At 53.4% G+C, this 144179-nt stretch overlaps 1 protein-coding gene across 2 annotated transcripts; it reads right to left on the bottom strand.

The window, feature by feature from the left end:
- Positions 1–26040: 26040 nt before the first annotated feature.
- Positions 26041–131797, bottom strand: LOC140385970 (uncharacterized). 2 transcript variants are annotated; one of them, XM_072468621.1, is made up of 11 exons: positions 131602–131797; positions 112718–112808; positions 104903–105009; positions 104406–104531; positions 101648–101754; positions 75741–75884; positions 58262–58322; positions 52365–53999; positions 49403–49509; positions 47340–47486; positions 26041–26369 (listed from the first exon to the last, which is right to left on the bottom strand). In XM_072468621.1, exons 2-11 carry the CDS (start codon positions 112767–112769, stop codon positions 26264–26266), a joined length of 2592 nt encoding a protein of 863 aa, XP_072324722.1. In that variant the 5' UTR covers positions 112770–112808; positions 131602–131797; the 3' UTR covers positions 26041–26263. The 2 variants fall into 2 exon arrangements, with proteins under 2 accessions (XP_072324722.1, XP_072324717.1); XM_072468616.1 differs by having other exon boundaries at positions 112718–112803.
- Between the last annotated feature and the right edge of the window lie 12382 nt (positions 131798–144179).

Genomic DNA, 144179 nt, shown 5'->3' with positions numbered 1-144179 from the left:
GGGGGAGTTTGTAAATACCTATGCCCCTACTCAGCTCAGCGGACCAAGCCTGCTGGGAAATCTGGTTATGTTCTCTTGGCTGAAAAGTCAGTTTACAGTCTCTGGGTTTTATTCTTGGGCAGTCCAAAAAGGGCCGAATTGCCCGAAAACCTTACATGTCCCCTCCTTGCTCGTCTTAGCTCTCTCTTTAGATCCTTCCTCGCTACCTTGTAACTATCCATCGCCCCAACCGAAACTTCACACTTCATCTTCACAAAGGCCTTCTTCTTCCTCTTAACAAGAGATTCCACTTCCCTGGTAAACCACGGTTCCCTCGCTCGACGCCTTCCTCCCTGTCTGACCGGTACATACTTATCAAGAACACGCAGTAGCTGATCCTTGAACAAGCCCCACTTATCCAGTGTGCCCAACACTTGCAGCCTACTTCTCCACCTAATCCCCCCCAAGTCACGTCTAATGGCATCATAATTGCCCTTCCCCCAGCTATAACTCTTGCCCTGCGGTGTATACTTATCCCTTTCCATCATTAACGTAAACGTCACCGAATTGTGGTCACTGTCCCCAAAGTGCTCTCCTACCTCCAAATCCAACACCTGGCCTGGTTCATTACCCAAAACCAAATCCAACGTGGCCTCGCCTCTTGTTGGCCTGTCAACATATTGTTTCAGGAAACCCTCCTGCACACACTGTACAAAAAACGACCCATCTATTGTACTCGAACTATATATTTTCCAGTCAATATTTGGAAAGTTAAAGTCTCCCATAATAACTACCCTGTTACTTTCGCTCATATCCAGAATCACCTTAAACCTATACCCCCTAGTAATTGACCCCTCTACCCTGGGGAAAAGCCTCTGACTATCCACTCTGTCTATGCCCCTCATAATTTTGTAGACCTCTATCAGGTCTCCCCTCAACCTCCTTCGTTCCACTGAGAACAAACCGAGTTTATTCAACCGCTCCTCATAGCTAATGCCCTCCATACCAGGCAACATTCTGGTAAAACTCTTCTGCACCCTCTCGAAAGCCTCCACATCCTTCTGGTAGTGTGGCGACCAGAATTGAACACTATACTCCAAGTGTGGCCTAACTAAGGTTCTGTACAGCTGCAACATGACTTGCCAATTCTTATACTCAATGCCCTGGCCAATGAAGGCAAGCATGCCGTATGCTTTCTTGACTACCTTCTCCACCTGTGTTGCTCCTTTCAATGACCTGTGTACCTGTACTCCTAGATCTCTTTGACTTTCAATACTCTTGAGTGTTCTACCATTCACTGTATATTCCCTACCTGCATTAGACCTTCCAAAATGCATTACCTCACATTTGTCCGGATTAAACTCCATCTGCCATCTCTCTGCCCAAGTCTCCAAGCAATCTAAATCCTGCTGTATCCTCCGACAGTCCTCATCGCTATCCGCAATTCCACCAACCTTTGTGTCGTCTGCAAACTTACTAATCAGACCAGTTACATTTTCCTCCAAATCATTTATATATACTACAAAGAGCAAAGGTCCCAGCACTGATCCCTGTGGAACACCACTGGTCACAGCCCTCCAATGAGAAAAGCATCCTTCCATTGCTGCTCTCTGCCTTCTATGGCCTAGCCAGTTTTGTATCCACCTTGCCAGCTCACCCCTGATCCCGTGTGACTTCACCTTTTGTACTAGTCTACCATGAGGGATCTTGTCAAAGGCCTTACTGAAGTCCATATAGACAACATCCACTGCCCCACCTGCATCAATCATCTTAGTGACCTCCTCGAAAAACTCTATCAAGTTAGTGAGACACGACCTCCCCTTCACAAAACCGTGCTGCCTCTCACTAATACGTCCATTTGCTTCCAAATGGGAGTAGATCCTGTCTCGAAGAATTCTCTCCAGTAATTTCCCTACCACTGAAGTAAGGCTCACCGGCCTGTAGTTCCCGGGATTATCCTTGCTACCCTTCTTAAACAGAGGAACAACATTGGCTATTCTCCAGTCCTCCGGGACATCCCCTGAAGACAGCGAGGATCCAAAGATTTCTGTCAAGGCCTCAGCAATTTCCTCTCCAGCCTCCTTCAGTATTCTGGGGTAGATTCCATCAGGCCCTGGGGACTTATCTACCTTAATATTTTTTAAGACACCCAACACCTCGTCTTTTTGGATCTCAATGTGACCCAGGCTATCTACCCACCCTTCTCCAGACTCAACATCTACCAATTCCTTCTCTTTGGTGAAAGTGCAGCTATTGACTCCTCCCTCAGTTGCAATCACTGACACCTCCACACCTTCAGTAACGGACTCCTCCCACAAGAGCAGTCATTGACTCCTCCACAAGTGCAATCGTTGACTCCTCCCATCAATGCAGTCACTGACTCCTCCCACCAGTTCAGTCACTGACTCCTCCCACCAGTGCAGACACTGACTCCTCCCACCAGTGCAGTCACTGACTCCTCCCACCACTGCAGTCACTGACTCCTCCCATCAGTGCAGTCACTGACTCCTCCCAGCAGTGCAAACACTGACTCCTCCCACCAGTGCAGTCACTGACTCCTCCCACCAGTGCAGACGCTGACTCCTCCCACCAGTGCAGTTACTGACTCCTCCTACCAGTGCAGTCACTGACTCCTCCCACCAGTGCAGTCACTGACTTCTCCCACCAGTGCAGACACTGACTCCTCCCACCAGTGCAGTCACTGACTCCTCCCACCAGTGTAGACACTGATTCCTCCCACCAGTGCAGGTACTGACTCCTCCCACCAGTGCAGACACTGACTCCTCCCACCAGTGCAGTCACTGACTCCTCCCACCAGTGCAGACACTGACTCCTCCCACCAGTGCAGACACTGACTCCTCCCACCAGTGCAGTCACTGACTCCTCCCGCCAGTGCAGTCACTGACTCCTCCCACCAGTGCAGTCACTGACACCTCCCACCAGTGCAGTCTCTGACTCCTCCCACCAGTGCAGGTACTGACCCCTCCCACCAGTGCAGGTACTGACTCCTCCCACCAGTGCAGACACTGACTCCTCCCACCAGTGCAGTCACTGACACCACCCACAAGAAGACGGAGCCCTCCCCGGTGAGGTATTAGGAGCTTGTTTTTTTGTACTGCATCATTGGATTTGCTTGAAAAATGGTGTTTGTGGTTTTACACCCAGACCACGCAGGCACGGGGAGAAGGTGCAGACTCCGCACAGACAGTGACCCAAGCTGGGAATCGAACCTGGGACCCTGGCGCTGTGAAGCAACAGTGCTAACCACTGTGCTACTGTGCTTCCTGGCCCCGACAGAGGAGCCCCCATCACCCCCAAATCATATTGTCCGTGTGCCCTATACTCCAGTCAGCCCCCCAGTCGTGTGTTTGCGTGCTCTCGGCCCCAGTCATTTCCGCCTCAGTCGCGCCTTTGCCCTCCGGCCCCTTCCCCGAGCCCCCACCTTCGCGACGGCCTCGCGGGGTAAGCTTTCGAGCTGATTCCCCTTGAGTTCCCATTGGGTTTTTCATCACAGCCATGGCTTGGGGATGGAGCAGCTGGGAGTGCAGTGTAGTGCGAGGGAGGTCCGGTTGTGAATAATACCAGTCGTGTTCGCCATTGGTGCGGCCATTTGACCTGGAGATGTGATCCCGCCTTCTGAACGACTGTTCACGATATGCAAATCAATGCAAAGACGATTCCTGGCATTTCTCTGCGGCTCCCCCACCCATCGCGAAAGTCCGGATTATCGTCCATTTTCCATGTCAGGGAAACTGACCATTGGCCATTTCCCCACCCTGCCCACCATGATGCCCACTGCCCACACCCTGCCCACCATGATGCCCACCGCCCACACCCTGCCCACCATGATGCCCACCACCCACACCCTGCCCACCATGATGCCCACCGCCCACACCCTGCCCACCATGATGCCCACTGCCCACACCCTGCCCACCATGATGCCCACCACCCACACCCTGCCCACCATGATGCCCACCGCCCACACCCTGCCCACCATGATGCCCACTGCCCACACCCTGCCCACCATGATGCCCACCGCCCACACCCTGCCCACCATGATGCCCACACCCTGCCCACCATGATGCCCACCGCCCACACCCTGCCCACCATGATGCCCACTGCCCACACCCTGCCCACCATGATGCCCACCGCCCACACCCTGCCCACCATGATGCCCGCCGCCCACACCCTGCCCACCATGATGCCCACTGCCCACACCCTGCCCACCATGATGCCCACTGCCCACACCCTGCCCACCATGATGCCCACCGCCCACACCCTGCCCACCATGATGCCCACCGCCCACACCCTGCCCACCATGATGCCCACCGCCCACACCCTGCCCACCATGATGCCCACCGCCCACACCCTGCCCACGATGATGCCCACCGCCCACACCCTGCCCACCATGATGCCCACTGCCCACACCCTGCCCACCATGATGCCCACCGCCCACACCCTGCCCACCATGATGCCCACCGCCCACACCCTGCCCACCATGATGCCCACCGCCCACACCCTGCCCACCATGATGCCCACCGCCCACACCCTGCCCACCATGATGCCCACCGCCCACACCCTGCCCACGATGATGCCCACCGCCCACACCCTGCCCACCATGATGCCCACCTCCCACACCCTGCCCACCATGATGCCCACCGCCCACACCCTGCCCACGATGATGCCCACCGCCCACACCCTGCCCACCATGATGCCCACTGCCCACACCCTGCCCACCATGATGCCCACCGCCCACACCCTGCCCACCATGATGCCCACCGCCCACACCCTGCCCACTATGATGCCCACCGCCCACACCCTGCCCACCATGATGCCCACCGCCCACACCCTGCCCACCATGATGCCCACCGCCCACACCCTGCCCACGATGATGCCCACCGCCCACACCCTGCCCACCATGATGCCCACCACCCACACCCTGCCCACCATGATGCCCACCGCCCACACCCTGCCCACCATGATGCCCACCGCCCACACCCTGCCCACCATGATGCCCACACCCTGCCCACCATGATGCCCACACCCTGCCCACCGTGATGCCCATGATGCCCACACCCTGCCCACCCTGGTGCCCACCGCTGATGGCAGTGGACAATCCGGTCCTTTAAAATGGTTCCTAACTCAGGCCACAGTTAATTATCCTGGGTTAATTTTTTAAGAAACATGTTTAACGGGCAGCCCATGTGCACAATGGTTGCAGATATTTTCAGAAGTTAAACGAAGGTCAGTTTGTTTCGCGACCAGATCGGCGTTGCAGGAAGTGCCAGTCTTCAGATTATGTCAGATACAGAAATGAGGGGATGAGTTAGACAAGATTTGCACTTCCTGCAAACACATAGAGGGTATCTACGGCCGTGATCTGTATTGCAACCCATCGTCCCTCTCTAACAGCACTGGGGGTGTGCCTATACCACAGGGGTTGCTGCAGTTCAAGGGTCCGCCGAATTTAAGGGTCAGGCTCTGGAGGTTGCACTGGAAGTCCAGGCCGAGGGTAAGTGCAGCGCAGAGGTTAGGGAGGACGTAGAGGCGAAAGCCGTGGAACTCTACGCCTTGGACTGTGAGCATGACCGTGCAGTACCCCCGGATCGCTACGCGATGGGATCCAGAGGCCAGAGAGATACTTTGATTGGTAGGGTGTACCTTAAGGGAGCAGCGCCTTACCGTATTTGGATGTACAAAGCTCTCGGTGCTCCCGGAGTCCAGTAGGCAGGAGGTCAATGGCCGTTGACTTTCACGCTGGTGGATGCGTTGGTCAGAATGTGTGGTCTGGACTGGTCGATTACCATGGATGCGAGTCGTGGGTGGTCATCGGGTAGTGAGGCGGCCGCTGCGTCAGGGTCCTGAAACGCCGTTGGTCTCCGTGTGCCGCGGGGTGGACAAGGTGGCGCCGCCCGGAGGTCCTGGGGGTCACAAGATGGCGGCTCCCATGAAAAGCACGTGTTGTGCGGGGGAGAAGATGGGGGCGCCCGTTGCTCGCACATGCCTGGGGAGGAGGGGAGGATAGTGGCGCGCATTGTCCGTGACCGGGGTGGGGAGGGGGGGCGACCGCTGCCGCTGAGCGGGCCTGGCACACCGCTGCATAGTGGCCCTTCTTCCCGCAGGTCTTACAAAGGGCAGCGCGGGCCGGGCAGCGTTGGCGGGGGTGTCTTTGTTGGCCGCAAAAATAGCATCGGGGCCCCCCGGAGATCACTGGCTGGCGCGTAGCGCAGGCGTACTGTGTGGGTAGCGCCCCCGCTGGGGCAGCTGCCTGTGGGGCCCATGAAGCGTAGGAGGAGTGGGCAGCGCGGTTGGGGGAGTAGGACTGGACATTGCGCAGGGCGACCGTCATGGAGAGCGTAGTGTTTTAGTCTCTGCGAGGTCGCGCGTGGCCCCTTCTAGGAGCCGCTGCCTGATAACATCGGACCCAAACCCAGTTACAAAAGCGTCCCGCATAAGGAGATCTGAGTGCTCCTTAGCTGTAACGACCTGGCAGTCACAGTCCCGAACTAGTGGGATCAGGGCCCTGCAGAAGTCCTCGATTGACTCACCAGGTAGTTGAGTACGCGTTGCGAGCGCGTGTCTGGCGAAGAGCGTGTTCGTCTTCTGCTCATAATTCTCTTTGAGTCGAGTCATAGCCTCAGCGTAATTGGGCACATCCTGGATCAGCGGGAAGACTTTAGAGCTGAGTCTGGAGTACAAGATTTGAATCTTCTGTGCCTCTGGAACAGGGGTCGGCGCCGCGTTGATACACGCTTCAAAACAAGCTCGCCAGCGCTGGAACTCCTTTCTGGCGTCGCTTGTGTGTGGATCCAGCTGCAGTCGATCTGGTTTAATCCGGAGGTCCCTGTTCTGAATCTGATACTAATAAGTTGAGGGAGGATCAATTTGGCTGGAGACGAAGTTGAATCCAAACTGAGGCTTTATTACTATCTGAAGTGTGGCCTCCCACAGCAGCTGCCGAAATGGCTGCGAGCTGAAGGCCACGCATATTTATAACCCGGCTCCTGGGCGGACCCAGCATGCAGGGGCCCAGGTGAACCTATAGTGCAGGTTCTACCGTACAACCCTTAATATAGGAACACAGTGGTTTACCACACCAGTCCTGGGAGTGTTTGATGGGGACAGTGTAGAGGGAGCTTTACTCTGTATCTAACCCCGTGCTGTACCTGTCCTGGGAGTGTTTGATGGGGACAGTGTAGAGGGAGCTTTACTCTGTATCTAACCCCGTGCTGTACCTGTCCTGGGGGTGTTTGATGGGGACAGTGTAGAGGGAGCTTTACTCTGTATCTAACCCCGTGCTGTACCTGTCCTGGGAGTGTTGGATGGGGACAGTGTAGAGGGAGCTTTACTCTGTATCTAACCCCGTGCTGTACCTGTCCTGGGAGTGTTGGATGGGGACAGTGTAGAGGGAGCTTTACTCTGTATCTAACCCCGTGCTGTACCTGTCCTGGGGGTGTTTGATGGGGACAGTGTAGAGGGAGCTGTACTCTGTATCTAACCCCGTGCCGTACCTGTCCTGGGAGTGTTGGATGGGGACAGTGTAGAGGGAGCTTTACTCTGTATCTAACCCCGTGCTGTACCTGTCCTGGGAGTGTTGGATGGGGACAGTGTAGAGGGAGCTTTACTCTGTATCTAACCCCGTGCTGTACCTGTCCTGGGAGTGTTGGATGGGGACAGAGTAGAGGGAGCTTTACTCTGTATCTAACCCCGTGCTGTACCTGTCCTGGGGGTGTTTGATGGGGACAGTGTAGAGGGAGCTTTACTCTGTATCTAACCCCGTGCTGTACCTGTCCTGGGAGTGTTGGATGGGGACAGTGTAGAGGGAGCTTTACTCTGTATCTAACCCCGTGCTGTACCTGTCCTGGGGGTGTTTGATGGGGACAGTGTAGAGGGAGCTGTACTCTGTATCTAACCCCGTGCCGTACCTGTCCTGGGAGTGTTGGATGGGGACAGTGTAGAGGGAGCTTTACTCTGTATCTAACCCCGTGCTGTACCTGTCCTGGGAGTGTTTGATGGGGACAGTGTAGAGGGAGCTTTACTCTGTATCTAACCCCGTGCTGTACCTGTCCTGGGAGTGTTTGATGGTGACAGTGTAGAGGGAGCTTTACTCTGTATCTAACCACATGCTGTACCTGTCCTGGTAGTGTTTGATGGGGACAGTGCAGAGGGAGATTTACTCTGTATCTAACCCCGTGCTCTACCTGTCCTGGGAGTGTTTGATGGGGACTGTGTAGAGGGAGCTTTACTCTGTATCTAACACTGTGCTGTACCTGTCCTGGGAGTGTTTGATGGGGACTGTGTAGAGGGAGCTTTACTCTGTATCTAACCCCGTGCCGTACCTGTCCTGGGAGTGTTTGATGCGGACAGTGTAGTGGGAGCATTACTCTGTATTAAACCCCGTGCTGTACCTGTCCTGCGAGTGTTTGATGGGGACAGTGTAGAGTGAGCTTTACTCTGTATCTAACCCCTTGCTGTACCTGTCCTGGGAGTGTTTGATGGGGACTGTGTACAGGGAGCTTTACTCTGTATCTAACCCCGTGCTGTACCTGTCCTGGGAGTGTTTGATGGGGACAGTGTAGAGGGAGCTTTACTCTGTATCTAACCCCGGGCTATACCTGTCCTGGGAGTGTTTGATGGGGACAGTGTAGAGGGAGCTTTACTCTGTATCTAACCCCGTGCTGTACCTGTCCTGGTAGTGTTTGATGGGGACAGTGTAGAGGGAGCTTTACTCTGTATCTAACCACATGCTGTACCTGTCCTGGAAGTGTTTGATAGGGACAGTGCAGAGGGAGATTTACTCTGTAACTAACCCCGTGCTCTACCTGTCCTGGGAGTGTTTGATGGGGACAGTGTAGAGGGAGCTTTATTCTGTATCTAACCCCGTGCTGCACCTGTCCTGGGAGTGTTTGATGGGGACAGTCTGGAGAGAGCTTTACTCTGTATCTAACCCCGTGCTCTACCTGTCCTGGGAGTGTTTGATGGGGACAGTGTAGAGGGAGCTTTACTCTGTATCTAACCCCATGCTGTACCTGTCCTGGGAGTGTTTGATGGGACAGTGTAGAGGGAGCTTTACTCTGTGTCTAACCCCGTGCTGTACCTGTCCTGGGAGTGTTTGATGGGGACAGTGTAGAGGGAGCTTTACTCTGTATCTAACCCCGTGCTGTACATGTCCTGGGAGTGTTTGATGGGGACAGTGTAGAGGGAGCTTTACTCTGTATCTAAACCCGTGCTGTACCTGTCCTGGGAGTGTTTGATGGGGACTGTGTAGAGGGAGCTTTACTCTGTATCTAACACTGTGCTGTACCTGTCCTGGGAGTGTTTGATGGGGACTGTGTAGAGGGAGCTTTACTCTGTGTCTAACCCCGTGCCGTACCTGTCCTGGGAGTGTTTGATGCGGACAGTGTAGTGGGAGCTTTACTCTGTATTAAACCCTGTGCTGTACCTGTCCTGGGAGTGTTTGATGGGGACAGTGTAGAGTGAGCTTTACTCTGTATCTAACCCCATGCTGTACCTGTCCTGGGAGTGTTTGATGGGGACAGTGTACAGGGAGCTTTACTCTGTATCTAACCCCGTGCTGTACCTGTCCTGGGAGTGTTTGATGGGGACAGTGTAGAGGGAGCTTTACTCTGTATCTAACCCCGGGCTGTACCTGTCCTGGGAGTGTTTGATGGGGACAGTGTAGAGGGAGCTTTACTCTGTATCTAACCCCGTGCTGTACCTGTCCTGGGAGTGTTTGATGGGGACAGTGTGGAGGGAGCTTTCCTCTGAATCTAACCACATGCTGTACCTGTCCTGGTAGTGTTTGATGGGGACAGTGCAGAGGGAGCTTTACTCTGTATCTAACCCCGTGCTGTACCTGTCCTGGGAGTGTTTGATGGGGACAGTGTAGAGGGAGGTTACTCTGTATCTAACCACATGCTGTACCTGTCCTGGTAGTGTTTGATGGGGACAGTGCAGAGGGAGATTTACTCTGTATCTAACCACGTGCTCTACCTGTCCTGGGAGTGTTTGATGGGGACAGTGTAGAGGGAGCTTTACTCTGTATCTAACCCCGTGCTGCACCTGTCCTGGGAGTGTTTGATGGGGACAGTGTGGAAAGAGCTTTACTCTGTATCTAACCCCATGCTGTACCTGTCCTGGGAGTGTTTGATGGGAACAATGTAGAGGGAGCTTTACTCTGTATCTAACCCCGTGCTGCACTTGTCCTGGGAGTGTTTGATGGGGACAGTGTGGAGAGAGCTTTACTCTGTATCTAACCCCATGCTGTACCTGTCCTGGGAGTGTTTGATGGGGACAGTGTAGAGGGAGCTTTACTCTGTATCTAACCCCGTGCTGTACCTGTCCTGGGAGTGTTTAATGGGGACAGTGTAGAGGGAGCTTTACTCTGTATCTAACCCCGTGCTGTACCTGTCCTGGGAGTGTTTGATGGGGACAGTGCAGAGGGAGCTTTACTCTGTATCTAACCCCGTGCTGTACCTGTCCTGGGAGTGTTTGATGGGGACAGTGTAGAGGGAGGTTACTCTGTATCTAACCACATGCTGTACCTGTCCTGGTAGTGTTTGATGGGGACAGTGCAGAGGGAGATTTACTCTGTATCTAACCACGTGCTCTACCTGTCCTGGGAGTGTTTGATTGGGACAGTGTAGAGGGAGCTTTACTCTGTATCTAACCCCATGCTGTACCTGTCCTGGGAGTGTTTGATGGGAACAATGTAGAGGGAGCTTTACTCTGTATCTAACCCCGTGCTGCACTTGTCCTGGGAGTGTTTGATGGGGACAGTGTGGAGAGAGCTTTACTCTGTATCTAACCCCATGCTGTACCTGTCCTGGGAGTGTTTGATGGGGACAGTGTAGAGGGAGCTTTACTCTGTATCTAACCCCGTGCTGTACCTGTCCTGGGAGTGTTTAATGGGGACAGTGTAGAGGGAGCTTTACTCTGTATCTAACCCCGTGCTGTACCTGTCCTGGGAGTGTTTGATGGGACAGTGTAGAGGGAGCTTTACTCTGTGTCTAACCCCGTGCTGTACCTGTCCTGGGAGTGTTTGATGGGGAGAGTGTAGAGGGTGCTTTACTCTGTATCTAACCTTGTGCTGTACCTGTCCTGGGAGTGTTTGATGGGGACAGTGTAGAGGGAGCTTTACTCTGTATCTAACCCCGTGCTGTACCTGTCCTGGGAGTGTTTGATGGGGAAAGTGTAGAGGGAGCTTTACTCTGTATCTAACCCCATGCTGTACCTGTCCTGGGAGTGTTTGATGGGGACAGTGTAGAGGGAGCTTTACTCTGTATCTAACCCAGTGCTGTACCTGTTCTGGGAGTGTTTGATGGGGACAGTGTAGAGGGAGCTTTACTCTGTATCTAACCCCGTGCTGTACCTGTCCTGGGAGTGTTTGATGGGAACAGTGTAGAGGGAGCTTTACTCTGTATCTAACCCCGTGCTGTACCTGTCCTGGGAGTGTTTGATGGGGACAGTGTAGAGGGAGCTTTACTCTGTATCTAGCCACATGCTGTACCTGTCCTGGTAGTGTTTGATGGGGACAGTGCAGAGGGAGATTTACTCTGTATCTAACCCCGTGCTTTACCTGTCCAGGGAGTGTTTGATGGGGACAGTGTAGAGGGAGCTTTACTCTGTATCTAACCCCGTGCTGCACCTGTCCTGGGAGTGTTTGATGGGGACAGTGTGGAGAGAGCTTTACTCTGTATCTAACCCCATGCTGTACCTGTCCTGGGAGTGTTTGATGGGAACAGTGTAGAGGGAGCTTTACTCTGTATCTAACCCCGTGCTGTAACTGTCCTAGGAGTGTTTGATGGGGACAGTGTGGAGAGAGCTTTACTCTGTATCTAATCCCGTGCTGTACATGTCCTGGGAGTGTTTGATGGGGACAGTGCAGAGGGAAATTTACTCTGTATCTAACCCCGTGCTGTACCTGTCCTGGGAGTGTTTGATGGGGACAGTGTAGAGGGAGATTTACTCTGGATCTAACCCCGTGCTGCACCTGTCCTGGGAGTGTTTGATGGGAACAGTGTGGAGAGAGCTTTACTCTGTATCTAACCCCATGCTGTACCTGTCCTGGGAGTGTTTGAGTGGGACAGTGCAGAGGGAGATTTACTCTGTATCTAACCCTGTGCTTTACCTGTCCTGGGAGTGTTTGATGGGGAGAGTGTAGAGGGAGCTTTACTCTGTATCTAACCTTGTGCTGTACCTGTCCTGGGAGTGTTTGATGGGGACAGTGTAAAGGGAGCTTTACTCTGTATCTAACCCCGTGCTGTACCTGTCCTGGGAGTGTTTGATGGCGACAGTGTAGAGGGAGCTTCACTCTGTATCTAACCCTGTGCTGTACCTGTCCTTGGAGTGTTTGATGGGGACAGTGTAGAGGGATCTTTACTCTGTATCTAACCCTGTGCTGTACCTGTCCTGGGTGTGTTTGATGGGGACAGTGTGGAAGGAGCTTTACTCTGTATCTAACCCTGTGCTGTACCTGTCCTGGGAGTGTTTGATGGGGACAGTGTAGAGGGAGGTTTACTCTGTATCTAACCCCGTGCTGTACCTGTCCTGGGAGTGTTTGATGGGGACAGTGTAGAGGGAGCTTTACTCTGTATCTAACCCCGTGCTGGCCCTGTCGTGGGGACAATGTGGAGGGAACTTCACACAGGAAGTCCCTCAGAACATCAGATGTTTGTGTAATCGTGTGGTTTACCGGGGTCTTGTGGAACAGAGCAGTGATGATACAATAACTTGTGCAAGGCTTCCCAATTCTGACATTGATTTTCTGGGCTGTGGTGAGTTATTTGGCGTGTGATGTGAGCGACTTCCTGTGTGAAACTTCCTCCACAGTCCTGTCAACAGTCCCAAGACAGGTACAGCACAGTGCGCCTGAGAACCTCATTTTAATATATTAGCTTGTCATTAATGAGCACTCACTTCGGACCCTCCCCCTCACTGAATATTCAGCATGTATGTCATCACGACGGCTCCATTTACAACAGCTTTACATAAATGGGAAGCTCCGAGTGGGATATTGGTGGTGGGTGCACAGGCAGCCATCAGTCTGCATGGTATTCAATGCTCAGGTACAGAGAGAGGACGTGGGGGACACAGATAGGTTCAGATCAGGACTGGGGGTGGGGTTCCGTCGCTCAGTATGGGGAGAGGGGTGTCTAGCAGGCCTTACCTGCCCCTCACTTTGGGGCGGCCCTTCTCTAAGGGGGTCTGGATGCTGGCCTGCAGACGTCGCCCCCCCCCCCCCCCTTGTCCTCCTCGCTCAGCTTGTTCTGAAATCACCACTGAAGATGTGAGCCCATTCTTATTGGCAACTGGGACGAGGGGTGGGTGGAGGTGAATAGAGAGGGGGTGACTGTGAGTTTCCAGGATGGGGTACCATGAGAGGCCAGTCTGCAAGGGTATTGTGGGGGACTCAGGAATTGGGGTGCATCCCCCCCTCGTGAGGAATGAAGACCCTCTGACTTGGGGAAGCATAACTGGAGTGTGGGGACGAAAGGGTTAAACCCTACGGCATTTCAATTCCACTTCCCAGGAAAGTTTGACTGTCAGGAATTAAAGTGTTGGACTGTGAGCCGGGAGAATGAGGGTATCCTCTAGGTCTGTGCTTGTCATACTAATACTTTTCACTGTACCTCGGTACACGTGACAATACGTCTAAATCCAAATCTGAATCTAATTGCAGCCTTGACTCTAATCGGCTGTGCTTTACTTTGTTCCTTGTTCTTGTCTGCCACAAGAGGCAGTCATTTTCCTGATATAAAACATTGAGTACAGGCGTTCGGAAGTCAGGGCCGGGATTCTAACCTACCCGGCGGGGCTGGGGGTCCCGGCGGGATGGAGTGTCGGGAACCACTCCGGCGTCGGGCCGCCCCAAAGGTGCGCATTTCTCCGCACCTTTAGGGGCCAAGCCCTCAGTGTGAGGGGCTAGGCTCGCGCCGGAGTGGTTGGCATGCCAGCTGGTGGGAAAGGCCTTTGGCGCCAAGCCAGCCGGGGCCGAAGTGACTCCACCGTTCGGCGGAGGTCCGCGCATACGCGGGAGCGTCAGCGGCTGCTGTACGTCATCCCAGCGCATGCGCAGGGGGGGGGGTCACTTCTGCATCGGCCATCGCGTAGGCTATGGCCGAGGCGGAAGGAAAAGAGTGCCCCCACGGCACAGGCCCGCCAGCGGATCGGTGGGCCCCGATCGCGGGCCAGGCCACCGTGGGGGCAACCCCCGGGGCCAGATCGCCCCGCGCACCCCCCAGGACCCCAGAGCCCGCCCGCGCCGCCAGTCCCACCGGTAAGGTAGGTGGTTTGATTCACGCCGGCGGGACTGGCATGACAGCAGCGGGACTTCGGCCCATCGCGGGCCGGAGAATCGCCGGGGGGGGGGCCCGACGACCGGCACGGAGCGATTCCCGCCCCCGCCGAATTTTCAGAGCCGGCGAATTCGGCGGCCGGCAGGGGCGGGATTCACGCCCCCCCCCCCCGGCGATTCTCCAACCCAGCGGGGGGTCGGAGAATCCCGCCCCATGTTGCGGCTATTTAAAACCTTGGTTAGGCCGCATTTGGAGTGTTGCTTGCGGTACTGGTCACCACATTGTCAGAAGGACATGGAAGCTTTGGAGAGAGCGCAAAGAAGGTTCACCAGGATGTTGCCTGGTCTCGAGGGTGTTGGCTATGAGGAGAGGTTGAATATACTGGGATTGTTTTCACTGGAAAGACGGAGGCTGAGGGGAGACCTGATAGACGTCTACAAAATTATGGGAGGCATAGACAGGGTGGATAGTCAGAGGCTTTTTCCAAGGATGGAAGTGTCAATTACACAGGGCACAGGTTCAAAGTGAGAGGGGGAAAGTTTAAGGGAGGTGTGTGGGGTACGTTTTTCACACAGAGAGTGGTGCCTGGAACACGCTGTCAGAGGATGTGGTGGAAGCAGCACATTAGCAACATTTAAGAGGCATCTGGATGGGGACATGAATAGGGAGGAAATAGAGGGATACGGACCGAGTGAGGGCAGAAGGGTTTTTCTTAGTTCGGGCATCATGATCGACACGGGCTTGGAGGGCCGAAGGGGCTTTTCCCTGCTGTGCTTTTCTTTGTCCTTTGTCCTCGCCTGCCACAAGAGGCAGTCATTTTCCTCAAACGCCACCTCACCCTTCATTGACTGGTCAAATCTGCCCATTAAATCTGACGAGGTAAAGGTCGCTGCCATTGATTAGGGTGGGCAGCAAGGTGAGGAGGGGGTGAGGGTAGGGAGGAGGGTTGCACAGCAGGTGGGCACCCCTTGAGGTGGCTGGGCATGAGAGCATCTTGGAGGTGGGAGGGTTCAGAGGGTGTAGTGAGAGACTGGAGGTGGCAGGCTGATGCGACCATCAATTCACACGAGACGGAGAGTTGAAGTGAACAGTGGTTTTAATCAGCTAGAACTGTGCCTGCCTGCGACTGCTCTGCACTGAGTGCCGCCTACAGGCTGCAGCTCTATATACCTCCCCGAGGGGGCGGAGCCATAGGCGGAGCCCACAAGGGCATCAACATAATGCAATGTAATGTATGTAATACAATGGTGAATGGTCGCAGTAATACATTCACCACATTCACTCCCTGTTAAGTGGGGGTGAAGTGGGCTCACAGGTTGAGTCTGTCCAGCGCCTTGATTGTTCGCTGCGATCGTCTGAGCTCTGGCATTGCTGTGGGCACGGGTGTTGAACTCGTCGCTGAGGGCACGGGTGTTGAACTCGTCGCTGTGGGCACGGGTGTTGAACTTGTTGCTGCGGGCACGGGTGTTGACTCCAGGAACGTGTCTTCTGGAGCTTCATCCCTGTAGGTCGGCGATGGGGGGGGGGGGGTGTAGGCCATGTAGGGGCGGGGGCGGTGTTTGGTGTAGGGTGGGGGGGTAGGTGATGGTTGCAGGGGAACCGGTGGGTGCCAGGTGCCGGAGGGAGACTGTGTCTTGTCGGCCATCGTGGTGCGCCACGTAGGCATACTGGGGGTTGGTGTGAAGGAGCTGAACCCTCTCGAACAGGGGGGCAGACTTATGGCTCCTGACGTGTTTGCGGAACAGGACGGGCCCCGGTGTCTTCAGCCAGGACGGGGGCGAGACCCCAGAGGTGGATTTCCTGGGGAAAACTAATAGGCGGTCATGAGGGGTCTCGTTTTTGGCCGTGCAAAGGCGTGACCTAATGGAGTGGAGCGCGTCGGGGAGGACCTCCTGCCAGCGGGAAACTGGAAGACTCCTAGACCGTAGGGCCAGGAGGACAGCCTTCCATACCGTCGCATTCTCCCTCTCCACCTGTCTGTTTCCCTGCGGATGTAACTGGTAGTCCTGCTCGAGGCGATGCCCTTATTGAGCAGGTACTGACGTAGTTCGTCGCTCATGAACGATGAGCCCCGGTCACTGTGGACGTAAGTGGGGAAACCAAACAGGGTGAAGACACTATGTAGGGTTTAAATGACGGTGGCCGTGGTCATGTCGGGGCACGGGACTGCAAAGGGGAAGCGGGAGAACTCGTCAATGATGTTGAGGAAATATACATTGCGGTCAGTGGAGGGGAGGGGCCCTTTGAAGTTGATACTGAGGCGCTCAAAGGGCCGGGATGCCTTCACCAGGTGGGCCTTATCCGGTCGATAGAAGTGCGGTTTACATTCCGCACAGATTGGGCAGTCCCTGGTCATGGCTCTGACCTCCTCGGTGGAGTGGGGCAGGCTGCGGGCCTTGATGAAGTGAAGAAGCCGGGTGACCCCTGGGTGACAGAGGTCATCGCGGATGGCCCGGAGTCGGTCATCTTGCGTGCTGGCGCATGTGCCGCGGGACAGGGCATCTGGGGGCTCGTTGAGCTTCCCCGGATGATATACAGGAGGGGGCGCATGCAGTCGGGGTCAGGCCTCAGGACTCCGTTTTCCATGAGATAGCTGATGATGGCCAGTCGGGTTGTGCAGAAAACGCGTTTCTCCTTGTTGTAGGCGAGATTGAGGGCTTGGGCGGTTTGGAGAAACTTCTGAAGGTTGGCGTCGTGGTCCTGCTGGTCGTGGCCGCAGATGGTGACGTTGTCCAAGTACGGAAATGTGGCCCGCTGCCCGTACTGGTCCACCATTCGGTTCATCGTTCTTTGGAAGACCGAGACCACATTGGTGACGCCAAAGGGGACCCGGAGGAAGTGGAAAAGGCGGCCGTCTGCCTCAAAGGCCGTGTAGTGGCGGTCCTCCGGGCGGATTGGGAGCTGGTGGTACACAGATTTCAGATCTACCGTGGAGAACACCCGGTATGTGCGATCTGATTGACCATGTCCGCTATCTGGGGAAGGGGGTACGCATCGAGGTGCGTGTACCGGTTTATGGTTTGGCTGTAGTTTACAACCATCCGGTTCTTTTCCCCGGTCCGGACGACCACCGCCTGGGCTCTCCAGGGGCTATTACTGGCCTCGATGACCCCCTCCCTCAGGAGCCGCTGGACCTCGGACTTGATAAAAGTCCTGTCCTGGGCACTGTACCGCCTGCTCCTGGTGGCGACGGGTTTACAGTCGGCGGTGAGGTTCGCGAAGAGCGGGGGAGGGGTGACCTTAAGAGTGGCAAGGCTACATACGGTGAGGGGGGTAGGGGCCCGCCGCACTTCAGGAAGTCCAGTCCCAACAGGAGAGGAGCGCAGAGGTCAGGGAGGACATATAGTTTGAAATTGGCGTACTCGGCTCCCTGTATCGCGAGGTTCGTGACACAGTACCCCCGGATCTGCACCGAATGTGATCCGGAAGCGAGAGAGATTGTTTGGGATGCGGGGGAAATCTGGAGGGAACAGCACCTTACCGTGTCTGGGTGTACGAAGCTCTCCGTGCTCCCGGAGTCAAACAGACAGGGCGTTTCGTGCCCATTGACCCGGACGGTCATCATCGAGTTCCTGAGGTGCTTGGGCCGTGACTGGTCGAGTTGCGGGTAGCCGGCGTGGTCGGAGGTGGTCCCAAGGTGGCTGCCCCCGTCGGTCGCACGTGTCGGGCAGCGTGGGAGATGGCGGCCAAGATGGCGGCCCCCATGAGTCGCACGTGGTGGGTCAGGTCAAAGATGGCTGCCCCCACGGCTAGCACGAGGCTGATGGCGCGTCCGCAGGGGGCCGTACCGGCCGGCATGTCCTGCCGGGGTACCTGGCCGTGCACTCAGAGCCTGCGCAGACCACCTGGCGGATGTGTTCACGGATATCTTCAACCTCGCCCCAGTCCGTTCCGAGTTTCCCACATGCTTTCGGGACGTGCGGGAGGAAACCGGAGCACCCGGAGGAAACCCACGCACACACGGGGAGAACGTGCAGACTCCGCACAGACAGTAACCCAAGCCGGGAATCGAACCCGGGACCCTGGAGCTGTGAAGCCACTGTGCTAACCACTGTGCTACCGTGCCGCCCACACACATTACACTCTCCACACACACACTCATCCCAGCCGACAAGGTGACACTGGCTGTGCTGGAGCGCTCCCCTACAGCCGATGTGTCACCTGGGGCAAGCGGGCACCCAGGAGTGTGCCCTGGGGGGGACAGCTATGTGACCCGTGGGCCTAAGTGAGCTGTCAGCGGTATGCGCAGCTGCGTGGCTGCCTTTCAGGCTGTGGCGATGGTGTTCCATGCCCATCCACCCGGACCCCACAGCCCACCTCCTGGCCGCCCCCCGCTACTCCCCCCGGGACCTGGGCAGACGCCCCCCCCCGGCCAGCGGCACGACAGCCAGCAAACTAGGACGATGTTGGACACTTTCCGAACCCCCTCTCCCTCCCTCAGCAGCCACGGCGATGGTTACACGATGTTTAAAAGCACAAGTGAACCGCGGGGTCGGGGACTAGGCCCATCGGAGGCGGAGACTGGGTGACCGACAACAGCAGATTGGCCTGTGAACAAGATGGACAGTTTCATGTCTCCACGTCCTCCCCGTGTCTCCGTGTGTTTCCTCCGGGTGCTCCGGTTTCCTCCCACAGTCCAGAGGTCTGCAGGTCAGGTGGATTGGCCGTGATAAATTGCCCTTTAGGGTTAAAACGTGTGCAGGTTAGGTGAGGTTATGGGGATAGAGAGGGGGAGTCCAGGAAGGGTGCTTTTATGGAGGGCTGTTTCAGAATCCACGGGCTGAATTGCCTCTTCCTGCACTGTAGGTAATCTATGTTCCAACAGTGCGTCGAGACCGATAGGAGTTTGCAGTTTCTGAAGACGTCAGCTGGAGATCCTGCATGGTTCTGACAGGGTTCAGGCCCATCTCTGATAACAGCCTCAAAGAACGTCTCTAGCAGGCATTCCTGAGCCTGCTAACTGTATTTGAAAGTGGATTGAGATCCGAGATGGTTTTGTTGTTTGAGGGGGAATAAAGATAGCAGTTAAGGGTTATTGTGTCACTGCATTAATTAGCATCGGTTAAGGGGTAATTGTAAACTAGTTTCTGGTGTGATGTTAAAGATATTTTAATCCTGTGTTAGTAATAAAGTTTGTTTTAATATACTATATCCCAATTTTGTGGGAACTCACTCCTGGAGCGAAGTATCCTTTGCTCACAAAATTAAAATAAAATATTGGGGTTTCTGTCCAGTATCCTAGCAACTATCGGGGTCTGGTCTGGGATCGTAATGCACACCTCAACTGATTCTGCTCAAATTGCACCAGTATTGTTAATTTTTATGTCAAATACGGAAAACAAAACAATAGCTTGAAAAAGTTTATTTTTCTTTTTGAAAAACACACCAAAATAGCAGAATAATGAAGGTATAAACTCTGTGAGTGGAAAGTCCAAGAAATAATACATATCTTTTACAAATGCGTGTGTGCGATCTCAATCAATTAGAATTGAAGAGCAGCAGATACCCGGGAACCCCACCGCCTGGAGGTTCCCCTCCAAGTCACTCACCACCCTGACTTGGAAATATATCGCCGTTCCTTCACTGTCGCTGGGGCAACATCCTGGAACTCCCTCCCTAACAGCACAGTGGGTGTACCTACACCACAGGGACTGCAGCGGTTCAAGAAGGCAGCTCACCCCCACCTTCTCAAAGGTATTTAGGGATGGGTAATAAATGAAATGAAATGAATGAAAATCGCTTAGTGTCACAAGTAGGCTTCAAATGAAGTTACTGTGAAAAGCCCCTAGTTGCCACATTCCGGCGCCTGTTCGGGGAGGCTGCTACGGGAATTGAACCGTGCTGCTGGCCTGCCTTGGTCTGCTTCAAAAGCCAGCAATTTAGCCCAGTGTGCTAAACCAGCCCCTGCTGGTCTAACCAGCGACACCCACAATCCACGAATGAAAGAAAAGATCCCAACAGGGAAAGACATTAATTTCACATCTGTGGTTTCAAGTGAAGCACGGGCTGAAACCGAGAGAACAGGGAGTAAAATGTTCTCTGTTGATTACTCCTAACCCTGTGTAAAAGCACTCAGATGCTGGGAGGCACCGGACGGCCACTTAACCTGCTTGGTACCTGAAGAATTTCTAGTCGACAATACACCCGGATTTTCCAGGATTCTCCAGGGATTCATCTCCCGGACAAAGAACAAAGAAAAGTACAGCACAGGAACAGGCCCTTCGGCCCTCCAAGCCCGTGCCGACCATGCTGCCCGACTAAACTACAATCTTCTACACTTCCTGGGTCCGTATCCCTCTATTCCCATCTTATTCATGTATTTGTCAAGATGCCCCTTAAACGTCACTATCGTCCCTGCTTCCACCACCTCCTCCGGTAGCGAGTTCAGGCACCCACTACCCTCTGCGTAAAAAACTTGCCTCGTACATCTGCTCTAAACCTTGCCCCTCGCACCTTAAACCTATGCCCCCTAGTAATTGACCCCTCTACCCCGGGGAAAAGCCTCTGACTATCCACTCTGTCTATGCCCCTCATAATTTTGTATACCTCTATCAAGTCGCCCCTCAACCTCCGTCGTTCCAGTGAGAACAAACCGAGTTTATTCAACCGCTCCTCATAGCTAATGCCCTCCATACCAGGCAACATTCTGGTAAATCTCTTCTGCACCCTCTCTAAAGCCTCCACATCCTTCTGGTAGTGTGGCGACCAGAATTGAACACTGTGCTCCAAGTGTACATTGCTTCAAAAGGCCCAGGAGAAAAATCAGAGGAGCAGCAACTACATTGTGTATATTTTTTTCATTTTTCCTCTTTATTAATTACAGAGAATATTGGAGATACTGAAAAGGCTGCTTGATTGGCAACCACAAATCCTCTGATTGGATGAAAGATCCCAAGGCATTTTCAAAGTCCTGCATCAGCATTTACCCTTAAACTTGCAATCCGGGGTGGCATGGTGGTGCAGTGGTTAGCACTGCTGCCTCACGGCGCCGAGGACCCGGGTTCGATCCCGGCCCCGGGTCACTGTCCGTGTGGAGTTTGCACATTCTCCCCTTGTCTGCGTGGGTCTCACCCCCACAACCCAAAGATAACAATAATAATCACTTATTGTCACAAGTAGACTTCAATTAAGTTCCTGTGAAAAGCCCCTAGTCGCCACATTCCGGCGCCTGTTCGGGGAGGCCGGTACGGGAATTGAACCCGCGCTGCTGGCCTTGTTCTGCATTACAAGCCAGCTGTGTAGCCCACTGATACACAATCAATACGCTTGAGACCACGAGGAGTCATATCGATCTAGCTTTAATCAGATAGAACTGTACCCAGCAGTGATGTTACAGAAGTGAAGACTGCTGGGACGGCATCGGTTCTTATACTCCGCCTCGCAGGGCGGAGCTATATACATTACCCAATGGTAGACCCCGCGGTCTAGCCAATGATCATCCACCTCTCAGGTACTGCAATACCTGGTATTACCACACCCACTGTGCTAAGTGCAGGGTAGGTTAATTGGCCATGCTAAATTGCCCTTTAATTGTAAAGAAAAAGAATTGGGTACTCTAAATTTATTTTTTAAAAACAGCAATCCTTAAATTGGACAGCACGATAGCACAGTTGCTTCAGAGCTCCAGGGTCCCAGGTTCGATTCCCCGCTGGGTCACTGTCTGTGCGGAGTCTGCACATTCTCCCCGTGTCTGCGTGGGTTTCCTCCGGGTGCTCTGGTTTCCTCCCACAGATTGGCCATGATAAATTGCCCTTGGTGTCCAAAAAGATTAGGTGGGGTTACTGGGTAACGGGGATAGGGTGGAAGTGTGGGCTTAAGTGGGGTGCTCTTCCCAAGGGCCGGTGCAGACTCAATGGGCCGAATGGCCTCCTTCTCATTGTAAATTCTATGAAAATTCGGTGGAAAAAAACCCAGCTATCACTTTGTTATTTGTGGGATCTTGCTGTGCAAAAATCACCTGTTTCCCACATTCAAACAGTCCTCAGTAGCTTAGGTGGAATCACCTCGTGGTAATATTTAAACAGCAGTGACTCTGACATACCAAGTCAAAATTCATGTCAGTACCTTTTTTCCCCTGTTAATGTCGATATTTAGATGAGGTCTTGAAATGCCACAGCAGACAAGGCTACGGGCTGGAAATGGGATGAGGGTAGATAGGAGCTTGATGGCGACAATGGGCCGAATGCTGTAAAAACTTGATGGGCGCGATTTACTGGCCCTGCCCCGTTTGGACTTGAGGTTGTTTTCGTTGGAGAGAAGAAGGTTAAGAGGAGACTTAATAGAGGCATACAAAATGATCAGGGGGTTGGATAGGGTGGACAGTGAGAGCCTTCTCCCGCGGATGGAAATGGCTGGCACGAGGGGACATAACTTTAAACTGAGGGGTAATAGATATAGGACAGAGGTCAGAGGTAGGTTCTTTGCGCAAAGAGTAGTGAGGCCGTGGAATGCCCTACCTGCTACAGTAGTGAACTCGCCAACATTAAGGGCATTTAAAAGTTTATTGGATAACAAAGAACAAAGAACAAAGAAATGTACAGCACAGGAACAGGCCCTTCGGCCCTCCAAGCCCGTGCCGACCATACTGCCCGACTAAACTACAATCTTCTACACTTCCTGGGTCCGTATCCTTCTATTCCCATCCTATTCATATATTTGTCAAGATGCCCCTTAAATGTCCGTATCGTCCCTGCCTCCACTACCTCCTCCGGTAGTGAGTTCCAGGCACCCACTACCCTCTGCGTAAAAAACTTGCCTCGTACATCTACTCTAAACTTTGCCCCTCTCACCTTAAACCTATGCCCCCTAGTAATTGACCCCTCTACCCTGGGGAAAAGCCTCTGACTATCCACTCTGTCTATGCCCCTCATAATTTTGTATACCTCTATCAGGTCGCCCCTCAACCTCCTTCGTTCCAGTGAGAACAAACCGAGTTTATTCAATCGCTCCTCATAGCTTATGCCCTCCATACCAGGCAACATTCTGGTAAATCTCTTCTGCACCCTCTCTAAAGCCTCCACATCCTTCTGGTAGTGTGGCGACCAGAATTGAACACTATACTCCAAGTGTGGCCTAACTAAGGTTCTATACAGCTGCAACATGACTTGCCAATTCTTATACTCAATGCCCCGGCCAATGAAGGCAAGCATGCCGTATGCCTTCTTGACTACCTTCTCCACCTGTGTAGCCCCTTTCAGTGATCTGTGGACCTGTAAACATATGGATGATAATGGCATAGTGTAGGTTAGATGGCTTTTGTTTCGGTGCAACATCGTGGGCTGAAGGGCCTGTACTGCGCTGTATTGGTCTATGTTCTATGTTCTAGGTGGCTCAGAGCAGCCTCAGCAGGGCGTCCCTCACCCAGGCCCGAAAAAAATAACAGAGTCGCGTTCGATAACGGGGCCGCTCCCAGTGATCCCAGCATCGGGAATACCTCCACTAAACCCGGCTGCGGTGAATGGAACTACTGTTAATTCACCAGTGCACTGTGATATCATGTTACTGCTGTATCGTGTTACGTTATGTGCTTAACCCTGTGGGCTCCACCTATGGGCCATTATACGGCTTCACCCACAGGGGGATATGTCGGGACATGTACGGGCTCTGCCCATGGCTCCACCCCTTACAGGAAGTATAAAGGCAGCTGACCTGCGGGGCCGCATTCATTGTTGTACCGGTCACAGGCAGGCTCAGTTCTAAAGCTGATTAAAACCACCGTTTGATTCTCCACCTGCCTCTCAGTGAATTGATGGTCGCATCACCGGCCAAAATGGGAATGTTTTTTTCCCGTTAAATTGCTCCTGTTGCAGAGTTCGAGAGTGGCTCGTGTGAAGAAAGGCTCGCTGTAAATTTGGGATTTGTGCGCGATCATGTGCGCCCACTTTTCCGAAAGTTCCAACAATTTCACTGGGAAAATGATCGGAGTGACAGCTTGGGGGACAGGAGTACTGAACAGCTGACCCATTCTGGCAGAATAAAACAAAGTAAATCCACTTCAGACACCGTGCACTGAGTGCATTAAAACAGAATAAACGAAGAATTTGATAAGTGGAAAATAATGCAGAAAATGGTGGGAAACCTCAGCAAGTCTCACAGCATCTGTGGAGAGAGAGTGAATGCTACAATTGCAAATATTACTTCTGAAGATGGTGCCGGACTGAGGGAGTGTCGCACTGTCAGAGGGTCGGTACTGAGGGTGTGCTGCACTGTCAGAGGGTCAGTACTGAGGGAGTGCTGCACTGTCAGAGGGTCAGTACTGAGGGAGTGCTGCACTGTCTGAGGGTCAGTACTCAGGGAGTGCTGCACTGTCAGAGGGTCAGTACTGAGGGAGTGCTGCATTGTCAGAGGGTCAGTACTGAGGGAGCGCCGCACTGTCAGAGGGTCAGTACTGAGGGAGTGCTGCACTGTCAGAGGGTCAGTACTGAGGGAGTGCTGCACTGTCAGAGGGTCAGTACTGAGGGAGTGCTGCACTGTCAGAGGATCAGTACTGAGGGAGTGCTGCACTGTCAGAGGGTCAGTACTGAGGGAGTGCTGCACTGTCAGAGGGTCAGTACTGAGGGAGCACCGCACTGTCAGAGGATCAGTACTGAGGGAGTGCTGCACTGTCAGAGGGTCAGCACTGAGGGAGTGCTGCACTGTCAGAGGGTCGGTGCTGAGGGAGTGCTGCACTGTCAGAGTTTCAGTACTGAGGGAGTGCTGCACTGTCAGAGGGTCAGTACTGAGGGAGTGCTGCACTGTCAGAGGGTCGGTACTGAGGGAGTGTTGCACAGTCAGAGGGTCAGTACTGAGGGAGTGCTGCACTGTCAGAGGGTCAGTACTGAGGGAGTGCCGCACTGTCAGAGGGTCAGGACTGAGGGAGTGCCGCACTGTCAGAGGGTCAGTACTGAGGGAGTGCTGCACTGTCAGAGGGTCAGTACTGAGTGAGTGCTACACTGTCAGAGGGTCAGTACTGAGGAAGTGCCGCACTGTCAGAGGGTCAGTACTGAGGGAGTGCTGCACTGTCAGTGGGTCAGTACTGAGGGAGCGCTGCACTGTCAGAGGGTCAGGACTGAGGGAGTGCCGCACTGTCAGAGGGTCAGTACTGAGGGAGTGCTGCACTGTCAGAGGGTCGGTACTGAGGGAGTGCTGCACTGTCAGAGGGTCAGTACTGAGGGAGTGCTGCACTGTCAGAGGGTCAGTACTGAGGGAGTGCTGCACTGTCAGAGGGTCAGTACTGAGGGAGTGCTGCACTGTCAGAGGGTCAGTACTGAGGGAGTGCCGCACTGTCAGAGGGTCAGTACTGAGGGAGAGCTGCACTGTGAGAGGGTCAGTACTGAGGGAGTGCTGCACTGTCAGATGGTCAGTACTGAGGGAGTGCTGCACTGTCAGAGGGTCAGGACTGAGGGAGTGCCGCACTGTCAGAGGGTCAGTACTGAGGGAGCGCTGCACTGTCAGAGGGTCAGGACTGAGGGAGTGCCGCACTGTCAGAGGGTCAGTACTGAGGGAGTACCGCACTGTCAGAGGGTCAGTACTGAGGGAGTGCCGCACTGTCAGAGGGTCAGTACTGAGGGAGTGCCGCACTGTCAGAGGGTCAGTACTGAGGGAGTGCCGCACTGTCAGAGGGTCAGTACTGAGGGAGTGGTACACTTGACGATTCTGCTTTATGCTTTGCTTTAGAAATACGTCCATGTGGGGTAAAGTGTGTTTGGACCATCCTGAAGTCATTGATATAAAACATGACTGCGGGTTAATTTAGTCAGGTTTTGCATGAGTCCACTAGGGTCCGTTACAGATTTTGAAATTGCTTTAATATTTGAATGAGACCAGATTCCCTGGCAGTGCACCTGAGTGCTTTCCGGAAAACTGGGATTTTAGTATCCAAGATGGTAAGTGCTTCCCATGCCACCAACTTGCTACATATTGAAATGGATCAGGATTACACCCTGCCCAGACACTAAAAAAACACAAAACATTCGAACGTGTCCCGTCTGTCCGCCTGCTGATCACATTCACTTCTTGCTGCCAAGTCGGTCTTTTCTTGACAAACGTTTCACATCAGATTGCCGCTGATCGAATTCCAACTTATCCGATTTCTGCCAGAGCACATCCTTCTCCCTGTCAACACGGAATCCGGTCAGTCACACACAGCACCCCCACCCCCACCGGGACACACTGACCCCCACCCCCACCCCGACACACTGACCCCCACCCCCACCCCGACACACTGACCCCCACCCCCACCCCGACACACTGACCCCCACCCCGACACACTGACCCACACCCCCACCCCCACCCCGACACACTGACTCCCACCCCCACCCCGACACACTGACCCCCACCCCCACCCCGACACACTGACCCCCACCCCGACACACTGACCGCACCCCCACCGGGACACACTGACCCACACCCCCACCCCGACACACTGACCCACACCCCCACCCGGACACACTGACCCCCACCCCCACCCCGACACACTGACCCCCACCCCCACCCCGACACACTGACCCCCACCCCCACCCCGACACACTGACCCACACCCCCACCCGGACACACTGACCCCCACCCCCACCCCGACACACTGACCCCCACCCCCACCCCGACACACTGACCCCCACCCCCACCCCGACACACTGACCCCCACCCCCAACGGGACACACTGACCCCCACCCCGACACACTGACCCCCACCCCCACCCGGACACACTGACCCCCACCCCCACCGGGACACACTGAACCCCACCCCCACCCCGACACACTGACCCCCACCCCCAACGGGACACACTGACCCCCACCCCGACACACTGACCCCCACCCCCACCCGGACACACTGACCCCCACCCCCACCCCGACACACTGACCCCCACCCCGACACACTGACCCCCACCCCCACCCCGACACACTGACCCCCACCCCCACCCCGACACACTGACCCACACCCCCACCCGGACACACTGACTCCCACCCCCACCCCGACACACTGACCCACACCCCCACCCCGACACACTGACCCCCACCCCGACACACTGACCCACACCCCCACCCCGACACACTGACCCCCACCCCGACACACTGACCCACACCCCCACCCCCACCCCGACACACTGACTCCCACCCCCACCCCGACACAGTGACCCCCACCCCCACCCCGACACACTGACCCCCACCCCCACCCCAACACACTGACCCCCACCCCCACCCCGACACACTGACCCCCACCCCGACACACTGACCCACACCCCCACCCCCACCCCGACACACTGACTCCCACCCCCACCCCGACACAGTGACCCCCACCCCCACCCGGACACACTGACTCCCACCCCCACCCCGACACACTGACCCCCACCCCGACACACTGACCCACACCCCCACCCCGGCACACTGACCCCCACCCCCACCCGGACACACTGACTCCCACCCCCACCCCGACACACTGACCCCCACCCCGACACACTGACCCACACCCCCACCCCCACCCCGACACACTGACCCCCACACCCACCCCAACACACTGACCCACACCCACACCCCGACACACTGACCCCCACCCCCACCCGGACACACTGACTCCCACCCCCACCCCGACACACTGACCCCCACCCCCACACCGACACACTGACCCCCACCCCCACCCGGACACACTGACTCCCACCCCGACACACTGACTCCCACCCCGACACACTGACCCCCACCCCCACCCCCACCCCGACACACTGACCCCCACCCCCACCCCCACCCCGACACACTGACTCCCACCCCGACACACTGACCCACACCCCCACCCCCACCCCAACACACTGACCCACACCCCCACCCCGACACACTGACCCCCTCCACCACCCCGACACACTGACCCCCACCCCCACCCCGACACACTGACCCCCTCCCCACGCCGACACACTGACCCCCTCACGCCCACCCCAACACACTGACCCACACCCCCACCCCGACACACTGACCCCCACCCCCACCCCGACACACTGACCCCCTCCCCCACGCCGACACACTGACCCCCTCACGCCCACCCCAACACACTGACCCCCTCACCCCCACCCCAACACACTGACCCACACCCCCACCCCGACACACTGACCCCCACCCCCACCCCGACACACTGACCCCCTCCACAACCCCGAAACACTGACCCCCACCCCCACCCCGACACACTGACCCCCTCCCCCACGCCGACACACTGACCCCCTCACGCCCACCCCAACACACTGACCCCCTCACCCCCACCCCAACACACTGACCCACACCCCCACCCCGACACACTGACCCCCACCCCCACCCCGACACACTGACCCCCACCCCCACCCCGACACACTGACCCCCACCCCCACCCCGACACACTGACCCCCACCCCCACCCCGACACACTGACCCCCTCCCCCACGCCGACACACTGACCCCCTCACGCCCACCCCAACACACTGACCCCCTCACCCCCACCCCAACACACTGACCCACACCCCCACCCCGACACACTGACCCCCACCCCCACCCCGACACACTGACCCCCTCCACAACCCCGAAACACTGACCCCCACCCCCACCCCGACACACTGACCCCCTCCCCCACGCCGACACACTGACCCCCTCACCCCCACCCCGACACACTGACCCCCTCACCCCCACCCCGACACACTGACCCCCTCACCCCCACCCCCACACACTGACCCCCTCACCCCGACCACCACACACTGACCCCCTCACCCCCACCCCCACCCCGACACACTGACCCCCTCACCCCCACCCCGACACACTGACCCCCTCACCCCCACCCCCACACACTGACCCCCTCACCCCCACCCCGACACACTGACCCTCCCACGCCCACCCCGACACACTGACCCCTTCACCCCCACCCCCACCCCGACACACTGACCCCCACCCCCACCCTGACACACTGACCCCCTCCCCCACCCCGACACACTGACCCCCTCACCCCCACCACCACCACGATACACTGACCCCCTCACCCCCACCCCGACACACTGACCCCCTCACCCCCACCCCGACACACTGACCCCCCCACGCCCACCCCAACCCACTGATCACCTCACCCCCACCCCGACACACTGACGCCCTCACCCTCACCCCCACCCCCACCCCGACACGCTGACCCCCTCACCCCCACCCCCACACACTGACCCCCTCACCCCCAACCCCACACACTGACCCCCTCACCCCCACCCCCACACACTGACCCCCTCACCCCCACCCCGACACACGGACCCCCCCACGCCCACCCCAACACACTGATCACCTCACCCCCACCCCGACACACTGACCCTCTCCCCCACCCCGACACACTGACCCCCACCCCCACCCCGACAAACTGACCCCCTCACCCCCACCTCCACCCCGACACACTGACCCCCTCCCCCACCCCGACACACTGACCCACTCCCCCACCCCGACACACTGATCCCCTCACCCCCACCCCCACCCCGACACACTGACCCCCTCACCCCGACACAATGACCCCTCACCCCCACTCCCACACACTGACCCACACCCCCACCCCCACCCCGACACACTGACTCCCACCCCCACCCCGACACACTGACCCCCACCCCCACCCGGACACACTGACTCCCACCCCCACCCCGACACACTGACCCCCACCCCGACACACTGACCCACACCCCCACCCCCACCCCGACACACTGACCCCCACCCCCACCCCGGCACACTGACCCCCACCCCCACCCGGACACACTGACTCCCACCCCCACCCCGACACACTGACCCCCACCCCGACACACTGACCCACACCCCCACCCCCACCCCGACACACTGACCCCCACCCCCACCCCAACACACTGACCCACACCCACACCCCGACACACTGACCCCCACCCCCACCCCGACACACTGACCCCCTCACCCCCACCCCGACACACTGACCCCCACCCCGACACACTGACCCACACCCCCACCCCCACCCCAACACACTGACCCACACCCCCACCCCGACACACTGACCCCCTCCACCACCCCGACACACTGACCCCCACCCCCACCCCGACACACTGACCCCCTCCCCACGCCGACACACTGACCCCCTCACGCCCACCCCAACACACTGACCCACACCCCCACCCCGACACACTGACCCCCACCCCCACCCCGACACACTGACCCCCTCCCCCACGCCGACACACTGACCCCCTCACGCCCACCCCAACACACTGACCACCTCACCCCCACCCCAACACACTGACCCACACCCCCACCCCGACACACTGACCCCCACCCCCACCCCGACACACTGACCCCCTCCACAACCCCGAAACACTGACCCCCACCCCCACCCCGACACACTGACCCCCTCCCCCACGCCGACACACTGACCCCCTCACCCCCACCCCGACACACTGACCCCCTCACCCCCACCCCGACACACTGACCCCCTCACCCCCACCCCCACACACTGACCCCCTCACCCCGACCACCACACACTGACCCCCTCACCCCCACCCCCACCCCGACACACTGACCCCCTCACCCCCACCCCGACACACTGACCCCCTCACCCCCACCCCCACACACTGACCCCCTCACCCCCACCCCCACACACTGACCCTCCCACGCCCACGCCGACACACTGACCCCTTCACCCCCACCCCCACCCCGACACACTGACCCCCACCCCCACCCTGACACACTGACCCCCTCCCCCACCCCGACACACTGACCCCCTCACCCCCACCACCACCACGATACACTGACCCCCTCACCCCCACCCCGACACACTGACCCCCTCACCCCCACCCCGACACACTGACCCCCCCACGCCCACCCCAACCCACTGATCACCTCACCCCCACCCCGACACACTGACGCCCTCACCCTCACCCCCACCCCCACCCCGACACGCTGACCCCCTCACCCCCACCCCCACACACTGACCCCCTCACCCCCAACCCCACACACTGACCCCCTCACCCCCACCCCCACACACTGACCCCCTCACCCCCACCCCGACACACGGACCCCCCCACGCCCACCCCAACACACTGATCACCTCACCCCCACCCCGACACACTGACCCTCTCCCCCACCCCGACACACTGACCCCCACCCCCACCCCGACAAACTGACCCCCTCACCCCCACCCCCACCCCGACACACTGACCCCCTCCCCCACCCCGACACACTGACCCACTCCCCCACCCCGACACACTGATCCCCTCACCCCCACCCCCACCCCGACACACTGACCCCCTCACCCCGACACAATGACCCCTCACCCCCACTCCCACACACTGACACCCTCACCCCCACCCCGACACACAGCACCCCCACCCCCACCCCCACCCCGACACACTGACCCCACCCCCACATTCTGACCCCTCACCCCCACCCCGACACACTGACCCCCTCACCCCCACCCCGACACACAGCACCCCCACCCTGACACACAGACCACCACCCCCACCCCGACACACTGACCCCTCACCCCCACCCCCACACACTGACCCCTCACCCCCACCCCCACACACTGACCCCTCACCCCCACCACCACCCACTGACAACTCACCCCCACCCCGACACACTGACCCCTCAACGCCACCCCCACACACTGACCCCGCACCCACACCCCGACACACTGACCCCTCACCCCCACGCCGACACACTGACCCCCTCACCCCCACCCCGACACACTGACCCCCTCACCCCCACCCCGACACACTGAACCCCTCACCACCACCCCGACACACAGCAACCCCACCCCACCCCGACACACTGACCCCCCCCACCCCGACACACTGACCCCCTCACCCCCACCCCACATACTGACCACTCACCCCCACACCGACACACTGAACCCCTCACCCCCACCCCACATACTGACCCCTCACCCCCACACCGACACACTGACCCCCACCCCGACACACGGACCCCCTCACCCCCACCCCACATACTGACCCCTCACCCCCACACCGACACATTGATCCCCACCCCGACACACTGACCCCCACCCGACACACTGACCCCCTCACCCCAACCCCCACACACTGACCCCCTCACCCCCACCCCGACACACTGACCCCTCAACTCCACCCCGACACACTGACCCCCTCACCCCCACCCCGACACACTGGCCCCCTCACCCCCACCCCGACACACTGACCCCCTCACCCCCAGCCCGACTCACTGAAACCCTCACACCCACCCCGAAACACTGAACCCCTCACCCCACCCCGACACACAGACCCCTCACCCCCACCCCGACACAATGACCCCCTCACCGCCACCCCCACACACTGACCCCCTCACTCCCACCCCCACACACTGACCCCTCACCCCCACAATAACACACTGACCCATCACCCCCACCCCGACACACTGATCCCCTCACCCCCACCCCGACACACTGACCCTCTCACCCCCACAATAACACACTGAACCCTCACCCCCACCCCGACACACTGACCCCTCAGCCCCACGCCGACACACTGACCCCCTCACCCCCACCCCGACACACTGACCCCCTCACCCCCACCCTGACACACTGAACCCCTCACCCACACCCCGACACACAGCACCCCCACCCCACCCCGACACACTGACCCCCCCCACCCCCACCCCGACACACTGACCCCCTCACCTCCACCCCACATACTGACCCCTCACCCCCACACCGACACACTGACCCCCACCCCGACACACTGACCCCTCATCCCCACACCGACACACTGACCCCCTCACCCACACCCCACACACTGACCCCCTCACCCCCACCCCGACACACTGACCCCCTCACCCCCACCCCGACACACTGACCCCCTCACCCCCACCCCGACACACTGACCCCTCACCCCCACCCCGACACACTGACCCCTCATCCCCACCCCGACACACTGACCCCTCACCCCCACCCCGACACACTGACCACTCACCCCCACCCCGACACACTGACCCCTCACCCCCACCCCGACACACTGACCCCCTCACCCGCACTCCGACACACTGACCCCCTCACCCCCACCCCGACACACTGACCCCTCACCCCCACCCCGACACACTGACCCTCTCACCCCCACCCCGACACACTGACCCCTCACCCCCACGCCGACACACTGACTCCCACCCCCACCCCGACACACTGACCCCCACCCCCACCCGGACACACTGACTCCCACCCCCACCCCGACACACTGACCCCCACCCCGACACACTGACCCACACCCCCACCCCCACCCCGACACACTGACCCCCACCCCCACCCCGGCACACTGACCCCCACCCCCACCCGGACACACTGACTCCCACCCCCACCCCGACACACTGACCCCCACCCCGACACACTGACCCACACCCCCACCTCCACCCCGACACACTGACCCCCACCCCCACCCCAACACACTGACCCACACCCACACCCCGACACACTGACCCCCACCCCCACCCGGACACACTGACTCCCACCCCCACCCCGACACACTGACCCCCACCCCGACACACTGACCCACACCCCCACCCCCACCCCAACACACTGACCCACACCCCCACCCCGACACACTGACCCCCTCCACCACCCCGACACACTGACCCCCACCCCCACCCCGACACACTGACCCCCTCCCCACGCCGACACACTGACCCCCTCACGCCCACCCCAACACACTGACCCACACCCCCACCCCGACACACTGACCCCCACCCCCACCCCGACACACTGACCCCCTCCCCCACGCCGACACACTGACCCCCTCACGCCCACCCCAACACACTGACCCCCTCACCCCCACCCCAACACACTGACCCACACCCCCACCCCGACACACTGACCCCCACCCCCACCCCGACACACTGACCCCCTCCACAACCCCGAAACACTGACCCCCACCCCCACCCCGACACACTGACCCCCTCCCCCACGCCGACACACTGACCCCCTCACCTCCACCCCGACACACTGACCCCCTCACCCCCACCCCGACACACTGACCCCCTCACCCCCACCCCCACACACTGACCCCCTCACCCCGACCACCACACACTGACCCCCTCACCCCCACCCCCACCCCGACACACTGACCCCCTCACCCCCACCCCGACACACTGACCCCCTCACCCCCACCCCCACACACTGACCCCCTCACCCCCACCCCGACACACTGACCCTCCCACGCCCACCCCGACACACTGACCCCTTCACCCCCACCCCCACCCCGACACACTGACCCCCACCCCCACCCTGACACACTGACCCCCTCCCCCACCCCGACACACTGACCACCTCACCCCCACCACCACCACGATACACTGACCCCCTCACCCCCACCCCGACACACTGACCCCATCACCCCCACCCCGACACACTGACCCCCCCATGCCCACCCCAACCCACTGATCACCTCACCCCCACCCCGACACACTGACGCCCTCACCCTCACCCCCACCCCCACCCCGACACGCTGACCCCCTCACCCCCACCCCCACACACTGACCCCCTCACCCCCAACCCCACACACTGACCCCCTCACCCCCACCCCCACACACTGACCCCCTCACCCCCACCCCGACACACGGACCCCCCCACGCCCACCCCAACACACTGATCACCTCACCCCCACCCCGACACACTGACCCTCTCCCCCACCCCGACACACTGACCCCCACCCCCACCCCGACAAACTGACCCCCTCACCCCCACCCCCACCCCGACACACTGACCCCCTCCCCCACCCCGACACACTGACCCACTCCCCCACCCCGACACACTGATCCCCTCACCCCCACCCCCACCCCGACACACTGACCCCCTCACCCCGACACAATGACCCCTCACCCCCACTCCCACACACTGACACCCTCACCCCCACCCCGACACACAGCACCCCCACCCCCACCCCCACCCCGACACACTGACCCCACCCCCACATTCTGACCCCTCACCCCCACCCCGACACACTGACCCCCTCACCCCCACCCCGACACACAGCACCCCCACCCTGACACACAGACCACCACCCCCACCCCGACACACTGACCCCTCACCCCCACCCCCACACACTGACCCCTCACCCCCACCCCCACACACTGACCCCTCACCCCCACCACCACCCACTGACAACTCACCCCCACCCCGACACACTGACCCCTCAACGCCACCCCCACACACTGACCCCGCACCCACACCCCGACACACTGACCCCTCACCCCCACGCCGACACACTGACCCCCTCACCCCCACCCCGACACACTGACCCCCTCACCCCCACCCCGACACACTGAACCCCTCACCACCACCCCGACACACAGCAACCCCACCCCACCCCGACACACTGACCCCCCCCACCCCGACACACTGACCCCCTCACCCCCACCCCACATACTGACCACTCACCCCCACACCGACACACTGAACCCCTCACCCCCACCCCACATACTGACCCCTCACCCCCACACCGACACACTGACCCCCACCCCGACACACTGACCCCCTCACCCCCACCCCACATACTGACCCCTCACCCCCACACCGACACATTGACCCCCACCCCGACACACTGACCCCCACCCGACACACTGACCCCCTCACCCCAACCCCCACACACTGACCCCCTCACCCCCACCCCGACACACTGACCCCTCAACTCCACCCCGACACACTGACCCCCTCACCCCCACCCCGACACACTGGCCCCCTCACCCCCACCCCGACACACTGACCCCCTCACCCCCAGCCCGACTCACTGAAACCCTCACACCCACCCCGAAACACTGAACCCCTCACCCCACCCCGACACACAGACCCCTCACCCCCACCCCGACACAATGACCCCCTCACCGCCACCCCCACACACTGACCCCCTCACTCCCACCCCCACACACTGACCCCTCACCCCCACAATAACACACTGACCCATCACCCCCACCCCGACACACTGATCCCCTCACCCCCACCCCGACACACTGACCCTCTCACCCCCACAATAACACACTGAACCCTCACCCCCACCCCGACACACTGACCCCTCAGCCCCACGCCGACACACTGACCCCCTCACCCCCACCCCGACACACTGACCCCCTCACCCCCACCCTGACACACTGAACCCCTCACCCCCACCCCGACACACAGCACCCCCACCCCACCCCGACACACTGACCCCCCCCACCCCCACCCCGACACACTGACCCCCTCACCTCCACCCCACATACTGACCCCTCACCCCCACACCGACACACTGACCCCCACCCCGACACACTGACCCCTCATCCCCACACCGACACACTGACCCCCTCACCCACACCGCACACACTGACCCCCTCACCCCCACCCCGACACACTGACCCCCTCACCCCCACCCCGACACACTGACCCCCTCACCCCCACCCCGACACACTGACCCCTCACCCCCACCCCGACACACTGACCCCTCATCCCCACCCCGACACACTGACCCCTCACCCCCACCCCGACACACTGACCACTCACCCCCACCCCGACACACTGACCCCTCACCCCCACCCCGACACACTGACCCCCTCACCCGCACTCCGACACACTGACCCCCTCACCCCCACAATAACACACTGAACCCTCACCCCCACCCCGCAACACTGACCACTCACCCCCACCCCGACACACAGCACCCCCACCCCCACCCCGACACACAGCACCCCTCACCCCCACCCCGACACAGTGACCCCCTCACCCCCACCCACTGACCCCCTCACCCCCACCCCGACACACTGACCCCTCACCCCCACAATAACACACTGACCCATCACCCCCACCCCGACACACTGATCCCCTCACCCCCACCCCGACACACTGACCCTCTCACCCCCACAATAACACACTGAACCCTCACCCCCACCCCGACACACTGACCCCTCAGCCCCACGCCGACACACTGACCCCCTCACCCCCACCCCGACACACTGACCCCCTCACCCCCACCCTGACACACTGAACCCCTCACCCCCACCCCGACACACAGCACCCCCACCCCACCCCGACACACTGACCCCCCCCACCCCCACCCCGACACACTGACCCCCTCACCTCCACCCCACATACTGACCCCTCACCCCCACACCGACACACTGACCCCCACCCCGACACACTGACCCCTCATCCCCACACCGACACACTGACCCCCTCACCCACACCGCACACACTGACCCCCTCACCCCCACCCCGACACACTGACCCCCTCACCCCCACCCCGACACACTGACCCCCTCACCCCCACCCCGACACACTGACCCCTCACCCCCACCCCGACACACTGACCCCTCATCCCCACCCCGACACACTGACCCCTCACCCCCACCCCGACACACTGACCACTCACCCCCACCCCGACACACTGACCCCTCACCCCCACCCCGACACACTGACCCCCTCACCCGCACTCCGACACACTGACCCCCTCACCCCCACAATAACACACTGAACCCTCACCCCCACCCCGCAACACTGACCACTCACCCCCACCCCGACACACAGCACCCCCACCCCCACCCCGACACACAGCACCCCTCACCCCCACCCCGACACAGTGACCCCCTCACCCCCACCCACTGACCCCCTCACCCCCACCCCGACACACTGACCCCCTCACCCGCACCCCGACACACTGACCCCCTCACCCCCACCCGACACACTGACCCCCTCACCCCCATCCCGACACACTGACCCCTCACCCCCACCCCGACACACTGACCCCCTCAACCCCACCCCGACACACTGACCCCCTCACCCCCACCCCCACACACTGACCCATCACCCCCACCCCGACACACTGAACCCCTCACCCCCACCCCGACTCACTGAACCCCTCACCCCCACCCCGACACACTGAACCCCTCACCCCCACCCCGACACACTGACCCCTCACGTCCACCCCGACAAACTGACCCCCTCACCCCCACCCCGACACACTGACCCCCTCACCCCCACCCCGACACACTGACCCCTCACCTCCACCCCGACACACTGACCCCCTCACCCCCACCCCGACTCACTGAACCCCTCACCCCCACCCCGACACACTGAACCCCTCACCCCCACCCCGACACACAGACCCCTCACCCCCCCCGACACACTGACCCCCTCACCCCCACCCCGACACAATGACCCCCTCACCGCCACCCCCACACACTGACCCCCTCACTCCCACCCCCACACACTGACCCCCTCACCCCCACAATAACACACTGACCCATCACCCCCACCCCGACACACTGACCCCCTCACCCCCACCCCAACACACTGACCCCCTCACCCCCACAATAACACACTGAACCCCTCAACCCCACCCCGACACAGTGACCCCCTCACCCCCACCCCGACACACTGACCCCCTCACCCCCACCCGACACACTGACCCCTCACCCCCACCCCGACACACTGACCCCCTCACCCCCACCCCGACACACTGACCCCTCACCCCCACCCCGACACACTGACCCTCTCACCCCCACCCCGACACACTGACCCCTCACCCCCACGCCGACACACTGACCCCCTCACCCCCACCCCGACACACTGACCCCCTCACCCCCACCCCGACACACTGAACCCCTCACCCCCACCCCGACACACAGCACCCCCACCCCACCCCGACACACTGACCCCCCCCACCCCCACCCCGACACACTGACCCCCTCACCTCCACCCCACATACTGACCCCTCACCCCCACACCGACACACTGACCCCACCCCGACACACTGACCTCCACCCCGCACACTGACCCCCACCCCGACACACTGACCCCTCATCCCCACCCCGACACACTGACCCCCTCACCCCCACCCCGACACACTGACCCACTCACCCCCACCCCGACACACTGACCCCCTCACCCCCACCCCGACACACTGACCCCCTCACCCCCACCCCGACACACTGACCCCTCACCCCCACCCTGACACACTGACCCCCTCACCCCCACCCCGACACACTGACCCCTCACCCCCACCCCGACACACTGACCCCCTCACCGCCACCCCCACACACTGACCCCCTCACCCCCACCCCCACACACTGACCCCTCACCCCCACAGTAACACACTGACCCATCACCCCCACCCCGACACACTGACCCCCTCACCCCCACCCCGACACACTGACCCCCTCACCCCCACAATAACACACTGAACCCTCACCCCCACCCCGACACACTGACCCCCTCACCCCCACCCTGACACACTGACCCCCTCACCCCCACCCCCACACACTGACCCCTCACCCCCACCCCCACACACTGACCCATCACCCCCACCCCAACACACTGAACCCACACCCCCACCCCGACACACTGACCCCCTCACCCGCAACCCGACACACTGACCCCTCACCCCCACCCCGACACACTGACCCCCTCACCCCCACCCCGACACACCGAACCCCTAACCCCCACCCAGACACACAGACCCCTCACCCCCACCCCGACACACTGACCCCCTCACACCCACCCCGACACACTGACCCCCTCACCCCCACCCCCACACACTGAACCCCTCACCCTCACCCCCACACACAGACCCCTCACCCCCACCCCGACACACTGACCCCCTCACCCCCACACACTGACCCCTCACCCCCACCCCGACACACTGACTTCCTCACGCCCACCCCGACACACTGACCCCCTCACCCCCACAACGACACACAGAACCCTCACCCCCACCCCGACAAACTGACCCCTCACACCCACCCCAACACATTGACCACTCACCCCCACCCCGACACACTGACCCCTCACCCCCACCCCGACACACTGACCCCTCACCCCCACCCCGACACACTCAACCCTCACCCCCACCCTGGCACACACACCACAACACACACACCCCGACACACACACCCCGACACACACACCCTGACACACCCTCCCCGACACACACACCCTGACACACATACCCGACATACACATACCCGACACACACACCCCGACACACTCATCCTGACACACACGCCCTGACACAAACAACCTGACGCACACACCAGGTCACGCACACCCCGTCACACACACCATGACACACACACCCCGACACACACACCCCGACACACACACCCCGTCGCGCACACCCCGTCACACTCACCATGACACACACACACTGGCACACTCACCCCGACACACACACCCCGTCACACACACTCTGACAGACACACCCTGACACACACACCCTGACACACACCCTGACACACCCCCGACACACACACCCCGACACACACAGCCCCCGACACACACACCCTGATACTCCCACCCTGACACACACACCCTGACACACACACCCCGACACACACACCCCCCGACACACACACCCTGATACTCCCACCCTGACACACACACCCCGACACACACACTCTGATACTCCCACCCCGACACACACCCCCCCCAACACACACACCCTGATACTCCCACCCTGACACACACACCCTGACACACACACCCCGACACACACACCCTGACACACAAACCACGACACACAAACCCCGACACACACACCCGGTCACACAGAACACGTCACACACATTCTGACACATACCCCCTGGCACACACAACCCGACACACACCCCCCGACTCACACACACCCCGACACACCCACCCCGACCCACACACCCTGACACACACACCCTGTCACACACACCATGACTCACAGACCCTGACACACACACCCTGAGACACATACCCCGACACACCCACCCCGACACACTCACCCCGACACACTCACCCCGACACACTCACACGGTTACACCCCCCCCGACACACACACCACATCACACACACCCTGACACAGACACCCCGACAAAACACACTGACACACACACACGGTCACACACACTCTGACACATACACCCTGACACACACACCCCGACACACACACACCCGGTCACACACACTCTGACACAAACACCCCGACACACACACGCCGACACACACACCCTGACACACACCCTGACGCACACACCCCGATACACACACCCTGACACACACACCCCGACACACACACCCCGACACACACACACTGACACACACACCCCGATACACACACCCCGACACACACACCCTGACACACACCCTGACACACACACCCCGATACACACACCCTGACACACACACCCTGACACAGTCACCCCGACACACACACGGTCACACACACTCAGGCGCACACACCCTGTCACACAACTCGACACACACACCCTGACACACCCACCCCGACACACACACCCAGTCACACACACCCTGACACACACAACCCGACACACACACCCTGACCCAAACACCCCGACACACACACCCTGACACACTCACCATGACACACGTACCTCGACACACACCCCGACACACACACCCCGACACACACACCCTGACACACACAACCTGACACACACACCCCGACACACGCACCCTGGCACACTCACCATGACACAAACCCCGACACATGCACCCTGACACACACCCTGACACACACCCTGGCACACTCACCATGACACACGCACCTCGACACACACCCTGACACACACCCTGGCACACACACACCAACACACACACCCTGACACACACACCCTGACACACACACCCTGACACACACCCCGACACACACACCCCGACACACACCCCGACACACACACCCTGACACACACACCCTGACACACACCCCGACACACACACCCCGACACACACACCCTGACACACACACCCTGACACACACCCCGACACACACACCCTGACACACACACCCTGACACACACCCCGACACACACACCCCGGCACACACACCCCGACACACACACACTGACACACACACCCTGACACACACCCCGACACACACACCCCGACACACACACCCTGACACACACACCCTGACACACACACCCTGACACACACCCCGACACACACACCCTTGCACACACACCCCGACACACAAACCCCGACACACACACCCCGACACATACACCCGACACACACACCCCGACACACACACCCCGACACATACACCATGACACACACACCCCGACACACACATCCTGACACACACCCTGGCACAATCACATTGACACACACACCCTGGCACACACACCCTGTCACACACACCCTGACACACACACCCCGACACACACACCCCGACACAAACACCCTGACACACGCACCCCGACACACACACCTCGACACACACACCCTGACACACACACCATGACACACACACCCCGACACACACACCCTGACACACACCCTGGCGCACTCACCATGACACACGCACCTCGACACAGACCCTGACACACACCCTGGCACACACACCCCGACACACACACCCTGACACACACACCCTGACACACACCCCGACACACACACCCTGACACACGCACCCTGACGCACACCCCGACACACACACCCCGACACACACACCCTGTCACACACACCCTGGCACACACATCCCGCCACACACACCCTGACAAACACACCCTGACACACACACCCTGACACACACCCCGACACACACACCCCAACACACACCGACACACACACCCTGACACACACACACCCTGACACACACATCCTGACACACACACCCCGACGCATGCACCCTGACACACACCCTGACACACACCCTGGCACACTCACCATGACACACACACCGTGTCACACACACCCTGTCACACACACCCCGACACACACACTCTGACACACTCACTCCAACACACACACCCCGACACACACACCCCGACACACACACCCCGACACACATACCCTGACACACACACCTGACACACACACCCTGACACACACACCCTGACATACGCACCCTGACATACGCACCCTGACACACACACCCCGACACACACATCCTGACACACACACCCTGACACACACACCCTGTCACGCACACCCCGACACACACACTCTGACACACTCACTCCGACACACACACCCCGACACACACACCCTGACACACTCACCATGACACACACCCCGACACACACACCCTGACACACACACCCTGACACACAGACCCCGACACATGCACCCTGACACAGACCCTGGCACACTCACCATGACACACGCACCTCGACACACACACCCTGACACACACACCCTGTCACACACACCCCGACACACACACCCTGACACACACACCCCGACACATGCACCCTGACACATGCACCCTGACACACACCCTGGCACACACACCCCGACACACACACCCTGACACACACACCCTGACACACACCCCGACACACACACCCCGACACACACACCCTGACACACACACCCTGTCACACACACCCCGACACACACACTCTGACACACTCACTCCGACAAACACACCCCGACACACACACCCTGACACACACACCCCGACACACACACTCTGACACACTCACTCCGACAAACACACCCCGACACACACACTCTGACACACTCACTCCGACACACACACCCTGACACACACCCCGACACACACACCCTGACACACACCCCGACACACATCCCGGCACACACACCCCTACACACACACCCTGACACACACACCCTGACACACATCCTGACACACACATCCCGACACAGACACCCTGACACACACCGACACACATCCCGACACACACACCCTGACACACACCCTGACACACACCGACACACATCCCGACACACACACCCTGACACACACACCCTGACACACACCGACACACATCCCGACACACACACCCTGACACACACACCCTGACACACACAGCCCGTCACACACACCCTGACACACACACCCTGACACACACACACCCTGACACACACCCCGACACACACACCCCGACACACACACCCTGTCACACACACCCTGGCACAATACCCTGACAAACACACCCTGACACACCCTGACACACCCCGACACACACACCCCGACACACACACCCTGACACACACACACCCTGACACACACACCCCGACACATGCACCCTGACACACACCCTGACACACACCCTGGCACATTCACCATGACACACACACCGTGTCACACACACCCTGTCACACACACCCCGACACACACACTCTGACACACTCACTCCAACACACACACCCCGACACACACACCCCGACACACACACCCCGACACACGTACCCTGACACACACACCCTGACACACACACCCTGACATACGCACCCTGACACACACACCCCGACACACACACCCTGACACACACACCCTGTCACGCACACCCCGACACACACACTCTGACACACTCACTCCGACACACACACCCCGACACACACACCCTGACACACTCACCATGACACACACCCCGACACACACACCCTGACACACACACCCTGACACACACACCCCGACACATGCACCCTGACACAGACCCTGGCACACTCACCATGACACACGCACCTCGACACACACACCCTGACACACACACCCTGTCACACACACCCTGACACACACACCCTGACACACACCCCGACACACACACCCCGACACACACACCCCGACACACACACCCTGTCACACACATCCCGACACACACACCCCGACACACACACCCTGACACACACACCCCGACACACACACTCTGACACACTCACTCCGACAAACACACCCCGACACACACACTCTGACACACTCACTCCGACACACACACCCTGACACACACCCCGACACACACACCCTGACACACACACCCTGACACACATCCCGACACACACACCCCCGCACACACACCCTGACACACACACCCTGACACACACCCCGACACACATCCCGGCACACACACCCCGACACACACACCCTGACACACACACCCTGACACACACACCCTGTCACGCACACCCCGACACACACACTCTGACACACTCACTCCGACACACACACCCCGACACACACACCCTGACACACTCACCATGACACACACCCCGACACACACACCCTGACACACACACCCTGACACACAGACCCCGACACATGCACCCTGACACAGACCCTGGCACACTCACCATGACACACGCACCTCGACACACACACCCTGACACACACACCCTGTCACACACACCCCGACACACACACCCTGACACACACACCCCGACACATGCACCCTGACACATGCACCCTGACACACACCCTGGCACACACACCCCGACACACACACCCTGACACACACACCCTGACACACACCCCGACACACACACCCCGACACACTCACCCTGACACACACACCCTGTCACACACACCCCGACACACACACTCTGACACACTCACTCCGACAAACACACCCCGACACACACACCCTGACACACACACCCCGACACACACACTCTGACACACTCACTCCGACAAACACACCCCGACACACACACTCTGACACACTCACTCCGACACACACACCCTGACACACACCCCGACACACACACCCTGACACACACCCCGACACACATCCCGGCACACACACCCCTACACACACACCCTGACACACACACCCTGACACACATCCTGACACACACATCCCGACACAGACACCCTGACACACACCGACACACATCCCGACACACACACCCTGACACACACCCTGACACACACCGACACACATCCCGACACACACACCCTGACACACACACCCTGACACACACCGACACACATCCCGACACACACACCCTGACACACACACCCTGACACACACAGCCCGTCACACACACCCTGACACACACACCCTGACACACACACACCCTGACACACACCCCGACACACACACCCCGACACACACACCCTGTCACACACACCCTGGCACACACACCCCGACACACACACCCTGACAAACACACCCTGACACACCCTGACACACCCCGACACACACACCCCGACACACACACCCTGACACACACACACCCTGACACACACACCCTGACACACACACCCCGACACATGCACCCTGACACACACCCTGACACACACCCTGGCACATTCACCATGACACACACACCGTGTCACACACACCCTGTCACACACACCCCGACACACACACTCTGACACACTCACTCCAACACACACACCCCGACACACACACCCCGACACACACACCCCGACACACGTACCCTGACACACACACCCTGACACACACACCCTGACATACGCACCCTGACACACACACCCCGACACACACACCCTGACACACACACCCTGTCACGCACACCCCGACACACACACTCTGACACACTCACTCCGACACACACACCCCGACACACACACCCTGACACACTCACCATGACACACACCCCGACACACACACCCTGACACACACACCCTGACACACACACCCCGACACATGCACCCTGACACAGACCCTGGCACACTCACCATGACACACGCACCTCGACACACACACCCTGACACACACACCCTGTCACACACACCCTGACACACACACCCTGACACACACCCCGACACACACACCCCGACACACACACCCCGACACACACACCCTGTCACACACATCCCGACACACACACCCCGACACACACACCCTGACACACACACCCCGACACACACACTCTGACACACTCACTCCGACAAACACACCCCGACACACACACTCTGACACACTCACTCCGACACACACACCCTGACACACACCCCGACACACACACCCTGACACACACACCCTGACACACATCCCGACACACACACCCCCGCACACACACCCTGACACACACACCCTGACACACACCCCGACACACATCCCGGCACACACACCCCTACACACACACCCTGACACACATACCCTGACACACACCCCGACACACATCCCGACACACACACCCCGACACAGACACCCTGACACACACCGACACACAACCCGACACACCCACCCTGACACACACACCCTGACACACACCGACACACATCCCGACACACACACCCTGACACACACACCCTGACACACACAGCCCGTCACACACACTCTGACACACACACCCTGACACACACACACCCTGACACACACACACCCTGACACACACACCCCGTAAGATTCACGATAAATAATAAATCTCTCCTTTCTGACATTCACTCCACTTCCAGTTCAATGATCACTCTTTCTCCGCCCCTCACCTGATCAGTTCCACTGTCCTTTCCTTCAGCGATCTGATTGTCTCCTTGAGATCCCGGACTTCCTGCCGGGATTCGTCCTCTCTGCTTTTTGCATCTTTTTGTGCTTTTTCCAAAGTTTCCTTCAAATCCTCCTGAACTCTCCTGGCTCTGAGAATGGACACAGAAGAGGCAATGTCACTAATGCAGGAGGTGAGATAGAATTATACCCACTCCCTGTTAGAACTTCATCTTCGCATCCAACATTGTCACAGCACATTGCCAAACAGGCCAATCAGAATTAGCTCTAGCAATGCAACTATGTGATTGGCTCCTGCTCGATGAGTTCCAAAAGTTAAAGTTCTCACCCTTGGTTCCAGGCTCCTCCATGCCCCCCCCCCCCCCCCCCCCCAACCCCGGGCCTGATTCTAGTCTCCTCCAGTCCGACAACCTCCCAGGACTCTGAAATCATTACGCCATTGGTGGTCTCCTTCTCTGAGGAAGGATGTTCTTGCTCTCGAGGGAGAGCAGCGAAGGTTTACCAGACTGATTCCTGGGATGGCGGGACTGTCAGATGAGGAGAGATTGACCAGGTTGGGATTGTTCTCGCTGGAGTTCAGAAGAATGAGGGGGGATCTCATAGAGACTTATACAATTCTAACAGGACTAGACAGGGTAGATGCAGGGAAGATATTACCAATGTTGGGTGCGTCCAGAACCAGGGGTCACAATCTGAGGATTCAGGGTAAACCATTTCGGACAGAGATAAGGAGACATTTCATCACCCAGAGAGTGGAATTCATTACCACAGGAAGCAGTCGAGGCCAAAACGTTGTGGCGGAGTCCTCCCATTGTGGACACCCCCACGCCGCCGGGAAACCCACGGGCGTGAGTCCGCTGCCGGCGAAACGGAGGATCCCGTCGACGGGAAATTCCTCAGTGGAATTGTGAGGGGGTCGGGGGATGGAATCACTCGGAAGCCGTTTAGCGATTTCTTTTGCGGACAGTCGGGACCTGAGTCAGGAAGCACTTCACTCCTGCCTGGCTCTGTGCTGCCCCAGGGTTCCTCAGTGTCACCTCTCCCGTGTGTATCTTGTACCCTTGCTGTGCGCTAGCTGATATTGAACTGCAGGAGGCTGCATCAGAGAGATAACACTCACTGTTCGATCGACAGGTGGGGTAGAGCTCAATCCAGCATCAAATACTGACTCTAAATTTTGTTAGCTTTGTCTGAGGGAAAAGCCATCGCCCCATTTCGCCTTGAACCCCCCCCCCTCTGAAGCTTCCAGGGCAGCTTGGGGGTGACTGTCACCTGAGCTTTCCTGACATTCCCGGGGACTGACTGTTTAATCTTCAATCTCTTCCTGGGAAAAGGTTGAACACTTGCAGCTTCTGGCTGTAACTATCTTTCTCCCCGCTGATGGGATGGTGTGTGGTGAATGGATTATGCCAATAATCCACCATTGTATTTGTATCTGTGCTGTTGCCCTTGTGGGCTCCTCCTATGGGCCATTGTATGGCATTATCCATAAGGGAGCATGTTGGGACCTGTATGGGCTCCGCACATGGCTCCTCCCCTTGAAGGGAGGTATAAAGAGCAGTCGACCTGTAGGCGGTTCTCAGTATTGGGTCAGTCGCAGGCAGGCACTGGTCTAGTTGATTAAAGCCACAGTTTACTTCTACTCCCGTCTCGAGAGAATTGATGGCCACATCGTGGTGGAAAGGCTTTTTTGGGAGTATGAGGGGGGTGGGGTGGGGGGGGATGGGGGGTGGTGGGGGGATGGGGGGGGGATGGGGGGAGGGTGGTGGGGGGATTGGGGGGGGGATGGGGGGGGGGGTGACGACTCACTTGACACAAAGCCCCCTCCGGCTGCCAACCCGGAGTTCAGACAGACCCTGAGCTCGGGTCTCCGCTCACCCGGGCTGGCTGGAGTGGGATTTGAACCCTGCACCTGCTGACTCAGAATGCGGACACCACCCAGCGAACTGGCTCAGTGGAGAAATTGTAAAAATGGATGGTGGCAGCAGACAATTAGAAAGAGCAGCAGAGTGTGGCGCGTTGGGAGCGAGACCGAGCGCATCCTTACTGTGCGAGAGATTCAGCCAACGACACCAGCTCAGCATCCTTAGACTTTAGTTCCTCTGCTGCGTGTCGGATGCCCTTCTTCTCCATCAGCAATGCTTCATTTAGAACCTGGAGGTTGGGGGTGGGGGGGGGGGGGGGGGGGGAATAGATAAATTCATCCGGATTGAGAGCTCGAATCCTACTCGAAGCATAATTGGAGCCCTTCCCCTGAATGTGCTGACCCTCACTGGAGTATGTGCTCCAAGTACCAATTCCTCATAGGCGACCTCAAGCAGCAGGAATCACCCAGATACTCAACTGTAGGGGCATCGCCTGTTCTCACACACACCCTCACTTCACAGGGGATTGTCCCCATGGCTATTGAGGAACGGTTGAGGACTCTGGGTCTGTATTCGATGGAGTTTGGAAGGATGAGGGGGGATGTTATTGAAATTTACAGGATACTGCGAGGCCTGGATAGAGTGGACATGGAGAGGATGTTTCCACTTGTAGGAAAAACTAGAAGCAGAGGACACCATCTCAGACTAAAGGGACGATCCTTTAAAACAGAGATGAGGAGGAATTTCTTCAGCCAGAGGGTGGTGAATCTGTGGAACTCTTTGTCGCAGAAGGCTGTGGAGGCCAAATCACTGAGTGTCTTTAAGACAGAGATAGATAGGTTCTTGATTAATAAGGGGATCAGGGGTTATGGGGAGAAGGCAGGAGAATGGGGATGAGAAAATATCAGCCATGATTGAATGGCGGAGCAGACTCGATGGGCCGAGTGGCCTAATTCTGCTCCCATGTCTTATGGTCTTATTTACACATCGTAACCTGTCTACCATTCAGAAGGGAAAGGGCATAGAATATGTCATTTGAGAGTACCTTTAAGAAATGGGTGTTTAAGAAATGTACCTTTAAGAAATGGAGCTGCTCAAGTTACTGGAGTGATGTCAAAGTGTGGGTGGAGCTGAGCTCTACTTCTGCTTTTTAGTTTCAGTTTGAGAAAAAGCTTGGGTGTGTCTGTGTTTTTCAGTGAGCTGCATCTGAAGTTTAAACACACGGCTGTACGGTTGATCTCTGCCATCCAAAGACTATCTATGGATCATTTGGGGAACCCAGAATTGTAAAAGGTCTCAGTATTGAATGTAAACCTAATGTGCTCCTGTTTGAAGGTTTGTTAAGTCTTTTGGATGTTAAAAGGACAGCTTACAGGGTCACTTAGTGTTGTATTCTTTGGGGTTGTATTTAAATTACTGGTTGCTTAGATGTTCACTGTTTGTTTTAAAAAGGTTAACTTGAGTTCATAGAATAAACATTGTTTTGCTTTAAAAATTACTTTTCCATTTCTGCTGTAGCACACCTGTAGAGTGGGCCGTGTGCTCCCCATACCACAATCTATTATTAGTTGTGGGTCAGGTGAACTCTATGATACACTTTGGGATTCTCTAAACCCTGACCCATAACAAATAAGAGCTGCCAACAGGCAAAGAGATTGGCCCATAATTAACATCAGTTCCGAACACTCACATCCTCCCACACTTGGAGATTTTCAGGTCACTCTTCCATGTTGATTATTCACTTCCTCCTCACATACTCACTCCTGCCTCACACACACATTATCTTCACTATATTACGATTTTCCCACAGCCTCGCACACACTGGTTACCTTCAATCATTCCGCCTTTGCTCACTCTCCTCTCGCACATTCACTCACTCCACTCATCGGCCCTTCATGCTTGCTCCTCGCACCCCTCATACACTCGCCGCTTCCTCCCTCACTCGCCATCCTGCGGATGCCAGCCTGCGATTTGCCTCAACGATGCGTATCGGCCGTGGCTTGGCGGTGAGGTCACAGACAGGGACAAGGCTCCCTCACCCAAAGAGGGCGATTGGGGGGGGGAGACTTCACCTGGAACCACGGATAACCTCACAGGGGCCGGGGCGGGTAAATCAAGACCAAGGCCTCGGATCAGGCTGTGTCGTGGAGAGAGCCAGACGTTCGGATTCTAGTCCAGGGATTTGAGTCGATGATCTAGGCTGACGTGGCGCGGGCAGAGGCATCACCTTTAGGGTAAGGAATAAACCCGAGGGCCGCTCTGTCAGTCGCCCAGATATTTGTTAAATACTTTGAGGCGCTGTTTTAAATTTAAAACTAGAGCAGGAGGTTTCCTGATGCCTTGGACAACATTCCTCCCTCACCCAAGGATAGCTCTCCTCGGAGCAAGGGTTAAGAGGAGATTTAAGGGAGGTGTTCGAAATGACGAAGGGTTTGGATAGAGTAATTAAGGTGAAGCAGTTTCCAAAGGTCAATAACCGGAGACAAATTTAATGTGATTGTGCAGAGACCCAGAGGGAGGTTCAGGGGAAATGCTTTTCACTCAGTCAGTTGTGGCCCGCACACATTACCTGAAAGGGCGGCGAAAGCAAATTCAACAGAAACTTTCAAAAAGAATTGGATAAATGCTTTCGAGCGGAACATTTTGCAGAGCTGGGGGAGTGAGGTTAGTCAGGTAGCTCTGTCAAAGACCTGGAACAGGCCGGATGGGGTGAATGGCCCCCCTCTCGGCTGCGTCATGCTACAATTCAAACCAATCTGTCCACTTTCTACGGAACCTGGCTGTGCAAAGTGGCAGCTGTGTCCCGTGCCATGCCAGTCCCTGCTGTGCTGGGTCATTCACAGTGTCGGTAAAACACTAAGGGGTGCGAATGCAGGTTTGCATTTCCGTCGCTTACCACAACTGATTCATTACAGACAGAATAATGTAACTGTTTGGCACAGGGGCTGTTTAGCACAGGGCTAAATCGCTGGCTTTGAAAGCAGGCCAAGGCAGGCCAGCAGCACGGTTCAATTCCCGTAACAGCCTCCCCGAACAGGCGCCGGAATGTGGCGACTAGGGGCTTTTCACAGTAACTTCATTTGAAGCCTACTTGTGACAATAAGCCATTTTCATTTCACAGTCACTGTAAGAGTCAGCTTGTACCTGTGTTTGTCTGACACATTCAGCGGTTTTCTCGGCCACCCCCTGCTCAAAGTCGGCGTTGGCCTCTTCCATCGATCGCTGCAGCGAGCTCACTTGCTCCCGCATGGCCTGCAGATCAGCGTGAAGTTCGTGGTTCTCCTTCGCAAGTGATGACAGCTGCCCTTGTGCCTTCCCCTCCTGGGTATTCTCCAACTTGCAGGCTTCATCATCCTCTTGCAGCTGCCCCCTCCTCGCTGCTGCCCCCTCGGAGGGCAGCTTCACCAGCCGCGCCCGTAGCCGCTCCACCTCAGCCTGTGCCCTCTCCGTCTCACCTTGTGCCTTGGAGTCGCCCAGATCCGGTTTTCCAACGCTCTCCCTCAGTTCCAGAAGGTCCCCGTCAAGACGAGCAGCGGGAGACCCTGAGCACGCACTTGCCCCCTGCCTGCGTTCGTCCCTTTCCAGCTCTGGATTGACCAACTCAATCTGGCCTTCCCTCTGGATTTCTTCAACATTCCTGTCGTCCACCTCCAGCTTCAGTTCCGTTCCAGCTGGAGAGGGAAAGGCTGCCCCGCTCTGGTCCAGGCCGTGGAGTCTGTTGACCTCTGACTGAAGTGAGGTGACCGACATTTCCAAATCTTTGACCTTTTGTTGGCTCGCCTCGTACTTCTCTTCCAGTGAGTTGTTGAGAGACTCCACGTTGTGCTCCTTGGACCGTGGCTCATCCAACTCAGCCCATTTCTGGCCTGTCTCCAGCTCGGTCTTACTCTGAAATCCAGCCAAGATTGACTGTTCCTCTGATGCTATCTTGAGCCTTTCATCAGCATCCCATTTCGCTCCATTGTTTTCCTTTGGGTGTTCTCCAAGCCGGAGCTTCAGTTTCTTCAACTCTTCCTCGTGGAGTTGTTGAGCTGTTGCCATCGTCTCCACCTGCTCCTTTCTCAGTAACATGTTCTCGTGATCCTTTTGGGCCACTGTTTGCTGCAGTTGATCAAGAACCCCATCCATTTCCTCAACAGTTTCATTCAAGAACTTGTTACTGTCCTCCAGCTGCTCAAGCCTCGTTGATTGTTCCTCACTCTTCTTCTGCAGCCCCTGCATGTTTGAGATCTCTCGCCGGAGTTTGGAGGACTCCTCCCCATGAATCCTCTCTTTCTCTTTGAGCAGATGCTTCAGCTGCTCAATCATCTGCTCCTTCTCCATCAGATCCTCATTGAGTTTCTCGAATCGAGGTTCTGCCACAACGTTTAGTTCTGTCACTCCCCTTTCATCTGAGGTCAGGATGGTCACAAATTGCCGAGGCCTCTGGGCATCATCAGTTTGGCCTATTCCTCTGGGCAGCTCTGATCCATTCGGCGTTTGATCCAAGTTCCCCACCAGTCCTATGTTCTGTTCTTGTTGGTACGTTTGCACGACATGTTCGGATTGTCCCTGTTGACCCGAATCTGACCTGTCACCAGAGTCAGGAGACGTTTCCAGAATTTGTACTTGGCTTTCTTGTGGAACATCCAAACTGGGTGAGGCACCTTGGGGTGCTGATGTTCCTGACACAACTCCTTCTGCTTCAGTCCCCAGGCCTTCCTTCATTCTGCTGGTGACCACTGGCTTTTCATGTTCAGACTCCTTTGTAGGCCCAATACCTGCTTTCCTGTACACCACCTAAATGTCAAACAAATAGCACAAATATTAAGCACAAGATAGTTGATGAGATGCACACAACTCGGGAGTTGCTGAAAAAATGAGTAATTTTTGTGCTGTCGCTGTCCTGGAAGTGTTTGATGGGAACGGTGTAGAGGGATCTTTACTCAGTATCTAACCCCGTGCTGTCGCTGTCCTGGAAGTGTTTGATGGGGACAGTGTCGAGGGAGCTTTACTCTGTATCTAACCCTGTGCTGTACCTGTCCTGGGAGTGTTTGATGGGGACAGTGTAGAGGGAGCTTTACTCTGTATCTAACCCTGTGCTGTACCTGTCCTGGGAGTGTTTGATGGGGACAGTGTAGAGGGAGCTTTACTCTGTTCTGACCCCATGCTGTACCTGTCCTGGGAGTGTTTGACGGGGACAGTGTAGACGGACCTTTACTCTGTATCTAACCCCGTGCTGTACCTGTCCTGGGAGTGTTTGATGGGGACAGTGTAGAGGGAGCTTTACTCTGTATCTAACCCTGTGCTGTACCTGTCCTGGGAGTGTTTGATGGGGACAGTGTAGAGAAAGCTTTACCCTGTATCTAACCTTGTGCTGTACCTATCCTGGAAGTGTTTGGTGGGGACAGTGTAGAGGGAGCTTTACTCTGTATCTAACCCCATGCTGTACCTGTCCTGGGAGTGTTTGATGGGGACAGTGTAGAGGGATCTTTACTCTGTATCTAACCCCGTGCTGTACCTGTCCTGGGAGTGTTTGATGGGGACAGTGTAGAGAAAGCTTTACCCTGTATCTAACCTTGTGCTGTACCTGTCCTGGAAGTGTTTGGTGGGGACAGTGTAGAGGGAGCTTTACTCTGTATCTAACCCCGTGCTGTACCTGTCCTGGGAGTGTTTGATGGGGCAGTGCAGAGGGAGCTTTACTCTGTATCTAACCCCGTGCTGTCCCTGTCCTGGAAGTGTTTGGTGGGGACAGTGTAGAGGGAGCTTTATTCTGTAACTAACCCCGTGCTGTACCTGTCCTGGGAGTGTTTGATGGGGACTGCATAGAGGGAGCTTTACTCTGTATCTAACCCGTGCTGTGCCTGTCCTGGGAGTGTTTGATGGGGACAGTGTAGAGGGAGCTTTACTCTGTTTCTAACCCTGTGCTGTACCTGTCCTGGGAGTGTTTGATGGGGACAGTGTAGAGGGAGCTTTACTTCGTATCTAACCCCGTGCTGTACCTGTCCTGGGAGTGTTTGATGGGGACAGTGTAGAGGGAGCTTTACTCTGTATCTAACCCCCTGCTGTACCTGTCCTGGGAGTGTTTGATCGGGACTGTGTAGAGGGTGCTTTACTCTGTATCTAACCCCGTGCTGTACCTGTCCTGGGAGTGTTTGATGGGGACATTGTAGAGGGAGCTTTACTCTGTATCTAACCCCGTGCTGTGCCTGTCCTGGGAGTGTTTGATGGGGACAGTGTAGAGGGAGCTTTACTCTGTATCTAACCCCGTGCTGTACCTGTCCTGGGAGTGTTTGATGGGGACAGTGTAGAGGGAGCTTTACTCTGTATCTAACCCCCTGCTGTACCTGTCCTGGGAGTGTTTGATCGGGACTGTGTAGAGGGTGCTTTACTCTGTATCTAACCCCGTGCTGTACCTGTCCTGGGAGTGTTTGATGGGGACATTGTAGAGGGAGCTTTACTCTGTATCTAACCCCCAGCTGTACCTGTCCTGGGAGTGTTTGATGGGGACATTGTAGAGGGAGCTTTACTCTGTATCTAACCCCATGCTGTACCTGTCCTGGGAGTGTTTGATGGGGACAGTGTAGAGGGAGCTTTACTCTGTATCTAACCCCGTGCTGTACCTGTCCTGGGAGTGTTTGATGGGGACAGTGTAGAGGGAGCTTTACTCTGTATCTAACCCCCAGCTGTACCTGTCCTGGGAGTGTTTGATGGGGACCGTGTCGAGTGAGTTTCTTTATAAGTTTTATGTTCTCTTCATTAAGGCTGATGAAGAGGTTCAGTGCATTGTATGGTTGAACATTAAGTGTTTATTGGTAACACATAACTCTATACAAATATACAGGGTATAGCCCAAGCGAGGGGTGAACTCTATGCTTACATCTACACAGGTCTGTGTTCAATAACTCTTCCTTGGTCATGTGACTCTTTACATTGCACTGTGGGTGGTACTGTTCTCCAGTCCTACATTAACCCTTGCTATGTCAATACCCTTATACTACATCTCCCCCCCAAGACTTTACCCAAACTTTCCGTTGTCAGCCCGCTACCTGCTTTGTTCGGGGACCATGAGTGTGTCCTTATCGCTCCAGACCGAGTGCCGACTCCATTACTTTGTGGTATGGACACGGCTTTTCATTTTCCTTGGGGTCCACCCTGACCTTTGGGGCAGTTGAAGGTGCCGCTCCATGTTTGGATGCCCCCCATCGGTGGGCTCACTCCGCAGCTTGTCCGTCAGCCCAACACTGGAGATCTTTCTTCTCTCTGTGCCTCACTGAGCTGTGCTCCTGTGAGTTGGTGGTGGCTACTCTCTTGCTCCGGTGTCGTCTTGGAGCTGTGCATGTTGGCTGGAGCTTGCAGTTTCTTTCCTGTGAAATCGACACACTGTGCGCCGGGAAACCTTGGAGCCTGCGGTTGGGCCACATCCCTCCGCCTTTCTACTGAAAACAGTCCGAGTCTATTCAGCCTCTCCACGCTCCATTCCATTTGCCTTTCTCATCGCATTTTGTCCCTTCGGACTTAAGGACACCGTGGTCACCGCCTTCAGCAATCTGTATAATTAGTTAATAAAAGAGTGAACTGGTTCTCCAGGCTACTGGGCTTGGTTGATGGATTTTGAGCTCTCTTACATTATCTTGCTTCTCAGATTCAAATGTGTGTCGAAGAATTTCAGAACCTTGCCAAGCTTTCCTGAAGATTGGATTGTTCCTTGCCTCTCAGTGATATCATTGGCCGATGGGCCCACTGGACGAAGCAGTGTGTTCACGCCTTCAGCCTCTGTCGTTTAGTTTATCACGTCTCTTTCAAATCTTTTTTGCCAAGGTGCCCAGTTTTGTTCTTGGTCCGGTGTTGGATTGGTGTGGGTTGGTGTGGTAATGTTGTTGTTTTGTCCCTGGTTACTACAGTGTAGCTGAGACCAGCTTTAGATGTTAAAGATGGCGCCGCGGTAACTGTTTCTTCAAAGCGTCTTGCGCTCCCATGACGCGAGGTTTATTCTTTGCAGCGATTTATTCAATTCAGCAAAGTTGGGGCCTCCTCAGCTTTTTCAGAACGCTTGTGCGTGGGTGAAAATCGATTCCTGCCTTTTGATGGGGCTTTGAAGTGTTCTGAAGACTTTCGAAGGGGCTGGTTTAGCACAGTGGGCTAAACAGCTGGCTTGTAATGCGGAACAAGGCCAGCAGCGCGGGTTCAATTCCCCTACCGGCCCCCCCCTGGACAAGCGCCGGAATGTGGCGACGAGGGGCTTTTCACAGTAACTTCATTGCAGCCGACTTGTGACAATACGCAATTATTATTATTATTAAAGACTAGTTCTGCCTCAGAGCTAATTTATTTGCTCAGACCTGCTGGATCCTTTGACTCTGCAATCGATGGCTACTCACAATGGGTTTAATCATGGAGTGGGGGCGGGGGTGGGTAGTGGTGGGTGGGGGGGGGGGGGGGAGGTTTCCGTCTGCCTGTCTCCTAGTTCTGTGATGGATATCTTCTTGGGTCTTTTCCGCGGTGTTTGAACTTCAGACTTTCAATTCGGCCAGCAAGCTGCTCCTCGCGTTGATCCAGATTTCGGATTTCTGCTCCGGTTTCTCTAAGGTTCAGGTTTTCCCATTGAGCTGCCATCATGTAGTATATTGTATGTTCTCTTCAGAACCTCACAAAGAGGTTTGGAGGTGTGTAACGTTGAACATTAACTGTTTATTGTAACGTGTAACTATATACAGGGTACAGCCCAAGGTGTGGGCGATCTCCATGCTTACTTCTATGCAGGTCTCTGTCCTGTCCACAACAGACTCTAATCTCAGGTCATGTGACTCTTTACAGCACACTGCGGACGGTTCTATTCTCCAGTTCCCACATTCCTCCTTGCTATGTCACACACCCTGAAACTACTTTATCCTATATCCAACACGCTGTGTAACTACCCTGGGAATATTTGATGGGACGGTGTCGAGGGAACTTTACTAGCTACCTGACCTGTGCTCGACCTGGAGTTTTTCCCTCTTCCCCACACCTCACGCGCACGCTAATTCATTCGCCGGAAACCATTTTGAAGTGTTGCATCATACCTTAAAGAGGTTGCTGAATGGAATTCTATCCCCAGATGTCCTCCTGGGAGTTTTAAATTCACTGTAGTCAACAGAATAGTTGGGAAGTTGTGTTATTAATTATTTTGTAGTAATAATTATATATTAAATCTTAATTATACAAATAGTTGAATTCATTCAGCTGTTCTTATTACAAGATAGTTGGCCTAACTGCCCCGTGCCTGTCCAGTGCTCCATGCCCATTTTCCCAGTTTTTTCCTCCCCTTGTCATCCCATCTGTTCTGATGATGCTAACTTCCACAACAACACCTCCAACAAGTCTTCCTTTTTCCTCAACCCAGGATTCACACCCTCAATATGGTCGTCAGGACCCTCAACGGTGTCCAACCCATTTCCCACCCTCTGCCCTCACACCCCTCCCAGAGCCATGGTAGTGTTTTCCCTGGTCCTCACTCTGTACCCCACCAGCCTCTGTCTACAAGGCATCATCCTCCGCTATTTCCGCCAACTCCAGTGTGATGCCACCACCAAACACACCTTCCCCAGCTCTCCCCTCTCAGCCCTGCACAGGGCCCATTCCCTCCCCCACACCCTGGTCCACTCCTCTCTCATCCCCAATACATCATCCCATTCCCACGGCACCTTCCCATGCAGTTGTAGGAGGTGCAATACCCTCCCCTTTACCTCCTCCCTCCTCACTGTCCAAAGCAAACACTCCTTCCAGGCGATACAGCAATTTACTTCTACTTCCTTCAATTTAGTTAATGTATTCACTGCTCACAATGCGTCTCCTCTACGTTGGGGAGATCAATCGCAGACTGGGTGACCGCTTTGCAGAACAGTCTGTAACCATGACCCTGACCTTCCTGTCGCTGTCCATTACAACCCCCCGTCCTGCTCCCAGGCCCACATGTCCGCCCTTGGCCTGCTGCAATGTTCCTGTGAAGCCCGGCGCAAATGGGAGGAGCAGCACATCATCCTCCGGTGAGGCGTTTTACAGCTTTCTGGACTCAACATTGAGTCCAACAACTCCGGATTGTGAACTCTGTGAACTCCGGACTGTGAACTCTGGACTGTGAACTCTGTGAACTCCGGACTGTGAACTCTGGACTGTGAACTCTGTGAACTCCGGACTGTGAACTCTGTGAACTCCGGACTGTGAACTCTGTGAACTCCGGACTGTGAACTCCGGACTGTGAACTCTGTGAACTCCGGACTGTGAACTCTGTGAACTCCGGACTGTGAACTCTGGACTGTGAACTCTGTGAACTCCGGACTGTGAACTCTGTGAACTCCGGATTGTGAACTCTGTGAACTCCGGACCGTGAACTCTGTGAACTCCGGACCATGAACTCTGTGAACTCCGGACCGTGAACTCTGTGAACTCCGGACTGTGAACTCTGTGAAGTCCGGACTGTGAACTCTGTGAACAGCGTACTGTGAACTTTGTGAACTCCGGGCTATGAACTCTGTGAACTCCGGACTGTGAACTCTGTGAACTCCGGACTGTGAACTCTGTGAACTCCGGACTGTGAACTCTGTGAACTCCGGACTGTGAACTCTGTGAACTCCGGACTGTGAACTCTGTGAACTCTGGACTGTGAACTCTGTGAACTCTGGACTGTGAACTCTGTGAACTCTGGACTGTGAACTCTGTGAACTCCGGACTGTGAACTCTGTGAACTCCGGACTGTGAACTCTGTGAACTCCGGACTGTGAACTCTGTGCTCCATATTGTTTACTTTCCTCTGGTGCCGTCCTGAACCTTGTTCTTGTGTTTTACTTTCAGACACACGAACCTTTATTCTGCTATTAACACATTCTGCTTTGTTTTCAGAAGGTGCTGGCCTTTATTCTGCTGTTAACATCTACTCTGGACAAAATTCTTTGCTTCTTTATTACTTCCATTCCTAGTCTCAGTTCCTTTCGTTCCCTAGCTTCATCATAATTTACACTCCCCTATCCTCGATCTTATCATCGACCTTCACTTTTTGTTCTCCCTGAACTTCCTCTTTCCCAGCCTCCCCTCAATTCCAAAGAGGAGTCACATTGGACTCAGAACGTGACCGCTGTTTCCCGCTCTAACAGGTGCTGACACATCTGTTTTTATTTCTGGTCCATGTCTGTGTTCATGCTTTACAGGAGCATCTCTCCAAACCCCTCGACAGCTCAACCAATCAGCCGATCCTATTCTTTGCACTTTTCTGGTTTAGCGAGCTTCTCTTTATGTGGATCTATGTGATACCTCTCAACCACGCTCTGGGTAGCAAGTTCCACATTCTCACCACTCTCTCGGTAAAGATATTTCCCCTGAAATCCCCAGCATAGTGTGGCACAGTGGTTCGCACTGTTGCTTCACAGCGGCAGGGTTCTGGATTCAATTCCTATCTTGGGTTACTGTCTGTGTGGAGTCTGCATGTTCTCCCCGTGTCTGCGTGGGCATCCTCCGCGTGCTCCCTCAGAGTAAAACAGACCCACTACAGCCCTCATAAGACCATAAGACATATGAGCAGAATTAGGCCACTCGGCCCATCGAGTCTGCTCCGCCATTCAATCATGGCTGATATTTTCTCATCCCCATTCTCCTGCCTTCGCCCCATAACCCCGATCCCCTTATTAATCAAGAACCTATCTATCTCTGTCTTAAAGACACTCAGTGAATTGGCCTCCACAGCCTTCTGTGGCAAAGAGTTCCACAGATTCACCACCCTCTGGCTGAAGAAATTCCTCCTCATCTCTGTTTTAAAGGATCATCCCTTTAGTCTGAGATGGTGTCCTCTGCTTCTAGTTTTTCCTACAAGTGGAAACATCCTCGCCACGTCCACTCTATCCAGGCCTCGCAATATCCTGTAAGTTTCAATAAGATCCCCCCCCCATCCTTCTAAACTCCAACGAGTACAGACCCAGAGTCCTCAACCGTTCCTCATACGACAAGCTCTTCATACAATGAACAAAGAACAAAGAAAAGTACAGCCCGGGAACAGGCCCTTCGGCCGTCCAAGCCCGTGCCGACCATGCTGCCCGACTAAACTACAATCTTCTACACTTCCTGGGTCCGTATCCCTCTATTCCCATCCTATTCTTGTATTTGTCAAGATGCCCCTTAAACATCACTATCGTCCCTGCTTCCACCACCTCCTCCGGCAGCGAGTTCCAGGTACCCACTACCCTCTGCGTAAAAAACTTGCCTCGTACATCTACTCTAAACCTTGCACATTCATTCCAGGGATCATTCTTGTGAACCTCCTCTGGACCCTTTCCAAGGTCAGCACATCCTTCCTTTGTCTAACTTCCTTGTTACCTCCTCAAAGAACTCTAACAGATTTGTCAGACACGACCTCCCCTTGACGAAGCCGTGCTGACTCAGTCCTATTTTACCATGCACTTCCAAGCACTCCGTAATCTCATCTTTAATAACAGACTCTAAAATCTTACCAATGACCGAAGTCAAGCTAACCGGCCTATAAGTAGAGTAACACTGACCCAGATCCAACCCTCAGAGTAACATAGACTCGGTAGAGTGCTTAGCGTAAGCCCCAAGGGCTTTCGTCCTTCCTGTCAGGGACTGTGCCATATATACGTAGAGATCTACAGTTGAGCCATACAGTACCAAGGCACTCTATCAGCCTGACGTCAGTGGTAGGGAAATTACTGGAGAGAATTCTTTGAGACAGGATCTACTCCCATTTGGAAGCAAGTGGACGTATTAGTGAGAGGCAGCATGGTTTTGTGAAGGTGAGGACGTGTCTCACTAACTTGATAGAGTTTTTCGAGGAGGTCACTAAGATGATTGATGCAGGTAGGGCAGTGGATGTTGTCTATATGGACTTCAGTAAGGCCTTTGATAAGGTCCCTTATGGCAGACTGGTACAAAAGGTGAAGTCACACGGGATCAGGGGTGAGCTGGCAAGGTGGATACAGAACTGGCAAGGTCATAGGAGGCAGAGAGTAGCAATGGAAGGATGCTTTTCTAATTGGAGGGCTGTGACCAGTGGTGTTCCACAGGGATCAGTGCTGGGACCTTTGCTGTTTGTAGTATATATAAATGATTTGGAGGAAAATGTAACTGGTCTGATTAGTAAGTTTGCAGACGACACAAAGGTTGGTGGAATTGCGGATAGCGATGAGGACTGTCAGAGGATACAGCAGGATTTAGATCGTTTGGAGACTTGGGCGGAGAAATGGCAGATGGAGTTTAATCTGGACAAATGTGAGGTAATGCATTTTGGAAGGTCTAATGCAGGTAGGGAATATACAGTGAATGGTAGAACCCTCAAGAGTATTGAAAGTCAGAGAGATCTAGGAGTACAGGTCCAGAGGTCACTGAAAGGAGCAACATGGGTGGAGAAGGTAGTCAAGAAGGCATACGGCATGCTTGCCTTCATTGGCCGGGGCATTGAGTATAAGAATTGGCAAGTCATGTTGCAGCTGTACATAATCTTAGTTAAGCCACACTTGGAGTATAGTGTTCATTTCTGGTTGTCACACTACCAGAAGGATGTGGAGGGTTTAGAGAGGGTGCAGAAGAGATTTACCAGAATGTTGCCTGGTATGGAGGGCATAAGCTATGAGGAGCGGTTGAATAAACTCGGTTTGTTCTCACTGGAACGACGGAGGTTGAGGGGCGACCTGATAGAGGTATACAAAATTATGAGGGGCATAGACAGAGTGGATAGTCAGAGGCTTTTCCCCAGGGTAGAGGGGTCAATTACTAGGGGGCATAGGTTTAAGGTGCGAGGGGCAAGGTTTAGAGTAGATGTACGAGGCAAGTTTTTTACACAGAGGGTAGTGGGTGCCTGGAACTCGCTGCCGGAGGAGGTGGTGGAAGCAGGGACGATAGTGACATTTCAGGGGCATCTTGACAAATACATGAATAGGATGGGAATAGAGGGATACGGACCCAGGAAGTGTAGAAGATTGTAGTTTAGTCGGGCAGCATGGTCGGCACGGGCTTGGAGGGCCGAAGGGCCTGTTCCTGTGCTGTATTTTTCTTTCTTCTTTGTTCTTTTGCAAGGAAGTTTTGCCGAACCTTTATCAATAACTGGTTCAGCTGGAACAGAAATATTATATCCAGTTCTGAGCACTCCACTTCTGGGTGCAGTTATACAGTCCGTTATAAAGAACAAACAAACAAAGAACAAAGAAATGTACAGCACAGGAACAGGCCCTTCGGCCCTCCAAGCCCGTGCCGACCATGCTGCCCGACTAAACTACAATCTTCTACACTTCCTGGGTCCGTATAAAGGATGTCATAACAAAGCATTTAGAAATACATAATATAATTAAATAGAGTCAGCATGGCTTCATGAGGGGAAATCATGCCTGACAAATTCATTAGAATTCTTTGAGGTGGTAAGAAGCAGGGTAGGTGAAGGGGAAGGTAGATGTAATGTACTTGATTTCCAAAAAGTGTTTGGTACGTTTTTTTTATTCGTTCATAGGACGTGGGCGTTGCCGGCTGTGCCAGCATTTATTGCCCATCCCTAATTGCCCTTGAGGGGGGCAGTTAAGAGTCACCCACATGGCTGTGGGTCTGGAGTCACGTGTAGGCCAGACCGGGTAAGGACGGCAGATTTCCTTCCCTAAAGGACATTAGTGAACCAGATGGGTTTTTCTAATTGAATTCAAATGTCACCATCTGCAGTGGCAGGGTTGGAACCTGGGCCCCCAGAGCAGTACTCTGGGTAAGTAGTCCAGTGACAATACCACTACGCCTCCCCAGGTACTGTAACAAATGCTACTTAATAGGATCCGAGGTAGTTTATTAGAACGGATAGAGGATTGGCTGACTGATGGAAAACAGAGAGAGTTGGGACCAGAGGGACAATTTCAGGATAGAAACCTGGAACCAGTGGAGTGTCACTGGGATCAGTGCTGGGAACACAATTATTGACAATATATATCAGTGACTTGAGACGAGGGAGGTGAATATATTATTGCCAAGTTTGTGGATAACATAAAAAAGGTGTGATGTGGAGATGCCGGCGTTGGACTGGGGTGAGCACAGTACGAAGTCTTACAACACCAGGTTAAAGTCCAACAGGTTTGTTTCAAACACTAGCTTTCGGAGCGCTGCTCCTTCCTCAGGTGAATGCATTCGCCTGAGGAAGGAGCAGCGCTCCGAAAGCTAGTGACATCGAAACAAACCTGTTGGACTTTAACCTGGTGTTTTAAGACTTCGTACTATAAAATAGGTGGGAAGGCAAGTGGTGTGGACGAGACAAGGAGTTTACAGAGGGATATGGACAGGTTTGGTGAGTGGGTAAAAACTTGGCAGATGGAATATAATGTAGGAAAGTGTGAAGTTAGCACTTTGGTAGGAAGAATAAAGGAGCTGAGTATTTAAATGGAGAGAGGCTGCAGAAAGCTGCAGCACTGAGGGGTCTGGGTGTCCTCGTGCCTAATTCACAAAAAGCTGCAGCACAGAGGGATGTGCGGGTCCTCATGTCTCAATCACTAAAAGCTAGCGTGCACAAGCTCAGCAGGCAATTGGGAAGGTAAATGGAATGTTGGCCTTTCTTTCAAAGGTGCTGGAGTATAAAAATAGAGAAGCCTTGTTAAAACTACACAAGGTACTAGTTAGACCACACCCGGAATTCTGTGAGTGGTTTTGATCCCCGTATCTAAGGAAAGATATACTGGCATTGGAGGCAAGTCCAGAGAAGGTTCACTCGGTTGATCCTGGGAATGGAGGGATTTTCTCATGAGGAGAGGTTGAGTAGGTTGGGCCTGGCCTCGCTGGACTTCAGAAGAATGAGAGACGACCTTATTGAGACAAATAAGGTTCTCAGGGAGTTTGACTGGGTCGATGCTGAGAGAGTCTAGGATCAGAGGGTATAATCTCAGAGTCAGGGAGTCACCCATTGCAGGGGCTGTTTAGCACAGGGCTAAATCGCTGGCTTTGAAAGCAGACCAAGGCAGGCCAGCAGCACGGTTCGATTCCCGTAACAGCCTCCCTGAACAGGTGCCGGAATGTGGCGACTAGGGGCTTTTCACAATAACTTCATTTGAAGCCTACTTGTGACAATAAGCGGTTTTCATTTCATTTCATTGCAGACAGAGATGTGGAGGAATTTCTTCACTTCGAGGGATGTGAATCTGTGGAATTCCATACTGCAGAGAGCTGTAAAGGCTGGGTCGTTACGTATGGTCGAGACTGAGAGACAGAGTTTTAATCAGTGAGGGTATTAAGGGTTATGGGGGTGAGGTGGGAAAGTGGAGTTGAGGATTGTATCAGATCAGCCATGATCTCACTGTATGGCAGAGAAAACCCGGTGGGCTGAATGGCCTCCTTCTGCTCCTTCATTTTATGGTTTTATGGTGAGTAATCCAGAGGCCTCAGCTAATTGCCTTGGGATGTGAGATCAAATAGCATCACAACAGCTGGCAGAATTCAAATTCAATGAATACATCTGGAATATCAAGCCAGTCTCAGTAATGATGACCACAAAACTATTAGCAGATGTTGAGATGGTTCACCAATGTTCTCCCCCATCTGTCCCCGGTCTGGCCTACAGGTGACTCCAGGGCAGCATGGTAGCACAGTGGTTAGCAATGTTGCTTCACAGCTCCAGGGTCCCAGGTTCGATTCCCGGCCTGGGTCACTGTCTGTGCGGAGTTTGCACGTTCTCCCCGTGTCTGCGTGGGTTTCCTCCGGGTTCCTCCCACAGTCCAAAGATGTGCAGGTTAGGTGGATTGGACATTCTGAATTCTCCCTCTGTGTACCCGAACAGGCGCCGGAATGTGGCGACTATGGGCTTTTCACAGTAACTTCATTGCAGTGTTCATAGATGTTGGGTCATAGAATTTAAAGTGCAGAAGGAGGACATTCGGCCCATCGAGTCTGCACCAGCTCTTGGAAAGAGCACCCTACCCAAGCCCACACTCCACCCTATCCCTATAACCCTGTAACCCCACCCAACACGAAGGGCAATTTAGCACGGCCAATCCACCTAACCTGCACATCTTTGGACTGTGGGAGGAAACCGGTGCACCCGGAGGAAACGCACGCAGACACGGGGAGAACGTGCAGACTCCGCACAGACAGTGACCCAAGCCGGGAATCGAACCTGGGACCCTGGGGTTGTGAAGCAATTGTGCTAACCACTGTGCTACCGTGCTGCCTCTAATGTTCATGTAAGCCTACTTGTGACAATAATAAAAAGATTAAGATTAAGACCCACAGCAATGTGGTCGATTGGTAACTGCCCTCTGAAATCACTCGTTTCAAGGGCTATTGGGGATGGATAATAAATGCTAACCCAGCCAGCGACGTCCACATCCACTGAAAATATTTTTAAATACACACTTTTGGAAAGAAGCAAGTATTTTGTTTCATAGAAGAGATAAATGGGATTAAGTTACAGCTTGAAATTTAATCAAGGGGTTTAAGGGGTTAATCTGTAGAAGGCGAGATACCCGAGAGTGAGTAACCAGGTAGAATCTAATCGAGGGGTTTGGAGAGTTTATCTATATAATGGTGGATATTCGAGTGACATTTATTTGGTGAATGTTGCCTCGTGTTTGCTGTTCTATTTTATTGCACAATCAGCTCACTTTTCTTTTTCGAGCTCATCTGGGCTGGCCGGGTTTCTGTCTGACTGGGTAAGGGGAGCTTTGTGTGTGTGTGCGGTTGTGTTTCCCTTTTTAAAATGAGAGATGACTTCCTTAAAACACAATTATATCATCAGACACAAAATATTGAATGGTATAACAACAAAGGCCCCAGCGCCCTTTGCCAGAACGACTTGTTCTCATAGAAATTCAAGTTTTTATTTCCCACAGTGAGAGTCAGTGTGTGTGGAACTGTATCCCAGTGAGAGTCAGTGTGTGGAACTGTATCCCAGTGAGAGTCAGTGTGTGGAACTGTATCCCAGTGAGAGTCAGTGTGTGTGGAACTGTATCCCAGTGAGAGTCAGTGTGTGGAACTGTATCCCAGTGAGAGTCAGTGTGTGTGGAACTGTACCCCAGTGAGAGTCAGTGTGTGTGGAACTGTATCCCAGTGAGAGTCACTGTGTGTGGAACAGTAACCCAGTGAGAGTCAGTGTGTGTGGAACTGTATCCCAGTGAGAGTCAGTGTGTGTGGAACTGTACCCCAGTGAGAGTCAGTGTGTGTGGAACTGTATCCCAGTGAGAGTCAGTGTGTGTGGAACTGTATCCCAGTGAGAGTCAGTGTGTGGAACTGTATCCCAGTGAGAGTCAGTGTGTGTGGAACTGTACCCCAGTGAGAGTCAGTGTGTGTGGAACTGTATCCCAGTGAGAGTCAGTGTGTGTGGAACTGTATCCCAGTGAGAGTCAGTGAGCGTGGAACTGTATCCCAGTGAGAGTAAGTCTGTGTGGAACTGTATCCCAGTGAGAGTCAGTGTGTGTGGAACTGTATCCCAGTGAGAGTCAGTGTGGGTGGAACTGTATCCCAGTGAGAGTCAGTATGTGTGGAACTGTAACCCAGTGAGAGTCAGTGTGTGTGGGACTGTATCCCAGTGAGAGTCAGTGTGTGGAACTGTAGCCCAGTGAGAGTCAGTGTGTGTGGAACTGTATCCCAGTGAGAGTCAGTGTGTGTGGAACTGTATCCCAGTGAGAGTCAGTGTGTGGAACTGTATCCTTGTGAGAGTCAGTGTGTGTGGAACTGTATCACAGTGAGAGTCAGTGTGTGGGGAACTGTATCCCAGTGAGAGTCAGTGTGTGTGGAACTGTATCTCAGTGAGAGTCAGTGTGTGTGGAACTGTGTCCCAGTGAGAGTCAGTGTGTGTGGAACTGTATCCCAGTGAGAGTCAGTGTGTGTGGAACTGTATCTCAGTGAAAGTCAGTGTGTGTGGAACTGTATCCCAGTGAGAGTAAGTCTGTGTGGAAATGTATCCCAGTGAGAGTCAGTGTGTGTGAAACCTGTACCCCAGTGAGGGCCAGTGTGTGTGGAACTGTATCCCAGTGAGAGTCAGTGTGTGTGGAACTGTATCCCAGTGAGAGTCAGTGTGTGTGGAACTGTATCCCAGTGAGAGTCAGTGTGTGTGGAACTGCATCCCAGTGAGAGTCAGTGTGTGTGGAGATGTATCCCAGTGAGAGTCAGTGTGTGTGGAACTGTATCCCAGTGAGAGTCAGTGTGTGTGGAACTGTATCCCAGTGAGAGTCAGTGTGTGTGGAACTGTATCCCAGTGAGAGTCAGTGTGTGTGGAACAGTATCCCAGTGAGAGTCAGCGTGTGTGGAACTCTATCCCAGTGAGAGTCTGTGTGTGGAACTGTATCCCAGTGAGAGTCAGCGTGTGTGGAACTCTATCCCAGTGAGAGTCAGTGTGCGTGGAACTGTATCCCAGTGAGAGTCAGTGTGTGTGGAACTGTATCCCAGTGAGAGTCAGTGTGTGTGGAACTCTATCCCAGTGAGAGTCAGTGTGTGTGGAACTGTATCCCAGTGAGAGTCAGTGTTGGTGGAACTGTATCCCAGTGAGAGTCAGTGTGTGTGGAACTCTATCCCAGTGAGAGTCAGTGTGTGTGGAACGGTATCCCAGTGAGAGTCAGTGTGTGTGGAACTCTATCCCAGTGAGAGTCAGTGTGTGTGGAACTCTATCCCAGTGAGAGTCAGTGTGTGTGGAACTGTATCCCAGTGAGAGTTAGTGTGTGTGGAACTGTATCCCAGTGAGACTCAGTGTGTGTGGAACTGTATCCCAGTGAGAGTCAGTGTGTGTGGAACTGTATCCCAGTGAGAGTCAGTGTGTGTGGAACTGTATCCCAGTGAGAGTCAGTGTCAGTGGAACTGTATCCCAGTGAGAGTCAGTGTGTGTGGAACTGTATCCCAGTGAGAGTCAGTGTGTGTGGAACTGTATGCCAGTGAGAGTCAGTGTGTGTGGAACTGTATCCGAGTGAGAGTCAGTGTGTGTGGAAATCTATCCCAGTGAGAGTCAGTGTGTGTGGAACTCTATCCCAGTGAGAGTCGGTGTGTGCGGAAATGTATCCCAGTGAGAGACAGTGTTTGTGGAACTGTATTCCAGTGAGAGCCAGTGTGTGCGGAAATGTATCCCAGTGAGAGTCAGTGTGTGTGAAACTGTACCCCAGTGAGAGTCAGTGTGTGTGGAACTGTATCCCAGTGAGGGTCAGTGTGTGTGGAACTTTATCCCAGTGAGAGTCAGTGTGTGTGGAACTGTATCCCAGTGAGGGTCAGTGTGTGTGGAACTGTATTCCAGTGAGAGTCAGTGTGTGTGGAACTGTATCCCAGTGAGAGTCAATGTGTGTGGAACTGTATCCCAGTGAGAGTCAGTGTGTGTGGAACTGTATCCCAGTGAGAGTCAGTGTGTGTGGAACTGAATCCCAGTGAGAGTCAGTGTGTGTGCAACTGTATCCCAGTGAGAGTCAGTGTGAGTGGAACTGTATCCCAGTGAGAGTCAGTGTGTGCGGAAATGTATCCCAGTGAGAGTCAGTGTGTGTGGAACTGTATCCCAGTGAGAGTCAGTGTGTGTGGAACTGTATCCCAGTGAGCGTCAGTGTGTGTGGAACTGTTTCCCAGTGAGAGTCAGTGTGTGTGGAACTGTATCCCAGTGGGAGTCAGTGTGTGTGGAACTGTATCCCAGTGAGAGTCAGTGTGTGTGAACTGAATCCCAGTGAGAGTCAGTGTGTGCAGAAATGTATCCCAGTGAGAGTCAGTGTGTGTGGAACAGTATCCCAGTGAGAGTCAGTGTGTGCGGAACTGTATCCCAGTGAGAGTCAGTGTGTGTGGAACTGTATCTCAGTGATAGTCAGTGTGTGTGGAACTGTATCCCAGTGAGAGTCAGTGTGTGTGGAACTGTACCCCAGTGAGAGTCAGTGTGTGTGGAACTGTATCCCAGTGAGAGCCAGTGTGTGTGGAACTGTATCCCAGTGAGAGTCAGTGTGTGCGGAAATGTATCCCAGTGAGAGTCAGTGTGAGTGGAACTGTATCCCAGTGAGAGTCAGTGTGTGTGGAACTGTATCTCAGTGAGAGTCAGTGTGTGCGGAAATGTATCCCAGTGAGAGTCAGTGTGTGTGGGACTGTATCCCAGTGAGAGTCAGTGTGTGCGGAACTGTATCCCAGTGAGAGTCAGTGTGTGTGGAACTGTATCTCAGTGAGAGTCAGTGTGTGTGGAACTGTATCCCAGTGAGAGTCAGTGTGTGTGGAACTGTACCCCAGTGAGAGTCAGTGTATGTGGGACTGTATCCCAGTGAGAGTCAGTGTGTGTGGAACTGTATCCCAGTGAGAGTCAGTGTGTGCGGAAATGTATCCCAGTGAGAGTCATTGTGAGTGGAACTGTATCCCAGTGAGAGTCAGTGTGTGTGGAAATGTATCCCAGTGAGAGTCAGTGTGAGTGGAACTGTATCCCAGTGAGAGTCAGTGTGTGTGGAACTGTACCCCAGTGAGAGTCAGTGTGTGTGGAACTGTACCCCAGTGAGAGTCAGTGTGTGTGGAACTGTATCCCAGTGAGAGTCAGTGTGTGTGGAACTGTATCCCAGTGAGCGTCAGTGTGTGTGTGGAACTGTATCCCAGTGAGAATCAGTGTGTGTGTGGAACTGTACCCCAGTGAGAGTCAGTGTGTGTGGAACTGTATCCCAGTGAGAGTCAGTGTGTGTGGAGCTGTATCCCAGTGAGAGTCAGTGTGTGTAGAACTGTATCCCAGTGAGAGTCTTTGTGTGTGGAACTGTATCCCAGTGAGAGTCAGTGAGTGTGGAACTGTACCCCAGTGAGAGTCAGTGAGTGTGGAACTGTATCCCAGTGAGAGTCAGTGTGTGGGACCCGTACCCCAGTGAGAGTCAGTGTGTGTGGAACTGTATCCCAGTGAGAGACAGTGTGTGTGGAACTGTATCCCAGTGAGAGTCAGTGTGTGTGGAAATGTATCCCAGTGAGAGTCAGTGTGTGTGGAACTGTATCCCAGTGAGAGTCAGTGTGTGTGGAAATGTATCCCAGTGAGAGTCAGTGTGTGTGGAACTGTATCCCAGTGAGAGTCAGTGTGTGTGGAACTGTATCCCAGTGAGAGTCAGTGTGTGTGGAACTGTATCCCAGTGAGAGTCAGTGTGTGTGGAACTGTATCCCAGTGAGAGTCAGTGTGTGTGGAACTGTTTCCCAGTGAGAGTCAGTGTGTGTGGAACTGTATCCCAGTGGGAGTCAGTGTGTGTGGAACTGTATCCCAGTGAGAGTCAGTGTGTGTGAACTGAATCCCAGTGAGAGTCAGTGTGTGCAGAAATGTATCCCAGTGAGAGTCAGTGTGTGTGGAACTGTATCCCAGTGAGAGTCAGTGTGTGTGCAACAGTATCCCAGTGAGAGTCAGTGTGTGCGGAACTGTATCCCAGTGAGAGTTAGTGTGTGTGGAACTGTATCTCAGTGAGAGTCAGTGTGTGTGGAACTGTATCCCAGTGAGAGTCAGTGTGTGTGGAACTGTACCCCAGTGAGAGTCAATGTGTGTGGAACTGTATCCCAGTGAGAGCCAGTGTGTGTGGAACTGTATCCCAGTGAGAGTCAGTGTGTGTGGAACTGTATCCCAGTGAGAGTCAGTGTGTGTGGAACTGTATGCCAGTGAGAGTCAGTGTGTGTGGAACTGTATCCGAGTGAGAGTCAGTGTGTGTGGAAATCTATCCCAGTGAGAGTCAGTGTGTGTGGAACTCTATCCCAGTGAGAGTCGGTGTGTGCGGAAATGTATCCCAGTGAGAGACAGTGTTTGTGGAACTGTATTCCAGTGAGAGCCAGTGTGTGCGGAAATGTATCCCAGTGAGAGTCAGTGTGTGTGAAACTGTACCCCAGTGAGAGTCAGTGTGTGTGGAACTGTATCCCAGTGAGGGTCAGTGTGTGTGGAACTTTATCCCAGTGAGAGTCAGTGTGTGTGGAACTGTATCCCAGTGAGGGTCAGTGTGTGTGGAACTGTATTCCAGTGAGAGTCAGTGTGTGTGGAACTGTATCCCAGTGAGAGTCAATGTGTGTGGAACTGTATCCCAGTGAGAGTCAGTGTGTGTGGAACTGTATCCCAGTGAGAGTCAGTGTGTGTGGAACTGAATCCCAGTGAGAGTCAGTGTGTGTGCAACTGTATCCCAGTGAGAGTCAGTGTGAGTGGAACTGTATCCCAGTGAGAGTCAGTGTGTGCGGAAATGTATCCCAGTGAGAGTCAGTGTGTGTGGAACTGTATCCCAGTGAGAGTCAGTGTGTGTGGAACTGTATCCCAGTGAGCGTCAGTGTGTGTGGAACTGTTTCCCAGTGAGAGTCAGTGTGTGTGGAACTGTATCCCAGTGGGAGTCAGTGTGTGTGGAACTGTATCCCAGTGAGAGTCAGTGTGTGTGAACTGAATCCCAGTGAGAGTCAGTGTGTGCAGAAATGTATCCCAGTGAGAGTCAGTGTGTGTGGAACAGTATCCCAGTGAGAGTCAGTGTGTGCGGAACTGTATCCCAGTGAGAGTCAGTGTGTGTGGAACTGTATCTCAGTGATAGTCAGTGTGTGTGGAACTGTATCCCAGTGAGAGTCAGTGTGTGTGGAACTGTACCCCAGTGAGAGTCAGTGTGTGTGGAACTGTATCCCAGTGAGAGCCAGTGTGTGTGGAACTGTATCCCAGTGAGAGTCAGTGTGTGCGGAAATGTATCCCAGTGAGAGTCAGTGTGAGTGGAACTGTATCCCAGTGAGAGTCAGTGTGTGTGGAACTGTATCTCAGTGAGAGTCAGTGTGTGCGGAAATGTATCCCAGTGAGAGTCAGTGTGTGTGGGACTGTATCCCAGTGAGAGTCAGTGTGTGCGGAACTGTATCCCAGTGAGAGTCAGTGTGTGTGGAACTGTATCTCAGTGAGAGTCAGTGTGTGTGGAACTGTATCCCAGTGAGAGTCAGTGTGTGTGGAACTGTACCCCAGTGAGAGTCAGTGTATGTGGGACTGTATCCCAGTGAGAGTCAGTGTGTGTGGAACTGTATCCCAGTGAGAGTCAGTGTGTGCGGAAATGTATCCCAGTGAGAGTCATTGTGAGTGGAACTGTATCCCAGTGAGAGTCAGTGTGTGTGGAAATGTATCCCAGTGAGAGTCAGTGTGAGTGGAACTGTATCCCAGTGAGAGTCAGTGTGTGTGGAACTGTACCCCAGTGAGAGTCAGTGTGTGTGGAACTGTACCCCAGTGAGAGTCAGTGTGTGTGGAACTGTATCCCAGTGAGAGTCAGTGTGTGTGGAACTGTATCCCAGTGAGAGTCAGTGTGTGTGTGGAACTGTATCCCAGTGAGAATCAGTGTGTGTGTGGAACTGTACCCCAGTGAGAGTCAGTGTGTGTGGAACTGTATCCCAGTGAGAGTCAGTGTGTGTGGAGCTGTATCCCAGTGAGAGTCAGTGTGTGTAGAACTGTATCCCAGTGAGAGTCTTTGTGTGTGGAACTGTATCCCAGTGAGAGTCAGTGAGTGTGGAACTGTACCCCAGTGAGAGTCAGTGAGTGTGGAACTGTATCCCAGTGAGAGTCAGTGTGTGGGACCCGTACCCCAGTGAGAGTCAGTGTGTGTGGAACTGTATCCCAGTGAGAGACAGTGTGTGTGGAACTGTATCCCAGTGAGAGTCAGTGTGTGTGGAAATGTATCCCAGTGAGAGTCAGTGTGTGTGGAACTGTATCCCAGTGAGAGTCAGTGTGTGTGGAAATGTATCCCAGTGAGAGTCAGTGTGTGTGGAACTGTATCCCAGTGAGAGTCAGTGTGTGTGGAACTGTATCCCAGTGAGAGTCAGTGTGTGTGGAACTGTATCCCAGTGAGAGTCAGTGTGTGTGGAACTGTATCCCAGTGAGAGTCAGTGTGTGTGGAACTGTTTCCCAGTGAGAGTCAGTGTGTGTGGAACTGTATCCCAGTGGGAGTCAGTGTGTGTGGAACTGTATCCCAGTGAGAGTCAGTGTGTGTGAACTGAATCCCAGTGAGAGTCAGTGTGTGCAGAAATGTATCCCAGTGAGAGTCAGTGTGTGTGGAACTGTATCCCAGTGAGAGTCAGTGTGTGTGCAACAGTATCCCAGTGAGAGTCAGTGTGTGCGGAACTGTATCCCAGTGAGAGTTAGTGTGTGTGGAACTGTATCTCAGTGAGAGTCAGTGTGTGTGGAACTGTATCCCAGTGAGAGTCAGTGTGTGTGGAACTGTACCCCAGTGAGAGTCAGTGTGTGTGGAACTGTATCCCAGTGAGAGCCAGTGTGTGTGGAACTGTATCCCAGTGAGAGTCAGTGTGTGCGGAAATGTATCCCAGTGAGAGTCAGTGTGAGTGGAACTGTATCCCAGTGAGAGTCAGTGTGTGTGGAACTGTATCTCAGTGAGAGTCAGTGTGTGCGGAAATGTATCCCAGTGAGAGTCAGTGTGTGTGGGACTGTATCCCAGTGAGAGTCAGTGTGTGCGGAACTGTATCCCAGTGAGAGTCAGTGTGTGTGGAACTGTATCTCAGTGAGAGTCAGTGTGTGTGGAACTGTATCCCAGTGAGAGTCAGTGTGTGTGGAACTGTACCCCAGTGAGAGTCAGTGTATGTGGGACTGTATCCCAGTGAGAGTCAGTGTGTGTGGAACTGTATCCCAGTGAGAGTCAGTGTGTGCGGAAATGTATCCCAGTGAGAGTCAGTGTGAGTGGAACTGTATCCCAGTGAGAGTCAGTGTGTGTGGAAATGTATCCCAGTGAGAGTCAGTGTGAGTGGAACTGTATCCCAGTGAGAGTCAGTGTGTGTGGAACTGTACCCCAGTGAGAGTCAGTGTGTGTGGAACTGTACCCCAGTGAGAGTCAGTGTGTGTGGAACTGTATCCCAGTGAGAGTCAGTGTGTGTGGAACTGTATCCCAGTGAGAGTCAGTGTGTGTGGAACTGTATCCCAGTGAGAATCAGTGTGTGTGTGGAACTGTACCCCAGTGAGAGTCAGTGTGTGTGGAACTGTATCCCAGTGAGAGTCAGTGTGTGTGGAGCTGTATCCCAGTGAGAGTCAGTGTGTGTAGAACTGTATCCCAGTGAGAGTCTTTGTGTGTGGAACTGTATCCCAGTGAGAGTCAGTGAGTGTGGAACTGTACCCCAGTGAGAGTCAGTGAGTGTGGAACTGTATCCCAGTGAGAGTCAGTGTGTGGGACCCGTACCCCAGTGAGAGTCAGTGTGTGTGGAACTGTATCCCAGTGAGAGTCAATGTGTGTGGAACTGTATCCCAGTGAGAGACAGTGTGTGTGGAACTGTATCCCAGTGAGAGTCAGTGTGTGTGGAAATGTATCCCAGTGAGAGTCAGTGTGTGTGGAAATGTATCCCAGTGAGAGTCAGTGTGTGTGGGACTGTACCCCAGTGAGAGTCAGTGTGTATGGAACTGTATCAGAGTGAGAGTCAGTGTGTGTGGAACTGTGTCCCAGTGAGAGTCAGTGTGTGTGGAACTGTATCCCAGTGAGAGTCAGTGTGTGTGGAAATGTATCCCAGTGAGAGTCAGTGTGTGTGGAACTGTATCCCAGTGAGAGTCAGTGTGTGTGGAACTGTATCCCAGTGAGAGTCAGTGTGTGTGGAACTGTACCCCAGTGAGAGTCAGTGTGTGTGGAACTGTATCCCAGTGACAAAACGTTGCCTCCTTACCAGCTGCCCAGCGGCCACGCTGTGTCTAGGTCAACACCCTCCAAAGCCAGGTCAAAGTTGATTCCGTTCAGGGAGTACAGCTGCTCTGTGATGTCCGATCTGAGCCTCTCTGACAGGAAGGGGTTCCTGGCGTAATACCAGTTACTGAAAAAGAGCAGCCAATGCAGTACATGTCAGTACGTGTCAGTATGTGTCTGTATGTGTCAGTACATGTCTGTACGTGTCAGTACATGTCAGCACGTGTTAGTACGTATCAGTACATGTCAGTATGTGTCTGTATGTGTCAGTTCATGTCAGTCCATGTGAGCACATATCAGTACGTTTCAGTGTTTGTCTCTACGTGTCAGTACATGTTAGTCCATGGCAGTGCATGTCAGCATGTGTCAGCACATGTCAGTATGTGTCAGCACATGTCAGTCCGTGTCAGCACGTGTCAGTACATGTCAGTATATGTCAGTCCGTGTCAGTACATATCAGTCCGTGTCAGTCCGTTTCAGTACATGTCAGTACATGTCAGTCCATGTCAGTACATGTCAGTCCGTGTCAGTCCGTGTCAGTCCATGTCAGTCCGTGCCAGCACGTGTCAGTCCATGTCACTACGTGTCAGTCCATGTCAGTCCGTGTCAGTACATGTCAGTCCGTGTCAGTCCATGTCAGTCCATGTCAGTCCGTGCCAGCACGTGTCAGTCCATGTCAGTCCATGTCAGTACCTGTCAGTCCATGTCAGTCCATGTCAGTACATGTCAGTCCGTGTCAGTCCATGTCAGTCCATGTCAGTCCATGTCAGTATGTGTCAGTCCATGTCAGTATGTGTCAGTCCATGTCAGTCCGTGTCAGTCCGTGTCAGTCCATGTCAGTCCATGTCAGTCCATGTCAGTATGTGTCAGTCCATGTCAGTATGTGTCAGTCCATGTCAGTACCTGTCAGTCCGTGTCAGTCCATGTCAGTCCGTGCCAGCACATGTCAGTCCATGTCAGTCCATGTCAGTATGTGTCAGTCCATGTCAGTCCGTGTCAGCACGTGTCAGTACATGTCAGCACATGTCAGTCCATGTCAGTACGTGTCAGTACATGTCAGTACATGTCAGTCCGTGTCAGTCCGTGTCAGTACGTGTCAGTACATGTCAGCCCGTGTCAGTACGTGTCAGACTAATGACGGGACAGATTACCACGTGGGGCTGGATTCTCCGTTCGCCGACGCCGAAATCTCGTTCGGTGAACGCCCGGAGAATCCAAGTTTATGACCGAATCGGGGCGGCACCGCTTTTGCTTCGCTTCGCCCCCTCCCGGGCACGGCGAACAGGACATTGCCTGGGGCCTGCCCCCCGATGCTTCGCCCCCTCCCGGGCACGGCGAACAGGACATTGCCTGGGGCCCGCCCCCCGAAGCTTCGCCCCCTCCCGGGCACGGCGAACAGGACATTGCCTGGGGCCCGCCCCCCGATGCTTCGCCCCCTCCCGGGCACGGCGAACAGGACATTGCCTGGGGCCCGCCCCCCGATGCTTCGCCCCCTCCCGGGCACGGCGAACAGGACATTGCCTGGGGCCCGCCCCCCGATGCTTCGCCCCCTCCCGGGCACGGCGAACAGGACATTGCCTGGGGCCCACCCCCCGATGCTTCGCCCCCTCCCGGGCACGGCGAACAGGACATTGCCTGGGGCCCGCCCCCCGATGCTTCGCCCCCTCCCGGGCACGGCGAACAGGACATTGCCTGGGGCCCGCCCCCCCGATGCTTCGCCCCCTCCCGGGCACGGCGAACAGGACATTGCCTGGGGCCCGCCCCCCGATGCTTCGCCCCCTCCTGGGCACGGCGAACTCCGTACCGATGGTCTCAGGACATTGCCTTGTGCCCGCCCCCCCGGATGCTTCGCCCCCTCCCGGGCATGGCGAACAGGACATTGCCTGGGGCCCGCCCCCCGATGCTTCGCCCCCTCCCGGGCACGGCGAACTCCGTACCGATGGTCTCAGGACATTGCCTGGGGCCCTCCCCCCGATGCTCCGCCCCCGACCGGCCGAGTTCCCGACGGCGTGGGACACGTGTGGTCTTATCCACGGAACACGGCGTGGCGGCTGCGGACTCAGTCCAGTGCCGCCACAGTCGGGGGGGAGGGGGGCATTTTCAGGGCAGTGGCACTGTGAGCTGGCCGAAGGGGGGGGACTATTTTTCAGGCCGGGTCCGCTAGCGGCCTCCGCCACGAAGCACTGCGCGGTCGCTGCAGGTCGCTGTGCGCAGCCATTGTCCCGGCAGTTGTCCAGGATGTATCGGCAGCTCGAGCCGGGTGGTCTACGCTGCCGTCCTGCTAACCCCCAGCAACACGGGGAAGTGGCCGTTTTGCGCCAGTTTTCCTGAGTAAAATCCACCGTTCCCACGCCAGCGTGAAGACATAGCCCCAGAACGGGAGAATCCTGCCCAATATAGTCTATCAGACTGTGCCAGCTCTTGGTGTCTGGTGCTCAAACACTTCAACCTGATTAATCTGACTCAGGCTGTCTGGGAAACCTTCCTCAGCTGTCACCAGCAATGCCAGGTGCCCTGGGTGTATGGAGGCCGGGATACGTATTCCTTCACGGGATGTGGGGGTCGCTGGTCAGGGCAGCATTTGTTTCCCATTTCTCATGACCCTTGAGAAGGAGGTGGTCAGCCGCCTTATTGAATGGCCGCTGTCCATGTGGTGCAGGTACACCCAGAGTGCTGTTAGGGAGGGGGTCGCAGGGGTTTGGCCCAGCGACAGTAAGGAGCGGCGAGGCAGGATGGGGAACTTGGTGGTTCTGTTGCCATGTGTCTACTGTCCATGTTCTTCACAATGGTAAACCTCGGGCTGGATTCTCCCATTCCACAGTCGCCTGTTTCCCGCTGTTCGCTGATTGCGGGGGGGGGGGGGGTTCTCTCTTCCCGCTGCTTGTCAGAGGTATTTCCCATTGAAGCTGCCCCACGCCATCGGGAACCCTGCGGGCGCTGTCACCGGCAACAGAGAGATCCCTTTTTTGTTTTTAATTTAGAATACCCAATTCTTTCTTTTCCAACTAAGTGGCAATTTAGCGCGGCCAATCTACCTACCCTGCTTATCTTTGGGTTGTGGGGGTGAGACCCACACAGACACGAGGAGAATGTGCAAGCTCCACACGGACAGTGACCCAGAGCCGGGATCGAAACTGGGACCTCGGCGCCGTGAGGCAGCAGTGCTAACCACTGCACCACCATGCTGACCCCTTGAAAGAACAAAGAACAATACAGCACAGGAACAGGCCCTTCGGCCCTCCCAGCCTGCGCCGACCATGGTACCTGCCTAAACTAAAACGATCTGCACTCACAAAATCTGTTTCATAGATTATCATAGAATTTACAGTGCAGAAGGAGGCCATTCGGCCCATCGCGTCTGCACCAGCTCTTGGAAAGAGCACCCTACCCAAGGTCAACACCTCCACCCTATCCCCATAACCCAGTAACCTCACCCAACACTAAGGGCAATTTTGGACACTATGGGCAATTTAGCACGGCCAATCCACCTAACCTGCACATCTTTGGACTGTGGGAGGAAACCGGAGCACCCGGAGGAAACCCACGCACACACAGGGAGGATGTGCAGACTCCGCACAGACAGTGACCCAAGCCAGAATCGAACCCGGGAACCTGGAGCTGTGAAGCAATTGTGCTATCCACAATGCTACCGTGCTGCCCGTATCCTTCCATTCCCATCCCATTCATGTATTTGTCAAGATGCCCCTTAAATGTCCCTGATTCCACCACCTCCTCCGTTAGCGAGTTCCAGGCACCCACTACCCTCTGTGTAAAAAACTTGCCTCCTACATCTACTCTAAACCTTGCCCCTCGCACCTTAAACCTATGCCCCCTAGTAATTGACCCCTCTACCCTGGGGAAAAGCCTCTGACTATCCACTCTGTCTATGCCCTTCATAATTTTGTATACCTCTATCAGGTCGCCCCTCAACCTCCCTCGTTCCAGTGAGAACAAACCGCGTTTATTCAACCGCTCCTCATAGCTAATGCCCTCCATACCAGGCAACATCCTGGTAAATCTGTTCTGCACCCTCTCTAAAGCCTCCACATCCTTCTGGCAGTGTGGTGACCAGAATTGAACTTAAGGTGAAGGAACCCTTAGGGAGCAGTGACCACACTATGATAGAATTTACCCTGCAGTTTGAGGGAGAAGCTGCAATCAGATGTAACGGTATTACAATTAAATAAGGGTAACTACAAAGACATGAGGGAGGAGCTGGCCAGAGTTGATTGGAAAAGGAGCCGAGCAGGGAAGACAGTGGAACAGCAATGGCAGGAGTTTTTTGGGGTTACAAAGAACAAAGAACAAAGAAAATTACAGCACAGGAACAGGCCCTTCGGCCCTCCCAGCCTGCGCCGATCCAGATCCTTTATCTAAACCTGTCACCTATTTTCCAAGGATCTACTTCCCTCTGTTCCCCGCCCGTTCATATATCTGTCCAGATGCATCTTGAATGATGCGATCGTGCCCGCCTCTACCACCTCCGCTGGCAAAGCGTTCCAGGCACCCACCACCCTCTGCGTAAAAAACTTTCCACGCACATCTCCCTTAAACTTCCCCCTCTCACCTTGAAATCGTGACCCCTTGTAATCGACACCCCCACTCTTGGAAAAAGCTTGTTGCTATCCACCCTGTCCATACCTCTCATAATTTTGTAGATCTCAATCAGGTCCCCCCTCAATCTCCATCTTTCCAATGAAGACAATCCTCATCTACTCAACCTTTCTTCATAGGTAGCACCCTCCATACCAGGCAACATCCTGGTGAACCTCCTCTGCACCCTCTCTAAAGCATCCACACCCTTCTGGTAATGTGGCGACCAGAACTGCACGCAGTATTCCAAATGTGGCCTAACCAAAGTCCTATACAACTGTAACATGACCTGCCGACTCTTGTACTCAATACCCCATCCGATGAAGGCAAGCATGCTGTATGTCTTCTTGACCACTCTATCGACCTGTGTTGCCACCTTCAGGGTACAATGGACCTGAACTCCCAGATCTCTCTGTACATCAATTTTCCCCAGGACTCTTCCATTGACCGTATAGTCCGCTCTTGAATTAGGTCTTCCAAAATGCATCACCTCGTATTTGCCTGGATTGAACTCCATCTGCCATTTCTCTGCCCAACTCTCCAATCTATTTATATTTTGCTGTATTCTCTGACAGTCCTCCTCGCTATCTGCAACTCCACCAATCTTAGTATCATCTGCCAACTTGCTAATCAGACCACCTATACCTTCGTCCAGATCATTTATGTATATCACAAACAACAGTGGTCCGAGCACGGATCCCTGTGGAACACCACTAGTCACCTTTCTCCATTTTGAGACACTCCCTTCCACCACTACTCTCTGTCTCCTGTTGCCCAGCCAGTTCTTTATCCATCTAGCTAGTACACCCTGAACCCCATACGACTTCACTTTTTCCATCAATCTGCCAGGGGAAACTTTATCAAACGCCTTACTGAAGTCCATGTATATGACATATACAGCCCTTCCCTCATCAATTAACTTTGTCACTTCCTCAAAGAATTAACATTCAGTTATTCAGCAGGCACAACAGAAATTCATCCCAAGGAGGAGGAAACATGCAAAGGGGAGGACAAGGCATCCATGGCTGATGAGGGGTGTCAAGGACAGCATAAAAGTTAAAGAAAAAGCATACAAAGTGGCGAGAATTAGTGGGAAGCCAGAGGATTCACAAGCCTTTATAAGCGAGCAGAGGACAACTAAAAAAGCAATAAGGTGGGAGAAGATGAAGTATGAGTGCAAGCTAGCTAGTAATATAAAAGTAGATAGGAAGAGATTTTTTCAATATATAAAAGGTAAGGGAGAAGCAAAGATAGACATTGAGCCACTGGACAATGTGGCTGGAGAAGTAATAATAGGAAACAAAGAAATGACAGATGAACTGAATAGTTACTTTGCATCAGTCTTCACGGGGAAAGACCCCAGTGGGATGCCAGAGCTCCAGGAGAACCAGGGGGCAGAGGGGAGTGCAGTGACCATGACTAAGGAGAAGGTGCTGGGGAAACTGAAAGGTCTGAAGGTGGATAAGTCACCTGGACCGGATGGACTACACCCCAGGGTCCTAAAAGAGATAGCTGAGGAGATTGTGGAGGCATTGGTGATGATCTTAATAATAGTAATAATCGCTTATTGTCACAAGTAGGCTTCAATGAAATTACTGTGAAAAACCCCTAGTCGCCACATTCCGGCGCCTGTTCGGGGAGGCTGATACGGGAATTGAACCCGCGCTGCTGGCTTTGTTCTGCATTACAAGCCAGCTGTTTAGCCCACTGTGCTAAACCAGCCCCTTTCTTTCAGGAATCTTTCAGGAATCACTGGAGGCAGGAAGGGTCCCAGAGGACTGGAAGGTGGCTAATGTAACACCGCAGTTTAAGAAGGGAGGGAGGCAGAAGACGGGAAATTATAGGCCGGTTAGCCTGACTTCGGTCATTGGTAAGATTTTAGAGTCTGTTATTAAAGATGAGATCGCGGAGTACTTGGAAGTGCATGGTAAAATAGGACTGAGTCAGCACGGCTTCGTCAAGGGGAGGTCGTGTCTGACAAATCTGTTCGAGTTCTTTGAGGAGGTTGGATTGGATTGGATTGGGTTTGTTTATTGTCACGTGTACCGAGGTACAGTGAAAAGTATTTTTCTGTGAGCAGCTCAACAGATCATTAAGTACATGAGAAGAAAAGGGAATAAAAGAAAATACATAATAGGGCAACACAACAGAAACAATGTAACTACACAAGCACTGTCATCGGGTGAAGCATACAGGGTGTAGTGTTAATGAGGTCAGTCCATAAGAGGGTCGTTTAGGAGTCTGGTGACAGTGGGGAAGAAGCTGTTTTTGAGTCTGTTCGTGCGTGTTCTCAGACTTCTGTATCTCCTGCCCGATGGAAGACGTTGGAAGAGTGAGTAAACCGGGTGGGAGGGATCTTTGATTATGCTGCCCGCTTTCCCCAGGCAGCGGGAGGTGTAGATGGAGTCAATGGATGGGAGGCAGGTTCGTGTGATGGACTGGGCGGTGTTCACGACTCTCTGAAGTTTCTTGCGGTCCTGGGCCGAGCAGTTGCCATACCAGGCTGTGATGCAGCCCGATAGGATGCTTTCTATGGTGCATCTGTAAAAGTTGGTAAGAGTCAATGTGGACATGCTGAACTTCCTTAGTTTCCTGAGGAAGTATAGGCGCTGTTGTGCTTTCTTGGTGGTAGCGTCGACGTGGGTGGACCAGGACAGATTTTTGGAGATGTGTACCCCTAGGAATTTGAAACTGCTAACCATCTCCACCTCTGCCACATTGATGCTGACAGGGGTGTGTACAGTACTTTGCTTCCTGAAGTCAATGACCAGCTCTTTAGTTTTGCTGGCATTGAGGGAGAGATTGTTGTCGCTACACCACTCCACTAGGTTCTCAATCTTCCTCCTGTATTCTGACTCGTCGTTATTCGAGATCCGGCCCACTATGGTTGTATCGTCAGCAAACTTGTAGATGGAGTTGGAACCAGGTTTTGCCACGCAGTCGTGTGTGTACTGGGAGTAGAGTAGGGGGCTAAGTACGCAGCCTTGCGGGGCCCCGGTGTTGAGGACTATTGTGGAGGAGGTGTTGTTGTTCATTCTTACTGATTGTGGTCTGTTGGTCAGAAAATCGAGGATCCAGTTGCAGAGTGGGGAGAGAGGTTAGTAATAATGTTAGTTTTAGAGTTAATTTTTAAAAGATTAGAATGAGTATAGGTTAAGTAAAAAGTGGATCTGTTTGGGAGAGCTCGCAGTGAGTCGCCTCGCTCCGGCGCCAGCTTGTAACAAGGAAGTTAGACAAAGGAGAACCAGTGGACTTATGGTATTATGGTCCATGTCTTATGGTCTTATGGTCTTATGGACATGATTTATTTAGATTTCCAGAAGGCCTTTGACAAGGTGCCGCATAGGAGACTGTTAAATAAGTTAAGAGCCCATGGTGTTCAGGGTAAGATCCTGGCATGGATCGAGGATTGGCTGACTGGCAGAAGGCAGAGAGTGGGGGTAAAGGGGTCTTTTTCAGGATGGCAGCCGATGACTAGTAGTGTGCCTCAGGGGTCGGTGCTGGGACCACAACTTTTCACAATATACATTAACCATCTGGAGGAAGGAACTGAAGGCACTGTTGCTAAGTTTGCAACCTGTAGAGGGACAGGTAGTATTGAGGAAGCAAGGGGGCTGCAGAAGGACTTGGACAAGCTAGGAGAGTGGGCAATGTAGTGGCAGATGGAATACAGTGTGGAAAAGTGTGAGGTTATGCACTTTGGAAGGAGGAATTTAGGTATAGACTATTTTCTAAATGGGGAGATGCTGAGGAAATCTGAAGCACAAAGGGACTTGGGAGTCCTTGTTCACGATTCTCTTAAGGTTAATGTGCAGGTTCAGTCGGCAGTTAAGAAGACAAATGCAATGTTAGCATTCATGTCGAGAGGGCTAGAATACAAGACCAGGGATGTACCACTGAGGCTGTATAAGGCTCTGGTCAGACCCCATTTGGAGCACTTTTGGGCCCCGTATCTAAGGAAGGATGTGCTGGCCTTGGAAAGGGTCCAGAGGAGGTTCACAAGAATGATCCCTGGAATGAAGAACTTGTCGTATGAGGAACGGTTGAGGACTCTGGGTCTGTACTCGTTGGAGTTTAGTAGGATGAGGGGGGATTTTATTGAAACTTACAGGATACTGCGAGGCCTGGATAGAGTGGACGTGGAGAGGATGTTTCCACTTGTAGGAAAATCTAGAAGCTGAGGACACCATCTCAGACTAAAGGGACGATCCTTTAAAACAGAGATGAGGAGGAATTTCTTCAGCCAGAAGGTGGTGAATCTGGATGGATTTGTTTATTGTGACGTGTACCGAGGTACAGTGAAAAGTATTTTTCTGCGAGCAGTTCAACAGATCATTAAGTACCGGCCCGCTATGGTCGCATCGTCAGCAAACTTGGAGATGGAGTTGGAACCAAATTGTGCCAAGCAGTCGTGTGTGTACAGGAAGTAGAGTAGGGGGCTAAGTACACAGCCTTGTGGGGCCCCGGTATTGAGGACTATTGTGGAGGAGGTGTTGTTGTTCATTCTTACTGATTGTGGTCTGTGGGTTAGAAAGCCGAGGATCCAGTTGCAGAGTGAGGAGCCAAGTCCTAGGTTTTGGAGCTTTGATATGAGCTTGGCTGGGATTAGGGTGTTGAAGGCGGAGCTGGAGTCAATAAAAAGGAGTCTGGTGTAGGAGTCCTTGTTGTCGAGATGCTCTAGGGATGAGTGTTGTAGTCATCTAAGATGGCCACCTGCAAAGGACCATGGGAATTATGGCTAATCCAGGACTCAGACAGATACAGAGCCTATGTGTATCTGAAACACAGGTAACCAGACCTGATCGAAACCCCCGCTCGTTTGCATTTTAATGGCCCATTTTCCCAGGACTATAGAACTCCAATCACGCAACCGGTACAGCCACAGACTGATCGGCGCCACTCCCCTTACTCAGAGAGCACAACTGCCAAGGTCAATGACCGCTAAGGACCCACCCAGCAACCAAGGCACCCGCCCCTTTATTGGCCAAAATCGAAGACAGTGATCAGAGCCCTGTCGAACTATTGGGTCCAAGATTAAGGACCACCCCAAAGAGCGCAAAATCCCAGAGGGATAAAAGAGGACACAGCCATGTGTTCTGTCTCTTTTGGATCCGGCCTGGGCCACCCAATTGCAGCAGGAACAGCCAGCCAAGTTCAAGACCAATGATCGCTACCTGATGGGTGAGCCCAGCAGAGACAGAGCCACTTTCTTCGAACCAGCCAAGTGAAATCCAGATAAAGGCCTTATCCATTTGCACAGTGCCGGTCACCCTGAAGTTAAGTATCGGTTATTGTAGCTGATAGGTGTAGTTTAACTCATAGTAGACATTGTGTTTGCATGTTGAGATAACTCTCGTGTATGTAAATAAACCATCTTTTGAACAAACTAACCTGTTGTGTGGTCATTTGATCGATATAAGGGAAGGCTTGTGGTTCACTAAGATAAATAGAAATACCCACAGTATTGGCGACGCTGCTGGGAGGGGCCGGAAAACACCAACATTATTGGCAACAGTGGAGGGCCAGGGAAATGGAACTCTTTGCCGCAGAAGGCTGTGGAGCCAAATCGCTGAGTGTCTTTAAAATAGAGATCGATAGGTTCTTGATTAATAAGGGGATCAGGGGTTATGGGGAGAAGCAGGAGAATGGGGATGAGAAAATATCAGCCATGATTGAATGGTGGAGCAGACTCGATGGGCCGAGTGGCCTAATTCGGCTCCTGTGTCTTGTGGTCTTATGATTTATTCTCATAAAGTCCGAATGTCCTGATATTACGTCCTTGATAATTGATTCTAACAATTATAACAGATGTTAAACTGACCTGCAATTTCCCACATTCTGCCTCCCTCCCTTTTTGAGTAGGGGCGTTACATTCGCATTTTCCAATCCACTGGAACCTTTCCCATGTTCAGGGAATTTTGGAATATTATAACCAACGGATCCACTAACTCCACTGCCACTTCCTTTAATACCCTAGGATGTTGGCCATCCGGCCCTGGGGACCTGTCTGCCCTCAATCCCAAGAGTTTGTTGAGTACCGTTTGCCCATTGATTCTAATTGTTCCAAGTTCCTCCCTTTCTATTCCCTCTGAATTTCCCGTTCCGATAGGAATGGTACCAGTCTCCTCCACCGTGAAAACTGAGGCAACATACTGATTTAGCATCTTTGCTATTTCTGTGTTCCCCACAATTAACTCAGCAGCTTCACCTTCCAAGTGACCAACATTCACTTCAGTGATTCTCTTCCCTTATTTGTACTTATCTCAGTTTTTACTGTCCCTTTTGATATTTTGCACGAGCTTTCCTTCGTGATTTACCTCCGCTCTTTTTGTTACTTTTTTAGCCACACTTTGTTCATGTTTGAAAGTTTCCCAATCTTCCAGCCTGCCACTGGCCTTTGCAATATGATACACCGTAATTTTTATCTTTCTATAGCCCTTAACTTCCTTGTTTAGCCATGGGTGTTTTTTTCCCCTCTTCCCATCTTTCTTCCTCACTGGGATAGATTTTAGTTGTGAGGAATTGAGTATCTCCTTAAACAACTGCCGCTGTCCTCCCTTTCAGCCTTCCTGCCCAGTCTGGACGGGCCAGATCTGTCCTCAAGCCTACGTCATTTCCTTTGTTTAATTCCAGAACACTAGTGTGGGACTCCACTTTCCCCCCCCCCAAACTTTGAATTCTACCGCACTATGGTCACTACTCCCTAGTGGATCCTTGAGTCGAGCTGCTCGCAGAACAATACTTTTCACTGTACCTCGGTACACGTGACAATAAACAAATCCAGATCCTACTATGAGGTCATTAATTAATCGCTCCTCATCACACAATCCCAAATCCAGAGTCGCCTCCTCCCTGTTTGGTTCCCCAACATAGTGTTCCAGGAAACAATCTCTGATCCATTCAATGCTCCAGGCTGCCCATTGCCAATTTGATTCTTCCAGTCTATTTGCATATTAAAATCACCCATGATTATTGCCGTACCTTTCTTGCAAGCCCCCAGTATTTCCTGGTTTATTCTGTGCCCCGCTGTGGAACTACTGTTTGGGGACCTATAGATTGCTCCGACCAAGTACTTCTTCCCTTTGCTATTTCTTGGGCAGGATTCTCCCCAAGTTTACAGATGACACTCAGATTGGTGGAGTAGCAGATAGTGAAGGGGACTGTCCGAGAATACAGCAGAATATAGATCGATTGGAGAGTTGGGCGGAGAAATGGCAGATGGAGTTCAATCCAGGCAAATGCGGGATGATGCATTTTGGAAGATCCAATTCAAGAGCGAACTATACGGTAAATGAAAACGCCCTGGGGAAAATTGTTGTACAGAGAGATCTGGGTGTTCATAAGAACATAAGAACTAGGAGCAGGAGTCGGCCATCTGGCCCCTCGAGCCTGCTCCACCATTCAGTGAGATCATGGCTGATCTTTTGTGGACTCAGCTCCACTTTCCGGCCCGAAAACCATAACCCTTAATCTCGTTATTCTTCAAAAAACTATCTATCTTTATCTTAAAAACATTTAATGAAGGAGCCTCTACTGCTACACTGGGCAAGGAATTCCATAGATTCACAACACTTTGTGTGAAGAAGTTTCTCCTAAACTCAGTCCTAAATCCACTTCCCCTTATTTTGAGGCTATGCCCCCTAGTTCTGCTTTCACCCGCCAGTGGAAACAACCTGCCCACATCTATCCTATCTATTCCCTTCATAATTTTATACATTTCTATAAGATCCCCCCCACATCCTTCTAAATTCCAACGAATACAGTCCCAGTCTACTCAACCTCTCCTCGTAATCCAATCTCTTCAGATCTGGGATTAACCTAGTGAATCCATTGTACCCTGAAGGTGGCTGCGCAGGTCGACAGAGTGGTCAAGAAGGCATACAGCATGCTTGCCTTCATCGGACGGGGTATTGAGTACAAGAGTCGGCAGGTCATGTTACAGTTGTATAAGACTTTGGTTAGGCCACATTTGGAATACTGCGTGCAGTTCTGGTCGCCACATTACCAGAAGGATGTGGATGCTTTAGAGAGGGTGCAGAGGAGGTTCACCAGGATGTTGCCTGGTATGGAGGGCGCTAGCTATGAAGAGAGGTTGAGTAGATTAGGATTATTTTCATTAGAAAGACGGAGGTTGAGGAGGGACCTCAATAAGGTCTACAAAATCATGAGAGGTATAGACAGGGTGGATAGCAACAAGCTTTTTCCCCACAGTGGGGGACTCAATTACTAGGGGTCACGAGTTCAAGGTGAGAGGGGGAATGTTTAAGGGAGATGTGCGTGGAAAGTTCTTTATGCAGAGGGTGGTGGGTGCCTGGAACGCTTTGCCAGCGGAGGTGGTAGAGGCGGGCACGATAGCATCATTTAAGATGCATCTAGACTGATCCAGTCATTTTTATAAATGACCTGGAGGAGGGCGTAGAAGGATGGGTGAGTAAATTTGCAGATGACACTAAAGTCGGTGGAGTTGTGGACAGTGCGGAAGGATGTTACAAGTTACAGAGTGACATAGATAAGCTGCAGCGCTGGGCTGAGAGGTGGCAAATGGAGTTTAATGCAGAAAAGTGTGAGGTGATTCATTTTGGAAGGAATAACTGGAAGACTGAGTACTGGGCTAATGGTAAGATTCTTGGTAGTGTGGATGAGCAGAGAGATCTCGGTGTCCATGTATATAGATCCCTGAAAGTTGCCACCCAGGTTGAAAGGGTTGTTAAGAAGGCGTACGGTGTGTTAGCTTTTATTGGAAGAGAGATTGAGTTTCGGAGCCATGAGGTCATGTTACAGCTGTACAAAACTCTGGTGCGGCCGCATTTGGAGTATTGCGTGCAATTCTGGTCGCCGCATTATAGGAAGGATGTGGAAGCATTGGAAAGGGTGCAGAGGAGATTTACCAGAATGTTGCCTGGTATGGAGGGAAGATCTTATGAGGAAAGGCTGAGGGACTTGAGGCTGTTTTCGTTAGAGAGAAGAAGGTTAAGAGGTGACTTAATTGAGGCATACTCGATGATCAGAGGATTGGATAGGGTGGACAGTGAGAGCCTTTTTCCTCGGATGGCGATGTCTAGCACGAGAGGACATCGTTTTAAATTGAGGGGTGATAGATATAGGACAGATGTCAGAGGTAGGTTCTTTACTCAGAGAGTAGTAAGGGCGTGGAATGCCCTGCCTGCAACAGTAGTGGACTCGCCAACACTAAGGACATTCAAATGGACATTGGATAGACATATGGACGATAAGGGAATAGTGTAGATGGGCTTTAGAGTGGTTTCACAGGTCGGCGCAACACCGAGGGCCGAAGGGCCTGTACTGCGCTGTAATGTTCTATTACTCAATTACTCTATAGCTCTACCACGACGTCCAGGTGTCTCCCCAGGATGCACATCTCAGGTGGAGGCAACCAGCTGCTTACCTCATCCAGTAGCCTTCAATGACCCTGGCGGGCGTCCTCTGTGGGCTCTGAGGACAGAGGGCCCCGGTGCATTTGTTAATGGCACATGTACAGCTGTCCCGTGTGCTGACCCCGAGACGCGGCCTCATCAGAGGGGTGGAACTCGGGGAAGATTCTGGCCACTGTCGCCATTCCTTTGGACAGGTCCGAGATGGCACTCAGAGCCCCCTCCTCCCGCTCGGTGCCCATAGGGTCCCTGCGTTCACCTCGGGATGGAGAGGCAGCTGGTTCGAGCCCCGGCTGCCCCTGCATCGTCTGTCTCTGCCAGCCCTGGCGGCTCCCCATGGTCTGCACCATCGTGTCGACGCCCTCGGCGATGGTCCTCAGTGACTGGGTCAAGCTCCGCAGCGTCACGGCCATTCCCATCTCAGAGCGGGACATCTCCCACAGAACCTCAGCCTGGTACGTCCCCCAGCGAGTCGGACATTCTGCCCAGACCCACAGCCATGGCCGACTGCGCAACGCCTTGGACACCTTCACTCATGGTGCCACCATCGTGCACCAGGCTCTACACTGCGGTCGCCACCCTGGCAGTGCTGGCCGCGGTGCCACCCATTGCTGGCGCCAACTACAGCGGCGTAGCCTCTGGGACTCCTCCAATCGGCCATGGAGCTGCTGGAGTGAGGCTGGCATCTCCCTCTGAATGTCCCGGCCGCTCCCGATCGTCTCGGTCAGCTCCGGGTAACCCTGTTCCAGAGGCTCAACATCAGACTGGGATCCTGAGGGATTAGGAATAGGGATAGTGTGGGATTGGGAATAGGGACAGTGAGGGATTGGAATAGGGACAGTCCAGGATGGTATGTTGCCTCCCTGGTGCCAGGGTCCAGGATGTCTCCGAACGGGTAGAGGGCACCCTAAAATTAGTGTTTTAGGCGGGAACAGGAAGTCGACCCGCGGACGTCTGGGAAGACCCTCACCAATAAATTCTGGTGGAGAGGAAACCCGAGACACTACACGTGTCGTGTCTCCCACCCACCCTCCTCCTCTAACCTAATAATAAAACCCATTGGTCTGAGGTAAGTCCCATATTTTATTATTATATTATTATTAATTTTTATAAAAAATTTAATTTAGTTGTTAGCCAGATCTTGGTAGAAAGTTAGAGGAATGGCAGGGAAGGGAGTGCAATGTTCCTCCTGCAGGATGTTTGAGGTGAGGGATGCCGTTAGTGTCCCTGCTGATTTTACCTGCAGGAAGTGCTGCCATCTCCAGCTCCTCCAAGACCGAGTTAGGGAACTGGAGCTGGAGTTGGAAGAACTTCGGATCATTCGGGAGGCAGAAGGGGTCATAGATAGCAGCTTCAGGGAATTAGTTACACCAAAGATTGGAGATAGGTGGGTAACTGTAAGAGGGACTGGGAAAAAGCAGTCAGTGCAGGGATCCCCTGCGGTCGTTCCCCTGAGAAATAAGCATACCGCTTTGGATACTTGTGGGGGGGATGACTTGCCAGGGGTAAGCCATGGGGTACGGGCCTCTGGCACGGAGTCTGTCCCTGTTGCTCAGAAGGGAAGGGGGGAGAGGAGCAGAGCATTAGTAATTGGGGACTCTATAGTCAGGGGCACAGATAGGAGATTTTGTGGGAGCGTGAGAGACTCACGTTTGGTATGTTGCCTCCCAGGTGCAAGGGTACGTGATGTCTCGGATCGTGTTTTCCGGGTCCTTAGGGGGGAGGGGGAGCAGCCCCAAGTCGTGGTCCACATTGGCACTAATGACATAGGTAGGAAAGGGGACAAGGATTTCAGGCAGGCTTTCAGGGAGCTAGGATGGAAGCTCAGAACTAGAACAAACAGAGTTGTTATCTCTGGGTTGTTGCCCGTGCCACGTGATAGTGAGATGAGGAATAGGGAGAGAGCGCATTTAAACACGGGGCTACAGGGATGGTGCAGGCGGGAGGGATTCAGATTTTTGGATAACTGGGGCTCTTTCTGGGGAAGGTGGGACCTCTACAGACAGGATGGTCTACATCTGAACCTGAGGGGCACAAATATCCTGGGGGGGAGATTTGTTAGTGCTCTTTGGGGGGGTTTAAACTAATGCAGCAGGGGCATGGGAACCTGGATTGTAGTTTTAGGGTAAGGGAGAATGAGAGTATAGAGGTCAGGAGCACAGATTTGACGTCGCAGGAGGGGGCCAGTGTTCAGGTAGGTGGTTTGAAGTGTGTCTACTTCAATGCCAGGAGTATACGAAACAAGGTAGGGGAACTGGCAGCATGGGTTGGTACCTGGGACTTCGATGTTGTGGCCATTTCGGAGACATGGATAGAGCAGGGACAGGAATGGATGTTGCAGGTTCCGGGGTTTAGGTGTTTTAGTAAGCTCAGAGAAGGAGGCAAAAGAGGGGGAGGTGTGGCGCTGCTAGTCAAGAGCAGTATTACGGTGGCGGAGAGGATGCTAGATGGGGACTCTTCTTCCGAGGTAGTATGGGCTGAAGTTAGAAACAGGAAAGGAGAGGTCACCCTGTTGGGAGTTTTTTATAGGCCTCCTAATAGTTCTAGGGATGTAGAGGAAAAGATGGCGAAGATGATTCTGGATAAGAGCGAAAGTAACAGGGTAGTTATTATGGGAGACTTTAACTTTCCAAATATTGACTGGAAAAGATATAGTTCGAGTACAATAGATGGGTCGTTTTTTGTACAGTGTGTGCAGGAGGGTTTCCTGAAACAATATGTTGACAGGCCAACAAGAGGCGAGGCCACGTTGGATTTGGTTTTGGGTAATGAACCAGGCCAGGTGTTGGATTTGGAGGTAGGAGAGCACTTTGGGGACAGGGACCACAATTCGGTGACGTTTACGTTAATGATGGAAAGGGATAAGTATACACCGCAGGGCAAGAGTTATAGCTGGGGGAAGGGCAATTATGATGCCATTAGACGTGACTTGGGGGGGGATAAGCTGGAGAAGTAGGCTGCAAGTGTTGGGCACACTGGATAAGTGGAGCTTGTTCAAGGATAAGCTACTGCGTGTTCTTGATAAGTATGTACCGGTCAGGCAGGGAGGAAGGCATCGAGCGAGGGAACCGTGGTTTACCAAGGAAGTGGAATCTCTTGTTAAGAGAAAGAAGGAGGCCTATGTGAAGATGAGGTGTGAAGTTTCAGGTGGGGCGATGGATAGTTACAAGGTAGCGAGGAAGGATCTAAAGAGAGAGCTAAGACGAGCAAGGAGGGGACATGAGAAGTATTTGGCAGGAAGGATCAAGGAAAACCCAAAAGCTTTCTATAGGTATGTCAGGAATAAGTGAATGACTAGGGAAAGAGTAGGACCAGTCAAGGACAGGGTTGGGAAATTGTGTGTGGAGTCTGAAGAGATAGGCGAGATACTAAATGAATATTTTTCGTCAGTATTCACTCAGGAAAAAGATAATGTTGTGGAGGAGAATGCTGAGACCCAGGCTGTTAGAATAGATGGCATTGAGGTACGTAGGGAAGAGGTGTTGGCAATTCTGGACAAGCTTAAAATAGATAAGTCCCCGGGACCTGATGGGATTTATCCTAGGATTCTCTGGGAGGCCAGGGAAGAGATTGCTGGACCTTTGGCTTTGATTTTTATGTCATCATTGGCTACAGGAATAGTGCCAGAGGACTGGAGGACAGCAAATGTGGTCCCTTTGTTCAAAAAGGGGAGCAGAGACAACCCCGGCAACTATAGACCGGTGAGCCTCACGTCTGTAGTGGGTAAAGTCTTGGAGGGGATTATAAGAGACAAGATTTATAATCATCTAGATAGGAATAATATGATCATGGATAGTCAGCATGGCTTTGTGAAGGGTAGGTCATGCCTCACAAACCTTATCGAGTTCTTTGAGAAGGTGACTGAACAGGTAGATGAGGGTAGAGCAGTTGATGTGGTGTATATGGATTTCAGCAAAGCGTTTGATAAGGTTCCCCACGGTAGGCTATTGCAGAAAATATGGAGGCTGGGGATTGAGGGTGATTTAGAGATGTGGATCAGGAATTGGCTAGCTGAAAGAAGACAGAGGGTGGTGGTTGATGGGAAATGTTCAGAATGGAGTACAGTCACAAGTGGAGTACCACAAGGATCTGTTCTGGGGCCGTTGCTGTTTGTCATTTTTATCAATGACCTAGAGGAAGGCGCAGAAGGGTGGGTGAGTAAATTTGCAGACGATACTAAAGTCGGTGGTGTTGTCGATAGTGTGGAAGGATGTAGCAGGTTACAGAGGGATATAGATAAGCTGCAGAGCTGGGCTGAGAGGTGGCAAATGGAGTTTAATGTAGAGATGTGTGAGGTAATTCACTTTGGAAGGAATAACAGGAATGCGGAATATTTGGCTAATGGTAAAGTTCTTGAAAGTGTGGATGAGCAGAGGGATCTAGGTGTCCATGTACAAAGTTGCCACCCAGGTTGATAGGGTTGTGAAGGAGGCCTATGGAGTGTTGGCCTTTTTTGGTAGAGGGATTGAGTTCCGGAGTCGGGAGGTCATGTTGCAGCTGTACAGAACTCTGGTACGGCCGCATTTGGAGTATTGCGTACAGTTCTGGTCACCGCATTATCGGAAGGACGTGGAGGCTTTGGAGCGGGTGCAAAGGAGATTTACCAGGATGTTGCCTGGTATGGAGGGAAAATCTTATGAGGAAAGGCTGATGGAGTTGAGGTTGTTTTCGTTGGAGAGAAGAAGGTTAAGAGGAGACTTAATAGAGGCATACAAAATGATCAGAGGGTTGGATAGGGTGGGCAGTGAGAGCCTTCTCCCGCGGATGGAAATGGCTGGCACGAGTGGACATAACTTTAAACTGAGAGGTAATAGATATAGGACAGAGGTCAGAGGTAGGTTCTTTACGCATAGAGTAGTGAGGCCGTGGAATGCCCTACCTGCTACAGTAGTGAACTCGCCAACATTGAGGGCATTTAAAAGTTTATTGGATAAACATATGGATGATAATGGCATAGTGTAGGTTAGATGGCTTTTGTTTCGGTGCAACATCGTGGGCTGAAGGGCCTGTACTGCGCTGTATTGTTCTATGTTCTATGTTCTATGAAGGGGGAGGGCAAACAGGCAGAGGTCGTTGTACATATTGGTACTAACGACATAGGCAGGAAGGGGCATGAGGTCCTGCAGCAGGTGTTCAGGGAGCTAGGCAGAAAGTTAAAAGACAGGACCTCTAGGGTTGTAATCTCGGGATTACTCCCTGTGCCACGTGCCAGTGAGGCTAGAAATAGGAAGATAGAGCAGCTAAACACATGGCTAAATAGCTGGTGTAGGAGGGAGGGTTTCCATTAACTGGACCACTGGGAGCTCTTCCGGGGCAGGTGTGACATATATAAGAAGGACGGGTTGCATCTAAACTGGAGAGGCATAAATATCCTGGCCGCGAGGTTTGCTAGTGTCATACGGGAGGGTTTAAACTAGTATGGCAGGGGGGTGGGCACGGGAGCAATAGGTCAGAAGGTGAGAGGATTGAGGGAGAACTAGGGAATAGGGACAGTATGGCTCTGAGGCAGAGCAGACAGGGAGAAGTTGCTGAACACAGCGGGTCTGGTGGCCTGAAGTGCATATGTTTTAATGCAAGAGGTATTACGGGTAAGGCAGATAAACTTAGAGCTTGGATTAGTACTTGGAACTATGATGTTGTTGCCATTACAGAGACCTGATTGAGGGAAGGGCAGGATTGGCAGCTAAATGTTCCAGGATTTAGATGTTTCAGGCGGGATAGAGGGGGGTGTAAAAGGGGTGGCGGAGTTGCGCTACTGGTTAGGGAGGATATCTCAGCTGTACTACGTGAGGACACCTCAGAGGGCAGTGAGGCTATATGGGTAGAGATCAGGAATAAGAAGGGTGCAGTCACAATGTTGGGGGTTTACTACAGGCCTCCCAACAGCCAGCGGGAGGTAGAGGAGCAGATAGGGAGACAGATTTTGGAAAAGAGTAAAAACAACACGGTTGTGGTGATGGGAGACTTCAACTTCCCCAATATTGACTGGGACTCACTTAGTGCCAGGGGCTTAGACGGGGCAGAGTTTGTAAGGAGCATCAAGGAGGGCTTCTTAAAACAATATGTAGACAGTCCAACTAGGGAAGAGGCGGTACTGGACCTGGTATTGGGGAATGAGCCCGGCCAGGTGGTAGAAGTTTCAGTAGGGGAGCATTTCGGGAACAGTGACCACAATTCAGTAAGTTTTAAAGTGCTGGTGGACAAGGATAAGAGTGGTCCTAGGGTGAATGTGCTAAATTGGGGGAAGGCTAATTATAACAATATTAGGCGGGAACTGAAGAACCTAGATTGGGGGCGAATGTTTGAGGGCAAATCAACATCTGACATGTGGGTGGCTTTCAAGTGTCAGTTGAAAGGAATTCAGGACCGGCATGTTCCTGTAAGGAAGAAGGATAAATACGGCAATTTTCGGGAACTTTGGATAACGAGAGATATTGTAGGCCTCATCAAAAAGAAAAAGGAGGCACTTGTCAGGGCTAAAAGGCTGGGAACAGACGAAACCTGTGTGGAATGTAAGGAAATATAAGGGCAGCATGGCAGCACAAGTGGATAGCACAATTGCTTCACAGCTCCAGGGTCCCAGGTTCGATTCCGGCTTGGGTCACTGTCTGTGCGGAGTCTGCACGTCCTCCCCGTGTGTGCGTGGGTTTCCTCCGGGTGCTCCGGTTTCCTCCCACAGTCCAAAGATGTGCAGGTTAGGTGGATTGGCCGTGATAAATTGCCCTTAGTGTTGGGTGGGGTTACTGGGTTATGGGGATAGGGTGGAGGTGTGGACCTTGGGTAAGGTGCTCTTTCCAAGAGCCGGTGCAGACTCGATGGGCCGAATGGCCTCCTTCTGCAAAGTAGGAAGGAACTTAAGCAAGGAGTCAGGAGGGCTAGAAGGGGGTCACGAAAAGTCATTGGTAAATAGGGTTAAGGAAAATCCCAAGGCTTTTTACATGTACATAAAAAGCAAGAGGGTAGCCAGGGAAAGGGTTGGCCCACTGAAGGATAGGCAAGGGAATCTATGTGTGGAGCCAGAGGAAATGGGCGAGGTACTAAATGAATACTTTGCATCAGTATTCACCAAAGAGAAGGAATTGGTAGGTTTTGAGTCTGGAGAAGGGTGTGTAGATTGAGATCCAAAGTGACGAGGTGTTGGGCGTCTTGAAAAATATTAAGGTAGATAAGTCCCCAGGGTCTGATGGGATCTACCCCAGAATACTGAAGGAGGCTAGAGAGGAAATTGCTGAGGCCTTGACAGAAATCTTTGGATGCTCACTGTCTTCAGGTGATGTCCCGGAGGACTGGAGAATAGCCAATGTTGTTCCTCTGTTTAAGAAGGGTAGCAAGGATAATCCAGGGAATGACAGGCCGGTGAGCCTTACGTCAGTGGTAGGGAAATTGCTGGAGAGAATTCTTCGAGACAGGATCTACTCCCATTTGGAAGCAAATGGACATATTAGTGAGAGGCAGCATGGTTTTGTGAAGGGGAGGTTTTGTCTCACTAACTTGATAGAGTTTTTCGAGCAGGTCACAAAGATGATTGATGCAGGTAGGGCAGTGGATGTTGTCTATATGGACTTCAGTAAGGCCTTTGACAAGGCATGGCAGATGGAGTTTAATCGGGACAAATGTGAGGTAATGCATTTTGGAAGGTCTAATGTAGGTAGGGAATATACAGTGAATGGTAGAACCCTCAAAAGTATTGAAAGTCAGAGAGATCTAAGTGTACAGGTCCACAGGTCACTGAAAGGGGCAACACAGGTGGAGAAGGTAGTCAAGAAGGCATACGGCATGCTTGCCTTCATTGGCCGGGGCATTGAGTATAAGAATTGACAAGTCATGTTGCAGCAGTATAGAACCTTAGGTAGGCCACACTTGGAGTATAGTGTTCAATTCTGGTCGCCACACTACCAGAAGGATGTGGAGGCTTTAGAGAGGGTACAGAAGAGATTTACCAGAATGTTGCCTGGTGTGGAGGGCATTAGCTATGAGGAGCGGTTGAATAAACTCGGTTTGTTCTCACTGGAACGAAGGAGGTTTAGGGGTGACCTGATAGAGGTCTACAAAATTATGAGGGGCATAGACAGAGTGGATAGTCAGAGGCTTTTCCCCAGGGTAGAGGGGCCAATTACTAGGGGGCATAGGTTTAGGTGAGAGGGGCAAGGTTTAGAGAAGATATACGAGGCAAGTTTTTTTTACACAGGGGGTAGTGGGTGCCTGGAACTCACTACCAGAGGAGGTGGTGGAAGCAGTGACGATAGTGACATTTAAGGGGCATTTTGACAAATACATGAATAGGATGGGAATAGAGGGATACGGACCCAGGAAGTGTAGAAGATTGTAGTTTAGTCAGGCAGCATGGTCGGAACGGGCTTGGAGGGCCGAAGGGCCTGTTCCTGTGCTGTACATTTCTTTGTTCTTTGTTCTTTGAGGCATTGGGGACAGTGAGGGATTGGGAATAGGGAGAGTGAGGGATTGGGAATAGGGATTGTGCAGGATTGGGAAGAGGGAGAGTGAAGGATTGGGAATAGGGACTGTGAGGGATTGGGAATAGGGACAGTGCTGGATTGGGAATAGTGCTAGAGAGGGATTAGGAATAGGGACAGTGAGGGATTGAGAATAGGGACAGTGAGGGATTGGGAATAGGGACAGTGAGGGATTGGGAATAGGAACTGTGAGGGATTGGGAATAGGGACAGTGCTGGATTGGGAATAGGGAGAGTGAGGGATTGGGAATAGGGACAGTGCGGGATTGGGAATAGGGACAGTGAGAGATTGGGATTATGGACAGTGAGGGATTGGTAATAGGGACAGTGAGGGATTGGGAATAGGGACAGTGTGGGATTGGGAATAGGGACAGTGAGGGATTGGGGACAGTGATGGATTGGGAATAGGGACAGTGCAGGATTGGGAATAGGGACAGTGCGGATTGGGAATAGGGAGAGTGAGGGATTGGGAATAGGGACAGTGCGGGATTGGGAATAGGGAGAGTGAGGGATTGGGAATAGGGATTGTGCAGGATTGGGAATAGGGACAGTGCGGATTGGGAATAGGGAGAGTGAGGGATTGGGAATAGGGACAGTGCGGGATTGGGACTAGGGAGAGTGAGGGATTGGGAATAGGGATTGTGCAGGATTGGGAAGAGGGAGAGTGAAGGATTGGGAATAGGGACTGTGAGGGATTGGGAATAGGGACAGTGCTGGATTGGGAATAGTGCTAGAGAGGGATTAGGAATAGGAACAGTGAGGGATTGAGAATAGGGACAGTGCGGGATTGGGAATAGGGAGAGTGAGGATTGGGAATAGGGTCAGTGAGAGATTGGAAAGAGGGTGAGTGATGGAATGGGAATAGGGACAGTGAGGGATTGGGAATTGGGACAGTTAGGAATTGGGGACAGTGAGGGATTGGGAATAGGGACAGTGAGGGATTGGGAATAGGGACAGTGCAGGATTGGGAATAAGGACAGTGAGGGATTGGGAATAGTGACAGTGCGGGATTGGGAATAGGGACAATGCGGAATTGGGAATAGGGAGAGTGAGGGATTGGGAATAGGGACAGTGAGGGATTGGGAATAGGGACAGTGCGGTATTGGGTATAGGGACAGTGCGGAATTGGGAATAGTGATAGTGAGGGATTGGGGACAGTGGGGGATTGGGAAAAGGGACAGTGAGGGATTGGGGACATTGAGGGATTGGGAATAAGGACAGTGAGGGTTTGGGGACAGTGTGGGATTGGCAATAGGGACAATGAGCGATTGGGAATAGGGACAGTGCGGTATTGGGAATAGGGAGAGTGAGGGATTGGGAATAGGGACAGTGAGAGATTGGAAAGAGGGTGAGTGATGGAATGGGAATAGGGACAGTGAGGGATTGGGAATAGGGACAGTGCGGAATTGGGAATAACAACAGTGAGGGATTGGGAACAGGGATAGTGCGGGATTAGGAATAGGGTCGGTGAGGGATTGGGAATAGGGACAGTGAGGGATTGGGAATAGGGAAAGTGCGGGATTGGGAATTGGGACAGTTAGGAATTGGGGACAGTGAGGGATTGGGAATAGGGACAGTGAGGGATTGGGAATAGGGACAGTGCGGGATTGGGAATAGGGACAGTGAGGGATTGGGAATGGGGACAGTGAGGGATTGGGAATAGGGACAGTGCGGGATTGGGAACAGGGACAGTGAGGGATTAGGAATGGGGACAATGAGGGATTGGGAATAGGGACAGTGAGGGATTAGGAATGGGGACAGTGAGGGATTGGAAATAGGGACAGTGAGGGATTAGGAATGGGGACAGTGAGGGATTGGGAATAGCGACAGTGAGGGATTGGGAACAGGGACAGTGCGGGATTGGGAATAGGGACAGTGCGGGATTGGGAACAGGTACAGTGAGGGATTAGGAATGGGGACAGTGCGGGATTGGGAATAGGGACAGTGAGGGATTGGGAATAGGGACAGTGAGGGATTGGGAATGGGGACAATGTGGGATTGGGAATGGGGTCAATGAGGGATTTGGAATAGGGACAGTGAGGGATTGGGAATAGGGTCAATGAGGGATTGGGTATATGGACTGTGCGGGATTGGGAATTGGGACAGTTAGGAATTGGGGACAGTGCGGGATTGGGAATAGGGACAATGCGGAATTGGGAATAGGGAGAGTGAGGGATTGGGAATAGGGACAGTGCGGTATTGGGTATAGGGACAGTGCGGAATTGGGAATAGTGATAGTGAGGGATTGGGGACAGTGGGGGATTGGGAAAAGGGACAGTGGGGGATTGGGGACATTGAGGGATTGGGAATAAGGACAGTGAGGGTTTGGGGACAGTGTGGGATTGGCAATAGGGACAATGAGGGATTGGGAATAGGGACAGTGCGGGATTGGGAATAGGGAGAGTGAGGGATTGGGAATAGGGACAGTGAGAGATTGGAAAGAGGGTGAGTGATGGAATGGGAATAGGGACAGTGAGGGATTGGGAATTGGGACAGTTAGGAATTGGGAATAACAACAGTGAGGGATTGGGAACAGGGATAGTGCGGGATTAGGAATAGGGTCGGTGAGGGATTGGGAATAGGGACAGTGAGGGATTGGGAATAGGGAAAGTGCGGGATTGGGAATTGGGACAGTTAGGAATTGGGGACAGTGAGGGATTGGGAATAGGGACAGTGAGGGATTGGGAATAGGGACAGTGCGGGATTGGGAATAGGGACAGTGAGGGATTGGGAATGGGGACAGTGAGGGATTGGGAATAGGGACAGTGCGGGATTGGGAACAGGGACAGTGAGGGATTAGGAATGGGGACAATGAGGGATTGGGAATAGGGACAGTGAGGGATTAGGAATGGGGACAGTGAGGGATTGGAAATAGGGACAGTGAGGGATTAGGAATGGGGACAGTGAGGGATTGGGAATAGTGACAGTGAGGGATTGGGAACAGGGACAGTGCGGGATTGGGAACTGGGACAGTGAGGGATTAGGAATGGGGACAGTGAGGGATTGGGAATAGGGACAGTGAGGGATTGGGAATAGGGACAGTGAGGGATTAGGAATGGGGACAATGCGGGATTGGGAATGGGGTCAATGAGGGATTGGGAATAGGGACAGTGAGGGATTGGGAATAGGGTCAATGAGGGATTGGGTAAATGGACAGTGCGGGATTGGTGATAGGGACAGTGCGGGATTGGGAATAGGGACAGTGAGGGATTGGGAATAGGGACAGTGAGGGATTAGGAATGGGGACAGTGCGGGATTGGTGATAGGGACAGTGTGGGATTCTCTGACACTGGTTGCAGTGAATTGAGATCGGGTTGCAATCTGACACCAGCTGCACTGTGTCCTGTAGATGTCGGAGGATTATTTTTGTGTTAAACCTCCTTTTATTGAACCCCGCCCATTCCCACCCGGCTATGTAAAGGACCTTCCCCTTACCTGGCCACCTCCTGATTGAGGAAACAGAGTTGCAGTGATTCCGCCAGTTGTTGTTGAACCAGACAATATCGGATGAAAGCTCGTCCTTTCCCCATTGAGGTCTTCAGCTATTGGCCGCAAAGAGAAAGAGAGTAGAACAGGGTTCAGTCTCGTTAATTTGTGCAAAGGAACTGATATTTACACCAAGGTTGAGCGCGTTCAAATGCGCACATCGCCTTCCGTGACTCTTGTTTCACAGCGCCAGGGACCCGAGTTTGATTCCTGGCTTGGGTCTCTGTGCGGAGTCTGCACGTTTCTCCCGGGACTGGGCAGTTTACGCGCGGCTGCTCGACCTCATCCGGGCCGCAGAATCGCCGCTCACCGTTTGCGGCGATTCTCCGAGCGACCCGGCGCGATTCACACGGCGCTGGTTTTGAGGGGGGGGGGGGGAGAATCGCGTACGGGGGTTGGGGTAGTGTGCCGCGATTCGTGTGGCGCCCCGACGATACTCCCACCCGGCTGGAGGGGGGGGGGGGGGGGGATACCGTCCCTGGAACTAAAAGTCTAAAGTGACCATAAAACCATTGTTCGAAACCCACGCAAACACGGGGAGAATGTGCAAACCACACAGACAGTGACCCAGAGCTGGGATCGAACCTGGGACCTCGCCGCCGTGAGGCACAACCCACTGCGCCACCGTGCTGCCCCAAACAATTGTTATAAAAATACACCTGGTTCACTAATGTCCTTTAGGGAAGGAAATCTGTCATCCTTCCCTGGCCTGGCCTACATGTGACTCCAGACCCACAGCAATGTACCAGAGCAGGCGTCGGAATGTGGCGACTAAGGGCTTTTCACAGTAAATTCATTGCAAGCCTGCAATGCAAGCCTACTTGTGACAATAAAGATTATTATATCTTTTGTGGTTGACTCTTAAATGACCTCAGGGATGGGCAATGAATACTGGCCCAGCCAGCAACGCCAACATCCCAGAAACAAATAAATAACCGGATGGGGAAGTCCCTGAATGTGACCCAGGCTCAAAAGTCCGTAAACTTTTTTTTAATAAAAGGTGGAAAAACAGAGTAACAAGACCGGCAATTAGTTATAAAAACAAGGAAAAAACATTTATCAAACATGAAAAAATTGGCTTGTGATACAATACGTCTTTACTCCCCCCCTCCCCCCCCCCCACCTTAACTTCAGAATTACACACAGGGTAGAGGACTAACACCGATTACAAAGTAAATCTTAATTTACAATGCTCTCATTCATACAAAGCCCCTTTTAAACACACAGGATTACTGTGGGAAAATACACTTGCCTTTCTGAACCCAAGTGAATGTTTGTGGTTGTCTTGTCAGAATCCCCCACCTGATTGTCACATAAGAGTTTCCAAACTCCGCTCCCAAAAACACATTTTTAAATCTTCTCTCATAATTATGCTTTCCATTAATGATTTGCATTCCGAATCGAAACCTGGGGCGCGATTCTCCAACCCCCCCACCGGGTCGGAGAATCGCCTGGGGCCGGCGTGAATCCCGCCCCCGCCGTGTCCCGAATTCTCCGCCACCGGAGATTTGGCGGGGGTGGGAATCGCGCCGGTCGGCGGGCCCACCCCCGGCGATTCTCCGGCCCGCGATGGGCCGAAGTCCCGCCGCTGTCAACCCACGCCAGCCGGCGTGGATTGAACCACCTTTTGAACGGCGGGACAATGCGGCGCGGCCGGGTTCCTGGGGGGAGGGGGGGGGGGGGCTGGGCGATCTGGCCCCGGGGGGTGCCCCCACGGTGGCCTGTCCCGCGATCGGGGCCCACCGATCCGCGGGCGGGCCTGTGCCATGGGGGCACTCTTTTTCTTCCGCCTTCGCCATGGTCTTCACTATGGCGGAGGCGGAAGAGACCCCCTCCACAGCGCATGCGCGGGGATGCCGTGAGCGGCCGCTGACGCTCCCGCGCATGCATCGCACGGCAAAGTCAGTTTCACGCCAGCTGGCGGGGCACCAAAGGGGCGGAAATCAGTCCGGCGCGGGCCTAGCCCCTCAAGGTGAGGGCTCGGCCCCTCAAGATGCGGAGAATTCCGCACCTTTGGGGCGGCGCGATGCCGGACTGATTTGCGCCGTTTTTGGCGCCGGTCGGCGGACATTGCGCCGATTGCGGAGAATCCCGCCCCGGGTTTTCAAATGACACTTTTAAACAAAGCTTCCGCCCACAGTGGTTAGCACTGTGGCTTCACAGCGCCAGGGTCCCAAGTTCGATTCCCGACTTGGGTCTCTGTCTGTGCGGAGTCTGCACGTTCTCCCCGTGTCTGCGTGGGTTTCCTCCGGGTGCTCCGGTTTCCTCCCACAAGTCCCGAAAGACGTGCTGTTAGGTAATTTGGACATTCTGAATTCTCCCTCCGTGTACCCGAACAGGCGCCGGAATGTGGCGACTAGGGGATTTTCACAGTAACTTCATTGCAGTGTTAATGTAAGTCTACTTGCGACACTAATAAAGATTATTATTATCATGTGTAAATGAGCCAAAATCCCAGGTTCCTTCCCCAGTCGGCTGTGCGATGTCATCCAGCCCTTCTGGGTGGAGACAATTGTCAGTGATCCATGGATCAGTGGGAATGATTCATACCAGTCATGGGGTCTCCTGGCTTCTGTTAATTATTGGGATTTGGGGACTAAGCTTGTCTATATCTGTATATTTTTGTGTAAATTTGTAAGCTTGGAGTGTTCCCAGATAGTAAACTAAAAACACAAGTTTCAACAAAGCCCGTTCCGTCAGCACCTACCCTTGTTGTGTGGTTAATACATTTCAGTGCATTCGTTCCACACTTGTGACTATTCAGACAGGCACAGATATAATCCCAGTAGTCCTTCTGATTGCCGAAAATACCTCTCTTCTCCTTTTGGTCATACTGGGGAGAGAGGAAAATAGGAATGAATTCATCTGAAAATCAGGAACAGACGGAGAGAGGTGGAGCGAAATGGAGACAGAGAGTGTGAGGTAGAGACAGATATCGGCAGAGAGAGAAAGAGAGCGAGGCTGATGGACAGGGCGGGATAATGAGAATAAAGGGCAAGTATGGATTGAATGAGGAAGTCGGAGAGGCAGAGTGAGCTATAAACAGAGAGTAGGAAGGGAGAATGATAATTGGACACAAATACTTCCAGTCTGTCAGCATCAGAAGTACTCACCCTGATGTACGAAAAGTCAGACACAGAAAAGATATAATTAAAAACTGGTTTGAAAGGGGGGGTGGGGTGGCTGCAGAGTGAGATTTCCCACCTGTAACAGGTACTCGAGCTTCATGCACAGCCTGTAGAGAACTGGGCTCGCGTCAGTGATGGGCTGCTGGTTCCTTTCCTGCTCTCTGCAAAGCTCTTGGATCGAATCTGTGAAATAGGATCAGTGAGTGTTAATGGACCTCACCCAGGCGCGACAGGATCAGTGAATGCTGCTGTGGGAGGTGACTCTGTCGGGCAAAGCAGCCAACTTCATGGGGTTATGGCTGGGTCTGCTGGGCAAGAAGGGAGGAGGAAGGACGACATGGCTGTAGTTGGAGGGGATTCAATTGTAAGGGGAACATTCAGGCGTTTCTGCGGACGCAGAAGGGACTCCAGGATGGTGTGTTGCCTCCCTGGTGCCAGGGTCAAGGATGTCACTGAATGGCTACAGAGCATCCTGAAGGGGGGGGGGGGGGCAATCAGAAATCACGGTACACATTGGTACCAACGATATAGGCAGACAAAGGGATGAGGTCCTGAAAGCGGAATTGAGGGAACCAGGAAATAGATGAAAAAACAGGACCCAGCCCATCCTCCCCGTGTGTGCGTGGGTTTCCTCCGGGTGCTCCGGTTTCCTCCCACAGTCCAAAGATGAGCAGGTTAGGTGGATTGGCCGTGATAAATTCCCCTTAGTGTCCAAAATTGCCCTTAGTGTTGGGTGGGGTTACTGGGTTATGGGGATAGGGTGGAGGTGTTGACCTTGGGTAGGGTGCTCTTTCCAAGAGCTGGTGCAGACTTGATGGGCCGAATGGCCTCCTTCTGCACTGTAAATTCTATGATAATCAATGAGAAGGTAATGATCTCTGGATTACATCTGTGCAACGGGCTAGTGAGTATAGAAACAGGAGGTTATGCCAGATGGATGTGCAGCTGGAGAGATGGTGCAGGAGGGAGGGCTTTGGATTTCTGGGACGTTGAGACCATTTTTGGGGAGGGTGGGACCTGTGCAAGGTGGACGGTTTGCACCTGAACTGGGACTCGTGTCTGTGGCAGACTATATTAGGGGTATTGCGGTACCTAGGTGGGATGTACCTTATACTGTAGTTTGAGTGGTGGAACCTGCCTGCTGGCTCCGCCCAGCAGGCGGAGTATAATAGTCTGTGTTTCACCCACAGCAGTCATTCTGTACCGGAGCTGCCGGGGTAACTACTTGTTCATTAAAGCCTTCAATTGGACTACAATCTCGCTTCAGTAGTGATTGATCGTGCATCAGTGTCCTTGCAGGGAGGTTTGCTAGTGCTGTTGGGGAGGGTTTAAACTAACTTGGCAGGGGACAGGGATCCTGGGGGTCGGCGTGAATCCCGCCCCGCCCCTCCGACGCCGGCAGCCTTATTCTCCGGTGCTGGTTTTTGGGTGGGGGCGGGGTTTGCGCCACGCCGGTCGGGGGCCGTTGGCAGCAGCCCCCCCCAGCAATTCTCCGGGCCCCGATGGGCCGAGCATCCGTCAGTTCCTGGCCAGTCCCGCCGGCGTGGTCCATCACGGCGGGACCTGGCTGGTAGGCCATCTGGTGGAGTCCTCGGGGGGGGGGGGGGGTTGTGGGGGGATTCGGCCCTGGGGGGGCCCCCCACGGTGGCCTGGCGCGCGATCGGGGCCCACCGATCTGCGGGCGGGCCCGTGCCGAGGGGGCACTCCTTCCTTCCGCGTTGGCCTCTGTAGGGCTCCGCCATGGCCGGCGCGGGGAAGAACCCCTCTACGCATGCACAGGAAACACAACGGCTGGTCTGCACATGTGCGGAACCACGCCGACGGTTCTGCACATGCACCAACTCACACCAACCCTTCAGTGCCGCTTGGCGCGGTGCCAACGCCTCCGGCGCCGGCCTAGCCCCAGAAATTGCGGAGGATTCCACAACTTCCGGGTGGCCTGACGCCGGAGTGGTTCGCGCCGTTCTTCGCGCCGGCGTCGGGCCAACGGGCAAATTGCGGGACAATCCCGCCCAGGATCTTCAGGCGAGGCCGGGAAGGAGGGAATGTTGCAAATTTGATCAGGAAATCAATTACAGCAGTAAAGGGGGAAAACATATTGAAAGACTCTTCAAATTAAGCCATAATGGTAGAAGTTAAAATACAAAAAGGGGCAATCACTTTTCTGGGAGTGATCTATCGGCCTCTTAAGAGTCCGAGAGAAATAGAAGAGTAGATATGTCGGCAAATTTCAGAGGAGTGTAAAAGTAATAGAGTAATTTTTATGGTGGAAATCTAGCACCAGAGATCATATAATTAATTGTGACTTATTTTTGGATGAATTAATTAGTGTTAGAAATGTCCGTCACTGGGGTAAAATGCTTCCCCTGTGAGATGTGGGAGGTCCATGACTTTTCAGGTGTTCCGGACAACTATATCTGCAGGAAGTGTAACCAATGGCAGCTCCTCACAGACCACATGGATAGGTTGGAACAGCAGATAGGCACTTCTGTGGATGTTAAAGGATCTCCAGGATGGTGTGTTGCCTCCCTGGTGCCAGGGTCAAGGGTGTCTCTGAATGGACAGGGTGCATTCTGAAGGGGAAAGAGTGAATAGCCAGAGGCCATGGTACATATTGGTACTAATGACACAGGTAGGAAGAGCAATGAGGTCCTTCACGGGGAATTCGGAGGGTTAGGTAGTAGGTTAAACAACAGGACCTCTCGGGTTGTAATCTCGGAATTACTCACTGTGCCACGTGCCAGTGAGGCTAGAAATAGAAGAATAGAGCAGCTAAACACATGACTAAACAGCTGTGTAGGAGGGAGAGTTTCAGATTTCTGGATCATTGGGAGCTCTTCCGGGGCAGGTGGGACCTGGAGAAGAAGGACGGGAAACATCTAAACTGGAGAGGCATAAATATTCTGGCTGGGAGGTTTGCTTAGAGTCACTCAGGAGGATTTAAACTAGTATGGCAGGGACAGCTGGAGACTAAGGCCAGTAAGACTCAGAGGTAGAGCAGGCAGGGAGAAATTGCTGAACATAGCGGGACAGGTGGTCTGAAGTACATTTGCTTCAATGCGAGAAGTGTGACAGGTAAGGCAGATGAACTTTGAGCTTGGATTAGTACTTGGAACTATGATGTTGTTGCCATTATAGAGACTTGGCTGAGGGAAGGACAGGATTGGCAACTAAACGTTCCAGGATTTAGATGTTTCAGGCAGGATAGAGGGGGATGTAAAAGGGGTGGAGGAGTTGCATTATTGGTTAAGGAGAATATCACAGCTGTGCTGAGGGAGGACACCTCAGAGGGCTCATACAGCGAGGCAATATGGGTAGAGCTCAGGAATAGGAAGGGTGTAGTCACAATGTTGGGGGTTTAAAAATAATAATCTTTATTATTGTCACAAGTAGGCTTACATTAACGCTGCAGTGAAGTTACTGTGAAAATCCCCTAGTCGCCACTTTCCAGCGCCTGTTCGGGTACACTGAGGGAGAATTCAGAATGTCCAATTCACCGAACAGCACGTCTTTCGGGACTTGTGGGAGGAAACCGGAGCCCCCAGAGGAAACCCATGCAGACACGGGGAGAACGTGCAGACCCCGCACAGACAGTCACCCAAGCCGGGAATCGAACCTGGGACCCTGGCGCTGTGAAGCAATAGTGCTAACCACTGTGCTACCGTGCGCCCATGGGATCCAAGGAAATTTGGCAAATTGGATCCAGAATTGGCTGAGTGGCAGAAGCAGAGGGTGATGGTCCAGGGGTGTTTCTCTGACTGGAAGCCTGTGTCCAGTGGGGTCTCGCAGGGATCGGTGTTGGGGACCTTGCTGTTTGTGGTTTATATCAATGATTTAGGTGTGAATGTAGGAGGGTTGATCAGTAAGTTTGCAGATGATACGAAAATTGGTGGGGTGGTAAATAGTGAGGAGGATAGCCTTCGATTACAGGAGGATGTAGACGGGCTGGTCAGAGGGGCTGATCAGTGGCAAATGCAGTTCAATCCGGATAAGTGTGAGGTGATGCACTTGGGCAGGACAAACAAGGCGCGGGAATACGTGATAAATGGCAGCAACCTGGGAAGCAGCGAGGATCAGAGGGACCTTGGTGTCCATGTACACCCGTCCCTTCAGGTAGCAGAGCAGGTGGATACAGTGGTTCAGAAGGCCTGTGGTATACTTGCCTTTATTAGCCGAGACATAGAGTTTAAGAGCAGGGAGGTGATGCTGGAACTGTATAAACGTTGGTTAGGCCACAGCGAGAGTATTGTGAGCAGTTCTGGAATCCACATTACAGGAGGGATGTGATCGCACTGGAAAGGGTGCAGAGGAGATTTACCAGATGCTGCCGGGGCTGGAGAGGTTTAGCTATGAAGGGAGATTGGATAGACTGGGGTTGTTTTCCGCGAAGCAGAGGAGACTGAGGGGGGACAGGATTGAGGTGTATAAAATTATGAGGGGCACAGAGAGAGTCGACAGGAAGAAACTTTTCCCCTTGGTGGAGGGGTCAGTGACTAGGGGGCAGAGATTTAAGGTGAGGGGCAGGAGGGTTAGAGGGGATGTGAGGAAAAACCTTTTCCCCCAGAGGGGGGTGGGAGTCTGGAACTCGCTGCCTGAAAGGGGGGTGGAGGCAGAGACCCTCAGAACATTTCAGAAGTATTTAGATGTGGACTTGCGATCCCAGGGCAGGCAAGGCTATGGGCCTAGTGCTGGAAAATGGGTTGTATTTAACCGGCGCCGTTGGTGATGGGCTGAACGGCTTTCATCCTCTATGATTCTAATGTTGACGGATCTCACACAGACACAACAATTCAGTGAGTGTTAACGGACTCGACACAGACGTAACGGGGTAGAGACTCAAAAGACTCTCTCTTTGTTAGAGATTTGTTAGTGCTCTTTGGGGGGGTTTAAACTAATGCAGCAGGGGCATGGGAACCTGGATTGTAGTTTTAGGGTAAGGGAGAATGAGAGTATAGAGGACAGGAGCACAGATTTGACGTCGCAGGAGGGGGCCAGTGTTCAGGTAGGTGGTTTGAAGTGTGTCTACTTCAATGCCAGGGGTATACGAAACAAGATAGGGGAACTGGCGGCATGGGTTGGTACCTGGGACTTCGATGTTGTGGCCATTTCGGAGACATGGATAGAGCAGGGACAGGAATGGATGTTGCAGGTTCCGGGGTTTAGGTGTTTTAGTAAGCTCAGAGAAGGAGGCAAAAGAGGGGGAGGTGTGGCGCTGCTAGTCAAGAGCAGTATTACGGTGGCGGAGAGGATGCTAGATGGGGACTCTTCTTCCGAGGTAGTATGGGCTGAAGTTAGAAACAGGAAAGGAGAGGTCACCCTGTTGGGAGTTTTTTATAGGCCTCCTAATAGTTCTAGGGATGTAGAGGAAAGGATGGCGAAGATGATTCTGGATAAGAGCGAAAGTAACAGGGTAGTTATTATGGGAGACTTTAACTTTCCAAATATTGACTGGAAAAGATATAGTTCGAGTACAATAGATGGGTCATTTTTTTGTACAGTGTGTGCAGGAGGGTTTCCTGAAACAATATGTTGACAGGCCAACAAGAGGCGAGGCCACTTTGGATTTGGTTTTGGGTAATGAACCAGGCCAGGTGTTGGATTTGGAGGTAGGAGAGCACTTTGGGGACAGTGACCACAATTCGGTGACATTTACGTTAAGGATGGAAAGGGATAAGTATACACCGCAGGGCAAGAGTTATAGCTGGGGGAAGGGCAATTATGATGCCATTAGACGTGACTTGGGGGGGATAAGGTGGAGAAGTAGGCTGCAAGTGTTGGGCACACTGGATAAGTGGGGCTTGTTCAAGGATCAGCTACTGCGTGTTCTTGATAAGTATGTACCGGTCAGGCAGGGAGGAAGGCGTAGAGCGAGGGAACCGTGGTTTACCAAGGAAGTGGAATCTCTTGTTAAGAGGAAGAAGGAGGCCTATGTGAAGATGAGGTGTGAAGTTTCAGTTGGGGCGATGGATAGTTACAAGGTAGCGAGGAAGGATCTAAAGAGAGAGCTAAGACGAGCAAGGAGGGGACATGAGAAATATTTGGCAGGAAGGATCAAGGAAAACCCAAAAGCTTTCTATAGGTATGTCAGGAATAAGCGAATGACTAGGGAAAGAGTGGGACCAGTCAAGGACAGGGATGGGAAATTGTGTGTGGAGTCTGAAGAGATAGGCGAGATACTAAATGAATATTTTTCGTCAGTATTCACTCAGGAAAAAGATAATGTTGTGGAGGAGAATGCTGAGCCCCAGGCTAATAGAATAGATGGCATTGAGGTACGTAGGGAAGAGGTGTTGGCAATTCTGGACAGGCTGAAAATAGATAAGTCCCCGGGACCTGATGGGATTTATCCTAGGATTCTCTGGGAGGCCAGGGAAGAGATTGCTGAACCTTTGGCTTTGATTTTTATGTCATCATTGGCTACAGGAATAGTGCCAGAGGACTGGAGGACAGCAAATGTGGTCCCTTTGTTCAAAAAGGGGAGCAGAGACAACCCCGGCAACTATAGACCGGTGAGCCTCACGTCTGTAGTGGGTAAAGTCTTGGAGGGGATTATAAGAGACAAGATTTATAATCATCTAGATAGGAATAATATGATCAGGGATAGTCAGCATGGCTTTGTGAAGGGTAGGTCATGCCTCACAAACCTTATTGAGTTCTTTGAGAAGGTGACTGAACAGGTAGATGAGGGTAGAGCAGTTGATGTGGTGTATATGGATTTCAGCAAAGCATTTGATAAGGTTCCCCACGGTAGGCTATTGCAGAAAATACGGAGGCTGGGGATTGAGGGTGATTTAGAGATGTGGATCAGAAATTGGCTAGCTGAAAGAAGACAGAGGGTGGTGGTTGATGGGAAATGTTCAGAATGGAGTACAGTCACAAGTGGAGTACCACAAGGATCTGTTCTGGGGCCGTTGCTGTTTGTCATTTTTATCAATGACCTAGAGGAAGGAGCAGAAGGGTGGGTGAGTAAATTTGCAGACGATACTAAAGTCGGTGGTGTTGTCGATAGTGTGGAAGGATGTAGCAGGTTACAGAAGGTTATAGATAAGCTGCAGAGCTGGGCTGAGAGGTGGCAAATGGAGTTTAATGTAGAGAAGTGTGAGGTGATTCACTTTGGAAGGAATAACAGGAATGCGGAATATTTGGCTAATGGTAAAGTTCTTGAAAGTGTGGATGAGCAGAGGGATCTAGGTGTCCATGTACATAGATCCCTGAAAGTTGCCACCCAGGTTGATAGGGTTGTGAAGAAGGCCTATGGAGTGTTGGCCTTTATTGGTAGAGGGATTGAGTTCCGGAGTCGGGAGGTCATGTTGCAGCTGTACAGAACTCTGGTACGGCCGCATTTGGAGTATTGCGTACAGTTCTGGTCACCGCATTATAGGAAGGACGTGGAGGCTTTGGAGCGGGTGCAGAGGAGATTTACCAGGATGTTGCCTGGTATGGAGGGAAAATCTTATGAGGAAAGGCTGATGGACTTGAGGTTGTTTTCGTTGGAGAGAAGAAGGTTAAGAGGAGACTTAATAGAGGCATACAAAATGATCAGGGGGTTGGATAGGGTGGACAGTGAGAGCCTTCTCCCGCGGATGGAAATGGCTGGCACGAGGGGACATAGCTTTAAACTGAGGGGTAATAGATATAGGACAGAGGTCAGAGGTAGGTTCTTTACGCAAAGAGTAGTGAGGCCGTGGAATGCCCTACCTGCTACAGTAGTGAACTCGCCAACATTGAGGGCATTTAAAAGTTTATTGGATAAACATATGGATGATAATGGCATAGTGTAGGTTAGATGGCTTTTGTTTCGGTGCAACATCGTGGGCCGAAGGGTCTGTACTGCGCTGTATTGTTCTATGTTCTATGTTCTAAGACGGGTTTGCGAATGAAATGGTCTTACCTTGAAGATCTTTGACCACCTTTAGGAGCTGAACATCTGGATCTCCGGCCATTCTGGACAGTGACCTCAGCAGAACCCTCTGTGACCTGCACTGAAGGACTGATTTGTTAGTGAGATAGGTCTTCATCCTCCTGATTTATTCATTACCCAGTACCAAATCCAATATGGCCTCGCCTCTCGTTGGCCTATCTACATACTGTGTCAGGAAACCCTCCTGCACACATTGGAAAAAAAGGACCCATCTAATGTACTCGAACTATAGCGTTTCCAGTCAATATTTGGAAAGTTAAAGTCCCCCATAACAACTACCCTGTTGCTTTCGCTCCTATCCAGAATCATCTTTGCAATCCTCTCCTCTACATCTCAGGAACTTTTCGGAGGCCTATAGAAAACCCCTAACAGGGTGACCGCACCTTTCCTGTTTCTAACCTCAGCCCATACTACCTCAGTAGACGAGTCCTCATCAAACGTTCTTTCTGCCACCGTAATACTGTCCTTGACTAATAATGCCACCCCTCCCCCTCTTTTACCACCTTCCCTGAGCTTACTGAAATATCTAAACCCCGGCACCTGCAACAACCATTCCTGTCCCTGCTCTATCTATGTCTCCGAAATGGCCACAACATCGAAGTCCCAGGTACCAACCCATGCCGCAAGCTCACCCACCTTATTCCGGATGTTCCTGGCATTGAAGAAGACACACTTTAAACCACCTTCCTGCCTGCCGGTACACTCCTGCAACTTTGAAACCCTACTCATGACCTCACTACTCTCAACCTCCTGTATACTGGAGCTACAATTCAGGTTCCCAAGCCCCTGCTGAACTAGTTTAAACCCTCCCGAAGAGTATTAGCAAATTTCTCCCCCAGATATTGGTACCCCTCTGGTCCAGGTGTAGACCATCCCGTTTGTAGAGGTCCCACCGACCCCAAAATGAGCCCCAATTATCCAGAAATCTGAAACCCTCCTTCCTGCACCACCCCTGTAGCCACGTGTTCAACTCCTCTCTCTCCTTATTCCTCATCTCGCTATCACGTGGCACGGGTAACAACCCAGAGATAATAACTCTGTTTGTCCGAGATCTAAGTTTCCACCCTAGCTCCCTGAATTCCTGCCTTACATCCCTATCCCTACCTATGTCGTTGGTACCTATGTGGACCACGACTTGGGGCTGCTCCCCCTCCCCCTTAAGGATCCCCAAAACACGATCCGAGACATCACGCACCCTGGCACCTGGGAGGCAACACACCAACCGTGAGTCTCTCTCGTTCCCACAGAATCTCCTATCTATCCCCCTAACTATGGAGTCTCCAATGACTAATGCTCTACTCCTCTCCCCCCCTACCCTTCTGAGCAACAGGGACAGACTCTGTGCCAGAGACCTGTACCCCATGGCTTACCCCTGGTAAGTCCCCCCCCCCAACAGTATCCAAAGCGGTATACTTGTTACTAAGGGGAACGACCACAGGGGATCCCTGTACTGACTGCTTCCTCCCAGCCCCTCTCACCGTCACCCATCTATCTTTATTCTTCGGAGTAACTACATCCCTGAAGCTTCTATCTATGACCAACTCTGCCTCCCGAATGATCCGAAGTTCATCCAGCTCCAGCTCCAGTTCCCTAACACGGTTTCTGAGGAGCTGGAGATGGGTGCACTTCCCACAGATGAAATCAGCAGGGACACTGACGGCGTCCCTCACCTCAAACATTCTGCAGGAGGAACATTGCACTGCCTTCCCTGCCATCCCCTCTAGATAAAGAAAAAGAAAGAAAGAGCTTACCTGTTATTCACTCCCCTTCTCAGCAAGCACTCACTCAGCAACCTCTGCGCCCTGCACGATAACACCTGAGGGAAAATAAATAAAAACTACTTACCAGTCACCAGCCAATCCCTTACCTGCAGGCTGTGATGTCACGGTTCAACTTTCCACTTCTACCTGCCCTCGAGCCTTCCTCTTGATCCTTACAGCGGTTGGGTTTTTTGGGTTAGAGGAGAGGGTAGGGAGGGAAACACTGAAGAAGTGTTTCAGGTTTAAGTGTCACTTAACAACAGCTCCTCCACAAACCACCTCCAAGTTAGGGTGAGCACACGGACGTATGCAAATTTCCCCTGCAATGGCCAATCAGCAGCTCCGCTCTACTGCCCTCTGCTGGATGCTTGTCTTCACTTGAACAGCTAGGGTCTCTTGTTCAGGTACGCCTCCAAGTTAGGGTGAGCACACGGACGTATGCAAATTTCCCCTGTAACGGCCAATCAGCTGCTCCGCTCTACTGCCCTCTGCTGGATTTAATTCAATGATGTGGAATTCAATGCTGATATTAATATTAGTGTGGAACCCTGAGTCCTCCCCTCTGATTGTAACGCCTTCTGTAAGCGGTTGCAGCCTCACCCCTGAGTTAGCGGGTTGGAGATTGACGTCCCATCCCGCAGATTTGAATCTATAATCCAGGCTGACACCCCGGGTGCAGTCCTGATGCTGTGATGTATCTTTCAGATGAAACATTAATCAGAGGCCCCATCTGTCCCCTCGGGTGATCATATTGGCCACTTTTTCACAGAAGAGCCAGGGAGTTGTCTCCAAGTTCAGGCCAACGTTAGTCCCTCAGCCAGCATCACTAAAACAGATTGTCTGCTCTTTAACACAATGCTGATTGTCAGATCTTGCTAGGCACTAATTGGCTGTTGCGTTTCCTACATCACAGTGACTAATGTGCTACATTGCAAAGAGGTTTTCGACATAGAAGCATACAATCCCTACAGTGCAGAAGGAGGCCATTCGGCCCATTGAGTCTGCACTGATCGTCTGAAAGAGCACCCTACGTCGGCCCACTCCATCCCTGTAACCCGTAACCCTGGACACTAAGGGCAATTTATCACGGCCAATCCACCTAACCTGCTCATCTTTGGACTGTGGGAGGAGACCGGAGAGAGTGCAAACTCCACACAGACATTCTCCCAGGCTGGATTTGAACCCGGGTCCCAGGCGCTGTGAGGCAGCAGAGCTAACCACTGTGCTATCGTTCCTCCCCCGATCTGAAACATTCACTTCCTCCATCACCAACGCACAGTAGGAATAGTGTGACCATCGACAAGATGCACTGGAGCAACTCACCAGGGCTCCTCAAACAGCACCTTCCAAACCTTCACCACATGCAAAGAAAGAGCAGCAGATACCCGGGAACCCCACCGCCTGGAGGTTCCTCTCCAACTCACTCACCACCCTGACTGGGAAATATATCGGCCGTTCCTTCCCTGTCGCTGGGGCAACATCCTGGAACTCCCTCCCTAACAGCACAGTGGGTGTACCTACACCTCAGGGACTGCAGCGGTTCAAGAAAGCAGCTCACCCCCACCTTCTGAAATCTAATTAGGGACGGACAATACATGTCGGTCTAACCACCGAGGCCCACACCAGGTGCAGGAATATGAAAGATCTTCAGAAACGCTGATGTTGTGAAAGGTGCTTTAGAAACTCAAGTGTTTTTCTCTAATTTATTTACAGGGAGGTAAAGTTACTGAGCTGATTCTGAGCCCATTGCCACCCTACTGAAGCTAACTAAAGGCATTCAAACTCAAACACTGGGCGGGATATACCGAGCCACACAGCCTGGGCGGGATTCCCCTTCCCTTCAATCCCGGGATTCCCCTTCCCACCATTCCCGGGATTCCCCTTCCCGTCAAACCCGGGATTCCCCTTCCCACCAGCCCCGGGATTCCCCTTCCCGTCAAACCCGGGATTCCCCTTCCCACCAGCCCCGGGATTCCCCTTCCCGTCAAACCCGAGATTCCCCTTCCCACCAGCCCCGGGATTCCCCTTCCCTCCATTCCCGGGATTCCCCTTCCCGTCAAACCCGGGATTCCCCTTCCCACCAGCCCCGGGATTCCCCTTCCCGTCAAACCCGGGATTCCCCTTCCCACCAGCCCCGGGATTCCCCTTCCCGTCAAACCCGAGATTCCCCTTCCCACCAGCCCCGGGATTCCCCTTCCCGCCAACCCCGGGATTCCCCTTCCCACCATTCCCGGGATTCCCCTTCCCGTCAAACCCGGGATTCCCCTTCCCGCCAACCCCGGGATTCCCCTTCCCGCCAACCCCGGGATTCCCCTTCCCACCATTCCCGGGATTCCCCTTCCCGTCAAACCCGGGATTCCCCTTCCCACCAGCCCCGGGATTCCCCTTCCCGCCAACCCCGGGATTCCCCTTCCCACCATTCCCGGGATTCCCCTTCCCGTCAAACCCGGGATTCCCCTTCCCGCCAACCCCGGGATTCCCCTTCCCACCATTCCCGGGATTCCCCTTCCCGTCAAACCCGGGATTCCCCTTCCCACCAGCCCCAGGATTCCCCTTCCCGTCAAACCCGGGATTCCCCTTCCCACCAGCCCCGGGATTCCCCTTCCCGCCAACCCCGGGATTCCCCTTCCCACCATTCCCGGGATTCCCCTTCCCGTCAAACCCGGGATTCCCCTTCCCACCAGCCCCGGGATTCCCTTTCCCGCCAACCCCGGGATTCCCCTTCCCACCATTCCCGGGATTCCCCTTCCCGTCAAACCCGGGATTCCCCTTCCCGCCAACCCCGGGATTCCCCTTCCCACCATTCCCGGGATTCCCCTTCCCGTCAAACCCGGGATTCCCCTTCCCACCAGCCCCAGGATTCCCCTTCCCGTCAAACCCGGGATTCCCCTTCCCACCAGCCCCGGGCTTCCCCTTCCCACCATTCCTGGGATTCCCCTTCCCACCATTCCCGGGATTCCCCTTCCCACCAGCCCCGGGCTTCCCCTTCCCGCCAATCCCGTGATTCCCCTTCCCACCATTCCCGGGATTCCCCTTCCCGTCAAACCCGGGATTCCCCTTCCCACCAGCCCTGGGATTCCCCTTCCCACCAGCCCCGGGATTCCCAGTCCCGTCAGCCCCGGATTCCCATTCCCGCCAGACGGCCCCGGGATTCCCTGCAAGCCCCGGGATTTTCCGTTCCTCCAGCAGGCCCCAGGATTTTCCGTCCCACCTGACGGCCAATGGGGTTTCCCGTTCTGGGCAGCCCCACGCCGTCGGGAAATCCCCAGGCTGCCGCCGAAACGGAGAATCCCCCCGGCGGAGAATCCAGCACGTTTTTCAGCGGTGGGGGAGGCCCCCCAGCGGGATTTTCTGATCCCACCACTGTCACTGACATTTCCTATTGACTGCACCGCTCATCACCGGGAAACCCGGGCACCATCGGTGGGACCGGAATATCCCACCAACGGGAACAGCCGGTAAATCCCGCCCCCTGAGTCCAATTCTCTCGCTGGTTCAATGTCTCCATCTTTTTGTCCTTTTATACATTTGTCAACTCTGCCTGTATCCGATTGCCTGACTCTCTCTCTCTCTTCTGGCCTGTATCTGATTGCCAGTCTCTCTCTCTGTCCTCCTGCCTGTATCTGATTGCCTGTCTCTCTCTCTGTCCTCCTGCCGGTATCTGATTGCCTGTCTCAATCTCTCTCTTCCTGCCTGTATCTGATTGTCTGACTCTCTCTCTCTCTCTCTTCTGGCCGGTATCTGATTGCCTGTCTCTCTCACTGTCCTCCTGCTTGTATCTGATTGCCTGTCTCAATCTCTCTCTTCCTGCCTGTATCTGATTGTCTGACTCTCTCTCTCTCTCTCTTCTGGCCGGTATCTGATTGCCTGTCTCTCTCGCTCTCTTCTGGCCTGTATCGGTTTGTTTGACTCTCTCTCTTCTGGCCTGTATCTGATTGCCTGTCTCTCTCTCGTCCTGCCTGTATCCGATTGCCTGACTCTCTCTCTTTCTGTCCTGTATCTGATTGCCTGACTCTCTCTCTCTCTCTCTCTTCTGGCCTGTATCTGATTGCCTGACTCTCTCTCTCTCTCTTCTGGCCTGTACCTGTTTGCCTGACTCTCTCTCTTCTGGCCTGTATCAAATTGCCTGTCTCTCTCTGTCTTCCTGCCTGTATCTGATTGCCTGTCTCAATCTTTCTCTTCCTCCTGTATCTGATTGCCTGTCTCAATCTCTCTCTTCCTGCCTGTAACTGATTGCCTGTCTCACTGTCTTCCTGTCTGTATTTGATTGTCTGTCTCTCTCTCTCTCTTCCTGCCTGTATCGGATTGCCTGTCTCTCTCTCTCTTCTGGCCTGTATCTGTTTGCCTGTCTCTCTCTTTTCTGGCCTGTATCTAATTGCCTGTCTCTCTCTGTCTTCCTGCCTGTATCTGATTGTCTGACTCTCTCTCTCTCTCTCTCTTCTGGCCGGTATCTGATTGCCTGTCTCTCTCACTGTCCTCCTGCCTGTATCTGATTGCCTGTCTCAATCTCTCTCTTCCTGCCTGTATCTGATTGTCTGACTCTCTCTCTCTCTCTCTTCTGGCCGGTATCTGGTTGCCTGTCTCTCTCGCGGTCCTACTGCCTGTATCTGATTGCCTGTCTCTCTCTCTCTCTTCCTGCCGGTATCTGATTGCCTGACTCTCTCGCTCTCTTCTGGCCTGTATCTGTTTGCCTGACTCTCTCTCTTCTGGCCTGTATCTGATTGCCTGTCTCTCTCTCTCGTCTGCCTGTATCCGATTGCCTGACTCTCTCTCTTTCTGTCCTGTATCTGATTGCCTGACTCTCTCTCTCTCTCTCTTCTGGCCTGTATCTGATTGCGTGACTCTCTCTCTCTCTCTTCTGGCCTGTACATGTTTGCCTGACTCTCTCTCTTCTGGCCTGTATCAAATTGCCTGTCTCTCTCTGTCTTCCTGCCTGTATCTGATTGCCTGTCTCAATCTTTCTCTTCCTCCTGTATCTGATTGCCTGTCTCAATCTCTCTCTTCCTGCCTGTAACTGATTCCCTGTCTCACTGTCTTCCTGTCTGTATTTGATTGCCTGTCTCTCTCTCTCTCTTCCTGCCTGTATCTGATTGCCTGTCTCTCTCTCTCTTCTGGCCTGTATCTGTTTGCCTGTCTCTCTCTCTTCTGGCCTGTATCTAATTGCCTGTCTCTCTCTGTCTTCCTGCCTGTATCTGATTGCCTGTCTCAATCTCTCTCTTCCTGCCTGTAACTGATTGCCTGTCTCTCTGTCTTCCTGCCTGTATTTGATTGCCTGTCTCTCTCTCTCTCTCTCTCTCTCTCTCTCCTGGCCTGTATCTCTTCGCGTGACTCTCTCTCTTCTGGCCTGTATCTGATTGCCTGTCTCTCTCTCTCTCTTCCTGCCTGTATCTGATTGCCTGTCTCAATCTCTCTCTTCCTGCCTGTATCTGATTGCCTGTCTCAATCGCTCTCTTCCTGCCTGTAACGGATTGCCTGTCTCTCTGTCTTCCTGCCTGTATTTGATTGCCTGTCTCTCTCTCTCTCTCTTCCTGCCTGTATCTGATTGCCTGTCTCTCTCTCTCTCTCTCTCTCTCTTCTGGCCAGTATCTGTTTGCCTGACTCTCTCTCTTCTGGCCTGTATCTGATTGCCTGTCTCTCTCTGTCTTCCTGCCTGTATCTGATTGCCTGACTCTCTCTCTCTCTTCTGGCCTGTATCTGTTTGCCTGACTCTCTCTCTTCTGGTCTGTATCTGATTGCCTGTCTCTCTCTGTCTTCATGCCTGTATTTGATTGCCTGTCTCAATCTCTCTCTTCCTGCCTGTAACTGATTGCCTGTCTCTCTGTCTTCCTGCCTGTATTTGATTGCCTGTCTCTCTCTCTCTCTCTCTTCCTGTCTGTATCTGATTGCCTGTCTCTCTCTCTCTCTTCATGCCGGTATCTGATTGCCTGACTTTCTCTCTCTCTTCTGGCCTGTATCTGTTTGCCTGACTCTCTCTCTTCTGGCCTGTATCTGATTGCCTGTCTCTCTCTGTCTTCCTGTCTGTATCTGATTGCCTGACTCTCTCCCTTCCTGCCTGTATCTCATTGCCTGTCTCTCCCTATCTTCCTGCCTGTATCTGATTGCCTGTCTCTCTCTGTCTTCCTGCCTGTATCTGATTGCCTGTCTCAATCTCTCTCTTCCTGTCTGTATCTGATTGTCTGACTCTCTCTCTCTCTCTCTTCTGGCTGGTATCTGATTGCCTGTCTCTCTCGCGGTCCTCCTGCCTGTATCTGATTGCCTGTCTCCCTCTCTCTCTTCCTGCCGGTATCTGATTGCCTGACTCTCTCGCTCTCTTCTGGCCTGTATCTGTTTGCCTGACTCTCTCTCTTCTGGCCTGTATCTGATTGCCTGTCTCTCTCTCTCGTCCTGCCTGTATCCGATTGCCTGACTCTCTCTCTTTCTGTCCTGTATCTGATTGCCTGACTCTCTCTCTCTCTCTCTCTTCTGGCCTGTATCTGATTGCCTGACTCTCTCTCTCTCTCTTCTGGCCTGTACCTGTTTGCCTGACTCTCTCTCTCTTCTGGCCTGTATCAAATTGCCTGTCTCTCTCTGTCTTCCTGCCTGTATCTGATTGCCTGTCTCAATCTTTCTCTTCCTCCTGTATCTGATTGCCTGTCTCAATCTCTCTCTTCCTGCCTGTAACTGATTGCCTGTCTCACTGGCTTCCTGTCTGTATTTGATTGCCTGACTTTCTCTCTCTCTTCTGGCCTGTATCTGTTTGCCTGACTCTCTCTCTTCTGGCCTGTATCTGATTGCCTGTCTCTCTCTGTCTTCCTGTCTGTATCTGATTGCCTGACTCTCTCCCTTCCTGCCTGTATCTCATTGCCTGTCTCTCCCTATCTTCCTGCCTGTATCTGATTGCCTGTCTCTCTCTGTCTTCCTGCCTGTATCTGATTGCCTGTCTCAATCTCTCTCTTCCTGTCTGTATCTGATTGTCTGACTCTCTCTCTCTCTCTCTTCTGGCTGGTATCTGATTGCCTGTCTCTCTCGCGGTCCTCCTGCCTGTATCTGATTGCCTGTCTCCCTCTCTCTCTTCCTGCCGGTATCTGATTGCCTGACTCTCTCGCTCTCTTCTGGCCTGTATCTGTTTGCCTGACTCTCTCTCTTCTGGCCTGTATCTGATTGCCTGTCTCTCTCTCTCGTCCTGCCTGTATCCGATTGCCTGACTCTCTCTCTTTCTGTCCTGTATCTGATTGCCTGACTCTCTCTCTCTCTCTCTCTTCTGGCCTGTATCTGATTGCCTGACTCTCTCTCTCTCTCTTCTGGCCTGTACCTGTTTGCCTGACTCTCTCTCTCTTCTGGCCTGTATCAAATTGCCTGTCTCTCTCTGTCTTCCTGCCTGTATCTGATTGCCTGTCTCAATCTTTCTCTTCCTCCTGTATCTGATTGCCTGTCTCAATCTCTCTCTTCCTGCCTGTAACTGATTGCCTGTCTCACTGGCTTCCTGTCTGTATTTGATTGCCTGTCTCTCTCTCTCTCTTCCTGCCTGTATCGGATTGCCTGTCTCTCTCTCTCTCTTCTGGCCTGTATCTGTTTGCCTGTCTCTCTCTCTTCTGGCCTGTATCTAATTGCCTGTCTCTCTCTGTCTTCCTGCCTGTTTCTGATTGTCTGACTCTCTCTCTCTCTCTCTCTCTCTTCTGGCCGGTATCTGATTGCCTGTCTCTCTCACTGTCCTCCTGCCTGTATCTGATTGCCTGTCTCAATCTCTCTCTTCCTGCCTGTATCTGATTGTCTGACTCTCTCTCTCTCTCTCTCCTGGCCGGTATCTGATTGCCTGTCTCTCTCGCGGTCCTCCTGCCTGTATCTGATTGCCTGTCTCTCTCTCTCTCTTCCTGCCGGTATCTGATTGCCTGACTCACTCGCTCTCTTCTGGCCTGTATCTGTTTGCCTGACTCTCTCTCTTCTGGCCTGTATCTGATTGCCTGTCTCTCTCTCTCGTCCTGCCTGTATCCGATTGCCTGACTCTCTCTCTTTCTGTCCTGTATCTGATTGCCTGACTCTCTCTCTCTCTCTCTTCTGGCCTGTATCTGATTGCCTGACTCTCTCTCTCTCTCTTCTGGCCTGTACCTGTTTGCCTGACTCTCTCTCTTCTGGCCTGTATCAAATTGCCTGTCTCTCTCTGTCTTCCTGCCTGTATCTGATTGCCTGTCTCAATCTTTCTCTTCCTCCTGTATCTGATTGCCTGTCTCAATCTCTCCCTTCCTGCCTGTAACTGATTGCCTGTCTCACTGTCTTCCTGTCTGTATTTGATTGCCTGTCTCTCTCTCTCTCTTCCTGCCTGTATCTGATTGCCTGTCTCTCTCTCTCTTCTGGCCTGTATCTGTTTGCCTGTTTCTCTCTCTTCTGGCCTGTATCTAATTGCCTGTCTCTCTCTGTCTTCCTGCCTGTATCTGATTGCCTGTCTCAATCTCTCTCTTCCTGCCTGTATCTGATTGCCTGTCTCAATCTCTCTCTTCCTGCCTGTAACTGATTGCCTGTCTCTCTGTCTTCCTGCCTGTATTTGATTGCCTGTCTCTCTCTCTCTCTCTCTCTCCTGGCCTGTATCTGTTTGCCTGACTCTCTCTCTTCTGGCCTGTATCTGATTGCCTGTCTCTCTCTCTCTCTTCCTGCCTGTATCCGATTGCGTGTCTCAATCTCTCTCTTCCTGCCTGTATCTGATTGCCTGTCTCAATCGCTCTCTTCCTGCCTGTAACTGATTGCCTGTCTCTCTGTCTTCCTGCCTGTATTTGATTGCCTGTCTCTCTCTCTCTCTCTCTTCCTGCCTGTATCTGATTGCCTGTCTCTCTCTCTCTCTCTCTCTCTCTCTCTCTTCTGGCCAGTATCTGTTTGCCTGACTCTCTCTCTTCTGGCCTGTATCTGATTGCCTGTCTCTCTCTGTCTTCCTGCCTGTATCTGATTGCCTGACTCTCTCTCTCTCTTCTGGCCTGTATCTGTTTGCCTGACTCTCTCTCTTCTGGTCTGTATCTGATTGCCTGTCTCTCTCTGTCTTCCTGCCTGTATATGATTGCCTGTCTCAATCTCTCTCTTCCTGCCTGTAACTGATTGCCTGTCTCTCTGTCTTCCTGCCTGTATTTGATTGCCTGTCTCTCTCTCTCTCTCTCTCTCTCTTCCTGCCTGTATCTGATTGCCTGTCTCTCTCTCTCTCTTCATGCCGGTATCTGATTGCCTGACTTTCTCTCTCTCTTCTGGCCTGTATCTGTTTGCCTGACTCTCTCTCTTCTGGGCTGTATCGGATTGCCTGTCTCTCTCTGTCTTCCTGTCTGTATCTGATTGCCTGACTCTCTCTCTTCCTGCCTGTTTCTCATTGCCTGTCTCTCCCTATCTTCCTGCCTGTATCTGATTGCCTGTCTCTCTCTGTCTTCCTGCCTGTATCTGATTGCCTGTCTCAATCTCTCTCTTCCTGTCTGTATCTGATTGCCTGTCTCTCTGGCTTCCTGCCTGTATTTGATTGCCTGTCTCCCTCTCTCTCTCTCTTCCTGCCTGTATCTGATTGCCTGACTCTCTCTCTTCTGGCCTGTATCTGATTGCCAGTCTCTCTCTCTCGTCCTGCCTGTATCCGATTGCCTGACTCTCTCTCTTTCTGTCCTGTATCTGATTGCCTGACTCTCACTCTCTCTCTCTTCTGGCCTGTATCTGATTGCCTGACTCTCTCTCTCTCTCTTCTGGCCTGTGCCTGTTTGCCTGACTCTCTCTCTTCTGGCCTGTATCAAATTGCCTGTCTCACTCTGTCTTCCTGCCTGTATCTGATTGCCTGTCTCAATCTTTCTCTTCCTCCTGTATCTGATTGCCTGTCTCAATCTCTCTCTTCCTGCCTGTAACTGATTGCCTGTCTCACTGTCTTCCTGTCTGTATTTGATTGCCTGTCTCAATCTCTCTCTTCCTGTCTGTATCTGATTGCCTGTCTCTCTGGTTTCCTGCCTGTATTTGATTGGCTGTCTCCCTCTCTCTCTCTCTTCCTGCCTGTATCTGATTGCCTGACTCTCTCTCTTCTGGCCTGTATCCGATTGCCTGTCTCTCTCTCTCGTCCTGCCTGTATCCGATTGCTTGACTCTCTCTCTTTCTGTCCTGTATCTGATTGCCTGACTCTCTCTCTCTCTTCTGGCCTGTAACTGATTGCCTGACTCTCTCTCTCTCTCTTCTGGCCTGTACCTGTTTGCCTGACTCTCTCTCTTCTGGCCTGTATCAAATTGCCTGTCTCTCTCTGTCTTCCTGCCTGTATCTGATTGCCTGTCTCAATCTTTCTCTTCCTCCTGTATCTGATTGCCTGTCTCAATCTCTCTCTTCCTGCCTGTAACTGATTGCCTGTCTCACTGTCTTCCTGTCTGTATTTGATTGCCTGTCTCTCTCTCTCTCTCTTCCTGCCTGTATCTGATTGCCTGTCTCTCTCTCTCTTCTGGCCTGTATCTGTTTGCCTGTCTCTCTCTCTTCTGGCCTGTATCTGATTCCCTGTCTCTCTCTGTCTTCCTGCCTGTATCTGATTGCCTGTCTCAATCTCTCTCTTCCTGCCTGTATCTGATTGCCTGTCTCAATCTCTCTCTTCCTGCCTGTAACTGATTGCCTGTCTCTCTGTCTTCCTGCCTGTATTTGATTGCCTGTCTCTCTCTCTCTCTCTCTCTCTCCTGGCCTGTATCTGTTTGCCTGACTCTCTCTCTTCTGGCCTGTATCTGATTGCCTGTCTCTCTATCTCTCTTCCTGCCTGTATCTGATTGCCTGTCTCAATCTCTCTCTTCCTGCCTGTATCTGATTGCCTGTCTCAATCGCTCTCTTCCGGCCTGTAACTGATTGCCTGTCTCTCTGTCTTCCTGCCTGTATTTGATTGCCTGTCTCTCTTTCTCTCTCTCTTCCTGCCTGTATCTGATTGCCTGTCTCTCTCTCTCTCTCTCTCTCTCTCTCTCTCTTCTGGCCAGTATCTGTTTGCCTGACTCTCTCTCTTCTGGCCTGTATCTGATTGCCTGTCTCTCTCTGTCTTCCTGCCTGTATCTGATTGCCTGACTCTCTCTCTCTCTTCTGGCCTGTATCTGTTTGCCTGACTCTCTCTCTTCTGGCCTGTATCTGATTGCTGTCTCTCTCTGTCTTCCTGCCTGTATTTGATTGCCTGTCTCAATCTCTCTCTTCCTGCCTGTAACTGATTGCCTGTCTCTCTGTCTTCCTGCCTGTATTTGATTGCCTGTCTCTCTCTCTCTCTCTCTTCCTGCCTGTATCTGATTGCCTGTCTCTCTCTCTCTCTTCATGCCGGTATCTGATTGCCTGACTTTCTCTCTCTCTTCTGGCCTGTATCTGTTTGCCTGGCTCTCTCTCTTCTGGCCTTATCTGATTGCCTGTCTCTCTCTGTCTTCCTGTCTGTATCTGATTGCCTGACTCTCTCTCTCTCTTCTGGCCTCTATCTGTTTGCCTGACTCTCTCTCTTCTGGCCTGTATCTGATTGCCTGTCTCTCCCTGTCTTCCTGCCTGTATCTGAATGCCTGTCTCTCTCTCTTCCTGCCTGTATCTCATTGCCTGTCTCTCCCTATCTTCCTGCCTGTATCTGATTGCCTGTCTCTCTCTGTCTTCCTGCCTGTATCTGATTGCCTGTCTCAATCTCTCTCTTCCTGTCTGTATCTGATTGCCTGTCTCTCTGGCTTCCTGTCTGTATTTGATTGCCTGTCTCCCTCTCTCTCTCTCTTCCTGCCTGTATCTGATTGTCTGTTTCTCTCTCTCTTCCTGCCTGTATCTGATTGCTTGTCTCTCCCTGTATTCCTGCCTGTATCTCATTGCCTGTCTCTATGTTCCTGCCTGTATCTCATTGCCTGTCTCTCTCTGTCTTCCTGCCTGTATCTGATTGCCTGTCTCTCTCTCTTCCTGCCTGTATCTGATTGCCTGTCTCTCTGTCTTCCTGCCTGTATTTGATTGCCTGTCTCTCTCTCTCTCTCTTCCTGCCTGTATCTGATTGCTTGTCTCACCCTGTATTCCTGCCTGTATCTGATTGCTTGTCTCACCCTGTATTCCTGCCTGTACCTCATTGCCTGGCTCTCTCTGTCTTCCTGCCTGTATCTGATTGCCAGTCGCTCTGTCTTCCTGCCTGTATCTGACTGTCTCTCTCTCTCTCTCTTCTTGCCTGTATCTGATTGCCTGTCTCTCTCTCTCTCTTCCTGCCTGTATCTCATTGCCTGGCTCTCTCTGTCTTACTGCCTGTATCTGATTGCCAGTCTCTCTCTGCCTTCCTGCCTGTATCTCATTGCCTGTCTCTCTCTCTCTCTTCCTGCCTGAATCTGATTACCTGTCTCCCTCTGTCTTCCTGCCTGTATCTGATTTTCAGTCTCTCTCTCTGTCTTCCTGTCTGTATCTGATTGCCTGTCTCTCTCTGTCTTCCTGCCTGTGTCTGATTACCTGTTTCTCTCTGTCTTCCTGCCTGTATGTGATTGACTGTCTCTCTCTCTCTCTTCCTGCCTGCACCTGATTGCCTGTCTCTCTCTGTCTTCCTGCCTGTATCTCATTGCCTGTCTCTCCCTGTATTCCTGCCTGTAACTGATTGCATGTCTTTCTCTCTCTCTCTCTCTCTTCCTGCCTGTATTCATTGCCTGTCTCTCCCTGTCTTCCTGCCTGTATCTGAATGCCTGTCTCTCTCTCTTCCTGCCTGTATCTCATTGCCTGGCTCTCTCTGTCTTCCTGCCTGTATCTGATTGCCAGTCTCTCTCTGCCTTCCTTCCTGTATCTCATTGCCTGTCTCTCTCTCTCTCTTCCTGCCTGAATCTGATTACCTGTCTCCCTCTGTCTTCCTTCCTGTATCTGATTGTCAGTCTCTCTCTCTGTCTTCCTGTCTGTATCTGATTGCCTGTCTCTCTCTGTCTTCCTGCCTGTATATGATTACCTGTTTCTCTCTGTCTTCCTGCCTGTATGTGATTGACTGTCTCTCTCTCTCTCTTCCTGCCTGCATCTGATTGCCTGTCTCTCTCTGTCTTCCTGCCTGTATCTCATTGCCTGTCTCTCCCTGTCTTCCTGCCTGTAACTGATTGCATGTCTTTCTCTCTCTCTCTCTCTCTCTCTTCCTGCCTGTATTCATTGCCTGTCTCTCCCTGTCTTCCTGCCTGTATCTGAATGCCTGTCTCTCTCTCTTCCTGCCTGTATCTCATTGCCTGTCTCTCCCTATCCTCCTGTCTGTACCTGATTACCTGTCTCAATCTCTCTCTTCCTGCCTGTATCCAATTGCCTGTCTCAATCTCTGTCTTCCTGCCTGTATCTTATTGCCTGTCTCTCTCTCTCTCTCTCTCTTCCTGCCTGTATCTGATTGCCTGTCTCTCTCTGTCTTCCTGCCTGTATCTGATTACCTGTTTCAATCTCTCTCTTCCTGCCTGTATCTGATTGCTGTTGCTAGCTTTCTCCTTGGTTCAATTGCTCTGTTTTATTACCTTTGCTCTCGAGTCGCCAGGTATCTTTATGATACCTCCACGAGGTTCAAGTCCAAGTAATGATCAATAACTCAATACACCGATTAGTAAGATTTAAATCAAAGCACATTTATTATACACAGTAATCGCTACTCATGCACAAATTCTAAGTCTAAGCTACTTCTACAAATAACAGGCCTGTACTTAGCTTCGGACTGGCCCACCAGGTCAGGGGAACAAATGGCCTTTCTTTCGGGTTCTGAGTCTGCAGGATTCGAAGTTGGTACGGATTGGTAGCTAGGAGCGCCTATCTCGTAGCGAGCGTTGAATTAAGACTTACTTTGTCGGGAGTCCCTGCACCGGTCACGGTCAATGTTGGTTCGTGTTGCTGGGTGACCCGGGCAGGACGCAGAGGTGAAGAGAGCGATTTGAACTTGGGGCTTAACTCTTATAGTCCCCAGGGGCTTCCCGCCGTTCGGGGCGGACCCTGTACCTGGTCACAAGTGATTGGACTTTGTCCCAATCGCTTGGTTCAATTTCTCCAATACTGGAGCGGTTCCCTGATCGATGGGCGGTCTTGAGGTGCTCGTTCACCTCCTTTGTGTTGGCTCCTGCTGGCGCCGAGGAGTCTGGCTTTGCTTTGTGTGTCCAAAATGTTACTCATTGTTCCCGGGGATTGTTCATCAGTATGCAGATGGCTGCTACATTGTTATGCTGATGGTCGCTGGTATCGATGTTGTCTGGCCTTTGCAGAGATAAATACACAGCAAACCTGCAGATGCTGGTTTCTGTCTATGTTGGCTGGCTTTCCCATCAGCCTTTGCCGTTCGCCATTTTACATCGGGAGCTGGCCAATTTAGGTGGCTACACTGCCTGTCTCTCTCTCTCTCTCTCTCTTCCTGCCTGTATCTGATTGCTGTCTCTCTCTCTTCCGGTCTGCATCTGATTGCCTGTCTCTGTGACGAACTGCCTGTCTCTGTCTGTGTCTGATTGTCTGAGTTGCAGTGTGTAGTCCTTGCCTGAATCCAGCATTCACACTCAGCTTTGACAAAGGCTCATCCGGACTCGAAACGTCAGCTCTTTCCTCTCCTTACAGATGCTGCCAGACCTAGAACATAGAACATAGAACGTACAGCACAGTACCGGCCCTTCGGCCCACCAAGTTGTGCCGAACTAGTCTGAAACTATGATCAAAGCAACCTACTCCCAATCATTCTGGTGCACTCCATGTGCCTATCCAATAACCGCTTGAAAGTTCCTAAAGTGTCCGACTCCACTACTATAGCTGGGAGTGCGTTCCACGCCCCAACCACTCTCTGAGTAAAGGACCTACCTCGGACATCCCTCCTATATCTCCCACCCTGAACCTTATAGTTATGCCCCCTTGTAACAGCTACATCCACCCGAGGAAAAAGTTGCTGAACATCCACTCTATCTATCCCCCTCATCATCTTATACACCTCAATTAAGTCGCCTCTCATCCTCCTCCGCTCCAAAGAGAAAAGCCCTAGCTCCCTCAACCTTTCCTCATAAGACCTACCCTGCAAACCAGGCAGCATCCTGGTAAATCTCCTTTGCACCCTTTCCAATGCTTCCACATCCTTCCTATAATGAGGTGACCAGAACTGCACACAATACTCCAAATGTGGTCTCACCAGGGTCTTGTACAGTTGCAGCATAACCCTCGGCTCTTAAACTCAAGTCCCCTGTCAATAAACGCTAACACACTATAAGCCTTCTTCATGGCTCTATCCACTTGAGTGGCAACTTTCAGAGATCTGTGGACATGAACTCCGAGATCTCCCTGTTCCTCCACATTCTTCAGAACCCTGCCGTTAACCCTATAATCCACATTCAAATCACTACCAAAATGAATCTCCTTGCACTTATCAGGGTTAAACTCCATCTGCCATTTTTCGGCCCAGCTCTGCATCCTATCAATGTCTCTTTGCAGCCTACACAGCCCTCCACCTCATCCACTACTCCACCAATCTTGGTGTCATCAGCAAATTTACTGACCCAACCTTCAGCCCCCTCCTCCAAGTCATTGATAAAAATCACTAATAGCAGAGGACCCAGCACTGATCCCTGTGGTACACCGCTGGTGACGGGCTCCAGGATGAAAATTTACCATCTACCACCACCCTCTGTCTTCTATGTGATAGCCAGTTACTGATCCAATCGGCCAAATTTCCCTCTATGCCATGCCTCCTTACTTTCTGCATGAGCCGACCATGGGGCACCTTATCAAACGCCTTACAAAAATCCATGTATATGACATCAACTGCTCTACCTTCATCTAAACACTTAGTTACCTCCTCAAAGAATACAATCAAACTTGTGAGGCAAGACTTACCCCTCACAAATCCGTGCTGACTATCCTGGATTAAACTGTATCTTTCCAAATTATCATAAATCCTATCCCTCAGGACTCTTTCCAATAATTTACCTCTGACCGAAGTGAGACTAACCGGCCTATAATTCCCAGGGTTATACCTATTCCCTTTCTCGAACAAGAGGACAACATTCGCCTCTCTCCAGTCTTCTGGCACTATTCCTGCAGACAGTGAGGACATAAAGATCAAAGCCAAATGCTCTGCAATCTCATCCCTCACCTCCCAAAGAATCCTAGGATATATCCCATCAGGCCCAGGGGACTTATCTATCCTCAGGCTTCTCAAAATTTCTAACACATCTTCCTTCCGAATATTTACCTCCTCCAGCCTACCAGCCTGGATCGCACTATCCTCCTCAACAACATGGCCCCTCTCCTTTGTGAACACTGAAGAAAAGTATTCATTTAGGGCCTCTCCTGTATCTTCAGACTCCATGCACACGTTCCCACTACTGTCCTTGACCGACCCTAACTTCACCTCGGTCATTCTTTTATTCCTCACATAAGTGTAAAAAGCCTTGGGGTTTTCCTTGATCCTACCCGCCAAGGACTTCTCATGCCCCCTCCTAGCTCTCCTAAGCCCTTTCTTGAGCTCCTTCCTAGCTATCTTGTATCCCTTAAGTGCCCTAACTGAACCTTGTTTCCTCATCCTTACATAGGCCCCCTTCTTCCTCTTGACAATACGTTCAACCTCTTTTGTGAACCATGGTTCCCTCACTCGACCATTTCCTCCCTGCCTGACAGGGACATACATATCTAGGACACGCAGTATTTTCTCCTTGAACAAGCTCCACATCTCAATTGTGCCTATCCCTGACAGTTCCTGTTTCCATCTTACGCTCCCCAATTCTTGCCTAATCGCATCGTAATTACCCTTCCCCCAATTATAAGCCTTGCCCTGCCGTATGTTCCTATCCCTCTCCATTGCTATAGTGAAAGACACCAAATTGTGGTCACTATCCCCAAAGTGCTCTCCCACAACCAAATCTAATACTTGGCCCGGTTCATTACCCAGTACCAAATCCAACGTGGCCCCGCCTCCTGTCGGTCTATCCACATATTGTGTGAGGAAACCCTCCTGCACACACTGGACAAAAACAGCCCCATCCAAACTATTCAAATTATAGTGGTTCCACTCAATATTTGGAAAGTGAGTCACCCATGACAACTACCCTGTGACTACCGCACCTATCCAAAATCTGCATTGCAATCTTTTCCTCCACACCTCTGTTACTGTTTGGGGGCCTGCTGAGACTGTCCAGCATTTTCTCTTTTGGTTTCGGATTCCAGCACCCGCAGTAATTTGCTTTTACTCACACACAGTGATCCTTTGCCGTGCTGTTGCTGTACGGCTGCAGAGGGTGACGGGAGAGTCTCCTTATCACTGGTTCACCTGCTGTGTGCAGCACCGCAGACACAGCATCCAACCCTCTTCCTGGTGCCGCCGCGCCACAGGCGGGGGTTTGGCTGACAGTCTCCTGAGCAGCAGTCCCATCAAGTCTTGCTCACTGCTCCTGTGTGTTTGCAGAAGTTGCTACTCCGAGACAGGAAGTAATCCAATTGACGTGGCCCCTCCCAGAGTTTTTAACCCTGCTGAACCGACACAACCCAGTCCTGATCTCAGGCCACAATACCTGGCCTTTCCACATCAATGGTCAAGAATTGCTTCCTATTCCTTTCGCCAGTGGCCAATGGAGAATCTCTGATGTTCACAGAAATAATTCCTGGGCCATTATACCCCCAGTTTGGCTTCACCATCAGCCCCTCCATCCAATGGTGTCTTGCTGGACTGCAGCTGAAAGAGGTGCCACAATGCCCCAGTCTTCACCTAGAATACCCACAGACCACAGGCCAAAGCCAGCACTGACCGATCCAGTAATTTCACAAAGTACCCACATAATAATAATCTTTATTGTCACAAGTAGGTTTACATGAACACTGCAATGAAGTTGCTGTGAAAAGCCCCTAGTTGCCACATTCCGGCGCCTGTTCGGATACACAGAGGGAGAATTCAACATGTCCAAATTACCTAACAGCACGTCTTTCGGGGATTGTGGGAGGAAACCGGAGCACCCGGAGGAAACCCACGCAGGCACGGGGAGAGCGTGCAGACTCCGCACAGACAGTGACCCAAGCCGGGAATCGAACCTGGGATTCTGGCGCTGTGAAGCCACAGTGCTAACAACTGTGCTACCGCGCCGGCCCTCTGGATTCCAACAAGGATCACTGGACAGTGATCAGGAGCAGGAACCCTGGCTGATTTCCCCTCTCTCTCTCTAACCCAGGGATCACTGGACAGTGATCAGGAGCAGGAACTCTGGCTGATTTCCCCTCTCTCTCTCTAACCCAGGGATCACTGGACAGTGATCAGGAGCAGGAACCCTGGCTGATTTCCCCTCTCTCTCTCGCTAACCCAGGGATCACTGGACAGTGATCAGGAGCAGGAACCCTGGCTGATTTCCCCTCTCTCTCTAACCCAGGGATCACTGGACAGTGATCAGGAGCAGGAACCCTGGCTGATTTCCCCTCTCTCTCTCTCTAACCCAGGGATCACTGGACTGTGATCAGGAGCATGAACCCTGGCTGATTTCCCCTCTCTCTCTAACCCGGGATCACTGGACAGTGATCAGGAGCAGGAACCCTGGCTGATTTCCCCTCGCTCTCTAACCCAGGGGTAACTGGACAGTGATCAGGGGAAGGAACCCTGGCTGATTTCTCCTCTCTCTCTAACCCAGGGATCACTGGACAGTGATCAGGAGCAGGAACCCTGGCTGATTTTTCCGCTCTCTCTAACCCAGGGATCACTGGACAGTGATCAGGAGCAGGAACCCTGGCTGATTTCCCCTCTCTCTCTAACCCAGTGATCACTGGACAGTGATCAGGAGCAGGAACCCTGGCTGATTTCCCCTCTCTCTCTAACCCAGGGATCACTGGACTGTGATCGGGAGCAGGGCACTGGCTGATTTCCCCTCTCTCTCTCTAACCCAGGGATCACTGGACCCTGATCAGGAGCAGGAACCCCGGCTGATTTCCTCTCTCACTCTAACCCAGGGATCACAGGACAGTGATCAGGAGCAGGAACCCTGGCTGATTTCCCCTCTCGCTCTAACCCAGGGATCACTGGACAGTGATCAGGGGCAGGTCCCTGGCTGATTTCACCTCTCTCTCTAACCCAGGTATCACTGGACAGTGATCAGGTGCAGGAACCCTGGCTGATTTCCCCTCTCTCTCTAACCCAGGGATCACTGGACAGTGATCAGGAGCAGGAACCCTGGCTGATTTCCCCCCTCTCTCTCTCTCTAACCCAGGGATCACTGGGCAGTGATCAGGAGCAGGAACCCTGGCTGATTTCCCCTCTCACCCTAACCCAGGGATCACTGGACAGTGATCAGGAGCAGGAACCCTGGCTGATTTCCCCTCTCTCTCTAACCCAGGGATCACTGGACAGTGGTCAGGAGCAGGAACCCAGGCTGATTTCCCCTCTCTCTCTCTAACCCAGGGATCACTGGACAGTGATCAGGAGCAGGAACCCTGGCTGATTTCCCCCCTCTCTCTAACCCAGGGATCACTGGACAGTGATCAGGAGCAGGAACCCTGGTTAAATTCCTCTCTCTCTCTAACCCAGGGATCACTGGACTGTGATCAGGAGCAGGAACCCTGGCTGATTTCCCCTCTCTCTAACGCAGGGATCACTGGACAGTGATCAGAAGCAGGAACCCTGGCTGATTTCCCCTCTCTCTCTCTAACCCAGGGATCACTGGACAGTGATCAGGAGCAGGAACCCTGGCTGATTTCCCCTCTCTCTCTAACCCAGGGATCACTGGACAGTGATCAGGAGCAGGAACCCTGGCTGATTTCCCCTCTCTCTCTCTAACCTAGGGATCACTGCACAGTGATCAGGAGCAGGAACCCTGGCTGATTTCCCCTCTCTCTCTCGCTAACCCAGGGATCACTGGACAGTGATCAGGAGCAGGAACCCTGGCTGATTTCCCCTCTCTCTCTAACCCAGGGATCACTGGACAGTGATCAGGAGCAGGAACCCTGGCTGATTTCCCCTCTCTCTCTAACCCAGGGATCACTGGACAGTGATCAGGAGCAGGAACCCTGGCTGATTTCCCCTCTCTCTCTCTAACCTAGGGATCACTGCACAGTGATCAGGAGCAGGAACCCTGGCTGATTTCCCCTCTCTCTCTCGCTAACCCAGGGATCACTGGACAGTGATCAGGAGCAGGAACCCTGGCTGATTTCCCCTCTCTCTCTAACCCAGGGATCACTGGACAGTGATCAGGAGCAGGAACCCTGGCTGATTTCCCCCCTCTCTCTAACCCAGGGATCACTGGACAGTGATCAGGAGCAGGAACCCTGGCTGATTTCCCCGCTCTCTCTAACCCAGGGATCACTGGACAGTGATCAGGAGCAGGAACCCTGGCTGATTTCCCCTCTCTCTCTAACCCAGTGATCACTGGACAGTGATCAGGAGCAGGAACCCTGGCTGATTTCCCCTCTCTCTCCAACCCAGGGATCACTGGACAGTGATCAGGAGCAGGAACCCTGGCTGATTTCCCCTCTCTCTCTCTCTAACCCAGGTATCACTGGACAGTGATCAGGTGCAGGAACCCTGGCTGATTTCCCCTCTCTCTCTAACCCAGGGATCACTGGACAGTGATCAGGAGCAGGAATCCTGGCTGATTTCCCCTCTCTCTCTCTCTCTAACCCAGGGATCACTGGGCAGTGATCAGGAGCAGGAACACTGGCTGATTTCCCCTCTCTCCCTAACCCAGGGATCACTGGACAGTGATCAGGAGCAGGAACCCTGGCTGATTTCCCCTCTCTCTCTAACCCAGGGATCACTGGACAGTGGTCAGGAGCAGGAACCCTGGCTGATTTCCCCTCTCTCTCTCTAACCCAGGGATCACTGGACAGTGATCAGGAGCAGGAACCCTGGCTGATTTCCCCCCTCTCTCTAACCCAGGGATCACTGGACAGTGATCAGAAGCAGAAACCCTGGCTGATTTCCTCTCTCTCTCTAACCCAGGGATCACTGGACTGTGATCAGGAGCAGGAACCCTGGCTGATTTCCTCTCTCTCTCTAACCCAGGGGTCACTGGACTGTGATCAGGAGCAGGAACCCTGGCTGATTTCCTCTCTCTCTCTAACCCAGGGGTCACTGGACAGTGATCAGGAGCAGGGACCCTGGCTGATTTCCCCTCTCTCTCTCTCTAACCCAGGGATCATTGGACTGTGATCAGGAGCAGGAACCCTGGCTGATTTCCCCTCTCTCTAACGCAGGGATCACTGGACAGTGATCAGGAGCAGGAACCCTGGCTGATTTCCCCTCTCTCTCTAACCCAGGGATCACTGGGCAGTGATCAGGTGCAGGAACCCAGGCTGATTTCCCCTCTCTCTAACGCAGGGATCACTGGACAGTGATCAGGAGCAGGAACCCTGGCTGATTTCCCCTCTCTCTCTCTAACCCAGGGATCACTGGACAGTGATCAGGAGCAGGAACCCTGGCTGATTTCCCCTCTCTCTCTAACCCAGGGATCACTGGACAGTGATCAGGAGCAGGAACCCTGGCTGATTTCCCCTCTCTCTCTCTAACCCAGGGATCACTGCACAGTGATCAGGAGCAGGAACCCTGGCTGATTTCCCCTCTCTCTCTCGCTAACCCAGGGATCACTGGACAGTGATCAGGAGCAGGAACCCTGGCTGATTTCCCCGCTCTCTCTAACCCAGGGATCACTGGACAGTGATCAGGAGCAGGAACCCTGGCTGATTTCCCCTCTCTCTCTCTCTAACCCAGGGATCACTGGACTGTGATCAGGAGCAGGAACCCTGGCTGATTTCCCCTCTCTCTCTAACCCGGGTTCACTGGACAGTGATCAGGAGCAGGAACCCTGGCTGATTTCCCCTCTCTCTCTAACCCAGTGATCACTGGACAGTGATCAGGAGCAGGAACCCTGGCTGATTTCCCCTCTCTCTCCAACCCAGGGATCACTGGACAGTGATCAGGAGCAGGAACCCTGGCTGATTTCAACTCTCTCTCTCTCTAACCCAGGGATCACTGGACAGTGATCAGGAGCAGGAACCCTGGCTGATTTCCCCTCTCTCTCTAACCCAGGGATCACTGGACAGTGATCAGGAGCAGGAACCCTTGCTGACTTCCTCTCTCTCTCTAACCCAGGGATCACTGGACAGTGATCAGGAGCAGGACCCCTGGCTGATTTCCCCTCTCTCTCTAACCCAGGGGTCATTGGACAGTGATCAGGAGAACGAACCCTGGCTGATTTCCTCTCTCTCTCTAACCCAGGGATCACTGGACAGTGATCAGGAGCAGGAACCCTGGCTGATTTCCCCTCTCTCTCTAACCCAGGGATCACTGGACAGTAATCAGGAGCAGGGGCCCTGGCTGATTTTCCCTCTCTCTCTAACCCAGGGGTCACTGGACAGTGATCAGGAGCAGGAGCCCTGGCTGATTTCCCCTCTCTCTCTAACCCAGGGATCACTGGACAGCGATCAGGAGCAGGAACCCTGGCTGATTTCCACTCTCTCTCTCTAACCCAGGGATCACTGGACAGCGATCAGGAGCAGGAACTCTGGCTGATTTCCACTCTCTCTCTCTAACCATGGGATCACTGGACAGCGATCAGGAGCAGGAACCCTGGCTGATTTCCACTCTCTCTCTCTAACCCAGGGATCACTGGACAGTGATAAGGGGCAGGAACCCTGGCTGATTTCCACTCTCTCTCTCTAACCCAGGGATCACTGGACAGTGATCGGGAGCAGGACACTGGCTGATTTCCCCTCTCTCTCTCTAACCCAGGGATCACTGGGCAGTGATCAGGAGCAGGAACCCTGGCTGATTTCCCCCCTCTCTCTAACCCAGGGGTCACTGGACTGTGATCAGGAGCAGGAACCCTGGCTGATTTCCTCTCTCTCTCTAACCCAGGTGTCACTGGACTGTGATCAGGAGCAGGAACCCTGGCTGATTTCCGCTCTCTCTCTAACCCAGGGATCACTGGACTGTGATCAGGAGCAGGAACTCTGGCTGATTTCCTCTCTCTCTCTAACCCAGGGGTCACTGGACTGTGATCAGGAGCAGGAACTCTGGCTGATTTCCTCTCTCTCTCTAACCCAGGGGTCACTGGACTGTGATCAGGAGCAGGAACCCATGCTGATTTCCCCTCGCTCTCTAACCCAGGGGTCACTGGACCGTGATCTGGAGCAGGAACCCTGGCTGATTTCCCCTCTCTCTCTCTAACCCAGGGGTCACTGGACTGTGATCAGGAGCAGGAACTCTGGCTGATTTCCTCTCTCTCTCTAACCCAGCGGTCACTGGACTGTGATCAGGAGCAGGAACTCTGGCTGATTTCCTCTCTGTCTCTAACCCAGGGGTCACTGGACTGTGATCAGGAGCAGGAACCCTGGCTGATTTCCCCTCGCTCTCTAACCCAGGGGTCACTGGACCGTGATCTGGAGCAGGAACCCTGGCTGATTTCCCCTCTCTCTCTAACCCAGGGGTCACTGGACAGTGATCAGGAGCAGGAACCCTGGCTGATTTCCCCTCTCTCTCTAACCCAGGGATTACTGGACAGTGATCAGGAGCAGGAACCCTGGCTGATTTCCCCTCTCATAGCTGTGGTCTCTGTCTGATCCACAGTGTTTACTGCCTGTTATTTATCATTCCAGGGTCTGGAGCGTATTACGAGAGAATGCCATCTTCATTCCTGAACAATCCCGGCTCTTGTGAAGGTCCTTTAGGAATTTTACATTCCTGTTTCAACCCACAGTGGAATGGTTGGTGATCCGTGCATAGCAGCGGTGACCCAATTGGTGGGACCGACTTTAACACTGTTTCGGGCAATTCCAGTTTTAAAACAGATAAATCAAATTCAGTGGACTGTCTGTTTAAAGTTTATTTCATTTTGAGCAGGAGCTGCCTGCCCAGGTGGAGATTGCCACAGCTCAACACAGCCTGCAGCAAAAACGTTGGCAGAGATCCAGAGTGGGAGGGTGTGGAAGAACATTGAGCACAATTCTGACCGTCCTTGAGAGGTGCCGGAGTGCATTCCTGAAGGAGGAGGAATCAGGAAAGGTTAATTAGCATGAACAGCCTTAGAGTCAAACTGCACAATACTGACAGGCCTCCTTGTACACAGGAAACACCCCACACTCCCAGGACAGATACTGCACGGAGTTAGATACAGAGTAAAGCTCCCTCTACACTGTCCCCATCAAACACTCCCAGGACGGGTACAGCACGGTGTTAGATACAGAGTAAAGCTCCCTCTACACTGTCCCCATCAAACACTCCCAGGACAGATACTGCACGGAGTTAGATACAGAGTAAAGCTCCCTCTACACTGTCCCCATCAAACACTCCCAGGACAGGTACTGCACGGAGTTAGATACAGAGTAAAGCTCCCTCTACACTGTCCCCATCAAACACTCCCAGGACAGGTACAGCACGGGGTTAGATACAGAGTAAAGCTCCCTCTACACTGTCCCCATCAAACACTCCTAGGACAGGTACAGCACGGGGTTAGATACAGAGTAAAGCTCCCTCTACACTGTCCACATCAAACACTCCCAGGACAGGTACAGCACGGGGTTAGATACAGAGTAAAGCTCCCTCTACACTGTCCCCATCAAACACTCGCAGGACAGGTACAGCATGGGGTTAGATACAGCGTAAAGCTCACTCTACACTGTCCCCATCAAACACTCCCAGGACAGGTACAGCACAGGGTTAGATACGGAGTAAAGCTCCCTCTACACTGTCCCCATCAAACACTCCCAGGACAGGTACTGCACGGTGTTAGATACAGAGTAAAGCTCCCTCTACACTGTCCCCATCAAACACTCCCAGGACAGGTACAGCACGGGGTTAGATACAGAGTAAAGCTCCCTCAACAGTGTCCCCATCAAACACTCCCAGGACAGGTACAGCACGGGGTTAGATACAGAGTAAAGCTCCCTCTATACTGTCCCCATCAAAGACTCGCAGGACAGGTACAGCATGGATTAGATACAGCGTAAAGCTCACTCTACACTGTCCCCATCAAACACTCCCAGGACAGGTACAGCACAGGGTTAGATACAGAGTAAAGCTCCCTCTACACTGTCCCCATCAAACACTCCCAGGACAGGTACAGCACGGGGTTCGATACAGAGTAAAGCTCCCTCTACACTGTCCCCATTAAACACTCCCAGGAAAGGTACAGCACGGGGTTAGATACAGAGTAAAGCTCCCTCTACACTGTCCCCATCAAACACTCCCAGGACAGGTACAGCACGGGGTTAGATACAAAGTAAAGCTCCCTCTACACTGTCCCCATCAAACACTCCCAGGGCAGGTACAGGACGGGGTTAGATACAGAGTAATGCTCCCTCTACACTGTCCCCATCAAACACTCCCAGGACAGGTACAGCACGGGGTTAGATACAGAGTAAAGCTCCGTCGACACTGCCCCCATCAAACACTCCCAGGACAGGTACTGCACGGGGTTAGGTACAGAGTAAAGCTCCCTCTACACTGTCCTCATCAAACACTCCCAGGACAGGTACCGCACGGGGTTAGATACAGAGTAAAGCTCCCTCTACACTGCTCCCATCAAACTCTCCCCTGCCAGGACAGGTACAGCACGGGATTAGATACAGAGTAAAGCTCCCTCTACACTGTCCCCATCAAAACACTCCCAGGACAGGTAGAGCACGGGGTTAGATACAGAGTAAAGCCCCCTCTACACTGTCCCCATCAAACACTCCCAGGCCAGGTACAGCACGGGGTGAGATACAGAGTAAAGCTCCCTCTACACTGCCCCCATCAAACACTCCCAGGACATGTACAGCACGGGGTTAGATACAGAGTAAAGCTCCCTCTGCACTGCCCCATCAAACACTCCCAGCATAGGTACAGCACGGAGTTAGATACAGAGTAAAGCTCCCTCGACACTGTCCCCATCAAACAATCCCAGGACAGGTACAGCACGGGGTTAGATACAGAGTAAAGCTCCCTCTGCACTGCCCCATCAAACACTCCCAGCACAGGTACAGCACGGGGTTAGATGCAGAGTAAAGCTCCCTCGACACTGTCCCCATCAAACACTCCCAGGACAGGTACAGCACGGAGTTAGATACAGAGTAAAGCTCCCTCGACACTGTCCCCATCAAACACTCCCAGGACAGGTACAGCACAGAGTTAGATACAGAGTAAAGCTCCCTCTACACTGCTCCCATCAAACACTCCCAGGGCAGGTACAGCACGGGGCTGGATACAGGGTAAAGCTCCCTCTACACTGTCCCCATCAAACACTCCCAGGACAGGTACAGCACGGGGTTAGATACAGAGTAAAGCTCCCTCTACACTGCCCCCATCAAACACTCCCAGGACATGTACAGCACGGGGTTAGATACAGAGTAAAGCTCCCTCTGCACTGCCCCATCAAACACTCCCAGCACAGGTACAGCACGGAGTTAGATACAGAGTAAAGCTCCCTCGACACTGTCCCCATCAAACTCTCCCAGGACAGGTACAGCACGGGGTTAGATACAGAGTAAAGCTCCCTCTGCACTGCCCCATCAAACACTCCCAGGACAGGTACAGCACGGAGTTAGATACAGAGTAAAGCTCCCTCTACACTGTCCCGATCAAACACTCCCAGCACAGGTACAGCACGGAGTTAGATACAGAGTAAAGCTCCCTTTACACTGTCCCCATCAAACAGTCCCAGGACAGGTACAGCACGGGGTTAGATACAGAGTAAAGCTCCCTCTACACTGTCCCCATCAAACACTCCCAGTACAGGTACAGCACGGGATTAGATACAGAGTAAAGCTCCCTCTACACTGCGCCCATCAAACACTCCCAGGACAGATACAGCACGGGGTTAGATACAGAGTAAAGATCCCTCTCCACTGTCTCCATCAAACACTCCCAGGCCAGGTACAGCACGGGGATAGATACAGTGTAAAGCTCCCTCTGCACTGCTCCCATTAAACACTCCCAGGACAGGTACAGCACGGGGTTAGATACAGAGTAAATCTCCCTCTACACTGTCCCCATCAAACACTCCCAGGCCAGCTACAGCACGGGGTTAGATACAGAGAAAAGCTCCCTCTGCACTGTCCCCATTAAACACTCCCAGGACAGGTACAGCACGGGGTTAGATACAGAGTAAAGCTCCCTCGATACTGTCCCCATCAAACCCTCCCAGGACAGGTACAGCATGGGGTTAGATACAGAGTAAAGCTCCCTCTCCACAGCTCCCATCAAACACTCCCAGGACAGGTACAGCACGGGGTTAATACAGAGTAAAGTTCCCTCTACACTGTCCCCATCAAACACTCCCAGGACAGGTAGAGCACCGAGTTAGATACAGAGTAAAGCTCTCTCTACACTGCTCCCATCAAACACTCCCAGGACAGGTACAGCACGGTGTTAGATGCAGAGTAAAGCACCCTCTAAACTGCTCCCATCAAGCACTCCCAAGACGGGTACAGCACGGGGTTAGATACAGAGTCACGTTCCCTCTACACTGCCCCCATCAAACACTCCCAGGGCAGGTACAGCACGGTGTTAGATACAGAGTAAAGCTCCCTCTACACTGTTCCCATCAAACACTCCCAGGCCAGGTACAGCACGGGGTTAGATACAGAGTGAAGCTCCCTCTGCACTGCTCCCATCAAACACTCCCAGGACAGGTACAGCACGGGGTTTGATACAGAGTAAAGCTCCCTCTGCACTGCCCCATCAGAAACTCCCAGCACAGGTACAGCACGGGGTTAGATACAGAGTAAAGCTCCCTCTGCACTGCTCCCATCAAACACTCCCAGGACAGGTACTGCACGGGGTTAGATACAGAGTAAAGCTCCCTCTACACTGTCCCCATGAAACACTTCCAGGACAGTGTGGTGGTATGTATTAGGGGGTCATGTGGGACTGTGAAGCCGTGATGCTATTGGCTGAAAGATCCCGGGTCCTGGTTGGCCGTTGACCCCTGGCTCCGCCCTGAAGGCGGAGTATAAGAACCCGTGCTTCTCCCTGCCGCTCCATTCTGTTGCTGAACTGCTGGGAACAAGTCTCGCTTAATAAAGCCTCATCGACTTCATCTCTACTCGTCTCTCTCGTAAGTCATTTTTGCGGTACAGTTTATTAAGCGTGCTTAAAGGACTATGGAGCTCCGGATCGCCCCGGAATGCCTGCGGATCAGCCCCCACGCAGTGAACTCGGCAGCAGTTTTTAAACACTGGCAAGCTTGTTTCGAAGGCTACCTCCGAATGGCCCCCGGCCGGATCACAGAAGACCAGAAAATGCAGGTCCTGCACTCAAGGGTAAGCCCGGAAATTTACCCTCTCATAGAAGACGCAGAGGATTTCCCGACAGCGCTCGCAGCACTGAAGAGCATCTATGTTCGCCCCGTGAACCAGGTCTATGCACGCTACCAACTCGCAACGAGACGACAAAGTCCCGGAGAATCGTTAGAGGAGTTCTACGAAGCGCTGCTAATTTTGGGACGGGGCTGCAGCTGCCCGCCGGGGAACGCGATTGAACACAGGGACATGCTAATTCGCGAAGCGTTTGTGGCAGGTATGAACTCTCCCCAAATCCGCCAAAGACTTTTAGAAAAAGAGTCACTAGGACTCTCAGAGGCACGGGTCCTTGCAGCTTCCCTAGCTGTGGCCTCGCAAAACGCCCGCGCCTACGGCCCCGACCGCACGGCAGCCCCTTGGGCTCCGTGGACCCCCTTCGCATCAAACCCCCCCCCCCACCCCCTCCCTCACAGGCTTGGGCGGTTAAAGCGCCGAGTCATCCCGGGGGGGCCCGCTGCTATTTCTGCGGGCAAGCGAAACACCCCCGGCAGTGCTGCCCGACCCGCGCAGCTATTTGCAAGAGCTGCGGCAAAAAGGGCCATTTCGCGGCTGTGTGCCGGTCCCGGGGGGTCGTCGCAATCCCCGGAGAAGAACGAGCCCAGCGCATCCCAAACGCTCCCCAACGCCCCATGTGCGACCCGCGCGCGCCGCCATTTTGGGTCCCGGCCACCATGAGGGGAGGTTGGGCGCCGCCAACTTGTGACTCCCCAGTCAAGTGCGATGCATGGGGGCGGCCATTTTGTCCACCCCCGGCCGCGTGCGATTCATGGACGCCGCCATCTTGGATGACAACCAAGGACCCCAGCATCGACGGCTCCACGGGGTCTGACGAAGACTCTGAGACACTACGACCACGACTGGCCTCGGTGACGCTAGATCAATCACGGCTCCGGACGCTCCAGACGACGACAACAACGGTGCTGATCAACGGACACGAGACACCATGCCTGATCGACTCCGGGAGCACCGAAAGTTTCATCCACCCCGACACGGTAAGACGCTGTTTTTTGACCATCCGTCCCAGTGCGCAAAAGGTTTCCCTAGCTGCAGGATCCCACTCCGTAGAGATCAAAGGGTTCTGCATCGCGAACCTGACGGTGCAAGGGAGGGAGTTTAAGAACTACAGGCTCTACGTCCTTCCCCAACTCTGCGCGCCCACAATACTGAGATTAGATTTCCAGTGTAACCTGCAGAGCCTAACGTTTCAATTCGGCGGCCCAATACCCCCACTCACAATCTGCGGCCTCGCAACTCTCAAGGTTGAACCGCCGTCCTTGTTTGCAAACCTCACCCCGGATTGCAAACCCATCGCCACTAGGAGCAGACGGTACAGCGCCCAGGACCGGATATTTATTCGTTCTGAAGTCCAGCGGTTGCTGAAGGAAGGCATAATCCAGGCCAGCAATAGTCCCTGGAGAGCACAGGTGGTAGTAGTAAAGACCGGGGAGAAGCAAAGGATGGTCGTAGACTATAGCCAGACCATCAACAGGTACACACAGCTAGATGCGTACCCTCTCCCCCGC

The sequence above is a fragment of the Scyliorhinus torazame genome, chromosome 2, assembly GCF_047496885.1.
Source record: "Scyliorhinus torazame isolate Kashiwa2021f chromosome 2, sScyTor2.1, whole genome shotgun sequence".
NCBI lineage: Eukaryota > Metazoa > Chordata > Chondrichthyes > Carcharhiniformes > Scyliorhinidae > Scyliorhinus > Scyliorhinus torazame.
Note: the sequence above shows the minus strand (reverse complement) of the source record. Positions and strands in the feature narration are given on the sequence as shown.

Bases quoted from the DNA above. Each gene is read 5' to 3' on its own strand.
- LOC140385970 (XM_072468621.1), bottom strand. From the start codon at position 112,769: ATGGCCGGAGATCCAGATGTTCAGCTCCTAAAGGTGGTCAAAGATCTT. The intron at 104,532-104,902 runs GTGGGAAATCTC...CTCTCTCCCCAG, and splicing joins AGCTCGAGTACCTGTTACAG to TATGACCAAAAGGAGAAGAG. The intron at 26,370-47,339 runs GTGAGGGGCGGA...CCGTGTTGACAG, and splicing joins AGGACAGTGGAACTGATCAG to GGAGAAGGATGTGCTCTGGC.